Genomic DNA, 139,107 nt, shown 5'->3' with positions numbered 1-139,107 from the left:
AAGGCCTCCGTGGTCATATCTTAGAAGCCCAGGCATAATTAGTAGGCTCCACGCTCCAATTCAGCCAGAAGGTGAGAGAAAGAGCAACATGGGGAGACCAAGTTTCGGTGAACAAGGCCCGCACTTTATTTTCCAAAGTAGTTTTTATACCTTAAGTTATGCATAGAGGATAATGGGGGAAGGGGTAGAGTCATTCAGTAAGCCAGGCTTTCTTCCTGCAAAGTTATCATATGCAAAAGTTTAGGTGATTTGCATCATCTTCTGGCCCGGAGGCCTGTTAGCATTTTAAGACCCTTTCTTCAGAAAACTTATTTTTCTCTAAAGGTGATTGATTAGTCAGGCGCCACCCTCCAAAAGCATTAGATAAAGTTACATTCCTATAGGGCAAAGGTGTGGTGGGCTATAACAAGAAAAAGAATTAACTCAAGGGTCCCAGGTTACAAACATTAAAGCTACTACTTACACCAATTATATTAATCAATACACTGCCAGGGACACAGCAGGTAAGGGATATGGAAACTTAGCAGCAAACATTGGCCCAACAAGTGAAAAACCCTTCACCAATACAATTTCTAATCAATCTTTTAACTGCTCAAAGGAATCTGTATTCAGACAGTTTAGAACGTCTCATGCCTCTCACAGTTGTGAACTAAAACACTCTTGTCACACCCAGGAACTTTATTAACTGGAGCTGTAAGTTAACCCTTTTTTCAGAGAGAGGTGGTAGGGGACAGCCCCCCATAAAGTCAGAGGTGTAGGTGAGAGCACAAAGCAGAAAGTAGGCAGACTCTGGTTTTGGGGGTAGATGCTCGAGAATTTCCAGGGAGACTCCTGAGGCTCGATCCCGCCTTTGCGTATGCCGAGCCTCCTTCCTCATGACCTTTGCCACGGGCGGAGTTCCTCACGCTGGCTCCCAGCACAATGGAAATAGTTAAGTTGCTGCACACATTTATCATTAGAGTTGTAGGTACTATATCTCTGTCTTTTGTTTTGATTATACACTGCAAAGAAAATCCTTATTTTCCCACATAAACAGCTACAAATACAAGATCTTTTTTAACTGGTCAGTTTCCAATCTGTAAATATTCCTTAAGAGAAGAGTGGTATGAAATTTTTGTTCCCAAATTGAGTCACTAACAGTACTTTTTCTAATCATTTATTTACATATGTATTTACTTTTTGACCACACCTCCCAGCATGTGGAGTCTTAGTTCCTGGACCAGGAATGGAACCTGTACCCCTGTAGAGGAAGTGTAGAGTCTTAGCCACTGGACAACCAGGGAAATCCTATTAACAGTATTTGCAAATAATTTATATCATTTAAGATATATTTAAAGGCCAGAGAAGGACTGAAAACTTGGGATAAACATTATAAGTATTTACGCCAGAATATTATAATGATATTATTGCAGGTATATTGTCACCCTGCTTATTTAACTTATATGCAGAGGACATCATGAGAAATGCTGGGCTGGATGAAGCACAAGCTGGAATCAAGATTTCCAGGAGAAATATCAATAACCTCAGATATGCAGATGACACCACCCTTATGGCAGAAAGTGAAGAAGAACTAAAGAGCCTCTTGATTAAAGTGAAAGAGGAGAGTGAAGAAGTTGGCTTAAAGCTCAACATTCAGAAAACTAAGATCATGGCATCTGGTCCCATCACTTCATAGCAAATAGATGGAGAAACAAGGGAAACAGTGAGAGACTTTATTTTGGAGGGCTCCAAAATCACTGCAGATGGTGATTGCAACCATGAAGTTAAAAGATGCTTGCTCCTTGGAAGAAAAGCTATGACCAACCTAGATAGCATATTAAAAAGCAGAGACATTACTTTGCCAACAAAGGTCCATCTAGTCAAAGCTATGGTTTTTCCAGTAGTCATGTATGGATGTGAGAATTGGACTATAAAGAAAGCTGAACACAGAAGAATTAATGCTTTTGAACTGTGTTATTGAATAAGACTCTTGAGAGTCCTTAGACAGCAAGGAGATCAAACCAGTCAATCCTAAAGAAAATCAGTCCTGAATATTCATTGGAAGGACTGATGTTGAAGCTGAAACTCCAATACTTTGGCCACCTGATGCGAAGAACTGACTCATGGGAAAAGACCCTGATGCTGGGAAAGAGTGAAGGGAGGAGCAGGGAACAGAGGATGAGGTGGCTGAATGGCATCACCAACTCAATGGACATGAGTTTGAGTAAACTCTGGAAGTTGGTGATGGACAGGGAGGCCTGTTGTGCTGCAGTCCATGGGGTCGCAAAGAGTCAGACACAACTGAGCAACTGAACTGAACTGAACTGAACTGATTATTGCACAACTAACTCTGCTGGACTTGTCTGAACAACCTTACTTGAGCTGACTCACACAGGCCTGAATTAAGGAAGATCAAGGCAGAGTTAAAACATTCCTGAGTAATGATGAGTTTGTTAAGTCTAAATGTAGGTCCACAATCCCTAATCTGACATCCTCGAGTCCAAGTGCCTTTCAATATTCAACATTTTACAGATTTCAGAAATGCAATATACCATCTGTGTCATGTAATACCGTCATATTACAGCAGTGTCCAGGGCAGCACCTTGCAAGAACACAGATAAGTGAAGTAAGTCAGAAAGAGAAAAACAGATATCCTATATTCTCACATACATGTGGAATCTACAAAAATGGTACTGATGAACCTATTTGCAGGCAGGAGAGGCAACACAGATGTAGGGAACAGCCACGTGGACACGGCAGACAGCAGGGTGAGAAAGGGGGTGTGGGATGAATTGGGAGATTGACATGTACACTATTAATATTATGTATAAAATACATAACTAATGAGAACCTATTGTACAGCACAGGGACCTCTACTCAGTGCTCTGTGGTGACCTGAATGAGAAGGAAATTCAAAACAGAGGGGATATATGTATACATATAGCTGATTTACTTTGCTATACAGCAGAAATTAGCACAACATTGCAAACAACTACACTCCAGTTTTTTAAAAAGAAGAACGCTTCTGAAAAAACATTTGAAGAGTCACAGAAAGTGTGATAAACACTCTGGATAGCTACCCATCAGTTACTGGCAGGTTTTGCCACTAAATAAGTTTTGATGTCAAACTTATTATAACACTTTCCGTTTTTAAGAGCATTTTAGATGTCAGGATTGGGGATTTCAGGATTATGGACTTCTATAGTTGAAAATGAAAAGAAAACGTTTTCTCATGGAGTCTACGTGAAAGCATACACAAGTGGCGTGGGCTACATTTGAAGAGTATATGCTGATTGCAGTTTTTTTTTTTTAATGTTTAGAAATGTTTTTAGAACTGAAACACTTTCAGGATTCCGATGGAGACAGGAGTGGAGTGGGTGGAGATGAAAATGGTGAAAACTAAAACTAGATCTAAAAAATTTCAGTTGTATGTTATTTCTAAGATTCTTGGCAAATTTAAGATTCTGAGTCCTTGGTCTTTATTGTAATTATCTTATGTGACCTCAGGAGAATTCAATGACTGCTCTGACCTTCCTGGTTCCCACTCTCTTCCCCCAAAGTCATGTGCATCTTATTCTTCAAGGGCACTGAATAGAAAAATAAGGACAAAACCAATATTCTGTGAATAGGCAATTAACAGAAAAAAGTACAAATTGCTTTTGGACTTTTGGGATTAACCTAGCTCATAAAAAGGAATATATTTAAATTAAGATGCCACTTTTTTTACCAATAAGATTTACCAGTAATATATTACATTGGTGAAGATATAGAGAAGACAGTCACTCACACATTGTTTTGGTTTTGGGGGGGGGGGTTGTTTTGTTTTGTTTGGAATGCAAATTGGTACAAACTCTATAGACAGCAATTTGCTAACATGCAATCAAAGTTACAAAGGCACATTCCTTTGACCCCACAGTTCCACCTCCATGAATTTTTCCCACAGATATTCTCATATATGAGATAAATGACCTATGTACAAGGGTAGACACTCCAGTATTGTTGCTTATAGCAAAGTATGAGAATCCTGAATTCTGAAAGTTCTAGTACCAAAGTTTCAAGTAAATTATGGAATATCCAAGTAATGGAATACAACATAGTAATTCAATCTCTAAGACAGATAAATGAAAAAAGTAAGAAGCAGAACAGTGTAATACAATACCAACATTTGTATTTTTAAAAGAGTAGTTATATATTGCTTTTATATGTATAAAATATCACTGGAAGGTTAAAAAGAAACAATGGTGGTTTCTGGGGGAGGATAGGAGTGAAAAGAAAAGTTACTCTCTTTTGATCTTCCCAATTTTGAGCCGTGTAGATGTTTTACCCAGGCTTCCCACGTGACTCTGTGGTAAAGAACCTACCTGCCAATGCAGGTGGTGTGGGTTCCATCCCTGCGTCAGGAAGATCCCCTGGAAAAGGATATAGCAACCAACTCCAGTATTCTTGCCTGGAAAATCCCATGGACAAAGGAGCCTGGCAGGCTAGAGTTCATGGGGTTGTAAAGAGTTGGACATGACTCAGTGACTAAACAACAACAGGAAGATGTTCCAAAAGCAAAGACAGAGCTGTAGTCAGTTCAGTTCAGTTGCTCAGTCATGTCCAGCTCTTTGTGATCCCATGGACTGCAGCATGCCAGGCTTCCCTGTCCATCACCAACTCCTGGCGCTTTCTCAAACTCATGCCCATTGAGTCGGTGATGCCATCCCACCATCTCATCCTCTGTCATCCCCTTCTCCTCCTTTCTTCAATCTTTCCCAGCATCAGGGTCTTTTCTAAGGAGTCAGTTCTTCGCATCAGGTAGCCAAAGTATAGGAGCTTCAGCTTCAGCATCAGTCTTTCCAATGATATTCTGGACTGATTTCCTTTAGGATTGACTGGTTTGATCTCCTTGCTGTCCCAGGGACTCCCAAGAGTCTTCTCCCACACCACAGTTCAAAAGTATCAATTCTTCAGAGCTCAGCTTTCTTTATGCTCCAGCTCTCAGAGCTGTTATTAAAATATTTTTAATTTTTGAAAGGTTTAAGGAAATAACCTCATTGAGAAAGCTTATATTTAGCAAAGATTGAAAAAATTCAGATATTCAGAGACTTCAGGTGCTAGGGGCACTAAGTCGCTTCAGTTGTGTCCAACTCTTTGTGACCACCAGGCTTCTCTGTCCAAAGGATTTTCCTGGCAAGAATACTGGAGAGGGTTTCCATTTCCTTCTCCAAGTGATCCTCCTGACCCAGGGATGGAACCCTTGTCCTTTACATCCTGCATTGGCAGGCAGGTTCTTCACCACTAGCGCCACCTGGGAATCCCCAGCGGAAAAACATTCAGGAAGAGGGAACAGCCAGTGCAAAGGCCCCGAGGCAAGAACATGCTGGCTCCATTAGGGACTTACAAAGACAGCCAAAACAGAGCTCAGTGATACAAACTCATGGTCTGAAAGGCTTATTCTGGCTTCTGGATTGTGGCCACACTATATATGGGGTGGGTGGGGAAGCATGAAAGGGACCAGTTAGGAGTAACTGGCTACCAATTATGGTTACCCCGGTAAGAACTGATGTAACTCAGACCAGGTAGATTTAGTGGAGGTGATACAAAGTAGTCAAAATTTGCAGAGAGCCAAAATATTTCCTGATGGAGTAAATATTGGAGAGAGAAGGATGAGAAAAGGAAAGAAGTCAACTAGATGCAGAAGATTACTAGGGGAGGAGATTTTATAAAAAAACAAACAAACATGAATCCTCTTTTGAACATGTTGAGTGTGTGTGTCTGTGTGTGCTCAGTCATGTCCATGTGCTCAGTTGTGTCTGAGTCTTTGTGACCCCATGAACTATAGCCCACCAGGTTGCTCTGTCCATGAAATTCTCCAGGCAACAATACTGGAGTGGGTTGCCAGTTCCTCCTCCAGGGCATCCTCTCTACCCAGAAACTGAACCCATGTCTCTTGCATCTCCTACGTTGGCAGGTGTATTCTTTACCACTGTGCCACCTGGGAAGCCATGAAGTTTTTAACAAATGCTTATTAGAGAGGGCTTCCCAGGTGGCACCAGTGGTAAAGAACCTGCCTGCCAGTGCAGGAGATGTAAAGGACGTGGGTTCCATCCCTGGGTCAGGAGGATCGCCTGGAAAAGGAAATGGCAACCCACTCCAGTATTCTTGCCAGGAAAATCCCTTGGGTAGAGGAGCCTAGCAGTCACAAGGAGTCGGATACAACTGAAGCGACTTAGCGCCCCTAGCACCCTAGAAACATGGAGTAACAGAGGTCAGATGGACCCTCCCTCCTGAAACAGACAAACCATAGCAGCAACAAAAGCATCAAATATGTGAAACAATGGTTTTTGAGACATTGGCCCTCAGGTACTAAAGACAATGATTCCTGAGAGACTGAATACTATGATTGCCCCAGCTTAACTGCCTTGAGAGAGATTCGAAGCTGAGGTGCTAGGAGAAACCCAGGTAGGGCTCAGCAGACTCCTTGAGTTGAAGATACAGAGCCACAAGCGCACAGAACTTAGTGTCAGAGAGGAGTCAGCCACACAGAGAGAACTCCAGAAGATCCCTACAAATATTCACCCACAGGCGAGGAAATTACTGAAGGATGGAGAAAAAAGCCTTGTGAGATGATTAGAGGTAATAGCAGCCTGGATGTGTGTGTGCAAAGTCGCTCAGTCAGGTCTGACTCTTGGTGATACTATGGACTATAGCCCACCAGGCTCCTCTATCCATGGGATTCTCCAGGCAAGAATGCTGGAGTGGGTTGTCACACCCTCCTCCAAGTGATCTTCCCCACCCAGGGATTGAACCCAGGTCTCTCACACTGCAGGAAGATTCTTTACTGTCTGAGCCACCAGGGAAGACCCAATAATACCCTACCAAAAACCACATGAAAAGATATTCAACAGCACTAATTATTAGAGCAATGAAACTCAAAACTACAATGAGGTATCACTTCACTTTGGTCAGAATGGCCACCACCAAAAAATCTCCAAACAATAGCTCTCCAGCCAATCACCCACATGCTGCCACCACAGACACAAGCTGTGTGCAGCCCATTAAGCTTGCCAGGGTCACCAAGGTACTGGGCAGGACTGGTTTGCAGTGACGGTCATGTTGGTGCATGTAGAATTCATGGACGGTGTGAGCAACTCCATCATTCGAGGTATGAAAGGCCCCGTGCATTAGGGCAACGTGCTCACCCTCCTGGAGTCGGAACAAGAGGCTCAGAGGCTGCGCTGAACTTGTGGCTCCGTTCTGGATGTCTGGTTGACCACTTAGCCCATGAGGATGATCTGCTGTTAATAAATCATTTATATTGTATGTTTAAAAAAGAATCCACAAACAATAAATGCTGAAGAAGGTGTGGGGAAAAGGGAACTCTCCTACACCGTTGGTGGCAGTGTAAAATGATACAGTCACTATGAAGAACAGAATGGAGGTTACTTTAAAAACTAAAATTAGAGCTAACATGCGTGCATGCTGAGTCACTTCAGTCCTATTCAACTCTTTGCGACCCTATGGACTATAGCCAGCCAGGTCCCTCTGTCCAGGGGATTCTGCAGGCAAGAATGCTGGAGCAGGGTGCCATGCCCTCCTCCAGGGGACCTTCCCCACCCAAGGATCGAATCCACATCTCTTACATCTCCTGCATTGGCAGGCAGGTTCTTTACCCCTAGAGCCACCTGGGAAGCCCAACCAAACTGGAAAACATCCAAATGTATGGGGCATTAGGTAGGGTGGGTCAGTTCAGTCACTCAGTCATGTCTGACTCTTTGTGACCCCATGGACTGCAGCACGCCAGGCTTCCCTGTCCATCACCAACTCCCAGAGCTTGCTCAAATTCATGTCCATCAAGTTGGTGATACCATCCAATCATCTCATCCTCTTTCATCCCCTTCTCCTCTTTTCTTCAATCTTTCCCAGCATGAGGGTCTTCTCTAATGAGTCAGCTCTTCACCTCAGGTGGCCAAAGTATTAGCATTTCAGCTTTAGTATCAGTCCTTCCAATGAATATTCAGGACTAATTTCCTTGAAGTCCAAGGGACTCTCAAGAGTCTTCTCCAACATCACAGTTCAAAAGCATCAATTCTTCAGTGCTCAGCTTTCTTTATAGTCCAACTCTCACATCTATACTTGACTACTGGGAAAACCATAGCTTTGACTAGATGGACCTTTATCAGCAAAGTAATGGCTCTGCTTTTTAATATGCTATCTAGGTTGGTCATAGCTTTTCTTCCAAGGAGCAAGCGTCTTTTAATTTCATGGCTGCAGTCACCATCTGTGGTGATTTTGGAGATCAAAAAAATAGTCTCTCACTGTTTCCATTGCTTACCCATCTATTTGCCATGAAGTGATGAGACTGGATGCCATGATCTTAGTTTTCTGAATGTTGAGCTTTAAGCCAACTTTTTCACTCTCCTCTTTCACTTTCATCAAGAGGCTCTTTAGTTCTTCTTCACTTTCTGCCATAAGGGTGGTGTCATCTGCATATCTGAGCTTATTGATATTTCTCCTGGTAATTTTGATACCAGCTTGTGCTTCATCCAGTCCAGCATTTCTCATGATGTTCTCTGCATATAAGTTAAATAAGCAGGGTGACAATATACAGCCTTGACCTACTCCTTTCCCAATTTGGAATCAGTCTGTTGTTCCATGTCCAATTCTAACTGTTGCTTCTTGACCTGCATACAGATTTCTCAGGAGACAGGTAAGGTGGTCTGGTATTCCCATATCTTTAAGAATTTTCCACAGTTTATTGTGATCCACACAGTCAAAGGCTTTGGCATAGTCAGTAAAGCAGATTTGGATGTTTTTATGGAACTCTTTTGCTTTCTTGATGATCCAACGGATGTTGGCATTTTAATCTCTGGTTCCTCTGCCTTTTCTAAATCCAGCTTGAACATCTGGACATTTTTGGTTCATGTACTGTTGAAGCCTGGCTTGGAGAATTTTGAGCATTACTTTGCTAGCGTGTGAGATGAGTGCAAGTGTGCAGTAGTTTGAACATTCTTTGGCATTGCCTTTCTTTGGGATTGGAATGAAACTGACCTTTTCCAGTCCTGTGGCCACTGCTGAGTTTTCCATATTTGCTGGCATATTGAGTGCAGCAGTTTCACAATGTCATCTTTTAGGATTTGGAAGAACTCAGCTGGAATTCCATTACCTCCACTAGTTTTGTTCATAGTAATGCTTCCTAAGGCCCACTTGACTTCGCATTCCAGGATGTCTGGCTCTAGGTGAGTTATCACACCATCATGGTTATCTGGGTCATGAAGATCTTTTTTGTATAGTTCTTCTGTGTATTCTTGCCACCTCTTCTTAATATCTTCTGCTTCTGTTAGGTTCATGCCATTTCTGTCCTTTATTGTGCCCATCTTTGCATGAAGTATTCCCTTGGTATCTCTAATTTTCTTGAAGAGATCTATAGTCTTTCCCATTCTATTTTTTCCTCTAGTAGAAGGGTCTTATCTCAGTAGCAGGGAACAATGGGCCATAGATTAAATGCTGCTCTGGTCCCAGCTAAAAAATGTTATCCAGGTTCGATGTAGGATACAGAATGCTTGGGGCTGGTGCACTGGGATGACCCAGAGGGATGGTATGGGGAGGGAGTTGGGAGGGAATTGGGAGGGGGTTCAGGATTGGGAACACGTGTACACCCGTGGCAGATTCATGTTGATGTATGGAAAAACCAATACAATATTGTAAAGTAATTAGCCTCCAATTAAAATAAATAAATTTAAATTTTTAAAAAATAGGATCAAAATGTTTCCAAGTAACTTAACTGAGTCTGAGAACAAAGCTCAAAAATATTTATAGAATTACAAAAATATCCCACACTCAACAAGATAAAATTCACAGTCTGACAGCCAACCAAAGAATTTGAAATATTCAAAAAAGCATAGAAATATGGTCCATAACAGGGGGAATCCACCAAAACCAAGCCAGAACTGATATAGATGTAAGAATTAGCAGACTCGTTAAAATGATTGTTCTAATGATATGGTTATAACTGTCAAAAAGTTACAAACGTGTCTATGAGACTCCCTTGGAGAGATGTTAGGTTGGCTGATGTGTAGATTTGGAGTTGACACAAAAGGTCTGAGCTAAAAATGTAAACTTCAGAGTCATTGGTAGGTATATGGATGTGTGTTTAAAGCCACAGCTTGGATGAGGCCGCCAAGGGAGTGAAGCAGGATAGAGAAGAGAAAAAAAAAATCAAGATCAATGAGTATGCCCTGAGACACACCATCAAAAGTCTGGGAGAACAGGAGAAATCAGCCAAGCAGGCTCAGAAATAGCGGCTGAGTGAGTCTTAAAACATACAAAATTTATATGTTGAAGCCTTAACTTCTAACATCATGGTATTTGGAGGTAATGTAACCCAAAAAGGAAACTGGCTGCTCAAAAGCCAACAAAGAGGCCAGGTTGGTGATGGAAAGGAAAGTTTGCTTTATTTTGGATACCAGCAACTAGTGGGGATAAGATGCTTGGATGGCATCACCACTCAATGGACATGAATTTTAGCAAACTCTGGGAGATACTGAAGGACAGGGAAGCCTGGCATGCTGCAGTCTTTGGGGTTGCAAAGAGTCAGACATGACTGAGTGACGGAACAATCAGTGGGGATTGTCCAAAGGACAGGAGTTGGCCTTTGGACAGGCTGGCAATCAGTGGGCTAGAGCTTTTGTTGGCTGAGGGAGGGGGCAACGTGCAGAAACAGCACAGTCAGCTCTACAGTCATCTGGAAATTAGTCATCATGATCTGAGCAGCATCACCTTGATTAAGCACACTTATTTTTCAGTTCCAGGATCGGTTTGTTCTCATTTCCTTAAGGCCAATTCTTTGAATTGTGGCAGTTTATATCACGGCTACAGTCTGGTCATCCTGTAGTTAACTTCTCCACCTGGGGTTTCAGTATCTATAAGGCAGCTCACAGGATATGGCTCAGAATATTATCTATAGCCCTTGAGAAGGAACTAGAGGTCCTTTGACCATGCTTAATGTCTAACTCTTATTATTTGACCTCCTTTGACTGTTTTCCTTTGTTTCTGCATGTTCTCACTTCTCTGGTTAAACTTATTCTTTGGCTAAAGTTTTTCCACAGACATAAGGCAAACTGAGCCTAAGTTTCTTCTTCTATAAAATGTGGGTAATAATAAAAGTAACTCATACAAGTCTTATACAATAGTATCTTTTGCAGTCTCATATGAATATTAAAGAATTACAGCCATAAAAAAGAATGAAATAATGCCATTTGCAGCAACATGAATGTTCCTAGAGATTGTCATACTCAGTGAAGTAAGTCAGAAAAAGACAAATACCACATGACATCACTTATATGCTGCTAAGACACTTCAGTCGTGTCCAACTCTGTGCGACCCCACAGACGGCAGCCCACCAGGCTCCCCCGTCCCTGGGATTCTCCAGGCAAGAACACTGGAGTGGGTTGCCATTTCCTTCTCCAATGCATGACAGTGAAAAGTGAAAGTGAAGTCGCTCAGTTGTGTCCGACTCTTAGCAACCCCATAGACTGCAGCCTACCAGGCTCCTCCATCCATGGGATTTTCCAGGCAAGAGTACTGGAGTGGGGTGCTATTGCCTTCTCCCCACTTATATGTGGACTCTAATATATGACACGAGTGAACTTAGCGATGAAACAGGAACAGACTCACAGACGTAGAGAACAGACTTGTGCTTGCCAAGGGGTCAGGGTGTGGGAGAGGGAAGGACTGGGAGCTTGGGATTAGCAGAAGCAAACTATTAAATATATAGGACGGGTAAACAATAAGGCCCTACTGTGTATCACAGGGAACTATATTCAATAACCTGTGATAGACTGTAATGGGAAAGAATATGAAAAAAGAATATACATGTATAACTGAATCACTTTGCTGTATAGCATATGCCAATAAATTCTTTAATCAATATTTAAGAGTTAAATGAGACACTACAAGAGGCAGGCTTAAGGCAGCATCAGGCACCCTGTGAGCTGTACTGGGGAGGGGTCCTATAGTGTCTTACTGCCTTGATATACACAATCGGAAGGCAGGATCCTTCTTCATGACTATGATCTTAGAATCATACTTTTTCAGTCAGCCTGGTGGAATGCAACACACCTTTCAGTCAGTCTGGTGGAATGCAACATAGATTACTACTGTCATTATAGGCATTTCTAGAGGGTTGGAGCATAAAGAAAGTTGAACACCAAAAAATTGATGCTTTTGAACTGTGATGTTGGAGAAGACTCTTGAGAGTCCCTTCAGTGCAAGGAGATCAAACCAGTCAATCCTAAAGGAAATCAGTCCTGAATATTCATTGCAAGGACTGATGTTGAAGCTGAAACTCCAATACTTTGGCCACCTGATGGGAAGAACTGACTCATTGAAAAAGACCCTGATGCTGGGAAAGACTGAGGGCAGGGGGAGAAGGGATGACGCAGGATGAGATGGCTGGATGGCATCACCGACTTGATGGACATGAGTTTGAGCAAGCTCCAGGAGTTGGTGATGGAGAGGGAAGCCTGGTGTGCTGCAGTCCATGGGGTCACAAAGAGTCGGTCATAACTGAGCGACTGAACTGAACTGAAGGCAATTTTACATCCCCACTCTCAAGTAATCTCTCCATCTCTGCTCATCATGATGAGTTACCATATCTATTCACACTGAAGGATAAAAGGTGATAATGAGGACAGCATAGGATGCCAAAGCAAGCAGCCAAGTACAAGGAAAAGAGACTGGAAAGGGTCAGGACCACCTAAGACACACTGAGAGAATTTCATAAATTTCTGGGGGGAAGTTCTACATTAAATTATGTCATAAGTATTAGTACACACACACACACACACACACACACACACGCCCAAGCAGATGTAAAGTTCACCTAGGTCCAACCTGTGTGCTCAATCGCTCTGTCGTGCCCAACACTTTGCAACTCTTTAGACTGTCGCTGTGCAGGGGCTCCTCTTGTCCATTCAGGCAAGAATAATGGAGTGGGTTGCCATTTCCTCTGCCAGGGGATCTTCCCAACCCAGGGACTGAACCTGTGTCTTCTGCGTCTCCCACACTGCAGGCAGATATTTTACCTCTGAGACATTGGGGAAGCCCAGGTCCAATTTAGTTAATTAATTTTTCCAAAATCTCGATCAGAATACCTCTGTCCAGCCTCTTGGGTTCAGCCCTTTTCCATTCTCACCACCTCTGCTTGGTTCCATGTAAAGACCAGATTCTCTCTCTTTGCTTCTACTGATCCCAGAATTGTATTTCTTTATCCTGAGTTTGTCTCCACTGTTTACTTAGGCACTTTTTTTGCTTTTGTCCCTGGCTCCTATGAATTTTTATTCTAACCAACCTCTTTTTTTCCCATTGGAAACCTTAGGTTCTTCTTGCTTCCTGTGCAAGAGAGATGAAGAAATGTTTTCATTTTACCCCTGAGTAGAGAGTACCCAGACAAACCTGAGCATACTGTGCCAAAAATATATCAAAGTCAATCCCAAGCAGAGAAGACAAAAGAGATAATTTACTTTCACGCTAAACATAAAGGAAGACAGATAGCAAACAGCCTATTTGGAGGTCAGACAGAATACAGTGGTTAAAATTAGAATTAGCACCGTGCTGGGCTGTTGTTGGTATTCTATGTCATTTGTATTCCTTTGTACAAGAGGCTTTTCAAACAGAAGCTGCGCCCCCAGGAAAGAAGACCACTAGGCAACAAAAGCAAAAATAAACAAGTGGGACTACATCAAACTAAAAAGCTTCTGCTTAGGAAGGAAATCGTCTTCAAAATGAAAAGGCAACCAACATGATGGGAGAAAATAATCTGAAACTGCTTCTCTGACAATCGGTCAATATCCAACATACACAAGGAACTCATATGACTCAATAGCCAAAAAAAAAAGGAAATAACCCAATTCAAAAATGAACAAAGGACCTGAACAGACCTTCCCCAACTAAGCTGTATGACAGTGGCCAATGGGTACGTGAAAAAATGCTCAGCATCACTAATAATCAGGGAGATACAAATCGAAGCCACAGTGAGGGAACTCCCTGGTGGTCCAGTGGTTAGCACTCTGCGCTTTCACTGCCAAGGGCATGGGTTCAATCCCTGGTCACTAAGATCCCACAAGCCTCGTGGCACAGCCAAAAAAAAATGCATACACACACAAAATGAAATATCACTTCATATCTGTTAGGATGGCTATTATCAAAAAAAAAAGCAAGAGATATCAAATACTGACAAGGATATGGAGAAAAGAGAATCCTCTTACATTGTTTTTAAGAATATAAATTGATACAGCTGCTACTAAAACAGTATGGTTTCTCAAGAAATCAAAAATAGATCTACTGTGGGATCCATCAATCCCAATTCTGGGTATTTATCCAAAAGAAATGAAAGGATTATCCCAAAAAGACATCTGTATTTCCATGTTCATTGCAGCATTATTCACAATAGCCAAGACTTGGAAATAACCTAAGTGTCAATCAGTAGATGGATGGATCAAGAAAAAATAGTGTGTAAGTATGTGTGTATGTGTGTGTGTGTGTGTGTGTACACAATATATATAATATTATTCAGCCTTAAAAAAAAGTGTTGGGTGGGGGAGGGGGGAATCAAGTCATTTGCAACAATATGGGTGAAACTGGAGGAGGTTACTTTAAGTGAAATAAGCCAGAGAAAGGCAATACTGCAAGATATCACATATGTGTCAAATCTTTTTGTGTGTGTGTGTGTGTATCAAATCTTTTTGAAAAAAACTCATAGCAAGAGAAAATTAAAAAGTTGTCACCCTGGGTTGAGGCATAGGGGAAACAGAAAGTGATCGATACAAGGGTATAAATTATAGTTATAAGATAAATAAGGTCTGAGGATCTAATGTGTAACATGGTAACTATAATTGATAACAATATATTGTATCACTGAAATTATATTGTATCACTGAAATTTGCCAAGAGAGTAGAACTTCAATGTTTCCACAAAAAAAAAAAAATTAAGGATAAATATGTGAGTTAAGGGCTTCCCTGGTAGCTCAGACAGTAAAGAGCATGCCAATGCAGGAGATGCAAGAGATGCAGGTTTGATCCCTGGGTCAGGAAGATCCCCTGGAGAAGGGAATGGCAACCCACCCCAGTATTCTTGCCTGGAGAATCCCATGGACAAAGGGGCCTGGTGGGCTATCGTCCATGAGGTCACAAAGAAACAGACACAACTGAGCGAGTAACACACACACACACACACACACACGAGGTGAGAGGTGTGTGAATTAACTGGATACAAGATATCCTTTCACAATATATATGCAGGTCAAATCATCATATTGTACACTTTAATTATCTTACAATTTATTTGTGAGTTATACCTGAAAATAGCTGAAAAGAAGTTTTCTCATATGTTTAAATTTAAAAAAAAGAATGCATATTTGGAAAGTTAAAAAATCACATTTTCACAGAATATTTTTCGATAGAAATCAAAGTAAAAGCAATTTATAGAATCCCCAAATCCCACCAGCTCCTTCTGGTCCAATTTCAACCAGGGTCTTTCCCAGAGAGTCCTCTTGGCCTCTGGTCGACATCTTTTTTCCCAGGCATGAGGCGCTGACCCACCAGTCCTTTTTCTTTTCTTCTGACCAAAGAAATGTGACGGTTCACCTGCTTTTTGAAAAGTTGTCTTTTCTTGAGTTTCAGATGAAGCACACATGTTGTTCCCAAGTGACTTGCAAGGCTGTATGATTGATTTAAACCACAATGAACAATTTTCTAGCCCAGAAGGCCTTGGCAAGGAGCCCTTCCCAGCTCTAAAGTCTCTGATGATGACTCACTTAGAACCCTTCCCTGCCACTCACCAGGGAAATTATCTGATAATACAGCTAATGATGAGAAAAACAACCCATCTTGTTATCTGAGGCAGCTGCTGCTAAGTTGCTTCAGTTGTGTCCAACTCTGTGCAACCCCATAGACGGCAGCCCACCAGGTTCCCCTGTCCCTGGGATTCTCCAGGCAAGAACACTGGAGTAGGTTACCATTTCCTTCTCCAATGGATGAAAGTGAAAATTGAAAGTGAAGTCGCTCAGTCATGTCCGACTCCTAGAGACCCCATGGACTGCATGGCACCAGGCTCCTCCGTCCATGGGATTTTCCAGCCAAGAGTACTGGAGTGGGATGCCATTGCCTTCTCCCATCTGAGGCAGAAGCAACAAGCAAATCTTCACCAGTATCTCCGCCAGTGACGGCAGAACCCAGATAGACTGAAGACTCTTGCTGGTAGAGAGAGACTTCTTTTCTCTGTTATTTGTCAGACTCCAGGTTAAATTTTTTTCTATTCCTCCAGTTATTAAAAAGAAGGAAAATGTCTACATCACAAGCGTATTTCTTAATCTTAATATTTTTGCAATTCCTTTTTTTTTCTAGAAGATTCTCCCTTCTCCTGTCCAAAGCACTGTAGTCCAGGGTTCACAGTCAACTCCATGGCACATGGAATGACAGGTGGGGGCGGGGGGGGGGGGGGGGAGGGGAAGGTAGTTGGCAGGTAAACAGTTAAGGAGTAACATAAATGGCTTTATGCTCCTTGCTTAATTGGACAAGATCCTTCCAGAAGCTTCCTATTGTAACTCCCCTTGGTTCTTCAGACCTTTTGATTAGCGTTCTGGTTACTTCACTATGTTTTAATACAGTCTAAGGTCAGCTGTGGAATTTGGCCCTTTTGGTCTGTGGGAGATCGAAGTCCTTTCTTGATGGGCCACATATACACCCCTTTTGGCTTCTGATTAAAAAAAAAAAACTGGATTCCTGAAAGCCACATGTCACATCAAACAGACCAGAGTCCCCCTGAACTCTTAATCTCAGGCCATGGCTTTCGTAAGACACCTCATCTGGGGCAATGGCCACCCCAAGATAGCTCTCCTGTCCTCAGTTTAAAAAGTACTAATCTCAAAAAAAAAAAAAAGGTACTAATCTCTGGGTAGAAAAGCTTATAGTTACTGAAGGGGGGAAGGGGTGGGAGGGATAAATGAGGAGTTTGGGATTACCAGATCCCAAACTATTATATACAGGGTAGATATAAAAAACAAGGTCCCACTATATAGCACAGGGAACTATATTCAATATCCTATAATAAACCGTAATGGAAAACAGTATTGTGAAAAAGTTGGCTTAAAATTCAACATTCAGAAAATTAAGATCATGGCATCTGGTTCCATCACTTCATGGCAAATACATGGGGAAACAATGGAAACAATGACAGACTTTATTTTGGGGGGCTCCAAAATCACTGCAGATGGTGACTGCAGCCTTGAAATTAAAAGACACTTGCTCCTTGAAAGAAAAGTTATGACCAACTTAGACAGCATATTAAAAAACAGAGACACTACTTTGCCAACACAGTCCATCTAGTCAAATCTATGGTGTTTCCAGTAGTCATGTATGGATATGAGTTCAGTTCAGTTCACTTCAGTCGCTCAGTGCTGTCCAACTCTTTGTGACCCCATAGACTACAGCATGCCAGGCCTCCCTGTCCATCACCAACTACCAGAGTTTATTCAGATTCATGCCCATTGAGTTGGTGGGACCATCCAACCATCTCATCCTCTGTCATCCCCTTCTCCCACCTTCAGTCTTTCCCAGATTCAGGGTCTTTTCAAATGAGTCAGCTCTTCGCATCAGGTTGCCAAAGTATTGAAGTTTCAGCTTCAGCATCAGTCCTTCCAATGAATATTCAGGACTAATTTCCTTTAGGATTGACTGGTTGGATCTCCTTGCAGTCCAAGGGACTCTCAAGAGTCTTCTCCAACACCACAGTTCAAAAGCATCAATTCTTCAGCACTCAGCTTTCTTTATAGTCCAACTTTCACATCCACACACAACTACTGGAAAAACCATAGCCTTGATTAGACGGACCTTTGTTGGCAAAGTAATGTCTCTGCTTTTTAATACGCTGTCTAGTTTGGTCATAGCTTTTCTTCCAAGGAGCATCTTTTAATTTCATGGCAGCAGTCCCCATCTGCAGTGATTTTGGAGCCCAAAAAAATAAAGTCTGACACTGTTTCCACTGTTTCCCCACCTATTTGCCATAAAGTGATGAGACTGGATGCCATGATCTTGGTTTTCTGAATGTTGAGCTTTAAGCCAGCTTTTTCACTCTCCTCTTTCACCTTCATCAAGAGGCTCTTTAGTTCTTCTTCACTTTCTGCCATAACTGTGGTGTTATCTGCATATCTGAGGTTATTGGTATTTCTCCTGGCAATCTGGATTCCAGCTTGTGCCTCATCCAGCCCAGCATTTCTCATGATGTACTCTGCATATAAGTTAAATAAGCAGGGTGACAATATACAGCCTTGACAAACTTCTTTTCCTATTTGGAACCAGTCTGTTGTTACATGTCCAGTTCTAACTGTTAGATATGAGAGTTGGATTATAAAGAAAGCTGAGTGCTGAAGAATTGATGCTTTTGAACTGTGATGTTGGAGAAGACTCTTGAGAGTCTCTTGGACTACAAACAGATCCAACCGGTCCATCCTAAAGGGAATCAATCCTGAATATTCATTGGAAGGACTGATGCTGAAGCTGAAACTCCAATACTTTGGCCACCTGATGTGAAGAACTGACTCATGTGAAAAGACTCTGATGCTTGGAAAGATTGAAGGTGGGAGGAAAAGGGGATGAAAGAGGATAAGATTGTTGGATGGCATCACTGACTCGATGGACATGAGTCTGAGCAAGCTCCAGGAGTTGGTGATGGACAGGGAAGCCTGGCATGCTGCAGTCCATGGGGTCACAAAGAGTCAGACACAACTGAGAGATTGAACTGAACTGAATTGATATATGTGTATGTGCTCAGTCACTTCAGTAGTATCTGACTCTTAGTGATCCCATGGACTGTAGCCTGCCAGGCTCTTCTGTCCTTGGGATTCTGCAGGCAAGAATACTGGAGTGGGTTGCCCTGCCCTCCTCCAGGGGATCTTCCTGACCCAGGGATGGAACCCGCATCTTCTGCAGCTCCTGCATTGCAGGCAGATTCCTTATTGCTGAGCCACCAGGGATATAAATCAACTGTACTTCAATTAAAAGAAAATACTAGTCTCTATTGTCCAGTCCTTCTTCACCACTGATCATTTTGTGGAAAATGAGGAGCTCTTTTTGTGCTTGCTGGCTTGTTTTTCTGTTTCCTTGGAAAAGAGTAAAAAGGAGACTTTGGATCCCTCCTCACCAGAATAAACTGTAACATCTCAGTGCAGCATTCAACCCAGAGAAGACATTGTTGCCTGACTGACAAATTAACCAAAACCACCAGGGAAGCAGATGAGAGCATGCAGAATTTATTTTGTTTTTCTTTTTCATTAGGTCATAATTTTGTATTAATACAAAAGGAAAACTGACTTTCAGGAGACACACTGAAGCAATTCTTACCTTGAAATTTTAGACTCTAAGGTCTTAAATAGCCAGTTCTAACTGCTGTATGTGGACTTTTGACTGAGGTTCAAGTATGTCTGATGAGTTTCTAAAGCAGAACATGGCACCTCGCACTGACGTTATGCTAATCCACAATGCTCAGTTACTCTCCATTGGAAGAGAGGAGAGAAGCTGATTCCCTGTTTTCATGATATTTAAATATGAGCTGTGAGGGTCCTGAGTTTCCAGGACACAACAGCCCATTAAACTCCTTTTCTATGGTGCTGAGGTCTTGATGTGGAATGAGACAAGTCAGCCAGCGCTGGGTTATAAACATGCTTTATTACAAGTAGATAGCAGAAATGATGTAGTCAACTTCGAACAGGTAAAGGGGAAACCAAAAAAAATCAAGAGAATGCCCCACAGCAAATTTCAGAGTTAGAACTGGAACAGGAGTGGGTCATCCAGAAAGAGGACCCCCCACCCCATGAATAGAGAAAGAGAGGGGTTCCCTTGCACACTGAAGTCCACAGGATGGACTCGGGGGAGAGGACCCCATGTAGTTAGTCCAACTATACTGAAAGACCAACACAGCCATAGGAGCAGAACCCTACCTCCAACCCAGTGTCCTGACAACCAAGTCCTATCACTAGCTCAATCTCACTCCCGTGTCCTCTCTCAGTCATGGTGAAATAATGGGACTATTGTGAGGAAGAGAAAGTCCAGAGGGGTCACAGCCCTTAGAGAGGCTGGTGGGACCTGTATGGTTAGTCTACACTGGGGGCACTATACTCCTGCATTGTCTTCCTTATCCAGTCAACGTAGTTCTTGACTCGCGTGTAGAGCCCATAGGTCCCACATTGGGGGCCCCAGGACACCACACCAGCAACATAGAATTTGGGCTTGTTTTCCTTAGGGTCCTGTACAGCAAAGGCCCCACCACTGTCCCCCTCACAGCTATCAACACCCTTGTCATTACCAGCACAGATCATGTTCTCAGTGAAAACAAAAGAACTGATATCTATTCCAGGATTGACCGCCTTCACCTCCCGGCATTTGGATAAGGGAACAACGGGTAGCTTTGCCCCTCTGAGCTTAATAACATGACTTTTGGTATTTGTTCGACCCCAACCTGAGATCAGGCCCAGGACGTTCTCTGGAAGGTCATAGTCTGAGGAGGTGCCTGGTAGGCAGATAGGGGCGACCTTGGGTCCCATTTTCACTGGGTCTCTCAGCCGCACCAGTGCAATGTCATTGTCAAAATTCTTTCGTGTTATCGAAGGATCCAGGACCTCCCATCCTGGATGGATAAACACTCTCTCTGCAGTGAGCATCTGAGCATTTGACAGTTGTGAGGTGACCACTGAGGAGGACCCAACATACATCACTGGAATATCATTTCCCTCCACGACATGGGCAGCTGTCAGCACCCAGTATTCATCAATGAGCGCCCCACCAGCCCATGGGTTTGAGAAGAAGACTTGCCAGGGGAAATTTTCAATCTTCGCAATGGAGCCTCCAAATATTCTTTGTGTTGATCTAAAAGGCTCACTGGGGGTGCCACAGACTAGAAAGGAAAAAGAACAAGGTGGGTAGTCGCTGGCCCCCAGCAATCCTCCAACCACTCAAACACCTGCTGGGCTTCATTGTTCTCAGCACAACACAGCCAACCTTATGCAGGAAATCCCCTACACCAACCTTCAAGTTGTAAACTTTCAAAGATGTGAACATGCACTTGCACATCCAATCACACAAGTAGGTTCAGGTGTCTGGGGTACATTGCCCTGTGCATGCCTCCTCTACAAGCAGCTGTGCATTTATGAACTTACTGTACAGTGGTGTAAAGTACAGTAGTATAGCATCTCTACTTCAAGCCCAGGATGTCTGGAAGCCAGTGTAAAAACAGCAGTGATATGGCTGGTATTGTCAAGAAGCTCCAGCTGTTGAACGATACTACTGTACTTTTCAAGGTCCCCTACTGTAAGATTAAAAGTGTTTTCTTGGGATTTCTCAGGTGGCCCAGGGGCTAAGGCGCTGTGCATCCAAACCAAGGAGCCCGGGTTCCATCCCTGACTGGAGAACTAGATCCCACATGCTGTATCTAAGACACAGCAAAGTCAAATAAGTAAATAAAGATTTTTTTAAGAAAATATTTTCTTTATATTTTGTATTGTTTTTTATTTTGTATGTATTATTTGTGTGAAAGTATTATAAACCATTATATACTATAAGGTGTTATAGTACAGTACAGTTGTGTTAGTTGGGTATCGAAGCTCATGTTGTTGGACTTATGAACATGCTCTTGGAACGGAACTCATTCATATGTAGGGGACTTACTGTATTTGGTCAACCAACTCAGTGCCTGACTTATCTGAACTCACCTAAGGATCAAATATCCCACATCGCCAGTGCCAAGAGTGGGCTTGTGGGGGAGACTGGTTAAACAGAGCCCATGTATAAAGTACTGAACCTAAATGAGCCTCACACTATGGACAGCTTAACTCACAGTCCTACAGGAGGCACATGTCACCCCAGTCTCAACACATCTGGTCAGGGACCCAACTAGGAGCCGGAGCTGGAAGTCTCTGTTCTCACACATGTAGTGGGAAGGCAAGCCTTCTATCTGCCTCTGATGCCCAGGTCCAACACTTATCACCTTCTTCACTCAAGTCCTAACTGCCGCCAAGTCCCTCCTAGTAACTGGATGTAGGGCAAAGAGAGGGTTCTCTTTTCCCATCTTTCATCTCATCCTCCAATGACTCAGGTAAGGTTGCTTTGCCATTACCCAATGCAACTAAAACTGAATTGTATTTCAGATCAAGTTGGCTTACCTAAATCCCACACTGGTCCACCTGAATGGACTCTGAGTTGAACATAACAGACAGATGTGGGTTTAAAGCCTATCCCATCCCTTCCTGAACTGTGAACTCACAATGAATTCACTCAACCATAAAGCAGGACCAATAACACCTCGCCCAGAGGGTTATTGCAAAGACTTGATTGAATGAGATAATAATTTCAATTAGTTAGCTGAGTCCCTAGCTCTCAATTACAATGTTGTTACTATGAGCATCATTATTATATTCTTGGCTTTGTCTAGGAGTCTTCTTCTACTCAACTCTAATCTCTATAATGATGGTCTGAGTGTTAGTTGCTCAGTCATGTCCGACTCTTTCTGACCCCATGGACTAGCTCACCAGGCTCCTCAGTCCATGGAATTCTTCAGGAAAGAATACTGAAGTGGGTTACATTTTCCTACTCAAGGGGATCTTCCCAACCCAGGGACTGAACCCAAATTGCAGGTAGATTCTTTACCATCTAAGCGACCAGGAGAAGCCGTCTAATCTCTATATAACCCCTTATTTCTTTCATTCTTCTGTATCTTGTTGCCAGATAGGCTTTTAATACAATAACTAGGATATTCAACTAATCCTGTTTCTAAGTGTTGGTTGCTCACTCTCAATTTTCAGACCCTGTTTTTAGCAATTCTAGATCCTCTTCCTGCACCAACATTACCAAATCTAACCACCCCAGACTCTGACACCAACTGTCACTGGTTGACTTTTCTCTTTAGGTCAGTCACCCTGACAGTGCGGTTAATGAATTCCCCAAGGCCCTGGCAGATCCATGCCCAGATTTGTCTCCACCTCACTGAGCTAGGCTCTGGCAGGCTCAGACCATCAAGTCCCTTCCCAAGAGGATTACAATTCCTTTTAGAAGGTGAGCCCTATGCACACGCACCTGAGAACACGCTCTCTCCCCAAGTCTGAGCCCTGATTACCTGCAATGCATTTCGGCGGCTCTGCGCCCAGCACCTTGTTCACCCAGCTCCCATTGCCACTGCAGTGATACACCTCTGAAACAGCACAGAGAGAAGGAACACACTCACCATCATATCTTCTCACTTATCTTCTGCCTTCCATTCAGAGCCTCAGTGCCTCTGGGATTTTAGGAGGCAATGGGATCAAACCTACCATAAAATAATCTTGAGAACATCCTCCAAACAATCCCTTTGGCCCCAAACAATCCCCTTGCCCAGGAATTAGAAGGAACATTCTCCAAAGCAGAAGGAAGAGGATTAAGGTGGAGGCTGGGAAAGTGCTTCAAGTAGGAAATTAAATTGAAAGTAATGAACTGGGACATATCATGAGCCATCCAGCCCTTCATCTAGCACCACCAAGGCCTTTCCATCAAGAAAGTCAGTTGTGGGACTTCCCTGGCGGTCCACCAGTTAAGACTCTGTGCTCCCAATGCAGGGGGCACTGATTTGAATCCTGATTGGGAACTAAGATCCTACATGCCACATGGTGTGAGGAAAAAAAAAAAGTCATCATAGAATAGAGACTTGAAGCTGGAAGCATTACTCCTGTGGGTTCTACATTACATAGTTGGTCGAAAGCTGGATGACCACATGAAAATGGATATTTTAGGGGGAGTTCTTGAAGCTGAGCTAGGTGACCTCTACGATACTCTACAGGTGATCCTGTACAACCCATGCCCCCAACCCCATCCTGTGTGAAAATTGTATCTTTAGACTAAACGAAGAGGATGAACAAAGCCCAGCCCATCTCCCTCATTCTCTCCAAACTCTCTCCAACCCAGAAAGATCGTACTATTCACCCTCCAACACTCTCACTCTCTCTTTCTCTTTTCTTTAGTCAAAGAAACCTTACCGCTCCCTTCATATTCCATGCTGTAATATGGCATCTCACAAGAGTAGCGAGTGATGGAACCAAATAGAGTACTTTCTGGATCTTCGACTCTACCATGCTGAATGGGTTCAGGAGCACCACAGTCCACAGCTACAGGAGGAAGACAGGAGAGAGATGGTCAGGATAGACACTTCTTCCCAGGAAGAGTCCCTGGGCCAGTCCATCCTCCCAGCTCTGATCCTCACTCCTTCCCTGCCTCCCCCATCCATAAGCACATCTGGGGTGAATCCCCCACATCAGCCTCTCTGTGGCCATGTTCATCTCCCCAGCCTACTGAGTCCTGCCACTTCAGATGGCCCCTAGAACACTGCAAGAACGAACCTGGTTCCCAGTGGTTGGTGAGGCCTCTGTAGAAATGGACCCATAGAATGCTATTAACTCTACTAATCTCATAGCCCCTTTCTTTGTAAGAAAGCTGCTAGTCTGGCAGGCCTGGGGTCAGATCAGGACTACGATTCTACAACTGATTTCCCTTCGAAACCCAATCCACTACCTCACAAGCCTAAGAAGAAACCATGCATTTGTATCTCAGTGCCTTAATCTTTCCATTTCCTTTGGGAGGGGGGAAATTATTCCCTTCTTTATTCTTAAGGGAAAGAAGGTTTATTCAGGAAGATACACAGTCCATAGACAGACTGTGGGCCATCTCAGGTGAGAGGCACCAGGGTTGTGAGTTTCCATAAGACTGAGTAATTTCATAGGCTAATGAGTAGAATTATTCTAACTATTTTGGGGAATGAGTGGGGATTTCCAAGAGTTGGGCCACTGCCCACTTTTTGACAAAAGTAGTCCCATTTTAAAGAGATGCATACGTTGACACCGCAACTTGGAATTACTCCACTTTCCATTGCTTTGACAAGTAGAGTAGAAAGATGGGGAACCAACACTTCCCTGGAAAATAATAAACCTCAATATTAGTTTATAAAGAGAGATACAGGGAATCAAAAGCCAAAAATGGAATTGATCTCTGGCCTTGGATCAATGAGAAGTCTTTACTACAAGAAGCCTGGGGACATCTTAGCAGAATGACCCAAAGCATCCAGGAGTTGGAGCTAAAAAAACTTTGTCCCAGCATACCAGTCCCCTTCCCCAGGAAAACTGAAGCCAAAAGGAGAATGTGAAAATGTACAAGGATCTTCATGGCTGAGAAGACAACTAGAGATCCTGAGGGGTTCTCTTGATGGAGAAGGTGCTAGACCTCATTCAAATGAGAACATTCGGTAATTGATCAGATGATTCCAGTGTGCTCATCCTGACCTAGGGACTAGAGAGGAGCCCCTGATAGTGCTTTACCTGCACAACTTCAAACCCATCCACACAGGTTATCTTCACCACATCTCTGAACACATATTTTGCTCTCTCAGGCTCCCAGAAGGAATTGGCAGTGACTTCTTTAGGACAAGGGATTGCTTGAAAAAGATAGGAAAAGAAATTTACCAAATCTTTGGAGAATCATTATTACATATAATCATCCTCACATTTTTGGGGTTTCCCTGGTGGTTCAGTGGTAAAGAATCCACCTGCCAATGCAGGAAATGTGTGTTTGATCCCTGGATCGGGAAGATTCCCTAGAGAAGGAATTTCAACCCACTCCAGTATTCTTGCCTGGGAAATCCTATGGACAGAGAAGCCTGGAAGGCTGCAATCCATGGGGTCACAAAAGAGTCAGACACAGCTTACCAACTAAATAACAACATATTTTCTACAGTTGTTGACTCATCCTCAGTCCTGAAACCCAGCATTCCAACACAGAGGTGGTTAAAATAATATGGCAGGGAATTCCCTGGTGATCCTGTGCTTAGGAATCAGCGTTCTCACTGCTGAGGGTACAGGTTTGATCCCTAATCAAGGAACTAAAATCTCGCAAGTATGACAGTGAAATGAAATGAAATAAAATAGAATAATGACATTATTAACTAACTACCCCCAGGCTGTCTACACTTGAAAATCCAGTTGAAGGATTCCTAGAAGTTGAGGGTTTCTCACAACCACTGACAGGTTTACATGGTGCTGAGGAGCTGCTGTGTTCTCAGGATATCCATCCGGACAACAATCCACTGTTTTGATTTTACCCTGGGCAAGGACTCTGGTCCCACCAACCAGAGGGCAGCTTCTAGGTTACTCACGATCTCCATGGTAACGAAATTTCCATCCCTTTCTTTGTTCTGATCCATCAGTTTGGAAGATGATATTGAGAGCACTGCTCTGGGTTTCAATTGTTAGTGGCCCAGGAAAGCCATTCCCACAGTAAGGACCAAAATGCTGGTCTCCTGCCACAAACTGAAGAGAATCAAAATGGGGAAATCAGAAGAGAGAAAGAACTAAAAGAAAAAGGTAACACAGAAGGGATAAAAGTAAAATAAAATAAGAAGGAGAGAAAGAAAAAAAGAAGGGACAGAAAGCTAGATTATGTGTCTTCAGGGAGAACTCTCTCTGAGTGAGTTGAAAGAAAACTGATCATCCATCACGCACAAGTAAACTGTCGGGACAGTGGCCCTCGGAGTCAGCTGGTTCCACATCAAAGTCTTCTCTCCTCATGGTCACCACCACTCGGAACCCCTGCTCCAACTGGATCTGATAGTCACACCTTGAGCTCTCTGGGTATGGACTGGGGTAATTAGGACTTTCAACCTCCCCAGTCATTGTGGTGAATACATTCCCACTGCAATTGACTAAGGAAGAAAAAGAGAAAAGGAGAATAAAATATAGGGTCAGGCCAAGGAGTCCCAGCTCTTTTCTATGGTCCTTCTTATGAACTGAAGCCCATGGGCCACAATTACACACCAATGCATAACAGCAGAGATGCCTAATATGTATCCATCGCATCACTTATGTGGAGCTTTTCATAGTTATGAAGAGGCCCAAGTTGACACCTATTTCTCTTCTCCAGTTAATTAACTTGACCCTGTAGGCTTATCTTCCTCCACTCTTGTGGCTCCCTTTCTGCTTATGAGTAACTAAAAATTGATGCCAAGTCAAGGCCGTGGCTAATCAAAATCGAAAAGGGTAGACAGACATCTTACTGAAGCCTCCAGCCAACCCAAATCCCAGGGAACATTTGCCTCTCCTGATGCCAAGCTCACCTCCACAGTTTTTCTTATCTTCATGGAGGAAGTATTCTGGAGGGCAGGAGCAGAAGTAACCACCAATGAAGTTATTGCAGAAGTGGCTGCAAGGAGCATCTGCAAAGGCTGTGCACTCATTTACATCTACAAAAAGTAAAGAAAGATGGTGGTCAAGGACAAAGACCTAGAAGGAAGAATGAAGTTAAGCCCAAAACTGCAAGTGTAAGAAAAGTAGGAAGGGTCTGTTGCTTCGAGACATTCAGTGAATCACATCTCAGACACTATTACTCTATACTGTGTTGAGTCACTTCATTCATGTCCAACTCTTTGTGATCCTATGGACTGTAGCCCGCCAGGCTCCTCTGTCCTTGGGATACTCCAGGCAAGAATACTGGAGTGGGTTGCCAGTGTTTGCCCTGCCCTCCTCCAGTCATTCCATGTTACTTTCCTGAAATATGATTCTAGACTTGTGCTCTACCATTGTGCAGCTATAGTGGGAGCTGTCAACACCAAAGACCCTTGACCTTTTTCATAAACAGAGCATTTCCGCTCCAGGGATAGCATTCTGCAAGCTTAACATAATATGTCTTCTGCAGGGAGGAACAACTAATACATGTATTTCCTTACATGATGCTGGCACTTCTGTCAAATCTAACAAGGCTTTGGATTTATAAGATGTTCTAATATCAGGATACCCTGAAGATAGGCGTAGACGCACATAGAATGTGAAAGTTTGTTTGCTATATGTTAAAGGGGTTTGAATACCACACATTTCCTTGTGTGAACCTTGGCAAGTTATTTAACTTCGTTAATTTTTACTTTTCCTATCTTTAAGTAGAGATAATAACACCTACTTTCAGAATTGAGGTAGGACTTCCCTAGAGGTCCAGTGGTTAAGAATTTGCCTGACAATATGGGGGACACAGGTTCAATCACTAGTCCAGGAAGATTCCACATGCCTCGGGGCAATTAAGCTCCTGCACGGTAACTACTGAGTCCACATGCCACAACTGCTGAAGCCCACATGGCCTAGAGCCCATGCTCTGCAACAAAAGAAGCCAAAGCCACAGCAAAGAGAAGCCCATGCACTCTGACTAGAGAATAGCACCCAAGAGAGCAAGAAGAGACAACCTGTGTGCAACAGCGACCACCAAGTGCAACCATAAATAAATAAATATAATTTGAGTGAGTGCTAAGTCACTTCTGTCCAAATCTTTGCAACATTATGGACTGTAGACCACCAGGCTACTCTGTCCACAGCATTCTCCAGGCAAGAATACTGGAGGGGGTTGCCATTCACTTCTCCAGGGGGTCTTCTCGAACCAGGGATTGAACCTGTGACTCTGTGTCTCCTGCATTGGCACGTGGGTTCTTTACCATTAGTGCCACTTGTGAAGGTCTTCAAATTATATAATTTAGGTAAAGATTTAATTAATATAAGTAAAGTTCTTAACACAATACCCAGCTCATAGTGGTTCTCAATAAATTACTGGGGTGTTTTTTATCTATTTTTTTCATTACCGTCATCACCATCAAGATACACGTTTGATTACACGTTTGACTTTCACAAAGGCAATTCATGGAGTTATCCAAGCCAAGTCAATACTTCATAAGAGTTACAAATGGAATCCTCACTCCCTGTATTGCTCAATATTTGCCCTGCTTCCAGTCTCATGGCTGGATCAATGAGGCACAAAGAGGTGAGCCTTACCCTCAGCAACATAGTACGCAGCAAACCCGGTGAAACGCTCCTCGTTGGAGAAGTCCGACAGGAAGATCACCTGCAGTTTACTGTATGGGATGTGGAACTCTTTCACCACTGGGGAGTTTGAATTCTTGTTGGTTCTCCGTCCACAGAGTTTCCCTTCTTCATGGCCTCCCGACATTATCTAAGAGAAGAGTCAAAAGAACCCAGGAAAGGGTAATATTTTGGTATGGAGGGCAGAGAGATTGACCACTTCCCACCTTAGGACTATGTGACCCGGCTTACTGTGTGCTCACGCTCTCAGTCCACCACCCCAGCCCCATCCTTTCACACCCATCACAGTGTACCTGCACTGAGTCATAGGAGCAGTTCTCAGACAACTCTATATCCAGGTGGGTGAAGTAAAGGTGGATCCCGTACCCTTCAGGGACTTCTATGTCCCAAGACTTCTTGACCTCATTGGGGTACGCCTGAGGGTAGTTGGGGGATAGAATCTCTCCATACATAGTAGGCTCGGCATAAACCCAGGCCACAAGGGAAAACAGGACAATGCACCTAAAAAAATAATAATAATAAAGGCAATTGGAGAGGTGGAGGACCCAGGTACGAGTGGACTAGGGCAGGGAGAAGGGAGGGGAGAGGTGAAGGGCACCAGCACATGGAATAGAGTCTTGGGCTGGAATGAAGCAGAAAAGCCAAGGGCAAAGCCAAACCCAGGCTTAGGATCTGAGCTGTTCTCTTGAGAGGATGAAGGGAATGCGTTCCATGTACATCTCTCTAGACCTGGGATCACTCACCACATCTCTGGCAATTTGTTCATCCCTGGTGAGCAGCTCTTCTCTTGGTCCTGGCTCTCTGCACCTCTGACTTTGGAGCTAAAGGGGTGGCAGGCCTGGCAGTATTTGTCGAACAAACACAGGCACCTGTTTCAGTGGTAAGGGGTCAGTGTCACCTTGGTGTGAATAACACAGAGGTTAAACAGAGCTGTATCATTAAGCAACAGTGTATGACACCCCTCCTCTCACACTGGCTCTCGTTCTAGACTGAAACTAAACCTTATCCTTCTCCCATGGCTTCTCAGGACCTTCTCCCGGTTTTCTTCCAAGAGCATGAGACTTTTCCCAAGTGCTTTGCTTCCTCTGTGCTCCTTCTTCACCCCCAACTTCCACCCTGCCTCCGCTCTGTCAGCCTCTCTTCTCACCTCACAGAACAGCATCCCCGTCTCCACTTGGAATTTCAGGAGTTTGTCCGCATCATGACCATCCACCAGGACAGGTCTCCCTCCTCTTTTGACAAGGAGCCCCCTTATCACTTTGAAGCAACTCTCTTGCCTGTGTATTGTTGCATGTGTTTCTCTTAATGCTCCCAAAGACCACTGATGGAGGAATGGATTTGTTTCCCTAGGGGAAGGCAGTGACCTTGGGAGAAGTGATCTCAGGCAGAGTTGTGTGAGGGGAGAAGAAAAGGGGCAGCTGAATGAACACAAAAGGAGACGAAAGCTATTTCTTCAATTTCCTACCTTAATTTTCCAGATCTTTTTTTCCTTTTCTTTTTTAACTTTACTAAAAAGATAAGACATCTATCTCCTTGTAGTCCCTAGAAAAGTGTTGCCAAATATGCTTCTAACCCTGAACACTGTTTTGGGGCGGGGGGTGACATGGGGGTGAATGGGGTCAACCTAAGAAAAATAGGTGGTCAATATTTTCCCTCCTTTGGATTCTGCTCTTCTCAGCCCTCCATCTCTGCCCAAAACTTCCCTATGTAAAGTTATCTGCCTTCCTTTTTCCTTCCATCAAAGCTCTGTTCTTCAAGTTTAAGGATTTTACCTTCAGAAGCTGATGGGAACAAGTGGGTCAGTCCCGTCCCTCTTGCCAGTGGGCAGGCCGAGCGACCCTGCCCGCTCCCAGGAAGAGCGGCTCAGAGCTGGGCGCTCCCTCTGCAGCAACCTCCGCCGGCCTCCCTGGATCTGGTTCTCTGGTTCCTTCCCTGTGATCCCCAGGGTGCATGTCTGAAATTCCCTGATCCAAACAAAGAGGGGGCTGGGAGACCATGGCTTAGGGAAAGTGGAGCTGAGCTTTGATCTTGGAGCTCCCTCTGCTTTTGAAACAAGAACTGCATCCTTTTTCCAGCCTGACACTCCTCTGTCCTGGGCTGCAGGCGCGGAAAGAGGGATTGGGGAATTTCACTGATTGCCTAACACTCTTTTTTAGCCAAAGGGTGTGTTAGAGTTTTCGGAGAAGTCAGGTGATTTGTGCGAAAAGGAGGGGATTAATACTCTAAGAAAAAGCAAAACAGGAAGTCCAGCCCTCCAGCTACATATGAAACACAAATTAAAAGAGAGAGGAGTTATCAGAAATGCCACTTAAGGACTTGCCTGGTGGTTCAGTGGCTAAGACTCCCTGCTACCAATGCAGGAGGCCCAAGGTTCAATCCCTGGTAAGGGAACTATATCCCACATGCCACAGCTCAGAGTTTGCATGCCACAGGTAAAAGACCCTGCAGCCGAACTAAGACCAGGTGCAGCCAAATAAATAATAAATAAATAACTTTTAAAGAAAGAAAAGTACACAGAGTGTATAAACATTTATAAAAAAAGAAAGAAAGAAATGCAGGTCATCTCTGCCTCTAAGGCAAATGTAATGGTTGGATCCTGACTTACACTTAAACCCAAGCTGATGTGTTATTGTTGTTCAGCAGCTAAGTCGAGTCTGACTGCGACCCTATGGACTGCAGCAGGCCAGGCTCCCCTGTCCTTCACCATCTCCCAGAGTTTGTTCAAACTCATGTCCATTGAGTCAATGATGCCATCCAACCATTCCATCCTCTGTCGCCATGTGAGATGATGCTTTTTCCTCTTCTTAAAACCCTTCCATGTCTCCACATCTCTAAATTATATCCAGCCATCAGGGATTTCCCTCGTGGTCCAGTGGTTAAGAATCCAGCTGCCAAAACAGGGGACATGGGTTGGATTCCTGGTCCAGGACAATTTCACAGTGGGACAGGGCAACTAAGCCCATGCACCACAGCTACTGAGCTCTCGCTCTGGAGCCCTCGAGCTGCAACTACTGAAGCCCACACACCTATAGCCTGTGCTCTGCAACGAGAGAAGCCACCGCAATGAGAAACCTGAGAACTGCAACTAGAGAAAGCCCCCACACAGCAACCAAGACCCAGCAGAGCCAAAAATAAGTAAGTCAAAAGAAATTCCTATATCAAAGGACAGAAAGAAAAATTATAAAACACGTTTTTTTAAAAAATAAAATATAAAGGCAGTGCAGGGAATTCCCTGGCAGTCCAGTAGTTGGGACTCTGTGATTTCACTGCAGAGGGACCAGGTTCTATCCCTGGTTGGGAAACTAAAATCCCAAAAAATGGCCAGAAAAAAAAAAAAAGTAGGTAACAACTTTTGTTGTCCCTCCCCATGAGGGACTGGGATAATGCTCCATCAACAAAGAATATTTCTGCAGCTAAACAGATTGATCTTCACAGTGACTAGAATAAAGTTATCATTATAGATTATGTTTAAAAGTTACTTTGCATTAGTTCAGGTTAGGTTTGGTTCCAAATTTGGAAGAAGAAAACAAATAAACACTCATATTCCAGAGCTTTTTAGAATTTAGAGCTTCAGATAAGGGACCAAGGGTGGCAGACCTTCTCATCAGAGCCTTCCCTGACACCCTCTGCACCACACCCCCCCCCAAGCTCTCCTCCTGTCCTTTGTCACTTTCTACCCCTGTCTTAGAGACTGCATTCCAATGAATCTACAGTTTCTTCAAGTAAAGTGCCCCCTTATTTGACATCAGTTCAGTCTCTCAGTCATGTCTGACTCTTTGTGAACCCATGAACTGCAGCACGCCAGGCCTCCCTGTCCATCACCAACTCCCGGAGTTTACCCAAACTCATGTCCATTGAGTCGGTGATGCCATCTAACCATCTTATCCTCTGTCGTTCCCTTCTCCTCCTGCCTTCAATCTTTCCCAACATCAGGGTCTTTTCAAATGAGTCAGCTCTTCGCATCAGGTGGCCGAAATACTGGAGCTTCAGCTTTAACATCAGTCCTTTCAATGAACACCCAGGACCGATTTCCCTTAGGATGGACTGGTTGGATCTCCTTGCAGTCCAAGGGACTCTCAAGAGTCTTCTCCAACACCATAGTTCAAAAGTATCAATTCTTTGGTGCTCAGCCCTCTTTATAGTCCAACTCTCATATCCCTACATGACCACTGGAAAAACCATAGCCTTGACTAGACGGACCTTTGTTGGCAAAATAATGTCTCTGCTTTTAATATGCTGTCTAGGTTGGTCATAACTTTCCTGCCAAGGAGCAAGCATCTTTTAATTTCATGGCTGCAATCACTATCTGCAGTGATTCTGGAGCCCCCCAAAATAAAGTCAGCCACTGTTTCCACTGTTTCCCCATCTATTTGCCATGAAGTGATGGGACCAGATGCTATGATCTTAGTTTTCTGAATGTTGAGCTTTAAGCCAACTTCTTCACTCTCCTCTTTCACTTTCATCAAGAGGCTCTTTAGTTCTTCTTCCCTTTCTGCCATAAGGGTGGTGTCATCTGCATATCTGAGGTTATTGATATTTCTCCCAGCAATCTTGATTCCAGCTTGTGCTTCATCCAGCCCAGGGTTTCTCATGATGTACTCTATATATAAGTTAAATAAGCAGGGTGACAGGAATTTTTAAGTTGCCAATTAAACTGTGCCATATCATTGATTCCAAGATGCATCCGAATTCAGAAGTGTTCTAAACAATGCCAGATGTCGTCGGGCCTGGCCTTCTTCAGAGCAATTTATCACATTAACTTCTACTCCAGAGCTATTGATATGGCTGTGAGTTGTGTGTGTTTGTTTGTTTTTTGTTTGTTTTGATGTGGACCACTTTTTAAGTCTTTATTGAATTTGTTACAATATTGTTTCAGTTTTATGTTTTGGTTTTTTGGCCACAAGTCATCTGGAATCTTAGCTCCTCAATTTGGGATTGAACTCACACTACTGCCCTGAAAGGCAAAGTCTTAACTACTGGACCCCTAGGGAAGTCCCCGGAAGAGAGTTTTAAACATAAATGTCAGCACTTCATGGCATTGTTTGAGCTATTAAAAACAGTTTTACGTTAAAATAATGGCAAGTGTTAATCTGAAAAATAGTCATGATAATTATTCCATTCTAAACCATACAAGCGGAGTGATCATGAAGGTAGGTAGGCATTTCTGTTAAGCAACTGTTGTGACAAAAACATGACAGACTTACTAGCCTACCAACTCTGAAATTATTTAATTTTTAATAATTACACAATTCCTGGTATTTAAAAAAAATAATTTGTAATCAGCATCTAAAATGAGACTTTGTTGATACTTTTGTTGTGCTACTTCAAACTGGCATAAAGTGGTGCCATACCATATCTGGTGTCTCCGTGAGGCGATGAAAAGAGAAACAGGCATGTGACATGTGTAGTCACTAAGTTTAAAGTTCCATTTTTTAGGGAAACCTATTTGCTTTTAAAAAAAAAAAACACTGAGAGGTAGGACTTGCCCAGTGGTTAAGACTTCATGCTTCCACTTCAGGTGGCATGAGTTCAATCTCTGGTCAGGGGAGTTCTGGAAAACAAAATTAAAATAAAATAAAATTCTAGAGGTGGAGGTGGGGGTGAGTGGGGATTATAGATGAAACAAAATTGGCCTTAGGTTATCATTATTGAAATGATGGGTAATGGGAACTTATTATGTTATTTTCTTTTAGTGTATGATTGAAAATGTCTCTGATGAAAAGTTAAAAATAAATAAAGAAGGCTGGTTTTGTTCACATAAAAAAAAAAAATTTCAGGGGAAAACCACATGCCTAGGAATTGATGCAGCATGATATTTGTGATCATTTGCTTCCGGCTGACACCAGGCCTGGACTCAGACAGGCCAAGTCTCCGCTCTGCCACTCACCAGCAGGGGGACCTTGGGCTCATCATCTAACTTCTTAGCTTCTTCAAGGATGAAATAGAATATCAGTTTTGTCTACCTTCCCTGGTGGCTCAGAGGATAAAGCGTCTGCCTGAAATGCAGGAGACGCAGGTTCAGTCCCTGGGTTGGGAAGATCCTCTGGAGAAGGAAATGGCAACCCACTCCAGTATTCTTGCCTGGAGAATCCCATGGACAGAGGAGCCTGGCAGGCTACAGTCCACGGGGTCACAAAGAGTCGGACACGACTGAGCGACTTCACTTCTTCACTTCTTCTGTCTACCTTGCACGGTTGTCTGTCTGAATGACCTAAGGAAACAGTGAGAAGAGAGGGCTTTGCAAACTGTGGTGCCACATAAATGCACCCTTTGAAAGGAAGGGAATTCTGAGTCAATGAGGTGTCTGCAGGCAGGTTCTGGGACTCACCTTTGCATGCTCCACCACTTCTAGCTGCATCATTCATGCAGTCAATGTAAAGAGGAACTTTAGGTGTTCCTCTAGCTGCCCAGCATCGGAACATCTTTACAACATTTGGGGAGCTCCTCATTGTGAGTCTTGGGAACAAAGCCCATCTCCCAGGAGAGTTGATGCACATACAAGAAGCGTGTCTCTTAGCCATCTATCAGCTCTGGAGCAAACTGTATACTCACACTCCATTCATCAGAGGTACTGTCTAGATTTTGAATCCAGAAGCAGTAATGCCAAGAAGCAGGCCCTACAGAACCTCTGGGGACAGTGGTAGCCACCCTAAGATGAAGGAGGAGCTGGGGCTTGCAAGCAGCACCCAGCAGCCTGCCCCAGTGGGTGAGCCTCACAAGGTGAAGTGACCAGGACATGGCAGGGGCAGTGGCAGCCACACTGTGTCCACTGCTCCTCCTGTGACGTGTCCACACCCAGCTCCCCAGCTCTCCTGGTACTTCTAAAAGCATTCCAGGACCCCTTTAATAAATTCTTCTTCTGCTACAATCTACCAGAATTGGTTTCTATTTCTTGCAATTAAGAACAATGCTCAATGGATAAACAACAATGTCCCACTGTATAGCTCAGGGAACTATATTCAATATCCTGTCATAAACTGTAATGGAAAAGAATTGAAAAAGAATAATATATACACATAACTGAATCACTGTGCTGTACAGCAAAAATTAACACAACATTGCATATCAACTTTATTTCAATAGAATAATTTTGAAAAAAAGAACTAAGCTCAGTGAGAACCTGAGAAATGAATGACTACATGAGTTCTCCAGTGAGTTCAGACCATTTAGTAGCTGCTTTTAGCTTCGTGACTTTTGAAAAGTTTTTTAACCTCTCTGAGCTTCATCATGTGTAGAATGGGAATAATATCACCTACCTCAAAAACAGCTGGAATAATATCACCAGCTAAAAAACAGCTGTCATTGTCAGGGCCTGTTATGACCATGATTAAATGGGATCATGTATGCTAGGCATTCAGCATATATTCAGCACTCAGTACGCCCTTAATAAAGCTTCCCCAATGGCTCATAGAGTAAAGAATCAACCTGCCAATGCAGGAGACACTGGAGACAAGGGTTCAATCCCTGGGTCAGGAAGATGCCCTGGCAAAGAAAATGGCTACCCACTGTACTCTTGCCTGAAAAATTCCATGGACAGAGGAGCCTGGAAGACTACAGCCTATGGGGTCACAAGATTTGGACATGACAGTGACTAAGCATTCAAGCCCTTAATACACAGCAATAACTTCATCTCTAAACACGAGCAGAAGGAAAAAGAACATGTCACCAAATTGTCCATGATTCTGTCTCCTCATCCTGTGGAATTCAATACTCGCCAAAAAGTTGGTGACTCTCTCTGATGCACACCGTGTTCCGTCTTCTCTTTTTCAATTTTGCCACGCAAGTGAGACATTTTCGTTTTCTAACTCTCAAGGAGACAGCAAATCACACATGCAATGTTACACAATCAGAAGAAATCATCTTGAAAAGGGTTCATTTGGGCATTCCGTACTTAGCATGTAGGGGTGGGGGCGCTCCTATGCAGAAATTTTCATTTCCATTTCCCCTCTGCAGACCCAAGCTTCTGGCTCTCAAGACTGCATTGGTAGATGAGCTCTGTCTGGTAATCCAGCCTCCATGGTGCAAAGAGGGCAGATGTTTTCAACCCTGGGCCTCAGTGTCTTTTGCCTCTGTAGTCACTGAGATGGGAAGAGCCTCTCTCCTAGGTGTGACTCTCCCTTCAAATCCATGCCTATTTCAGCTGGAAAAAAAACGCCCTCAGTGGATTCTTGAACTGAGGCCCTGACTCTTTCGAATGCTGTGAGCCTAGTTAAGGAATAATACCTCTGTCAAATGCCCTGATACTAGTCTTTCTTCCACTTTTTAATTTCAATAACAAATTAGGGTGACTTCAGGGTACAGGCAATGCCAGCAAGCTCACCTACAATAAGTATATCACCTGGAAACCCGCTCAGTAATTTTTTGAGAATTTTCTACTCTCAAACCTTTGAACAAACCACTTGAATTCAAGATCAGACTTTCCAATTTCCTCCTTGGCCCTGAATGAAGGATGGAGTTGGCCAATTTAGCACTCTCGACCTTAGCCAGGCCCTCGCAGATTAAAGCTGAAGTCTCCCCTGTGCCCTGCAGCACTTGCAGAGCTTCGCTTCCCTGCAGGAAGTATTTCTAGACGGAAATATTGGGATTAAGGAGAATCCTAGTTCCACTGGTGGCTCAGATGGTAAAGTGTCTGCCTACAATGCGGGAGACCCAGGTTCAATCCCTGGGTCGGGAAGATCTCCTGAAGAAGGAAATGGCAACCCACTCCAATATTCTTGCCTGGAAAATCCCATGGACAGAGGATCCTGGTAGACTGCAGTCCATGGGGTCGCAAAGAGTCGGACACGACTGAGCGACTTCACCTTCCTTCCTTCCTAGTTCCACAACATACAGGGGATCTGGACCATGGTCAAATAGAAGCCATGCTTGCCAAAATTCCAATTCACGTACTGTTCAGGAACACTAAAAGAGGATTGTTTTATTGATGTACTTCTTTCATGTAGAAAAATCACTTTTAAAAAAGAAGTGTAGCTATATCCCAACACCAATACGAAGGCCCAGTTCCCTCAAGGAACTTTCTAGTAATGGAAAGAAAATTGTGTGAAATTCCTACAATAATAATTGTAGTAGCTTTTATTTTTATCTTTTTAATTTTTATTTTATACTAGAGTATAGTTGATTAACAATGTTGTGTTAGTTTCAGGTGTACAATAAAAGTGATTCAGTCATATGTGTATCTATTCTTTTTTAAGTTCTTTTCCCATTTAGGTTGTTACGTAATATTGAGCACAATTCCCTGGACTGTTCAATAGGTCCTTCTTGGTAATTCATTTTAAATATAGCAGAGTGTACATGTCCATCCCAAACTCCGTAACTATCCCTTCCCTTCACCCTTCCCCCCAGTAACCGTAAGTCTGTGTGAGTCTGTTTTGTAAATAAGTTTATTTGTATCACTTCAATTTCACAATTTTTCTTAGATATAGGTGATATCATACGGTTTTAGTCTTTCTCCATCTGACTTGTTTCACTTAGTATGGTACTCTCCAGGTTCATCCATGTTGCTGCAAGTGACAATGTTTTGTTCTTTTTCATAGCTGAGTATATTCCATAGTATATATGTACTTCATCTTCTTTATCCATTCTTCCATGGATGGAAATTTAGGTTGCCTCCACGTCCCTGCTATTGTAAACAATACTGCAGTAAACACTGGGATGTATGTACCCTTTCGAACCATGTATTTCTCCAGATACATGCCCAGGAGTGCTTTATTTTTAGTTTTTTTGCTTTGTGGGGATTTTGTGGGGGGGGATTGTTTTTCATCTGTTTGTGTTTTGGCCATACTGTGTGGCTTGCAGGATCTTAGTAATAGTTTCCCTGCCAAGAATTGAACCTAGGCCCCATCCTCGTACCCACGGGACACTCACTCTTGGAACCCACATGCCATGCTGTGGGGAAGCCCAGGCCATGTGGATGTGCTGGCTTAACCCACTGAGCTTACAGCTGTCAACATTAATCTCAACACCAGGTTTGAGTGAGGAAGCGCTCACAAGATGACTCCACCCCCATCTGACTGCAACTACAGGAAACCCACAAGTGACAGCCGCCTAGCTGAACCCAGTGAATGTCCTGAACCATGAGAGATAATACAGAAATATTAATAAGAGACTTCCCTGGTGGTCCAGTGGTTAGGACTCCACCTCGTTTCCACTGAAGGGGCACAGTTTCCATCCCTTGTTGGGGAACAAGATCCCATTCGCCAGAGAAAAGGAAATAATGACAATAAGTATTGTCATTAAGATTTGGGGTGACTTCATTATTTAGGGCTTCCCTGGTGGCTCAGATGGTAAAGAATCTGTCTGCAATTCAGGAGACCTGGGTTCGATCCCTGAGTCGGAAAGCTCCCCTGGAGAAGGAAATGGCAATGCACTCCCGTATTCTTGCATGGAAAATTCCATGGACAGAGGAGCCTGGAGGGCTACAGTCCATGGGGTCACAAACAGTCAGACACGACTGAGCAATTGAGTACACACACACATTATTTAACAATAGATAACTGGAACTGAAATGCAGCCAAATAAATAAATATTAAAAACAAAAACAAGAAATTTTTTAAAAGTCAGCAGAACAGCAAAGGCCTGCCATCTTCCACACATTACTTCCAGGGCCACTGTAAGAAAAGAACATAGTGGATCAGAGAGTGGGAGATTTCTATGGGCCAGGGCTAGGTGTGGTAAACACAAGTTCTATTCACATTCCATTGGCTAGAAGTCAACCACAAGTTCACATCTAACTGTGAGTGTGTGCCCAGAAAGAAGAGGATTTGGTTGGCAGCTTTCAGTGTCTGCCACAACCTCTAAATGTAACCTATATTTCTCCAAGCTGTAGATATAAATAAGACCCCTTAAATATTTCTTGGGCTTTTCTACCTGGGGGAGGGAAAAAACTTTCCTCTACCCTTTTAGGTTCTTCTGGCTGATCTCAGAATTAAATTGACATGATAGGGACTTCCCTGGTGGTCCAGTGGATAAGAATTTGCTTGCCAACACAGGGGACACGAGTTCGACCCCTGGTACAGGAAGATTCCACACGTTATGGAGCAACTAAGCTACTGCACCATAACGAATGAAGCCGACACTTTAGGGCCTTCAAGCTGCAACTACTCACAACTCCTGAGCCCAAGTGCCAAGAGCCCGTGCTCTGCAAAAGAGAAACCACCGCAATGAGAAACCAGCACACCACAATTACAGAGTAGCCCTGGATGGCTGCAACTAGAAAAAGCCTGAGCACAGCAATGAAGACCCAGCACAGCCAAAAAGATTAATTCATTAATTAATTTTTTAAAAATTTTTGAAAAGAATGTGGGGTCCAAGTTAGGCAACGGAGGCTCATATGCCATCTGAAAGTAAAGGGGGTGGGGAATTTGAACTTCAGCGGAGAAGAAGGCAATTCATGTGGATATGGACTAACAAATGCTTGCCAGACAGATGTTTGCTGGGTTGTTCAGAGACAATGAGACACGGGGAGGACTGATCTCGGCCCCACCAGACACGTAGCCCCTCTTCCCTGTAGACATCTCTGGTAAGAGTGCTCTTCCTGGACCAAGCTCTTCATTCAGATTCTATTTTTGGTATCTTATTTATTTGGCTACGCCAGGTCTTAGTTGCAGCCTGCAAGATCCTCAATATTCATTATAGCATGGGAACACTTGGTTGTGGCATGTGAAATCTAGCTCCCTGACCAGGGATCAAACCCAGGCCCCCCTGCATTAGAAGCACAGAGTCTTAGCTACTGGACCCCCAGGGAGTTCCCACCTTTATCTAAACTCTTAGGGACTTTGAGATTGACATGTACACACTGCTATATTTTTAAATGCATAATGAACAAGGATCTACTGTATAGCACAGGGAACTCTGCCCAATGTCATGTGGCAGCCTGGATAGGAAGGAAGTTAGGGGGAGAACGGATACATGTATATGTATGACTGAGTCACTCTACTGTACACCTGAAACTATCACAACATTGTTAACCAGCTATGATCCAATATAAAATTCAAAATCTTTTCAAATAAAAAGAAAATTCTTTTAGCCAGAGAAAGTAAAAGAATAACTTCCTAAGTCTTCTATTTCTTACAAATAACCAACCTAAAAGAATCCTCATGCCAAAGAGATACACTCTAGGGTGGCAAATTTTGTTTCCTGTACCCTCTCCCCACTTACACAGGATCCTCGTGTTCATAAACACTCTGCTGCTGCTGCTGCTAAGTCGCTTCAGTCATGTCCGACTCTGTGCGACCCCAGAGACGGCAGCCCAACAGGCTCCCCCATCCCTGGGATTCTCCAAGCAAGAACACTGGAGTGGGTTGCCATTTCCTTCTCCAATTCATAAACACTCTATGACCCGACAACTTCCTCACCAGGCTGTGAGGACTATAACAACCCAGCAGTGCCATCTCCTGGAAGGGAGCTCCTGCTATTACTCGGAAGCCCTTTACAGGCTAAAACTGCACCGTAAGTAACATAGAGGCAAACGCTGCCTTCTTGCCTTTTTTTTTTATTTTAATGAGTTTGAAGTTTCAGAGAAGGCGTCTTAGAGCACGATACTTAGGAGCTTAATTTTTTAAACTTTGAATATATATATTATATAATATATAATATATATTTATATGAATACATATATTTCATAATATTTACATTTATAAAATAAAATGTTTCTATAAAATATAAATATATCATAATGATAAATATAAATTATAAATAAATTAAATTATATATATAGCAAATATGTGCTAAGTCACTTCAGTCATGTCCAACTCTTTGCGACCTATGGACTGTAGCCTGCCAGGTTCCTCTGTCCATGGGATCCTTCAAGCAAGAATAGTGGAGTGGGTTGCCATGCTCTCCTCCAGAGGATCTTCCCAATCCAGGGATCAAACCTATATCTCTTCTATCTCCTGCACTGAAGGCAGGGTCTTTACCACTAGCGCCACCTAGGAAGCCTATATATATATATATATATATATATATATATACATATGTATATGGGCAGAAAGAGAAGAGGGTGTCAGAGAGTGAGATGGCTGGATGACATGACCGATGCAAAGAGCATGAACCTGGACAAACTCTGGGAGATGGTAAGGGACAGGGAGGCCTGGCATGCTGCAGTCCAATGGGGTCATGAAGAGTCAGACAAGACTGGGTGACTGAACACAAGAACAACATATATATATATAACATATATATATATATATATATAGGCCATGCCCTGTGGCTTGTGGGAGCTTAGTTCCCCAACCAGGAATCAAACCTGTGCCCTCTGCCATGGAAGCGCAGAGTCTTAACCTCTGGACCCCCAGGGAAATCCCCCTTCTTGCTTTTTGGTTACCTGTTTTAGGAAGTACCAGGGCAGCATGTCGGCACTCCAGTGTCTTGCAGAGTTTACAGTGACGTGGTTCTTGCATTGTTTACACACAGTCTCGTGGATCCAGATAGGAACTGATCAGGGCTGATGTGAAAAACGACTTGAGTGACATGCACTGGGCAGTAATAAGAATGCTGTCAGTCAGTCAGTCAACACTTACTATCTACTGCGTGCCAGGCTCCGCTAAGCTCTGATTGCACAGTGTAAACAAATGACATAGCCCTTGCCCTCACAGGAGTCACAGTCCAGTGTGGGGAGTCTTGCATCAGTGCTGACCCAGAGATTTTGTCACTGAACTGAGCATATCAGAACAGGTTCCTCCTTGCCTTTGGTCAAGTTCTCTCCTTGGGGGAGGCTCCTCAAGCAAACAGGTTTCTGATACACCCCCCATGGCCCATTCCCCAGAAAGAGCCAGATAGCTAAGAATCCTAAGTCAGGCTGTACCACCATCCTCTGCCTCTCATTACACAGGTGAACTGATCAGAGAGGATAAGGCTGCTGAAAGAAAATATGCCAAACCTAGCCAACACATGTGTTTGATTTGCTTTGTCTAGTATTGGCTTCTTGGTGTATCAAATGATAAAGAATCTACCTGGAATGCAGGAGATCCAGGTTTGACCCCTGGGTAAGGAAGATCCCCTGGAGAAGGGAAGGGCAACCCACTCCAGTATTCTTTCCTGGAGAATTCCATGGACTGGGGAGACTGGAGGGCTACAGCCCTTGTTATCGCAGAGTCAGGCACAACTGAGCGACTAACACTTTCATTTTTCAGTATTGGCCTACAGAGCACTTTTAAAACTTTTTAATTAGTCACCAAGATTAAAAAACAGATTAGAGACATGTATCCCAGTGTTCATTGCAGCACTGTTTACAATAACCAGGACATGGAAACAACCTAAATGCCCATCAACAGAGGAATGGATGAAGATGTGGTGCACACACACAACAGAATATTACTCAGCCATAAAAAGAAATTAAAGTGGGTCATTTGTAGAAATGCAGGTGCTTTCGAATTGTGCTGGAGAAGTCTCTTGAGAGTCCCTTGGACTGCAAGGGGATCAAACCAGTCAATCCTAAAGGAAATCAATCCTGAATATTCATTGGAAGGACTGATGCTGAAGCTGAAGCTCCAGTACTTTGGCCACCTGATGTAAAGAGCCGATTCACTGGAAAAGACCATGATGCTGGGAAAGATTGAAGGCAAAATGCAAAGGAGGTGGCATAGGATCAGATAGTTAGATAGCATCACCGACTCAATGGATGTGAGTCTGAGCAAACTCTAGGAGATAGTAGAGGACATAGGAGGTTGGCGTGCTGCAATCTATGGGGTCACAAAGTCAGACACGACTTAGTGACTGAACAATAATTAACAACAATTTCATAGACTAATGAGTGGGAGGATTATTCCAACTATTTTGGAGAAGGGACAGAGATTTCCAGGTATTGGGCCACTGCCCACTTTTGGCCTTTTATGGTTACCCTGGGAACTACCGTGGTGCCTGTGGGTGTGTCATTTAGATGCTGATGTATTACAGTGAGTGTAAATGAGGCTCAAGCTCTAATGAACATCAAATCTTCAGCCATCTTGGACCTGTAGAAAGTGAGTGTTAGTCGCTCAGTTGTGTCAGACTGTTTCCACCTCCATGGACTGTAGCCTGCCAGGATCCTTTGTCCATGGGGATTCTCCAGGCAAGAATACTGGAGTGGGTTGTCATGCCCTTCTCCAGGGGATCTTCCTTACCCAGGAATGGAACCCAGGTCTTCCTCATTGCAGGCAGATTCTCTATTGTTTGAGACACCAGGATGATTCTAATCAGTTTGTGTCATGACCTCAATGGGACATCATTCTTTTAAAGGTTGTGCCCTGCCCTCTTCTCTATTTCACTTCCATCATGGAAAGCCAGCATTTTGTTCTTTCTGCATTTAGACACTTCAGATATGACTTCACTTCCCCACATGCAAAGTTTCTGTCAACCTACCATCTGTGGACTTACAGAACACCTTATCCAGCATCATGGATGGATGACATTGCTTCTTAGTGAAACCTAGTGGGGCTCTGTGGGGTTCCTAAACATGGAAGACTTTCTGTCCCCCATTTCTTGTAGGCGAGACTTCAGCCATTATAACCTTCCCTGGGTTCCAAGGGATGGACTCAAACAGTTGCTAATCAAGGGAGGAGCAACCAAGAAATCACCTGAGGGCAGATTAAAGGGAACAGAGAAGTTCATTAGGAGATGGATTACCTAAAATGAGATAAAGTGAGTATAAGCCCTGCTCACACTCTAATCTTGTCAGAGACCCCACCTTTGACCTACTGTTATAAAAAGCCTCATCAAGTTCTCTGGAGTTGCATACATTAGCACGTAGTCCCTTCAGTTTTGTCTGACTCCCTATGGATTGTATCGGAGAAGGCGATGGCACCCCACTCCAGTACTCTTGCCTGGCAAATCCCATGGACAGAGGAGCCTGGTAGGCTGCAGTCCATGGGGTTGTGAAGAGTTGGACACGACTGAGCAACTTCCCTTTCACTTTTCACTTTCATGCATTGGAGAAGGAAATGGCAACCCATTCCAGTGTTCTTGCCTGGAGAATCCCAGGGACGGGGAAGCCTGGTGGGCTGCCGTCTATGGGGTCGCACAGAGTCGGACACGACTGAAGTGACTTAGCTTTTTTAGCTTAGCTATGGATTGTAGCCCACCAGGCTTCTCTGTCTATGGGATTCTCCAGGCAAGAACACTGGAGTGGGTTGTCATTCCCTTCTCCAGGGGATCTTCCTGACCCAGGGACCGAACTTGGGTCTCCAGCATTGCAGGTAGATTTTTTTTTTCCTGCTGAGCCACCAGGGAAGCCCTCTCTGGAGTTGAGACACAGTTTTTCCAAGGCAGAACCCCACTGTGTCTCTCTTTGCCCAGCAAAGCAATTTTGTTGTTCAATCACTCAGTCATGTCTGACTCTTTGCAACCCTATCAATTGCAGCACACCAGGCTTCCCTATCCTTCACCATCTCCCAGAGTTTGCTCAAACACATGTCCATTGAGTCAGTGATGCCAAGCAATAAGAATATCCTTTTCTACTTCATACAAAACACTGTCTCCAGGATTTGATTCGACACCGGTATACAGAGTGGCCAAGCTTCCAGGAACATCCAGGAACTCACTTCACAGTAAAAGAAGTGCAGCAACGAGTCCCTGTTCATGGAATTCACTGGTTGCATCATGTTCCTCACCACCCTGAAGCAGCTGGCTTGATAGCTTTTGTGGACTTCTGAAGACTCAGTTACCATGATGACAGGGTTCAGGACAGGCCACCCCAAGATGTGCCATGCTGGCATGCAGATTACTTTGAGCCGGAAAATAGGCGAGGCCTGAAAGACTCAGAAAGAACCTTTGAACAACATCCCCACTAATTGCCTGTCCCAGGAAGGAGTTATCAGCATAGGTAACTATAGCAAAGTGTAAATTAGGTGTGGTGGGCAGGGAGGAACCTAGCAAGGCCCACTTGATCAAAGTCCTATCATTGTCTTTGGATTTATTTACCGAATATTAACTCTTTTTAATCGTTCTGTGAATTACCTTACATTCTTCTGAAATATCATGCTCCTACCTCCTTCTCCTTACTGTACTGATGTGCTCAGTCGTGGCTGACTCTTTGTGACCCCATGGACTGTAGCCTGCCAGGCTCCTCTGTCCATGGAATTTTCCAGGAACGAATACTGGAGTGAATCGCCATTTCCTTCTCCAGGGCTCCTTCTCCTTAGTCCAAGATAATACATATTCTCTCTCTCTCTTTTTTTTTTTTTTTTGGCCCAGTTGGGTCTTCCTCATTGCTTCCAGGCTTTTTCCAGTTGCAGCAAGTAGGGGTTATTTTTCTTTGAGGTACTCAGGCTTCTTACTGTGATGGCTTCTCTTATGCTTCAATAATTGCAGCTTAGTTGTTCCAAGGCACATGGAATCTTCCTGAACCTGGGATTGAATCCGTGTCCCCTGCATTGGCAGGCAGACTCTTAACCATTGGACTGCCAGGAAAGTGTAAGGATAATATATATTCTCTGTCTTCCCTTGCTGTCTTTGGACTTCTTCATGCTTATGTGGATTCCTCACGCCACATAATAAATTTTATTTTCTCCTGTTCATCTGCCTTATGCCATTTAAATTTGTCAACCAAAAAGAACTAAGAGGAGGAAGAGGAAATTTCCCTCTCCCACAGTGTTTTTGAGGAGGAAGAAATTGTCCTCTACCATTCTAGATTCCTCTGGCTGGTCTAAAAATTAAATTGATGTGAGACAGAATAACAGGAGAAAATCAAATGAAAGTTAGTAACTTGTCTACATAGGAGAGACCCAGGAAAACTGAGCAACAAAAAGGACAAAATCTTAATCTTTAATAGCATCTTCAGCTAAAGACAAAAGAGAATGGCAGGGAGACTTCCCTGGCAGTCCAGTGGTTAAGAATTTACCTTCCAATGCAGGGAGTTTGGGCTCAATCCCTGGTCAAAGAGCTAAGATTCCACAGGCCTCAGGGACAAAATACTCAAACGTAAAACAGAAACAGTATTGTAACAAATTCAATAAAGACTATAAAAATGGTCCACATCAGAAAAAAAAAAAAAAAAAAAAAAAAAAACCTAAAAAAAAGAGAGAAAATGATGGGAAAATGGTTTTGGAATCTCAAAGGGGAGGAAGGCAATACATATGGAGATAAAAAAGTGTTTGGTGGGCTTCCCTGGTGGCTCAGTGGTAAAGAATCTGCCTGCCAATGGGTTCGGTCCCTGATCCAGCAAGATCCCACATGCCACACAGCAACGAGGCCGCTGCATCACAACTATTGAGCCTGTGCTCTGGAGCCCAGGAACCGCAACTACTGAAGCCCTCTCACCCTAGAGCCTGAAGAGAAGCCACTGCAATGAGAAGCCTGAGCACTGCAACTAGAGAAAGTCTGCACAGCAAGGAAGACCCAGCACAGCCAAAAATCATAAAGAAAAACATATTTTAAAAAAAGCAGGTGTTTGGTTAACAAATGTTTGCTGGGATATGGAGATACACTGGACACAAAGCAGACCCTGATCTTAGGTCCTGCCTGGAGCTTCCCTACCCCCCGCCCCACTCAACCTATATCCTTTGCAGATATCTCTGGTAATAGGTCTATTCTAGGAACAAGACCTCTGTCTGAATTCTTTTAGGCAGTTAGGAAGAAGGTCAAAGGTTCTTCCTGAGTTTTTCATGCCTTATTTTCAGCTCAAGATAATCCACATACCAAAGAGACATTTTAGGGTGGCAAATTTTTCTCCCCTACACTGGTCATACCTTGCAGGGCTGGGGCAAGTTTCTCTAGAAGGCTGTGTATACTCTAAATCAGCATCTAACATACAGTGCTATTCCTCCCATAGCCAAGATTCATGGGTCCAGGTATCAAGGAGTAGAAATAGGTGATCACTACTAACCCTAGAACACACAAGTGAAATTTTTTCTTCCTGTCCCCATGTCCTTATGCTCTGCTGGCCTGGAGGTCTTAGTTCAGAGGAAGGGATGCTTCCACCAGGAGACATAACAATGATTCCATTGAACTGCAAGTTAAGACTGCTGCCCGGCCACTTTGCCTGTTGATTTAGAGGCATGAGAGACTCAAAGAAAGGGGTTACTGTGCATGCTGGGCTGAGTGACCCTGACTTCCAAGGGGAAATTGGACTGCTTCTCCACACTGGGCATAAGGGAGAATAAGCCAACCATGCCAAAGAGCCCTTAGGGCTTCTCTTCCCCTTAACATGCCCTGGGATAAAGGTCAGTGAAAACTGGCAGTCCAATCCAGGCAGGACCATTAATGACTCAGACCTCTCAGGAATGAAGGTTCAAGTCACTCCACCGAGAAAAGAACCAACTGAGGTGCTTGCAAAGGAATTATATCAATAGAATGAGTAATAGGGACTTCCCTGGTGGCCCAGTGGTTAAGAGTCCAACTTCCAAACCAGGAGATATGAGTTCAATCCCTGGTCGGGGAACTAAGATCCCACATGCTGTGGGGCACCTAAGCCAGCCCACCGCAACTAGAAGCTAATGATAATTACCAGCTATGACCATGTGACCAGTTATATAAACACTGTAATTATCATAAGTATTCCTTCTCATTTTGTTATGTAAAACACACATACACACATATATGGTTTCAAGGTTTCCCTCCTGGCTCAAATGGTAAAGAATCCACCTGCAATGCAGGAGACCTGGGTTTGATCCCTGGGTGGGGAATATGGCCTGGAGAAGGGAATGGCAACCTACTCCAGTATTTTTGCCTGGAGAATCTCATGGACAGAGGAGCATGGTGGGTTACAGTCCACATGGTCACAAAGAGTTGGACACTACTAAAAAGCCTCTTGATGAAAGTGAAAGTGGGGAGTGAAAAAGTTGGCTTAAAGCTCAACATTCAGAAAACAAAGATCACGGCATCCAGTCCCATCACTTCATGGGAAATAGATGGGGAAACAGTGGAAACAGTGTCAGACATCATTTTGGGGGGCTCCAAAATCACTGCAGATGGTGATTGCAGCCATGAAATTAAAAGACGCTTACTCCTTGGAAGGAAAGTTATGACCAACCTAGATAGCATATTCAAAAGCAGAGACATTACTTTGCCAACAAAGGTTCATCTAGTCAAGGCTATGGTTTTTCCTGTGGTCATGTATGGATGTGAGAGTTGGATTGTGAAGAAGGCTGAGCGCCAAAGAATTGATGCTTTTGAACTGTGGTGTTGGAGAAGACTCTTGAGAGTCCCTTGGACTGCAAGGAGATCCAACCAGTCCATTCTGAAGGAGATCAGCCCTCGGATTTCTTTGGAAGGAATGATGCTAAAGCTGAAACTCCAGTACTTTGGCCACTTCATGCGAAGAATTGACTCATTGGAAAAGACTCTGATGCTGGGAGGGATTGGGGGCAGGAGGAGAAGGGGACGACAGAGGATGAGATGGCTGGATGGCATCACTGACTTGATGGACGTGAGTCTGGGTGAACTCCAGGAGTTGGTGATGGACAGGGAGGCCTGGCGTGCTGCGATTCATAGGGTCGGGAAGAGTCGGACACGACTGAGCGACTGAACTGAACTGAAGCTACTAACACTTTCATTTTTACTTTCGTATATATATAAAATCGTTGGGTTTTTTCCCCCTTATTCCTTTTCATGTACCATAATATACATTGATTTTCTTTCATTCAAGTTATGTGTTCTGGGTTTTTTTGGGGGGGAGAGGTTAGGGTTGTTTGTTTGTTTGTTTTGCCATGCCATGCTGCTTGTGGGATCTTGATTCCACAATCAGGGATGGAAACTGGGTCCTTGTCAGTGAAAGTGTGGAGTCATAACCAGGGAATTCCCAGATATGTTTTTAATTTTACATCATACTATTTAAATTAAGGGGCTTCTCTGGTGGCTCAGCTGGTAAAGAATCCACCTGCAATGTGGGAAACCTGGGTTTGATCCCTGGGTTGGGAAGATCCCCTGGAGAAAGGAACAGCAATCCACTCCAGTATTCTGGCCTGGAGAATTCCATGGACCATACAGTCGCAAAGAGTCAGATATGACTGAATGACTTTCACCTTCACTTTCACTTTCAATTAAGTTAAGACAGACCAAGTTCAGTTCAGTTCAATTCAGTCGCTCAGTCGTGTCTGACTCTTCACGACCCCATGAATCACAGCACACCAGGCCTCCCTGCCCGTCACCAACTCCCAGAGTTCACTCAGACTCACGTCCATCGAGTCAGTGATGCCATCCAGCCATCTCATCCTCTGTCGTCCCCTTCTCCTCCTGCCCCCAATCCCTCCCAGCATCAGAGTCTTTTCCAATGAGTCAACTCTTTGCATGAGGTGGCCAAAGTACTGGAGTTTCAGCTTTAGCATCATTCCTTCCAAAGAAATCCGAGGGCTGATCTCCTTCAGAATGGACTGGTTGGATCTCCTTGCAGTTCAAGGGACTCTCAAGAGTCTTCTCCAACACCACAGTTCAAAAGCATCAATTCTTTGGCGCTCAGCCTTCTTCACAATCCAACTCTCACATCCATACGTGACCACAGGAAAAACCATAGCTTTGACTAGATGGACCTTTGTTGGCAAAGTAATGTCTCTGCTTTTGAATATGCTATCTAGGTTGGTCATAACTTTCCTTCCAAAAGAGAGATCAAGGAGAAGAGCAAACATCACTCAAGGACTTTACTTCTTCTTCTGGGGAAGGGGTTGGTTGCATTTTCAGTTGCACACAGGATGATTGTATCATGTTTGGTGGAATGATGACCTTGTTGTTATTTTTATTTGGAGAATAAGAATGGCTTCAGGAGATGCAAAAGAGTACAAGTTGACAGGGGGTAGACCCGTGATGTTCAATTTTATGTGTCAATTACCATGTGGGCCTAGATAGTTGGCTAAACATTATATTCTGGTTGTGTGTCTGAAGAGTTTATCTGGATGAGATAACTGTTGGAATATTAAGACTGAGAAAAGCAGATCACCCTCCCCAAAGTGAGTGGGCTTCATCCAATCCTTTGAAGGCCTGAACAGAATAAAAGGTTGAGTAAGGGAGAATTTGTTCTCTGCCTGCCTTTGAGCAAAAACATTGGTCCCCTGCCTTTGGACTGGGACTTAGACTATTAATAAAAATCACTCCATCGGCTTGCCTGGTTGTTGGGCCTTCAGAATTAAACTGGAACTCAACTATTTTCTCTCCTGGGCTTCCAGTTTACCAAGTATGAATATTGGGACTTCTCAACCTCCATATTCACGAGGGCCAGTGCTTTAATATATATAATATATAGTTGACCCTTGAACAACATGGGGGTTAGAGGCATCCAACCTCTTAGGCGGTTGAAAATCTGTGTGTAACTATATAGTCGATGTTCCCTATTGGTGATTCTGCATCTACTAGTTCAACCAACTGTGGATCGTGTGGCACCACAGTATGTATATAGTAAAACAAAATCTGTATAGCCATGAACCCACACAGTTCAAACATCTGTTGTTCAAGGGTTAACTGTATGTATGTATGTGTGTATATATATATATACACATTAGCTCTGTTTCTCAGCAGAACCCAGACTAATACAGACGCTTAAGTATATTCTTTAAAGACATAAAAGTCTTCCAAAAAATAGATTATCTAAAAGTTTTTTTGTTTGTTTTTGGTCATCAGCTTATGGGATGTGGGATCTTAGTTCTCCAACCAAGGATTGAACCCTGGCCCCTTGGCAGTGAGAGCACAGAGTCCTAACCAGTGGACCACCACAGAATTCCCTAAAAGTAATTTTTCTAAGTAGACCATTAGAAGAATACTTTTAAAACAAAGAGGGGACTTCCCCGGTGGTGCAGTGGATAACAATCTGCCAGCCAATGCAGGCTCAGTCCCTCACCTGGAAAGATTCCACATGTTATGAGGCAACTAATTCTGAGCACCATAACTACTGAGCCTGTGCTCTAGAGCCCAAGAGTCACAACTACTGAGCCCGAGACTAGAGCCCGTGCTCCATAATAAGAGAAGTCACCGCAATGAGAAGCCTGAGCACATCAAGGAAGAGAAGCCCTCCCTTGCTGAAACTAGAGAGAGACCCAGTACAGCCAAAAATTTTAAAGCTAATAAATAATTATTTTTTAAAAAGAAAAAAAAATTTTAAGAAAAGAGGAAATTTTCTCATAAGGATGGCAGATTAACTTGCCTCTTGTGCCTAAAATCCCACTAAAACATAGTAAAAGTGAAGTGAAGTGAAGTTGCTCAGTCATATCTGACTCTTTGCAACCCCATGGAGCCTGCTATGCTCCTCCATCCATGGGATTTTCCAGGCAAGAATACTGGAGTGGGTTGCCATTTCCTTCGAAGGAAGGTATAAATCTATAGGAACAAAGTGAATAGAAGAAAAGCAGATGAAACATTTAAATTCAGTTTTGGAAAATGGAAAGAAGATGGGGGAGTAGTGACGACACAACCCAGGGGAGGCAGCTGACCAGGAGCCCAAAGGGGAGGACTGGCCTGAAAGCCTAGACTCCAAAAAGTTGGACCCCTCAACAGTTAAGACTCCATGCTTCCACCTCAGAGGGCATGGGTTCAAAACCTGGTCAGGGAGCTAAGACCCCGTATGCCAGAGGTACAGCCAAAAAAAGAAACAAAAAGTTGGACCCTCAAGCCCCCTCCCCACCACCAAGGCCAGGTAAGTACCCAACCCCACCACTACCAGACAGAGAATTATATTCACCCAGAAAATGGACAGGAAAAACTCCAGACCTAAAAACATTAGGCATTGCAAGGAACAAAGTATTCTTGCCTGGAAAATCCCATGGACAGAGGCGCCTGGTGTGCTGCAGTCCATGGAGTCGCAAGGAGTCAGACACGACTGAGCAACTAACACTACTGCACGGAATAAGGGAGAGATGTGGACCCAAAAACTGGATGTACATCCTCCAGGCAGGAGACTAGCAGCTTCCTCTCAGTTCAGTTCAGTTCAGTCACTCATTTGTGTCTGACTCTGAGACCCCATGGACTGCAGCACACCAGGCCTCCCTGTCCATCACCAAATCACGGAGTTTACTCAAACTCATGTCCATGGAGTCAACGATGCCATCCAACTATCTCATCCTCTGCCGTCCCCTTCTTCTCCTGCCTTCAGCCTTTCCCAGCATCAGGGTATTTCCAATAAGTCAGCTCTTCACATCAGGTGACCAAAGTATTGGAGTTTCAGCTTCAACATCAGTCCTTCTAATGAACACTCAGGACTGATCTCCTTTAGGATGGACTGGTTGGATCTCCTTGCAGTCCAAAGGACTCTCAAGAGTCTTCTCCAACACCACAGTTCAAAAGCATCAATTCTTCGGCGCTCAGCTTTCTTTATAGTCCAAACATCACATGCACATGACTACTGGAGAAACCATAGCCTTGACTAGACAGAAGTTTGTTGGCAAAGTAATGTCTCTGATTTTTAATATGCTGTCTAGGTTGGTCATAACTTTCCTGCCAAGGAGTAAGTGTCTTTTAATTTCATGGCTGCAGTCACCATCTGCAGTGATTTTGGAGCCCAAAAAAATAAAGTCAGCCACTGTTTCCCGATCTATTTGCCATAAATGATGAGACTGGATGCCATGATCTTAGTTTTCTGAATGTTGATCTTTAAGCCAACTTTTTCACTCTCCTCTTTCATTTTCATCAAGAGGCTCTTTAGTTCTTCTTCACTTTCTGCCATAAGGGTGGTGTCATCTGCATATCTGAAGTTATTGATATTTCTCCCAGCAATCTTGATTCCATCTTGTGCTTCATCCAGCCCAGCGTTTCTCATGATGTACTCTGCATATAAGTTAAATAAGCAGGGTGACAATATACAGCCTTGACGTCCTCCTTTTCCTATTTGGAACCAGTCTATTGTTTCATGTCCAGTTCTAACTGTTGCTTCCTGACCTGCATGCAGGTTTCTCAAGAGGCAGGTGAAGTGGTCTGATATTCCCATCTCTTTAAGAATTTTCCAATTTATTGTGATCCACACAGTCAAAGGCATAGTCAATAAAGCAAAAATAGATGTTTTTCTGGAACTCTCTTCCTTTTTCCATGATCCAGCAGATGTTGGCAATTTGATCTCTGGTTCCTCTGCCTTTTCGAAAACCAGCTTGAACATCTGGAAGTTCACAGTTCACGTGCTGTTGAAGTCTGGCTTAGAGAATTTTGAGAATTACTTTACTAGTGTGTGAAATGAGTGCAGTTTTACGGTAGTCTGAGCATTCTTTGGCATTGCCTTTCTTAGGGATTGGAATGAAAACTGACCTTTTGCAGTTCTGTGGCCACTGTTGAGTTTTCCAAATTTGCTGGTATATTGCATACAGCACTTTCACCGCATCATCTTTTAGGATTTGAAATAGCTCAGCTGGAATTCCATCACCTTCATTAGCTCTGTTCGTAGTGATGCTTCCTAAGGCCCACTTGACTTCACATTCCAGGATGTCTGGCTCTAGGTGAGTTATCACACCATTGTGATTATCTGGGTCATGAAGATCTTTTTTGTATAGTTCTGTGTATTCTTGCCATCTCTTCTTAATATCTTCTGCTTCTGTTAGGTCCATACCATTTCTGTCCTTTATTGAGCCCATCTTTGCATGTAATGTTCCCTTGGTATCTCTAATTTTCTTGAAGAGCTCTCTAGTCTTTCCCATTCTATTGTTTTCCTCTATTTCTTTGCACTGATCACTGAGGAAGACTTTCTTATCTCTCCTTGCTATTCTTTGGAACTCTGCATTCAAATGGGTATATCTTTCTTTTCTCCTTTGCTTTTTGCTTCTTTTCTTTTCACAGCTATTTGTAAGGCCTCTTCAGACAGCCATTTTGCTTTTTTGCATTTCTTTTTCTTGGGGATAGTCTTGATCCCTGTCTCCTGTACAATGTCACGAACCTCCATCCATAGTTCATCAGGCACTCTGTCTATCAGATCTAGTCCCTTAAATCTATTTCTCACTTCCACTGCATAATCATAAGGGATTTGATTTAGGTCATACCTGAATGGTCTACTGGTTTTCCCTACTTTCTTCAATTTAAGTCTGAATTTGGCAACAAGCAGTTCATGATCTGAGCCACAGTCAGCTCCTGGTCTTGTTTTCTCAGACTGTATACAGCTTCTTCATCTTTAGCTGCAAAGAATGTCTGATTTCGGTGTTGACCATCCAGTGATGTCCTTGTGTAGGGTCTTCTCTTGTGTTGCTGGAAGAGGGTGTTTGCTATGACCAGTGTGTCCTCTTGGCAAAACTCTGTTAGCCTTTGCCCTGCTTCATTCTGTACTCCAAGGCCAAATCTGCCTGTTACTCCAGGTGTTTCTTGACTTCCTACCTTTGATTCCAGTCCCCCATAATGAAAAGGACATCTTTTTTGGATGTTAGTTCTAAAAAGGTCTTGTAGGTCTTCATACAACTGTCCAACTTCAGCTTCTTCAGCATTACTGGTCAGGGCATAGTCTTTAATTACTGTGATATTGAATGGTTTGCCTTGGAAATGAACAGAGATCATTCTGTCGTTTTTGAGATTGCATCCAAGTACTGCATTTCAGACTCTTGTTGACTATGATGGCTACTCCATTTCTTCTAAGGGATTCTTGCCCACAGTAGTAGATATAATGGTCATCTCAGTTAAATTCACCCATTCCAGTCCATTTAGTTCACTGATTCCTAAAATAGCAACATTCACTCTTGCCAGCTCCTGTTTGACCACTTCCAATTTGCCTTGATTCATGGACCTGACATTCCAGGTTCCTATGCAATACTGCTCTTTACAGCATAAGACCTTGCTTCCATCACCAGTCACATCCACAACTGGGTGTTGTTTTTGTTTTGGCTCCATCTCTTCATTCTTTCTGGAGTTATTTCTCCACGGATCTCCAGTAGCATATTGGGCACCTACAGACCTGGAGAGTTCATCTTTCAGTGTCCTATCTTTTTGCCTTTTCATACTGTTCATGGGGTTCTCAAGGCAAGAATACTGAAGTGGTTTGCCATTCCCTTCTCCAGCAGATCACATTTTGTCAGAACTCTCCGCCATGACCCATCCATCTTGGGTGGCCCTACACAGCATGACTCATAGTTTCATTGAGTTAGATAAGGCTGTGGTCCATGTGACTATATTGGTTAGTTCTCTCTGACTGTGGTTTTCAGTCTGTTTACCCTCTGATGGAGAAGGATAAGAGGCTTATGAAGCTTCCTGATGGGAGAGACTGACTGAGGGGGAAACTGGGTCTTGTTCTGATGGGCGGAGCCATGCTCAGTAAATCTTTAATCTAAGTTTCTATTGATGGGTGGAGCTGTGTTCCCTCCCTGCTATTTACCTGGGGCCAAACTATGGTGGAGCTAATGAAGATAATGGTGATCTCCTTCAAAAGATCCCATGCATATACTGCTACACTCAGTGCCAACCCTGCAGCAGGCCACCACCGACCCACACCTCCACTGGAGACTTCTGGACACTCACAGGCCATTCTGGGTCAGTCTCTTGTGGGGTCACTGCTCCTTTCTCTTGGGTGCTGGTGCACAAGGTTCTGTTTGTACCCTCCAAGAGTCTATGTCCCAGTCCTGTGTAAGTTCTGGCAGCTCTATGGTGGGGTTAATGACAACCTCCTCCAAGAGGGCTTATGCCATACCCAAGTTCCTCTCAGAAGAGGCTGAATAATCCTAGAGAATAAACCCTCCACCTACTGACATTCTGAAGTTTCTCAGTCAAAAGGGGAACTCCCAGCCTGATCAATTTCAGGGAAATTCACCAGGCAACAAGCCCTAGTCACAGCCCATGCATCCAAACAACTTTGTAATGCCTTGTTTGTATATGAAAGGATGACCAGCATCTTAAAACAAATAAAGTGAAAGAAAGTGAAAGTCACTCAGTCCTGTCCGACTCTTTTAGACCCCATGGACTATACAGTCCTTGGAATTCTCCAGGCCAGAATACTGGAGTGGGTGGCCTTTCCCTTCTCCAGGGGATCTTTCCAATCCAGAAATCGAATTCAGGTCTTCCGCATTGCAGGCAGATTCCTTACCAGCTGAGCCACAAGGGAAGCCCTAAAAGACCTAAAAGAGATAAACTGAAAGCAAAAACTCAAAGGGAAAAGGAAAAATACTGAGAACAAAAGAAGAAATATAAACAATTTTAAAAATCCCCCCAAATCCCTAATTCATGTTCTCAGAAGGTTAATATAACAGAGTTCATCCATGAAATCAAGAATGCTGTTGGCGGGGGGTGGGGGGGGTGGGGAGGGAAGAATATGAGACAGGGAATTCCCAAGCAGTAAAATGGTTAGGACTCTGAGCTTTCACTGCCAAGGCCATGGGTTCAATCCCTGGTCAGGATTCTGAGATTACACATGATGTATGGCAAGGCCAAAAAATAAAAAAAATTTAAAAATAAATAAATAAAAAATATGAGACAGAGAAGCTCAGCCTCTCTGTACATTGGTGCCAAATCAATCCTGGAGGCAGAGTTCTGGGTGAAATAGAAAAGGATAGCTTTATTGTTTGTCAGGCAAAGGGAGATACACTGGGGTTCTGCCTTGAAAAACCATGTGTCTCAACTCCAGAGAAGTTGAGGAGGCTTTTTATGAAAGTGGATCAAAGGTGGGGTGTCTGATAAGATTAGAATGTGAGCAGGGCCTTCACTCCCTTAATCTCACCTCAGGTGGTGGGTCTCCTAATCTTGATGAGTTTCTCTGACCCCTTTGATCTGGCCTCAGGTGGTTTCCTTAGTTGCTTCTTCCTCAATCAAGAAACTGTTTGAATCCACCTTTTGGAACTCAGGGAAGGTCATGGAGGTTAGAGTCTTGCCTCCAAGAGATGGGGGACAGAGCTTCTCTGGTGGCTCAGTGGGAAAGAATCTGCCTGCCACTGCGGAAGACCTTGGATTCGATCCCTGATCCAGCAGGATCCCACATACCGCAGAGCAACTAAGCCCGTGTGCCACAATTCTTGAACCTGTGCTCTAGAGCCCGGGAGCAACCAACTATTGAGCCCATGTGCCCTATAGCCTGTGCTCCACAGCAAAAGAAGCCACCGCAATGAGAAGCACGCACACTGCAACTGGAGAGTAGCCCCTGCTTGCCACAACTAGAGAAAAGTCCTGAAAGCAACAAAGACCCTGCACAACTGAAAATAAATAAAATTATGTTTAAAAAAAGAAATGGGGGACAGAAAGGCTGCCACACCATGCCCGGGAGCCCCACAAGGTCCAGCTCGGCTTCAGGGGGAATGTACACATAACTACTAAGGAATAGTGGGTCTTTGAGTGAATAGTTTCATAAAAGAACACCAAGTTCTAATGAGGATAAAGACTGGTGTATTAGTTCCATGTATTAGTCCAGGCAAGTTAAAGCAATAACTTTAAATCTTCGGGCTTTACAGATATTTATTTTTCATTCAATCTAAACGTTGAGCAAGAAGCAGGTTGCGTGGCTTCTTCCATCTTGGAACACTTGTCCTCCATATGTGTTACTATCAAAAGAGAGAAATTTCGGAGTCATCCTGATCCTTCACCTCCCTGACCAGGAAATGACACTTCATTTCTGCACACAGTCCGTCAGCCATAACTAGTTACAGGGTCCCAAGCTTACTGCCAAGGGTTGAGAGGTTGTAAATCCATACCTGGATATTGAGTGAACTCCAAAAATACAGGTTCTCCACAAGTAGGTAGGGAGGGAAAGGAAAAGAGGGTAGACACCTCAGGGAAAAGGAGAGTGTTTTAAGGTGGGAGGGCTTCCCTGGTAGCTCAGAGGAAGAATCTGCCTGCAATGTGAGAGACCCCGGTTTGATCCCTGTGTTGAGACTATCCCCTGGAGGAGGAAATGGCAACCCACTCCAGTAGTCTTGCCTGGAGAATTCCATGGATAGAGGGGCCTGGCGGGCTACAGTCCACGGGGTCGCAAGAGTCGGACACGACTTAGCGACTAAACCACCACCAGTACTCTTGCCTGGAGAATCCCATGGACAGAGAAGCCTGGCAGGCTGTATGTGGTCCATAGGGTCGCAAAGAGTCAGACACGACTGAGCCTGAGCGGCTAACTAACTTAAGATGGGAAGCCTTGCAAATAGTAATAGAAAATAGAGGTCAAGAAGCCAGAGGGAAGGGAGTAGAAGGAAATACTGAAATTGATTTAAAAAAAAAAAAGAAAAGGGAAGGGGTGGGGGGTGTGGCGCAGGGAAAAGCAGTCATAAGAAATGAGGGATTTCACTAATACATTGCTTATTTCTACACAAACACTTCCACTCTGGTTTCTAATTATCTTTCCATGTCGTGACACAGAACTTCCTGTGGGCAGGGGCTGTCTCAGCCATCTTTGCATCAAGGGATCAGCACAGAACCTGACTTACGTACGAAGCCTCCCATGAATGTGCTTAATTATAAAGTAAGAGGTCATAGAATCCCAATCTTCTCCCAATCAGCAGCTCATCAGCCAATGTAACTGGAGGAACAGGTGCTTCCTTGGAACAGTAGGAAGAATGAAGGGAATGCAGCCAATCAATTACCTGAGGGGGAAGGTAAACAGGCACCTGTTGTGTCAAAGGAGACACAGCCTCCCGCCACACCACCCCTTGCCTTGTAACACCAGAGGTGTGAGAAGGGGCAGACATATTACTGAGTTGGATATAAGGAAGAAACTGACTTCTGTTTTTATACAGGGTCTAGCTGACTGGATGCTTTAACAAATATCTTTTACGTATTCAGAAAATCAAAGGTTTTAAGGGTCTTAACATTTAGCCAAACACTTCAATTAGGCAAAGTCTAGTAAAATTGAAGGTGAGCAAACGTTACCACTCATGATTCCTCTCCTGGTTATAAACCCTAGAGGGGTGTTTCTAACACTGAGAATCATGAACTACTAGCAAGTAGTGATATCAAGTTAGTGGATCCTGATTATTTTTTTAATGAATTAGAACAGAAAGTATCAGAGAACATATACATAGCATGGCAGTGTGTGATGTGTGCATATAGTGTGAGTACTACACGTATATGTTATGTAGTGTATGAACACGTGTGCATACTGGATAGCAACATGTTTCCTACAGTAGTTGTGGTTTAGTTGCTGAGTTGTGTCCAACTCTTATGTGATCCCATGGACTGTAGCACACCAGGTTCCTCTGTCCATGGGATGTCCCAGGCAAGAATACTGGAATGCATTGTCATCTCCTTCTCCAGGATATCTTCCCAGCCCAGGATCAAACCTGCATCTCCTGCATTAGCAGGCAGATTCTTTACCACTGAGCAATAAATCTCAGTTAATTAAAAAAAAAAACTTTGGAGTTACAGTCCGAGAGAAATTTTCACTGTTGCTTAAAGGAGAATGTCCACAGCAGCAATATTTGTAATAAAAGAAATACATCAATAGGAAACAATCCAAGTGTTCCTCAACTTGATCATGAAAAAGTGGCACAATCATACAAGGCAATGTTAAATCACAATTAAAATGACTGTATTACAGCTACCTATAAAAATATGAATCTGCCTCAATAAAGATGTTAATCATAAAAACAAGTTTCAAAATGATACATTCTGCTGTAATTATAAAGTTTAAAAGCATGCAAAACTATATTACAATCGATTCTGGATATATACATTGTATAAAGTATAAAAATAGGCATGGGATTGATAAGTACCAAAGGAGACAACCTCTGAAGGACAGGAAGGAATACACCCAGACTCAGCTGTGCATATGTTTCAGATTTTTTTGACTGCACTAGGTCTTTTTTGCTCGCAGGATCTTTCATTCTCGTTGGGACACATGGGACCTTTTAGTTGTGGCAGCCAGGATCTACCTCCCTGACTGGGGATGGAACCTGGGTCCTATGCACTGGGAGGGCAGCGTCTTAGACACTGGACCACCAGAGAAGTCCCTCTAAGGGGGAAATTATATTATTCTTGACTTCTCCGATTTTTTTTTTTCTTTTATTTTGTCTTCCCCTGAAGAGGAGAGAGGTGAATTTTAACACACCTAGGTTTCCATTCTGTCTCTGCCACTTACTGGGGAAGGATCTTAGCAGGTTGCTTAATTTCTCCAAGCCTCTGTCTGTAAATAACCGATTCCATAATCAATTAGGTGAAATAATATGACTATTTGTGTTGCATAAAGTGCAAAGTGCTATAGAAGTATAAGCTGCACTTGTGCAAGAATGCTCCACGAATTCCAGTGATCACTAAAAACTTGGTGTTTGTTACATATTCTCACATCACAGAACATTCTTCTTTTCCTTCAGAGCGCTTGCCTTCCCTTGCAATTAATTACACGGTCATTAACACCTTATATGTCCGTGCACCATCTCCCCTCCATAGCTTTGGGCTCAGAGCCCAGCACAGGCCCTAGCACATTTTTGTTAGTCTGGTCTGAACACTGGAAGTAAGAATGCGAAGCAAGGTGGGACGAAAGGACTTTTGTCTCCAATTTCTTTCCTCTTTGCACTTTGATCTTGAACCTGTATTACTTAGTGACAAACTAGTTTAATTTTTAATGAAAAGCCTAACGGTTAAATCAGCGTAGCTTAATTTCATCGCCTCTCGGAGGAAGGCAACGTTTTAATACAGGAAGTTACAGGAAATCAAAGGAGCAGGTAGAGAGTGCTGAGGGCGCCGGGGTGGTCCTCTAGGTCTGGTAGGGAAGGCGGCGTGTCTAACGGTTCAAGAACAGCCGCGGCGCCGTTAGGGGGCGCTCGCGAGGCCGCCGCAGGAATTCGCGCCCTCCCGTTACATGCCCCAGTAACCCCGGCGCGCCTGCGACCGAGAGTAACCTCGCGGTCGGGTGACAGCCCCCCCCGCCCCGACTCTCGCCTGCTCCGTCTCAGCCAATAGGGAGGCAGCGCACGAGCCGGCAGGACTCTCGCCCGCCCCGACTCCTCCCCCGAGCTGTTAGAACTGAGTTGTACAGTCCTCCGCCGCCGGCTTCTTACTTTTCCAATCGCGGATCTGGTTCCCGGTTCCAAGCCCCGCCCCCGGCCTGCCCCGCGTTCTTTCTCGGGCCGAGTCACCTTTGCCTTACAAATATGAGGCCCCGCCCCCGGCCTACCTTGCCGCGTGAGGCCCCGCCCCCGGCCCGGGCTGACCAATGACCGGCTGATCCCGGAGCCTTTGGGCGGATCCGCAGCCAATGCGCACGCCGTGGGCGGGCTCCGGGCCGGAATTGGGGGTGAAGCTCCAGCGCTGTGCCCACATTCGGGGCGCGCGGAGCAGAGGGGTCCCTGGGGGACGCCCGGAGCTAAGATGGCGTCCGCAGCCGAGGGGGACATGGAAGCGGAGCTGACGAGGGGGCTGCTGTGGCGTTTCCAAGACCTGAGCCTTAACAAGTTGGCGACGTCCCTGGGCGCGTCAGAACAGGCGCTGCGGCTCATCATCTCCATCTTCCTAGGTAAGGACCCCTCGCGGAGCCCCCGGGGGACGGGGACGTGACCTCGCCCTCTTCCCGGAGCCACGGGGAGGGCTTTTTGGGGTGCGGGTGTCAATCCTTGCACATACCAACCAGCTGTGGAGAGGAAGATGACACTATTCTGGAGTCTGGGGGCACTGTACCTTCTTCACCTTTCCCTTCGACCCCTCTTGTACCCTTCTGGCCCCTCATTGGGCGCCACCACCCTCATCCTGTCATGCTCTGCCCTGTGTCCCTACGACCTGTCCTTATTTGTCTCTCTCTTGAGTTCTACTCTCTGTCCATGTGTACTGCTGTTATTAATATCAACCCTCAGACACGCGCGCTTCTCATTGGCAGGTATAGGCTCCCAAACTTAGATATTTTAGTCCTATGGACCCGCTCAGCCCCATACTCCATGCTTGCATATTCTGTGTCTCTTGTGTGCATTGCCAGCTTGTATTACACTCTCATCTTTTTGTCCCGTTTCTAATTTCTTCTTTTAACCATACTGCTTTTTCTTGTCCTTAGCCACCCACCTGTCATTTACCGTGGAATATTATTTTAGTACTGGGCTTGGAAAACAGGACTGGCAACCCCTTAAAAACTATTCATGCTACCCCAAGCGTGTTTTACACACGTAGTTCAAAGGATGTGGTGTATTTGCATTTATGTCACAACAAACCGTATTGTAACTGGTTTATGGGCTTTTTTAAATGCATCCTTCCTCTATGGTTTTTTTTTTAATAGATGAAGCAGCATGGCACAGTAAGAAAAAAAAAAGTGTGTGGACTTGGAGGGCAAACAAATCAGTCCTGCTGCTCACAAACTAGGATGCTGGGTGAACCACTTAACTTCTCTGGAGGCTTTAGTTTCCTTACTTATGAAATGAGATAATAATGCCTATCTGATAGGATTGCTATAAAGTCTGGTAGGAATTCAAAGGTCATAAGCTGATATTAAATATTTGAGTAGTTGGAAGGCTTTATGAAGGTTATGGGACTTTAGCTAGGAGAGTAGGGGTGGTGAAGAATTAAACAAGACTTGTTGGGGAGGGTGGGTGCAGGAGCAGGTCTGAACCACAAGAAATTTGAGATAAAGTTGGCAGATGTGGAAAGCCTTAAATACTGGTAAGAAATTTGGAATTTATGGAGTAGTCAGTAGAGACACTGATGTAATATCACCTAAAGGGTGCTAATCTGATCTAGATAATGGGAAAGGCATTAATTCATATTTAAACAACCTTGGGTAATATCATTATCATTTGCCCATCACACATCAAGCCAAGATACTCTTTTTTCTTCCAGATAAAGATCACCTTTACCCTCCCTTGTAGAATTACAAAATTTTAAACGTGGCAGGAACCTTAGGTTGTGGAACTTACTTGCTGCCACCCAGATCTAACCCAAATTTATCAGTACTTCAATCTAGGGTTCTTTGCACCACATCAGCTTTGAACTTCCTACTTCTTCTCCCTTTTTTCCAGGCCTAGTTATTTGTTGGGATTATAATTGACAATTAAGAGTGTTTACATTTCATTCATTAAGAAGCCAGCTGTTGATGTCTCAACTATAAATGGAGATTGTAACACAAGGAGCAACAAATTATAAGGGACAACCTGTTAAACGGAGCTGCGGCTAGAATTAGGCTTGGAATCTGTCTTTTTAGTGATGACATAATTAAATACAGCCTATGCACTTGTAGTGGACTACTGTGTACCTTCATGGGGCATACACCTGTCTAGAAAGTTGTTTTCTCCATAGCTTACCCCTCTAACCTCATCCTCTTATTACCACCAAGCATCAAGGTAATAAAAACTTGGTATAATACATCCATCACACTCCTGAACCCCCTTACCCATCCTGCCATGGCCCACATCCCCTCTTCCTAGCCCACATGTTCATTGCCTTCAGTAACTCATAGTATATCTCATTTTTAGGTCAATTTGGGTTCACATTGACCCCTAAATTGATCAGGGCTAAGTTTCACACGTGGATATATAGGATTGTATTTTCTAGGTTTAGGTTACATACATACACAGAAACATACATTGATAAGCTTGTTGACAAGTACATGGAAGAAAGGGTGCATTTTTCTGGTTGTAAATATGCTTCTCCTACAAAAGTATCATCGCTTCTGTGTATTGTAACCTAGAAACCAGTAGCGTTTCAGCAATGGAGTTCCTGAACCACCTGTCCTGGGGAACTGGGATACTGGAGGAAATCCTTGCCTGAGGTACCGAAAGGCCTGTAGTTGGAAACAATTTCTGACTCACTTTGTACTAACGAGATTAATTTTGGTTAAAAGCACTGAAATGCAGGTCCCCTGAAGAGTTGGGTATATCAGACATTCACATCTTAAGGGGATAAAATATGAATGTCTCGCTGTTTTAGTTAGATAGTCTCATTACTGGTTCCCTAACATCTTTCCCTGTTTGAGTTGTGTGCGGATCTTGGTCTCTCCAGCGTTAGCCTTCAAACCTTTTGAACTGGGGCCCATGGTGAGAAATAACATTTTACATCATGACCCAGTAAACACACAGATGTATACTTGCATTGGAAACAGAAGTTTCAGGAAACATTACTCATCCTGAATATAGGTAGTGTGCTTAGCTATTTTCTATTTTATTTTTTAGTATCATTTACAACCTACTAAATTGATTTCAAGACCCACTAATGGGTTACAGCAAGCAGTTTTAAAACTCCTGAGTTAGAGGCTGTAATTTTTTGATATTAGGTGCTGCAAAGAAAGGGTAAGTTTATGAGCACTTTTGCACTGAAGAATTTCAAACAGGCAGAGGACGCTGTCAAGAGGGGCATGTGTGTGTCTGTCTTGCGTCTGATTGCCAGGAGTTTGGTGGAAGATAAATTTTGCTGTGAGCTCTGGTGCTGGCAGATGCCACTGGAAAACATCTTCAGTTCAACAACTCAGGTCTCCTCGTTCCTTAGCATAATTAGCAACATGAATTGTTCCAAATAAATTCAGCAAAATGTACCTGTTGTGGTTGAAGCACTGTGCTTGGCCCTGCAAAGGAAAGGGCAGTGGTACAGGATGAGTAATGGGGCTGGGCACCTGAAGGTATGGCCTGTGGTCTGCTGGGGGCAGGGAACAGGCAGGTGATGAGTCCTCTCGTAACCACAATGACAGGTGGCACTCACAATGACAGGTGGCACTCTAGTGCCGGCAGAGATTCCCAGAGCTTTATGAGGTTTAACGACTGGACCTTTAATGAACTTTGAAAGTTGAATAGGGTTTTAGCAGACTGAGATGGTGAGGAATAGGGACCAAGGCAAGGACGATTGGTGACACATTCCAGGAACAGGAAGTGGTCCAGTTGGGCTGAAGCAGGACCTAAGTAGAGAAGTAGTAGAAAATAGGACTGGAAGGGACTTCCCTGTTGGTCTAGTGGTTAAGACTCCACACTTCCAGTGCAAGAGGTGCGGGCTCAATCCCTGGTCAGCAAACTAAGATCCCACATGCCCCATGGCACGGCCAAGAAAATTAAAAAAAAAAAAAATGTAGGAAATGTAGGTTGTGGATCCTTGAAAGCCAGGGAAAGAAGTGTGTGCTTACTGAAGCAGGTGATCAGGAGCATCGCAGATACTTGAAAGGAGAGCGATGGGCCAGCACTGTCCTGGGAGCAGATCCGGGAGTACAGAGTAGTTTGGAAGATAGATTCCGTGACTACTTTTCATCTACACAGCTGCACGCACCAGAAACCCAGAAACCAGCCTTATCACCTCCCCCTCTCACTCTGCTCTCACCCCAGTCACCGAGTTCTATCAGCACCACCTCTAAATTGTGCCTCAGATATACTCCTTCCCTCCATCATCACAGCCACTGACCATCTGTCACCAGAACTGCCCAAATAGCCCCTGGACAGGTCTCTATAGTTTCTTCCTGTCCACTCAGTCCATTCTCCCCGGCGCAGCCAGGGTGACCCAACCCCATGCCTCTCTTGGCTCAGCCCCCACCAGAGGTTCCATACACCCCTGGGAATCTCCCACTCCAGCCTCGACCTGAGCAAGTTCACAGCCTTGTGGCCAAGTCCTGATGCCATCAGAAAAGGCATCAGGCCCTTCCCACCTGAGCCATGGTACCTGCTGATCCGACTGCCAAGAGTGCTCTGTGCTCATTACCCACCTCACCGAGCCTTTTTCTCTTTCGGGCCTTGGCTCAGATTGTCACTTCCTCACAGAGTCCTTTCCTGCCTCTCATTTTAAGTTATGTGCCATGTTGTACTTTCTCCTCTGGACTGAAATCCCCTTCCGAATGAGTACGCATGCCAACACGTGATTATATATGTGCAGATGAGGGCAGCAATCGTTTTAAGTTCTGTTCATCAGTTGAATACAGTACCTGGCTTGCGGAAGTAAAGTAAAAGTAAAGTAAATGTCGCTCAGTCGTGTCCGACTCTTTGCAACCCCATGGACTGTAGCCTACCAGGTTCCTCCGTCCATGGGATTTTCCAGGCAAGAATACTGGAGTGGGTTGCCATTTCCTTCTCCAGGAGATCTTCCCAACCCAGGGATCGAACCCAGGTCTCCCGCGTTGTAAGCAGACACTTTACCGTCTGAGCCACCAGGGAAGATTTGTGGAAAGGGCCCAATAAATATTTGCTGAATAAGTGAAAGTGTAGATGAATGACTTGGCAACTGATTGCCTGAGAGAGAAAGAAGTATAATAGTTGGGGGGTGGAAAAAAAAAAAAGCTCAGGCCTTCTGCCAGGGGAGCTGAAGAGGTGATGGTGACTTTCACAAATGTGGAGAGGTCAAGTGAGGGTTAGATGTTGTTCAGTGCCAGGGAATGACCTAGTTTGGGGACTGGCTTTAGGTTCCAAGGGCACCTCCAGCTTGTCTTGTGAAGCCTAGTCTTGAGTTTGAAAACAGTTGATAACGATTGATAACAGCTGGTAACACTTGATAAAGATAATGGTTTTAGAAGTCAATACTGGAGAAGGGAATGGCTACCCACTCCAGCATCCTTGCCTGGAGAATCCCATGGACAGAGGAGCCTAGGGGGCTACAGTCCATGGAGTCACAAAGAGTCAGACACAACCCTGCTAACATTTTCACTTTTCAGTGGTATCATAATTGAATCAGGGAGGGACTGAAATGCCAGAGAGAATCTAGAGTGTGGTGATAATGGCATTGGTAGCTGACATTTATAAAGCGCTCAACAATACCACGCCTGGCTTGCCAATTACCCCTAAGTTATATACAGTCCTCTTATTAGCTTCCTTGTGCAGATAGGAAACTGAGACCTCCAGCTCATACCCGTTTCTGCCCACCTCTGAGACCCCTGCTCTTTACCACCTTGGGACTGGGAGGAGCGTGTGGGATGGGAAAGACAAAGGCCCTTGGTATCATCTACTCTTTTCTTTCTACATGACTGAACCAAGATATAATCAGCATGTTAGGTACCTCTCAACAGCCAAAGATGGCATCAGCCAAATGGAGCAGATGGTCACCCCACCTAGTGCAAGCTCCTCCTTCAGGCTTGGCCACAACTGCGGCTTGGCTGGTAGACTCATCTAAAGTGGCACTTGCGGGTGAGGACTCATTCTTTGGAGCTTCAGAATCAGCACCACTATGGTTAGCGACCTTTAAAATCAAAGGAGGTCCCACAGTTCAGCTCCCTTTGGACCAGAGTCAGGCCTGGCCCTTCACAACTAAATCCATCATTCAGGGCAAAAAGCTTTTTTTTTTCCAAGTAGCAAAATGAAGAGCCCTCAGCTAGGCACGGTGGAAACTGAGCAGCATTAATGAGACAAATGAGACTTCTGACCATAATACAAAGCATGGTCCAAAAATCCTATGACTGTGAAGTGAAAAGATTGTCCTAAAGACTTTCAAGGTCGTCCCAAAAGGCTAAGTCCATTTTTCATTTTAGACTTTTATCTTTATTCTAATTCATAGCCACAAATTTTATCATAACTTAAAGCTTCCTGTTGGGGATTTCTTTTAAATATATTTTTCCAACTTTTTAATCTACACTCCAATATCTTATATTGCACAAAACTTCATGTTTGAATGCCAATATAACTTTAATGTCAAACAGAACCATTTTTTTGCAGTGTGCATGAGTGCTCAGTCACTCAGTCGTGTCCAACTCTTTGCGACTCCACAGACTGTAGCCCACCAGGCTCCTCTGTCCATAGAATTTTTCAGGCAAGAATATTGAGGTCGGTTGCCATTTCCAACTCCAGGGAATCTTCCTGACTCAGGGATTGAACCTGCACCTCTTGTGTCTCCTGCACTGGCAAGTAGAGTCTTTACTCCTACACTACCTGGGAAGCCCATTTCTTTGCAGAGACATGTGTAAAACAGGGCCCATGAGATTCTATCCACAGGGTAATTTAACAAAGCAATTACATGCCCACTTACATGAAATCTGTCTGGGCAGCCATGGGAATTCACTGAAGGAGTTCCATCCAGCAGCCTTTTAAAAATGGGGTTCGGTCTTGAAAAAGGAAATGGCATTTCAGCTAGATCATAAAAGGCACGGAAGATTCTAGTCAGGTGGAGATGGAAAGGGGAACTTTTCAACAGCAAAGGATAATGAGCATGTATGTGGAGAGCAGGAAAAGTGAGGAAGACCTGAGGAACAGCAGGCAGTCCAGCTTGGCTGGGACACCAGAGGTTCCATAAAGGAGCTGCAGAGGAAAGCATGATTGAGTCTTCAGGGGGCGGGGAATGGGCGGGGTTGGGGGGTGGGGCTGTGTGACAGAGTGAGCTGGCAGGATAAGCATCTTTACAGACCTGCAGGCCTAGATGCAGATTTCTAAAATTAATTAAGATTAAATTGGGGGATTTCCCTGGCCATCCAGTGATTAAGCACACGTGCACAAAAATAATTGCAGCCACAAAATAATTACAATAAGATTAAATATGTGCCAACTCTTTCACCATCGACCAGTTACTGAGCTTCAGCCATCCTTTTCCTCATGTTCCCAAAGGCCAATTTGACTAAAGAATTGAGGTTAAGAGTTAAGCGCTGTGTCTGATACATATTTTTAAATTATATTTAATTAATAACAAGCAGCAAAATTTTGAAACAATGCAAAGTCGACCTGCATTTTTTAAAATGATATAGTCATCGAAGAGCTTGCCTGTTTCTAGAGAACTGCCTAGGCAGACCCTTCGCTCTCATTCTGCTCTGGCCAAGTGTGAGAAAGAAGCGTTGTTCTGGGGAAGCTCTGAGGACCAGGTGAGATAGACTGTATCGATCCTTGGCCAAGCCTGACCAAGGATAGTTTTAAATAATTGTTCTCTCCCTTCCCTCAGTAGATATTCATCTCCTTCCTTTCTAAGGAGACTCCAAGTGTGGTCTTGGGACCAGCAGCATCAGACCTGCTAGGAACTTGTTAGGCAGTCAGGTTCTTAGAGGGACTAAACGAGAGACTCTCAGGATGAGGCCCAGTGATCCGTGTTTTAACAGCTGTCCATGTTATACGCTTCCCCACATGTCTGAGGACTGCAGGCTTAATGTGTGGCTTCAGGTCCCTTTTTTGTAACAGCTGATGTCAAACTTGTATCCTGCGATCTTTGGAATAAACAAAATGCTCTCAGATTCTTTATAGCTTTCAGTTCAGTTCAGTTCAGTTCAGTTGCTCAGTCATGTCCGACTCTTTGCAACCCCACGAACTGGAGCACACCAGGCCTCCCTGTCCGTCGCCAACTCCTGGAGTTCACCCAAACCCATGTCCATTGGGTCAGTGATTCCATCCAACCATCTCATCCTCTGTTGTCCTCTTCTCCTCTGGCCCTCAATCTTTCCCAAAATCAGAGTCTTTTCAAATGAGTCAGCTCTCCGCATCAGGTGGCCAAAGTATTGGAGTTTCAGCTTCAACATCAGTCCCTCCAGTGAACACCCAGGACTGATCTCCTTTAGGATGGACTCGTTGGGTCTCCTTGCAGTCCAAGGGACTCTCAAGAGTTTTCTCCAACACCACAGTTCAAAAGCATCAATTCTTCGGCACTCAGCTTTCTTTATAGACCAACTCTCACATCCATACATGACTACTGGAAAAACCATAGCCTTGACTAGACAGACCTTTGTTGGCTTAGGTTTCCCCATTTGCTAATATCTCCAAATATTATTACTGAATCATAGGGTTAATGTACTAATGGCATTATTATATCATTATCATCTCGTCAGATAGATAAGCTCAGATTTCTTATCGAATAAGAAAGCTCTTTGATGACTATATTATTTTTTTAAATGCAGTTAAATTTTGTATTGTTTCAAACTATTGCCACTTGTTATGAGTTAAATATAATTTTAAAATTTATCAGATACAGTGCTAACCTCATCTTTAATAAAATTGGTCTTTGGGAACATAAGATATCTGATAATCTGTCTATTATCAGATAGGTAATAGAGATGATAATCTCTCCAGGCCTTCTGTTGTGACCTGTAGCCTAACAAAAATTAGATGCCCTCATGCAGTTCTAGGTGAATTGTTCTCCTCAAGCAGAGAGTTTTTAAGGTAGGAGCTGAAGGGTGTTGACATTTTCCCTGCAGTTACTGAAGACAAGGGCAAGGAGACTTAGGGCCCACCTAAAGTCCTCTTGGTGAAGCAATAATAGCTTCCTAGAGACCTCAAAGCTTAAGATTTGTGTATCCCAAAAGATGCTGTATACATCTTTATTTCTCCCTGTTTTCAAAGCTAGAATGGGGAAGGTGGCAAGTAAGAAACTAAAATTAAGAATGAGTAGTTTCTGGATAAGGGTTTCCTTTTGGCTTAAAACGGATGGCTTTTTATTTTATTTATTTTTTGGCTGAATTGTGTGGCATGTGGGGCATGTGGGATCTTAGTTACCCAACCAGGGATTGAATCCACACCCCCTACATTGGGAGCATGGAGTCTTAACCACTGGACCACCAGCGAAGTCCCTGGATTGCTTTTAAAATCTAAGCTCCTCTCTGTTCAAGGAGTGGCTTTGAACATAAGTGAGATTCGTAAAACTCCGGACCCCCTGAACAAAGGATTCCATCTGAGAACCTCATGTACCATAATTGTTAGCGATAGAGACTTCTGATGGAAATTTCATTGCATTCTAATTGTAGGGACCGTTTGTCAGAAAGCAGAGAGACGTTCAAGCCAAAAGTGGTAAGACTCAGGTTTTGTTCTTGATTCGCATGAAGTCGAATGGACAGTTTAAATACCCCACACTAAGCACAGGCTAAGTTTAAATTAAAAATAAAAAGCTTTTGTCAATTAAAGATGCTTTCAGTATCAAGTATCTATCATATTGCTATGGCATTTCGATAAGAAAAGCATACATGGTCATACCTGCTACACAAAATTATAAGTGGTAAGATAGTAATTTTGTAGGCAACTAAGAGCTCACTATAAAAAAAAAAGAAAGAACTCATGTGAGTATGTTGTGTGCAAATCTGAGGAGGATATGAGATCCCAGAAGGCTGAGCTCTGGTCGCTGTGTATTTGTATTGCTGTACGTGCTCAATGGCTTACAGCCCTTGAGGTTTCCAGTTTCTGCTGTGATAGCGATTCTAAACTCAGATGGGCTTGGACACCATTCTGGATTACTGTCCACAAATATAATACTTCTCTTTGCCAGCCAGCAAGCAGAGGCCAGCTGGAACAGCGCCCTTTAAGGCTCCCGTGGTGTATACCTCAGACTCTGGTGGAAAAGATTGATTATAGTTGGAATACAATATACATGGCCCCAATTAAAAATAGTGAACCAGAAGGGCTACTAGGAATCCTCAATCTTTAGCTAAAGAATAATTTGACCCCATGTTTTAGTTCTTCTTTAGTTCTTCTGATAGAAGGAAACAAAAGCAAAGCCTAGGAATTCCTATGTAGCATGCGTGCTAAGTCGCTTCAGTGTCCGACTCTGTGCGACCTTATGTCAATGGAGATTCTCCAAGCACGAATACTGGAGTGACTATACCATGCCCTCCTCTGGGAGACCTTTCTGACCCAAGGATCGAACCCGCATCTCCTGCGTTTCCCACATTGGAGGCAGATTCTTTACCTCTGAGCCACCTGGGAAGCCCCCCTAGACAGCATGCTTATATTATTTATTCTTATATTATTTATTATATTATTTATTCCAAGAGCCTAACAGTAATTATAGGGAGCCAGGTCATCATCTCACCAGAAGCTTCAAACTTCTTCAAGTCTTAATCTCGTTTTATATTTTTAAGGTATATGTGCTTTTATTATATTCTAAAATACCTAACTTGGGGACTTTGCCTTGGCGGTCCAGGGTTAAGACTTCATACGTCCAATGCAGGGAGTGTGGGTTTGATCCCTGGTTGGGGAACTAAGATCCTGGCATGCCGCAGGGTGCGGCCAGAATAAATAAATAAAATACAAAATTTTAAATAGTTTTTAAAGTTCTTCCCAAATCTTCAAGTAATACTGAGATGCTGATAAAGAAATTGGATTTTACTCCCTGGCAATGGGCAAAGAGGCACCTGGTTGGTGGTGTTGCTCTTATATCAGTCAGGGGCAAAGCAGATGTCTAGTCCTTTGTTCATCCTAGCTTGATGCCTGGTGGCCAGAGCTATTTCATGCCTGGGGCACATAAAATGTAGGGCTGTTTTCCTTAGTCTTGCAAAGATCAGAAACCCCTGTCTCGTAAGTTGATTGCTAATTGAGTTTAAGGGAATGTATTCTTGTAATGTTCTATGGAGGTGTCATGGCATTCTGTGCCGGACTTCTGAACAAACATAATGTAAGCAAGAAGTTACCGTAAAGCTCTTCTCTGGGGCCTTAGGGTCTAGAATATGATTCGAAAGTGAAGATCTAACATAGGTTCTATGGCAGGAGTACAAGAAGATACAGGTGACCATACAGAAATTATTTCAGGGCTATTTTTGTGAGTCAGTGTGTATATTGAAGAACCATCCTGAGTTCAAATTCTGAGTCTGCCTTTTATCAGCAGAGATCTTAATCTTACATGGTATGTTCACCGGTTTCTTGCTTGAGGGGGGTTAGCTTAATAGTGTTAGGTCTCAAGAGTTGGAAAGAATGACTTTAAAATGGGGCCTGGCAGTTGGAACTAATATACAGGCAAAAAAAAAAAAGAAATTGGATTTTTTTCAGCATGGATGGTCAGGGATAATGTGAACTTCATCAGAATTTTAAACTTTTTTGCATGAAAGGATACTATAAAGCAAGTGAAAAGAAATGAGAAACAGAAAAGAAAAAGAGAGAGACAGAAAATACTTGTAAATCATTTATCTGGTAAGGGTCTAGTATCCAGAATATATCAAGAATTCTTATAACTAAACAATAAAAAGACAACTCAGTTTAAAAATGGGCAAAGAATACGAATAGACATTTGTCTAAAGAAGACATGCAAATGGCCAATAGGCACATGGAAAGATGTTCAGCATCTTTAGTCTTTGGAAATGGAGATCAAAGTCATAATGACATACCACTTAACACCCACCAGGATAGCTGCAACCAAAAAAAGGAGTAAACAAATGTTGGTAAAGATATGGGGAAATTGGAATCCTCATGGGTGGTTGGTGGGAACGTCCAACAGCATAGCCCCTGAAGAAAGCAGTTTGGTAGTTTCTCAAAGTTAGGACCCAGCAGTTCCGCCCCTAATTATGTACTCAAAAGAGTTGATGTATATGTTCACACAAAAACCTGTACACACATATTCATCACATTATTATCATTGACAAACAGTGCATGACCCAACTGACAAATGGATAAACAAAATATTAATATTCATAAAATGGAATATTCAGTCATAAAAAGGAACGAAGTACTGATACTTCCTATAGCGTGGATTAACTTTGAAAACATGGTGCTGAGTGAAAGAAGCCAGACACAAATGGCCACATAATGTCTGCTCCCATTTATGTGAGATGCCCAGAAGAGGCAAATCCATAAAGACATAAAGTAGATTGGTGGTTGGTGGGGATGAGAGGAGGGTTGAATTGGGGGTGACGGCTGAGAGGTGTGGGGTTTCTGGTTAGCGTGATAGAGGTATTGGGGCGTTAGTAGTGGGCGTGGTTGCACAACATTGTGAATGTACTAAAATTCACCAAATCCGCAGACTTGAAGAATAAAGAGTGAGTAGGTATGCTCACAAAGGTAGAGAAACAGAACCCAACAAATATCCACAGCCGCTCGGATTCATAGGTTCAGTTAGAGGGTGTGATACCATTGTCTTTTCTCCTGTTAGAATCCCAGCTGGTTCAGGAACAGTTTATTGTTTCACTTGCTGGAATGCTTGTTGCAAAAAAGAAGCCTCACCTTCTTTGTTTGTACTTACAAGCCTAGATTTGGCAACTCTTCACAGGAGGGAGAAAAATTACCAAGACAAGTTATTCGAGAGGGTTGTGTAAAGCTAATTAGCCACTTGGCAGCCTTGGGGCAACCCCTGGCCAGATCAAGTCACAACAGGAATGAAGAACTACAGTTTCTCCACTGAAAACCAGTGCCAGGAATCAAAAGGGGAAAAAAACTCAGGCTGCCACACACTAATTCAAGATTTTTGAGAGAGAACCATGAAGTGTAAAAGCTGAGAAGCGGGGAATAGAAGACTCCAGGCCGTTATAACAGGGAAAGAAGAGGAGGAAGCAGTAACACAAGACACGAAAGATAAGAAGTAAGAGGAGGGGCAGACTGGACAGAGCAGAGAAGATGAGGCTGGGGGTTCTGCAGGCCTGGCCAGCCCTCCGCCTCTCTCCCTGACCTGTGCTGAGCCTGTGCTCCCAGCTAATAGACCTCTCTGGTAGGTGACTTCAGCACTCCTTCCCTTCCTGGACTTAAACAGGCATCCCGGGTCTGAAATACTGAGTTGGCCCAAATGTTCATTCAGGACTTTTTGTAAGATCTTATGGCAGAGGATGAGATAATCGGACAGCATCACAGACTCAATGGGCATGAATTTGAACAAACTCCAGGAGATGGTGAAGGACAGGGAACTCTGGCGTGCTGCAGCCCATGGGATTGCAAAGAGTCAGACACCACTTAGCGACTGAATGACAATGACAGCAAATGCCTAATTCTGTTGTAGTGGTTGATTTTTTTTTTTTTTTTAATAATCCAGAATTTGTGGAAAATTCTGTAATCTTGGTGACCTTCTTTAAGAAAAAGAATATAAAAATATCTTACACGTTTTATAACAATGTATGACCACATGAGCACGTTGCTAGTTCCCACCTTCACCCCTACACACACACACACACCCAGGCCTCAAACAGACCCTTGCAGAGGAAGGGCCTCAGACTGAATGAAGCTGGGTGAACTTCGTGGCAAATCGCCTTCTTCCTGGGAGTACTGGGGGCAACTCAGAGCTTTATTTTTGAAACTTACTATAGACTTAATTTAGTTAAAATCAGATCAAGATGGGCAAAGGCCAAAATTTCCCACCCCTAGCTCAAGGCTAGAGGCTTGAGCCTGAGAGTGTATGTCTTAAAACTGGTTAAAAGAGCTTACTCAGATTTTAAGAAGTTAGGTATAGATAGGCTTGTATAAAATATTTGCTCATATGTAAATATTTCTTAAGTGGCCTCAAGGAAGTACATGTTTGATGCTTTTTTATGGATATTTTCTCTTATAATCTGCGCAACAGCTTGCAAGATGGCTAGTATTTTGCCTCTTGACTGAAAGAAAAACCCACAACCTAGAAATGGCAAGTGCAGTTTTATTCAGGGCCTTAACTGAGGAACATAGCCTGGAAGACCGCCTCTCGGGTGGCTCTGAGGAAGGCTCCAAAGAGATCAGGGACGTATTAATATGTGAATGTTTCTTGCTCGGAAAAAAGCATGTAGTTGAGCTTCAGAGAGGCTTCCCTAGTGGCTCAGACAGTAAAGAATCTGCCTGCAGTGCAGGAGACCGGATTCAACCCCTTGGTCAGGAAGATTCCTCTGGAGAATGCCATGGGCAGAGCAGCCTGTAGGCTACAGTCCGTAGAGTCACAAAGAGGTGAACACGACTGAGTAGCTAACACATACTTTGAGCATCAAAAGATTACTGCAGTCACAAAGAGCAGACGTCTCAAGTTAATGATTTTAGTGCCTTTCTGTGTATGTGAAGACGCAAGAATCTGGACTCGTTGCATCTGTGCCTTAGATATACGTCTGAACTATCTAGGCCAGTATACAAAGCACAGAAGCCTTCCAGTTTTTCTCCATCCTGAATTCCCCGCTAGGTGCGCCGTTGGTGGGCAGCTGCAGTGGCTGCTGGCACTGGGGGGGCGGGGAGGGGGTGGGGCGCGTGCCTTTCTTTACATCCCTACCTTAGACGTGAAGAAATCAAGGTACAAAGAATCTAAGTGATTTGCCCAAGCGGCAAAACTGAATTTCTCAACCAGATCACTCTTCATTCCTGAGTCTAGCTCCAATCAGAAAATCTGGCTAGAAGTTGCCACCATGTGGTTCGCTAATTTACAAAGATTTACAATGTGATTTAAAAAACCACTCTCTGAATGTAAGCCTCAGGCTGCTATCTGCTAGGAAAGGCATTTCGGTGTGTTCAAGTACCTGAGGGTCAGTCAACATCTGTTGTCCTGTTCCACTAGTCAACAGTGACTAGCGACTAGCCTGCGAGTCAACAGCCTTAACATTCTTTCAGTCTATACATTTTTGTCATAACAAAAGAACTATGTGACCATTTGCACAATCTGTAATAGTACAGAAAAGACTGTAATTGTGCAGACAAACATTCACAAATAGTTCCAAGCGTCTGATCAGGCTTGAGATAGTCCTGAGGGCTGGCCCCTGACCCAGGGTGGTGGGGGTAGGGTGGTGGGGTGCTGACTTTTCCTAGGCTCAGAAACCAGTGAGTACCTCTTCCCGGTGGGGTCATACAAGGGAACGTGGCTTCAGAGTCGGTCTATTGTCTCATCATAACATCATAACTTCTCAGCCTCAGCACCAGTTTGCACACATGATTGCCAGCTTGTATCGTTGGCACTAATCTTAACATGGCCTTGCCTGTTAACTGTTAAGAGCCCCTGGCTTGAGTGCAACAATAAAAAACTGACTTTTGATGGGACTTTGGGTGCAGTTCAGGTTTAGGTTGTTTGGGTTAAGTGACTAAAAAACTAATATTTCCTTTTTTTTTTTTTTTTTGGTCACACCATTCCACTCGGCTTATGAGATTTTACTTCCCCGGCCAAGGTTTGAACTTGGGTCTCAACATTGAGAGCACCAAGTCCTAACCACTGGACCTCCAGGGAATTCCCATTAAAAGAAAAAAAAAACTTTGTAACCTTCATAAGAGCCTTTTTCCTTTCTCACAGATAACAGCCATTTACTAGTTTACCCTTAAAACGCCCCCTCTGTTCTTATTCTGAGGACATTTTCATCATTTATCCCTGAATTCTATTCTACAGTCATCAAAACATTTAAGATACTCAGCTGGAGGTCCCTTTCAGAAATGAATTGCACCCTAAGAAGATAGGCAGGGAGCATCCCCAAGAACTGATGAAGAAAGAAGGAACAAGGAGTACCTAAATTTAGCAGAGATGAAGTTTTCAAATGGTTTTAGATAGGATGATAAGCAGATGTGGGCATGCATGTGTCTGTGAACAGATAATCAGAGAATAACATAGCCATAGCTTTAAAAGTGCACAGCTAGTGACTAGTGAGGCTTCCCTGGTGGCTCAGTGGTAACAAATCCACCCGCAATGCAGGAGATGCAGGTTCAGTCCCTGGGTCGGGCAGATCCCCTGGAAAAGGAAATGGCAACCCACTCCAGTGTTCTTGCCTGGAGAATTCCGTGGACAGAAGGGCCTGGCGGGCTGCAGCCCATGGGGTCAAAACAAGTCGGACATGACTGAGTGACTGCACAACAGCAGTGGCTAGTGATGTATTTGCTGGCCTCCGCCAGGTGCCAAAGCATGAGACAAGAGTATCAGCATAGAAATCAAGTGATATGGGTTCTAACTGGGGCTCTGCTCTATTAACCTGAAGCAAGCCAGTTAGCCCCTTTGGGCTTTGCTTTCTTCTATTTCTAATGAAGGGTTTGGAGTCAGTGATTTATAAGGTTTCATTGGTTCAAAGAATCTGAATCCTATGAATAACCATTCAGCATGTGACTCAGCCTGAGCCATAGAGGACTGTTGGAGTGGGGCAGGTGTATTATCACCTTGGCCATACCATCAACAAGGTTTAATCTGCTGAATAGAGACAGGACCATTGTGAACAAATTACAGAAGTGAGTGTCACCCCACCTCCAGGTCCATAATGTCCCAGTGTTCCCCCAGCTGACAGTGTGGTCAGTAACCAATCAGTTACCTATCACCACAAAGAGCCAGAGTCACACAGGGCTTCACTCTCCTTCCTATCTCCATCCGTCTTCCTTTCCTCTGTATAGTTCTTCAGTATGAGGAATCTCCACTTTGGTGAAAGAAAACAAATGTGAATGGCAGTTCTTCACAGTGGAAATAATCATGATAAAGCTAGCATGTGGAAATATGTGATAAAAAATAAACTGTCAATACCAAATAAGCCGTTAGATGGCCACTTCCCTGGCCATCTAGTGGTTAAGACTCTGCACTTCCAATTAAGGGAGCACGGGTACTATCCCTGGTTGGGGAGGTAAGATCCCACATGCCATGTGGCCAAAGATAAATAAATAATACAAATAAGCCATGTTCAAAAGCAGTCCTGTTTTATATTCTAGTCTGTGATTCTTAGGAAAATTGAACTGACACTTGATCCTGAAAGTGGCCTTCCATTGTGCAAAGCAAAATACCTATTATCTGTGGGAACATTACATGATTTAGAAAAATTTCAGCATCCAGATGATATAAGGCTGAAACAGGTTTTTCCATCCATCTTTTTCAGCTAGAAATTCCAGAGTTGCCATAATTTTGTCAGTGAACCATCCCTAAGAGCAGTGATGGACAGACATAGCCTTTTGGGGGGGAATCCGCTGTCTCCCATCCCTTTACCTCCGACAATAAGCATGAATTTTGAGTTTGAGATCAGTTTCAGTCATTTGACTCTAAGGAGCCCATTGACCCTGTGAACCAGATCTTCTCACAAGAGGTGAGGGTGAGTTGGCCTGGGCTGGGGGTATGTTACCCCATTGGTGAGGGCCAAGGCAGAAATGAGTAGACCGGAAACAGAGGTGATGAGCTCAGTTTATTTTGGGCTGCATTGGGTCTTCATTGCTGCACGGGCTTTTCTCTCATTGCAGTGAGCGGGGGCTACTCTCTAGTTGCATTTCTCGGTTTCTCATGGCAGTGGCTTCTTTTGTGCAGAGCATGGGTTCTGGGGCTTTCAGGCTTCAGGAGTTGTGACACATAGACTCAGGAGTTGTGGCTCCAGGGCTCTAGAGCACAGGCTCAGTAGTTGTGGCACATGGGCTTAGTTGCTCCATAGCATGTGGGATCTTCCTAGCCCAGGAATCAAACCCATATTTCCTGCAGAGTCTGAAAGCATCTCTTATAACTCTACCATAGTCTCCTTTTGCCTAATGCATTGCTGACCACATGATGGATGCTCAATACATATTTTATTCACTCCCTAGGATGCAGAGTATTTGTTCATTCATTCTTTTATTCTCTCATTCATTCAACAAATATTTTTGAGAACTTTTTTGTACCAGCAACTCTAGGAGGTACTTGTGGTACAGTGAGGGGGGGAAAGAGACAAAAATCTTGCCTTCAAAGACCAATAAGTAGAATATACAGCATGTGGAAGAGTAGTAAATGCAAAGGGAAAATAGGAAAGATGAAGTAGGAAAGAAAAACAGGAAGTGTGTGTTGGTGGCATACAGGGTGGGGCAACGTGTGCAATCTCAAGATACCACGATCAGGGAAGGCCCCACTGATAAGGTGACATTTCAGTAAAAACCTGAAGCGCTGGAGGTACTTGAGCTCATCGGTGAAAGAACATCCCAGGCCAGGAACATATTAATGTGAAGGCTCTAAGGTTTGCATAAGTCTGCCATTCCAGGAAGGGTGGCCCAGAGTCAGAGATGAGTCAGAGAGCGGTGGGGGAGGGGCAAGCAGCTCAGTTTGGCATTCTGGTTGGACTTCAGCTCCTGCTGAGCAGAGCGTGACTGAACGCACTGGGGGAGATGAGTCAGGAGACGACAATAATAACACAAGCCAGGGATGGCGCCAACGTGGACCAGGGGCAGAAGTGGTCAGATTCTGGGTTCACTTTGCAGATAGAACAGACAGGGTTTGCTGACAGATAGGGTTGCCTGGGGGAGGGGAGGGGGTCAGGAGCAGGGGAAGGTGGCAGGGGCTCAGCCTTGCGTGAGCAGAAGGGCTGAGCAGAAGGGCTGAGCAGAAGGCTTTGCTGAAATGAGGAAGCCAGGGGAGGAGCAGGCTTGCTGAGAGAAGGACATCAGCAGTTGAGTTTGGGGCCTGTTACGTCTGAGGTGTCCCGTTAGGCGGGTACCCACTCCACATTGCACACGAGTGTGAAGTTCAGGGGAGAGCCTCGACGGGAGGTGGACATGCAGGAGCCGTCGGCACTCATGGTGTTTGAAGCCAGTCGGTTGAGGTTGCTAGGCAGGCCTCTGTTAAAGGAGAGGTTGATGCCATCTCACGCTCACTGAGCATCTGATATGGACCAGGTTGAAATATGAGCCAGGACCTAGATACTCTACTAGTGAAACTGAGGACCAAAAGCAGTAACTCATCAACCAGCCTAAGAGGACAGCTAGTAAGTAGCAGAACTGGGATTCAGGCTGTCAAATCTCGTCTTAACCTCAGAGTTGGTGTGCTTCTAACCATCCAGTGCCTTAATTTAACTGTACGTTGCATTTTAGAAAAAGTGCTCTTGGCAAGCCAGAGTCAGTATCTTTAAAATAAATACACAATGACTCTTCTTTTAAAGTTAAGATGGGAAGAAAATCCCTCAGTCATTTGATTGTCACATGGAAAGAAGATTAGATTTGGAACCCCTGATACCACTTTCATCAGAATTTCTCAGATAAGACCTAGTTTACAGACTCCCTCTATGTGTATCTGCATATGTGTGTGTGAGACTTTGTGACTGCTTACAATATGTTAGGCTGTGCTGACTATTTTATATGCATTATCCCCTTTCAGTTCAGTTCAGTCGCTCAGTCGTGTCCGACTCTGCGACCCCGTGAATTGCAGCACGCCAGGCCTCCCTGTCCATCACCAACTCCCGGAGTTCACCCAGACTCACGTCCATCGACTCAGTGATGCCATCCAGCCATCTCATCCTCTGTCGTCCCCTTCTCCTCCTGCCCCCAATCCCTCCCAGCATCAGAGTCTTTTCCAATGAGTCAACTCTTTGCATGAGGTGGCCAAAGTACTGGAGTTTCAGCTTCAGCATCAGTCCTTCCAATGAATATTCAGGACTGATTTCCTTTAGGGTGGACTGGTTGGATCTCCTTGCAGTCCAAGGGACTCTCAAGAGTCTTCTCCAACACCACAGTTCAAAAGCATCAATTCTTCGGCGCTCAGCTTTCTTCACAATCCAAGTCTCACATCCATACATGATCACTGGAAAAACCATAGCCTTGACTAAATGGACCTTTGTTGGCAAAGTAATGTATCTGCTTTTGAATATGCTATCTAGGTTGGTCATAACTTTCCTTCCAAGGAGTAAGCATCTTTTAATTTCATGGCTGCAATCACCATCTGCAGTGATTTTGGAGCCCAAAAAAATAAAGTCTGACACTGTTTCCCCATCCCCTTTAGCCCTTACAATAATCACTGGAGCAGGTCCTGTCCCCATTTTACAGATGAGGAAACTGACACTCAAACCACTATTAAGTGTCAATTACTGTAGGTCAACCCATCAGAAGATGAAGTATGCAGGGATAGCTTGCTATGGGAGATCCAAAGACACAGAAGAACTTTAGGAAAAGAGATTGTGAACTTGTGATAGTTTTAATACGGAACACTAGTGTAAGGAATGGCAACTTGTATTACATAATGATTTTGCCAAATAAGTCTTTGTCCTAAGCACCATGTATTTAAGGCAGGAGTCCATAATGTGCAGGGTCATGAATTAATTGTGGTCTATAGTAACCCTAAAGAAGGAGACGCTTGAACTGAGTGTTTTTCAAGAATGGGTAGGACTTCACTTGGTTAGAGGAGTGGTTGAAGAAGATCCCACCCAAAAGGACCGGCATGAGGGAAGGTCTAGAGATTAAAGACATAAGACATGTTTTGTTTGGATTTTTTTTTTGGCAGGAGGGGGCGGTGGGGCGGGGCATTGTTGTGGTTTGTGTGTTTGGTTGAGTTTTTCTTTTTTTGGCCACACCACATTCCATGTGGAATCTTAGTTCCCTGACCAGGGATTGAACCCTGAAGGGCCCTTGGCAGTGAGAGCACAGAGTCCTAACCTGTGGACCACCATGGAATTCCCGACACAAGGCATGTTTGAGCAGAAACTAGCATAGCAGTTAGCTGGAGGAGGAGGGTGGAGGCTTTGCCCAGAAATGTAGTTTAGAAGGTAGATCTTGAATCTTGGACTTGGGGGCTGATGCTGTGTGGAGTGGTCAGGTAGAGTCACTGATGGCTTCTGAGCAGGAGTGGCAGGGAGAGCCCCCTGGTGGAGGATGTCAGGGGATGCAGCTACAGGCAGAGATGAGGTCGTGGCAAGACTTGAAGGGGGAGCATTTGAGGGCCTTCCCTGCAGATGTAGCATGGGAAAGAAGGGGATGCGATGGTGGCGAGAGACATTGGAAAGGAGGGATGGACAGGATTTGGTGGGGGAAATCCCTGGCGGTCCTTATGGCTGAGAACTCTGGACTTCCACTGCAGGGAGCATGGGTTCAGTCCCTGGTTGGGGAACTAAGATCCTGCAAGCCTTGTGGTGCGGCCAAAACAAAAACAAACCAGGATTTGGTGACTAGATATGGGCACTGAGGAGAAAGGGAAGAGGTGGAGACAACTTCAAGCCTTTGAATGTCGCTGTGTGGCCCGGAGCACAGTAACATCATTAATCAACCAAAGAAGCTGAGAGAAGCCTGATTCAGGGGAAAGCCCATGTCTTATTTACACAGAGTTAAAGATGGTGCAAGATATCAAACTGAAAATGCCCCTCCAGGAAGTAGGAAATGTGGAACTGAAACCTGAGAGGTCAGGATTAAAGATGTGAGGTTGTCTTTGGCATAAAGATCACGTTAAATTACATGAGAGTAGATGGGGTTTCCAACAAGACAGTGTAGAGAGCATAGCAGAGGGTCGGGACTGACTCTGGAGGTCAGCCGTGTTTAGGAGTCAGAAGAAAAAGCCTTCAGTGAAAAAGGCAAAGGGGAGGCTGGTGCAATTTGTCACCACCCTTTGCCAAGTCAAAGCTCAAAGCAAGCGGAGAGTAAGAGTGAACATTTAGGGATTTTCACAGGAGCTCAATAGTGCCACATCATCCAAGCCCATGACTTTGTACTTTACTGAAGTATGGTCCACAGCAGATGGGAAATTTTAAAAACTGATCTGCACCACCAACTGAGAAGTGCTGCTCAGCCAGTAAATGAGCCAAACAGCCTGCTCCGAGGTACATACCCAAGAGAACGGAAAACATACGCCACGGGAATGTTCACAGCAGCCTTCTTCTTAATACCCCCAAAGTGGAAACAACCAAGATGTCCATCAACTGATGGTTGGATAAATGAAGTATGATCTGTCCAAACGAAGGAATGTTATTCAGCCATAAAAAAATAACGGAGTGCTGCTACATGGTACAACATAAACGAACCTTAAAAACATGACACTGAGTGAAAGAAGCTAGATACAAAAGTCCACATATGGTATGACTCCGTTTTTATGAAATAGCCAGAACAGGCAAATCTGTAGAGTCAGAAAGTGACTTTGTCACCAGGGCCTGGAGCGTGACCACTAACACAGATAGGGTTTCTTGGTGGGGGGGTGGGGGATGAAAACATGCTGGAATTTAGACACTCCAGCGGGGACATTATACAACCTTATGAATATACTAAAAACCACTGCATCCTACACTCTGATGAATTTGATGGTATGTGAAATACATCTCAATAGAATAAGAAAAAAAAGAGGGAAACTGATATCTCAAAACCAAGGACAGAGAAACTTTCCAAAAAAGAAAAAGAAAATACAGAAGGAGGGACTTTCCTAGTGGTCCAGTGGCTAAGACTCTGCCCTCCTGGTCAGGGGGCCCGGGTTCAGTCCCTTGTCAGGGAACTAGATCCCACATGTTGAAACTGAAACTCAGTGCCACCAAATAAATAAATTAAAAAAAAAAATACAGAAGGAGCAGTTGAGGAAAGGAGGGAGGAAGAAAAGCCTGTTGATTTAGGGTGCTTTAACCAGGAAAATTAAGCCAAAACACCATTCCGTGTCAGCATTTCTCCAAGTGTAGTCCATGAACTCCTAAGGGTCCCTGAGAACTTTAAAGTTATTTTTCAGAATAAAATTAAAATGTTATTTGCTTTTGTCATTGGCACTTGACAGGGCAGAAGCGATGGTGGGTAAAAACTCTGCTGGTCCCTAAGCATGAGTGAAGGTGCGGACACCATAACTGAACCAGCATACCCTACATTCTTCACCACCATGCAGTCGGTCAAGAAAGGGCAGAGCCAGGACTTCCCTGGCAATGCAGTGGTTAAGAATCCGCCTTCCAGTGCAGGGCACATGGGCTTGATCTCTGGTCCGGAAACTGAGATCCCACATGCCTGGGGGCAGCTAAGCCCATGTGCCGCAAACAGAGAAGGACTCGAGCCCCAACTACTAAGTCCAAGTGCCACAGCACAGATCCAATGCTGCCAAAAAATAAATGCTAAAAAAAACAAGGCGGGGGGTGTGCAAATCCATCCACTGCCCACTCATTGGAAAAGACCCTGATGCTGGGAAAGATTGAGGGCAGGAGGAGAGGGGGGGGGGCAACAGAGGATGAGATGGTTGGATGGCATCACTGACTCAATGGACATGAGTTTGAACAAACTCCAGGAGATAGTAAAGGACAGGGAAGCCTGGCGTGCTGCAGTCCATGGGGTCGCAAAGAGTCAGCTACGACTGAGCAACTGAACGACAACCAAAGAGTGTCCTGGATGAAGCATAAAATCTCAACCCTGAGTACATGTCTTTTTAACATTCTGTTTGAAGAAATGAGGCACGTGCATGGAACACCCTCTGTCCCAAAGCAGAAGTGTCTCCAGGCAAAGCACCTGTGCACTGGCTCAAACTGCGCGATGAGCTGACAGCTTCTCTTTCACAGAACACCATTTTCACGTGAAAGAACGACTGACAGACATGCTGGTTATTTAGACTGGGCATTTGGCAGAGAGTTTCTTGGAAATGTGCAAAGTCAGCCTGTCACTTCAAGGAACATAACTGACAGTGTTTGTAATCAATGATAAATTTCAAGCTTTCAAGTGAAAATTTGAATTTTCCAAAACTTGTGTTTGCTACCATGAGCTAGACAACTTCCCATTTTATAAAGACTTCTCTGCTGAAAATCAATGGTAATACTAAGAAATGTGATTTTTTTTTTATATTGTATTATAAGAATGTCTCAAAATTGAAAGGTCTCCCTAACTCAGTGAACCAATATTTTACCAATGACCAATGCACACTGTTAAAAAACCAGACCTGGCTAAACGATCTATTTATAGCTCATGAGAGACCTGTGGATTTTAATGTAACAGTGTGAAAAGCTCATTGATAGGATTTCAAATTCCATGTTACAACTAGCCTTTAAGAAACTACTTATTTGCTGAGTTTTGATTTTCTGTATGTTATCAAAGATGGAATATCCAAAATTATCTGAAAAGGCTATTAAGATTCTCTTTCCAGCTGTATATCTTTGTGAAGCCAGATTTTTTTTTTTTCATATATTTTGGCCTAAATGACATATTACAACAAACTGAATTCAGAAGCAGTTTTGAGCATCCAGCCTTCTTCTATTTAGCAAAGGCCAGGTATCTGTTTAAAAAAAAAAAAATCCCATTCTTTTCATTAAATGGTTTTGTTTTTATGTAAATGGTTGACTTAGAAAATATAGCTGTTTTCATTAACAGTACATTATTTGTATTAATGTGTAATAGGTTTTTTTTTTCATGAATTAATAATTTTAAAACTTTTAATTTTCTTTTCTTTTGCCTGTGCCTCATGGCATATGGGATCTTAGTTCCCCAAACAGGGATCAAACCTATGGCACCTGCAGCAGAAGGCTTTTAAGAGTGTAAAGTGATGCTAATTAACAAGGACCTCCTGTATAGCACAGGAAGATATATTTAATGTCTTACATTAATAATAACCTATAATGGGAAAGAATCTAAAAAAGAATATATATACACACACACACATATATATAACTGAATCAGTTTGTGTATACCTGAAGCTAACACAACATTGTAAATTAACTCTATTTCAGTTCTTTTTTTTCATGATTTTTAAAACAGCAGTGCTGAGACCAAAACGTTTGGCAGCAGCTACTGTATATATGCCGAGGGTGTTCTCTGAACTCTTGGTGTGGTGTTGGAGGTGGTTGTCATCTTTTTGGTAAAACCAGTGTCAATACCTGGCTAAGGCAACACGTAGCAGTTCTAGTTCTGTCTTCTTCCTCACACCTGCCAAAACATGCTCTGTTTTCTCTTCATCAAGGTCACATGAACCATTGCCTGATCAAACAGAGTCGTATCATATTCCCAGAGAGCCCAGAAATAGCATACAGGATAAGAGGCAAAGAAATTCATCAGACTTGAATGAAAGCAGTCCATTTCTATTTCTTCACATGGAACTTCAGGACCTTTTAGGATTAATGAGTAATTTCACAACTCTTAGATCTCAGAGAGGGAGGAACTCCACTAGTGATCTCAGTTAATAGATCCGAGTTTCTGACTCAGATGGCAGTGGGGGCTGAGGAGACGTCCGGCGACAAGCTGGGGAGGCCAGCTGGGTACATACGTTCCATATACCGGGATCCTTGAAGCCAACAGTCCCCAACTTTTTTGACACCAGGGAGCAGTTTCGTGGAAGACAGTTTTCTCCAAAGACCAAGGCAGTGAGGGGTAGAGGGTGGTTTCAGGCTGACTCAAGCACATTTATTGTGTGTTTTATTTCTATTAATATTATTATTACATCAGCTACACCTCAGATCATTGGATCCCGGAGGTTGGGGACCCCTGCCTGAAGGGGCCAAGTTCAGTGCCTCCCAGCAGTCTGCTGTAGGGTCACAGCATAGTGAGTGCTTCCAGTCTGCTCTTGGCATGTACCCATTCTAGTTTGGGAATCCCGAGTTCAGGGTGCAGATTTGATCTTCAACCTTCGTCCGCTAATAAGTTTCTACAGGGTCCTCCTTTATTTTTTTTTTTTTATATTTATTTCTTTATTTGGCTGTGCCAGGTTTTAGTTGTGGCATGCAATCTCTTAGTTGCTGTTTGTGGAATCTAGTTCCCTAACCAGGGATCACACCTGGGCCCCCTGAATTGGGAGCACAGAGTCTGAGCCACTGGACCACCAGGGAAGTCCCCAGGGTCCCCTTTAAACAAACAATCAAATAGAAGAAACTGTTCCAGTGTGGCGGCCACACAATCTCTAAAAAGCCTCCATACCGGGTTTAGAGAGCAAACCTCTGCCTGTTGGGTGCCATTCAGGGAAAACAGCAGCCCCCAGTCATTGAGCTCAGGGTTTTCTCCCCAGGACCTGCCCTGCACGAGGGTTTAGGAAGGCAGAGCTTCTCAGCCCCGGCTGCCCATTAGGGCCACCCAGACCTACTGCATCAGACTGACGGGGGGGTGGGCGGATGAGAGCTGCTTCTGTTAGTTTCTTTCAGCAATTCTTCAGGTGACTGTAGCCACTGTATCAAGTGTCGGCTCCCACACAGCAGCACTGAGACTCAGAAGCAGCTTGTAGGATGACACCCTCCCCCCAAACAGCACATCCCCGATGGGATGAATGGCAGCCAGGCTCCGAAGCTTGCTGAGCTGAGCAGCAGCGGGGAGCAGGGTACCGTGTTGACAACCAGCTCCAGGTTGTCACAGCAACTCGCCCAGCACAGCTCCTTCCTCCCCTGAGTGGCTTCCAGAGCCTGGAGGCTCCACTGTTCTCTCATGATCTTCCTCTCCTTGATAACCTGGAATGCTGCACTCTTTTTCTTTTTCTCCCAATTACTCCATCTCCTTATTGATGCATTTCCTGGTGCGCAATCAGACTTCACCTGCATGGAACTCCTCACCCAACTCAACGCCCCGCAAATACACCCAAAAATAGGAGACAGCGAAAGGGCCTTGAATGCCAGAACAGCTGTTACGAGGGCTGGGCACTAAGTCTGCAAGGAAGACACCGAGGCCTTTGTTCTTGTCTTAGATCTTGTCTGTCTGTCTGTTTTGCACCTTTAAAACAAAGTTAAGACTTCTAAGGCCTGCTGTAAATTAGAAGTAGGAAGAGCGATTATTCTCAGCACTGAAAGATCAAGAAGTGACTATAGATCCCTGAATAGCAAAGAAAGGGGCAGAAAAGTACGGCAAATGGATATAAGGCCTCAGAATGTAGGACAGTGTGCGCACACCTAGTAGGTCCTAAAGCCATTGTGCCTTTAGAAAAGTTATGACCCAGATCACCAAGAAAATGTCCAGTTATATTCAGTTTAAGGAGGCGGAGTAATGTGTGTTGTGTTTTTTAATTTCAAGCATCCCAAATGATGAAGGGTTTCAGTGATTTCAATTGGTTAAAGGTTTTTAACCCTTTAAGTGCTTTAAAGGGGTAAACTCTTAGCTGTCTGGAACTTTTTTATGAGTACCCTAGGTAATTAAGATCCACCCTATTTGTTGTTTTTGTTCATTTATGCCCCTATTCCTAAAACATTAAAAATAAAAGACAAAAGATGTAAGGCATTTGGGTGTTTATATATACTTTCTAGTACCTGGGTCTGGTTCTTAGCAATACTTGCTGCTCAGTCCCACAAAATTTCTGCCCACACGGTACGTATGAGGCTTGTCATATTCCTTTACTCATTCATCTGACTGTGAAAGGGTCACAGTTGCCTCCCTCCCCTCAACTAGCAGCCTACATCACTTTACCTTAGGTGGCTAGAACATAAACCATTCCACGCCACCCACTCCCTCATTCTGTGCTCCATAAACAGAATGCTTGGCGTGTAGTGAGCACATAATAAACATCTGTCGGATTAATGAATGAGCAAAGGAGCCAGTCATCACAGAATTACCTACAGAATCAACCGTTTGCATGAAGCTATATATTTGATAAAGAGCCTAGCCCATTATGAGGGCAGCATCTGAAGGACACCAGTAGATCCTGCCACCGCGAAGAAGATAAATGTCTGATACACTGCTGTGTGAAAAAACTAGGGTACATAAGTATACAGGTTGTGATCAGAAGTTGTTTTATTATTATTATTTATTTATTTATTTGGCTGTGCTGGATCTTAATTCCAGCACATAGCATCTTTAGTTGCGGCATATGGAATCTAGTTCCTTGACCAGGGATCGAACCTGGGCCCCCTACATTTGGAACACAGAGTCTTAGCCACTGGACCACCAGAGAAGTCCCTGTGGTCATAAGTATTAAAAAAAAAAAAAAAGGTCATGGGAAAAATAATTAGGAGAACATCAGCTAACGTATAACATGATTATCCATTTACTCATTCACTTAATTCAACACTTTATGTATGACGCTCATCTAAGCCTTGCAGTTAAGCAAACTCACAACTACATCACCAGTGATAAATTACCTGCAACTTACAATTGAAAAGTTAAGAATTGCAGGGACTTCCTTGGCAGTCCAGTGGTTAGAACTCCAAGCTTCCACTGCTGGGGGCCTGGGTTCAACCTCTGGTCTGGGAACTAAGATCCCACAAGGCCCACGGTACAGCCAAAAATGCAAGAATGGCAGCAGCTATAAACCATGACTAACCCAAGAACACTAATTATGCAATGACAGACTGGGTAAAGCATCCTTCCAAACAAAAGGAGGGAGCCCAGCTCTCTACTCATGCACTACAGGAGGAAGGTTGCCAAGCCCGTCATCCAGGTTTCATGATGTGATGTGAGGAACACTGGCTGTGAGTCTGCAGTAAAACAAGGCAACGCGTTAATTTTAGTTTAGGAATACCCAGTGTTGTTGACCCTGTTCGCTAAGCAACCCTTGGCTGTGGCATCCTCAGTTCACGGCCATCAAGAGATCCCCTGTAGTTCAGTCGTAACCCTGGGACCATACCTTGAATCATGGCTTCAGAAGATATTTTTCCAGCATACCTAAATGGATTTATTAGCTTGGGCAGTGCCCAGACATCAAGTGTGAGGAGTACCCACCTACTAACTGCTGTGCAGCTGTGTATGCCAACAGCAACCCCGTCTGTAGCCAGGGACCATTTGTATTTATCCTCTTAATAATGTGACTGACAATACTCTGCTAGTGATGGAATTATAATAGATCATCAAGGTGTAAAATGGCGTTTCTGGGCACAGTTGGGCACTCTCAGCCCCTTATATCATCTAAGAAAAATGCAAGAGAAAGTTCCTAGCAATATTTAATAAGCGGTAAAGGAAATGTGGTCATAGGACCCAGTTTGTATTGCCTCAATATAAAATTAATATCTCCCATGTTAAATTTGTATTTACAAAGAGGCTTCTTTTGATAATTAGGGGTGCTGTTGCTGTCTTTGTAGACATCCTTAGTTTGCATGTTTTCGTTCCTCTCTGGGCTGGGTGTTATGCCAGATCAACTTCCAGAACAAACCCGGGAGGGCACCAGGCACGAGTAACCCTCTATTGCTCTTTCTCCCCATCCAGGTTACCCCTTCGCTTTATTTTATCGGCGTTACCTTTTCTACAAGGACAGCTACCTCATCCACCTTTTCCACACCTTTACGGGCCTCTCAATCGCTTATTATAATTTTGGTGAGTGAACCGAGTTAGCACCACAATTACAGGGAGCCCGAGGAGGAACAGACCCAAACAAAACGTCCTGGAGGGAATCTGATGGAGAGAGAAGTTGTGATGCTCTAGGAGCAAAGAGAGGGTTTTATGGGCAGGAACACAGCTTAGCTTCTCCCTTCATGTACATTTCTCTCCCAGATAAAAGCATTTTGAGAATGGTTACCCTTACCAGAGGGACTTCCCTGGTGGCTCAGCAGTAAAGAACCCACCTGCCATTGCAGGGGACAAGGGTTCCATCCCTGGGTCGGGAAGATCCCCTGGAGAAGGAAATGGCAACCCACTCCAGTATTCTTGCCTGGGAAGTCCTATGGACAGAGCCTGGCGGGCTACACTCCATAGGGTTAGTTGCAAAAGAGTCGGACACGACTTAGTGATGAAAACAATAAAGCAACCCTTACGAGGCGCCATCTGCAGAGAGGCACCAGTTTGTCTCTGCTGGGGCTGGAACTGGCCAACAGACCCAAGCAGTCCCGCCAGGAGCATCCCTTAGGCCCAACATCCAGAAATACAGACGCTCCCTGGCCGTCCTGTATTTTTATACAGTTAATTTCCTTCTCTTCCTCCAAATCAGGAGAACTCCTTAAAAAGAAGAAAGATCCAAATACCAAAGTTGTTTTTTTTTTTTTTTTTCTGTATATATTCTTGTGTTCAGAAGTGTCAGGAAGGGTGGAAATGCAAGGGGGGTGGGGGGAAAACAGGCAACAGCGTGCTTTCTGCTCCATACCCAGGAACCCAGTTCTACCACTCCCTGCTCTGCATCATGCTGCAGTTCCTCATCCTCCGGCTGATGGGCCGAACCATCACCGCTGTGCTCACCACCTTCTGCGTCCAGATGGTAAACGTGTCTCTCCCAGGGCAGCTCGGCTCACAGCCGGCCGGGCTGGGGGCGGGGAAAGGACAGGGGCTGGGGTGGAGAAGAAGCCGTGGACCAGGAGATCCACAGCGACCCTCAGCAGCGAGGCTCTGGGTCAGTGTCCAGAGGCCCCGGGAGCGTCCCTTGCAGGCCAGTCCTCTTGACCCCGCCATCAGGGCTCTTGAGCCTGTCGGGATTAGCGCAGCCATCTGTCCACGAGGGGAGTCCCTCAAAGTCAAGGCGGGAGAGCCACTTGGAATGAGCTGCAGAATGTGAGCATCTACATTGTCAGTTTGGGGAAGTGCCCGGCGGTCCCGTGGTTGGGGCTCTGAGTTCTCACTGCTGAGGGCCCTGGGGCCCGGGTTCAATCCCTGGTCAGGGAGCTGGGATCCCACAGGCCATGCAGTGAGGCAAAAAAATAAAAATAAAAAAAAAATTTTTTTTAATCCTTTAAATACTCAGTTTAGCCCTCATTTTGCTGAGAAACCTTGAGGACATCCCTTCCCCTTTACAGGTTCAGTTTCTACAGCAAGAGAAAGGAAAAGTGAAAGAATACCTTGGATTTCAGAGCAGGGGGAGATGCTCTGTAGTGATGGCGGAATAAATAAATACTTGCCCCTCTCCTAGGGCTACCTTTTGGCCGGATATTACAACACAGCCACCGGCACCTACGACATCAAGTGGACGATGCCACACTGTGTCCTGACCTTGAAGCTGATCGGTGAGTGGCGGGTCCCCTCTGACACCCACGCCCCTCCCATCCTCCCACCCACCCTCAGTCCACTGGCCGCATCCTGTGCCCCCTCCCTCCGCTCCACCCACACCTTCTCTCTCTGCTCAGGTCTGGCCATCGACTACTATGATGGAGGGAAGGATCAGGTAAGTACCCTGCCTCCGCAGAGAAGTGAAGGTGTTTAACCCAAAGGGAGGAGGATGGCTGTTATCATCAGGGGCAGGGCCTCCCCTCCTGCCCTCGGGCCGGGTGGTGTGATCACCATTTCTGACTGCCTGAGTCCAGCTCTTGCTCACAGCCCAGAGATCCGGCCAGGGAGGCCTTCAGAAGAGGGCAGCAGCCGGCCATGGCTGAACTTACCCCACACACACCTACTTCCCCCTGAAGCACCAACTCCTCTCCATATTGTCATCCCCTCAAAGAGGTTCTGTTTGAAGAACCCAGTTCAGTGGGGCCCCAGGGCAGGGAGCCCTCACACTGGCTCTCGGGTCCTGAACTCTTCGTTCTCTTTTCGGCACAGAAATCCCTGTCCTCCGAGCAGCAGATATATGCCATACGGGGTGTCCCCTCCCTGCTGGAAGTTGCTGGCTTCTCCTACTTCTATGGAGCCTTCCTGGTGGGGCCCCAGTTCTCCATGAACCACTACATGAAGCTGGTACGGGGAGAGCTGACTGATGTCCCAGGGAAGATACCAAATAGGTAATCGCCCCCTTCATCAAGACCTCCGTCCAGGCCTCTCACCCGACACAAAGCCGCTTCTGAAGTGACCTCCCAAAGGCCGGCCGCATTCTCTGCCATGGGTCAGGCTCTCGCCCTGTGACCGGCGGCACTCCATGCCTACTCACTGCAGGGAGTGGGCACTTGTCAGCTTGGGTCACTTCCCACCATCCCTCCCGACCCTGTGGTACAAACATCAACATACACTTTTATGCCATAGGATTTTGCCTGAAGCAGTCATGTCCCTGCCTTTAAAACCTACCTTCCCAGTTTAAAAAAATGTTGATAAATACATCAAAATCTATGTATTTCTTAGTCCCGTGGACTGTAGCTGGCCAGGCTCCTCAGTCCATGGGATTCTCCAGGCAGGAACACTGGAGTGGGTTGCATTTCCTTCTCCAGGGGATCTTCCCCACCCAGAGATCGAACCTGGGTCTCGCACGTTTCAGGCAGATTCTTTACCATCTGAGCCACCAGGAATCAGGAAACTGATCAAGTTACCAGGCAGATCCCTTTGCTGAGAACTTTGGCCAGCCTGTCTGAGCATTGATCCAGCCAGGAGAGGGGAGCAGATCCAAAGCTGGGCTCTGCATCGGGCTTTCAGTCCCCACATAGCCCGAGCACACCGGGGAGACCCAGAGGTCCGCTGGACCTGAGGGGAAGCACCCAGACTCAGGGTTTGCATGCTCCATCCTCCTGCCCAGCTGAGGCAGTGCTCGCCCTCGAGAAGGCCTGAGGGAGGGGCCTCTGCCATCACCCGCCGTGACCCTGCTTGTCCCTTTCTAGCACCATACCTGCTCTGCGGCGCCTGGCCCTGGGCCTGGTCTACCTAGTGGGCTACACCCTGCTCAGCCCCCACATCACCGAAGACTATCTCCTCAGCGACGACTACGAAGTGAGTGCTTTGTCAGCAGCAGCGGCACAACAGCACCAGAGACACTCAGTGGCCAGGCCAGGACCCCCGTAGATAGCTGAGAGGTGGGAGCACCACCCACAGTTGCCTGTTGGTTTCTCTGTAGACCTGAGAGTTGGCGTCCATCAGCCAGCACTGCACAGCCTTGCGGGCACAGGGCCATGCCGAGTGCGTATCAGCACCTCGACCTCCCCCTGCAGCTCAGCTTGGGCTCATTCTCTTTAACAGCCAGGCGACCCGGCCAAGCCCCTCCGGCCCTGGGCAGACGGGCACGAGGAGCTCAGGACCCGGGGAGAGATGCTGGCTCGGCTCCATCTCCTTCACTGACGATGAACGTGGACGTAAAAGCCCCCAGCGCCTGTGGCCCAAGTGCCCCCACTCTAGGAAAGGAGGTGAGGCCCCGCTGTCTCGGGGCCTCTCCGAGGGGTTCCCCTGGGCCTATTGCAGAGTAGTCAGCCGCACGTGTGAGGGAGAGCAAGGCAGGGCTCCTGGCCTGGCCGCATTCCTAACCCACCCACGTTCTCTTCTCTCAAGAACGGCAGCTTCTGGTTCCGCTGCATGTACATGCTGCTCTGGGGCAAGTTCGTGCTGTACAAATATGTCACCTGTTGGCTGGTCACGGTGAGAAGGGTGGGGTCACAGGGGACCACCTGCCAGGGGTGAGGGGTAGAGGGGGTGGGGTCACAGGGGATGAACCTGTTGGGGGGTAGAGGGAGAGGATCACAGACCACCTGCCAGGAGTGGGAGCCAGGTGGCGGTGCGACACCCATGGCCTGGCTCCCTCAGGAAGGCGTGTGCATTCTGACGGGGCTGGGCTTCAATGGCTTGGACGAGTATGGGACAGCCAAGTGGGATGCCTGCGCCAACATGAAGGTGTGGCTCTTTGAAACCACCCCCCGCTTCACGGGCACCATTGCTTCTTTCAACATCAACACCAACGCCTGGGTGGCTCGGTAAGCACCCGGGGCAGGGATGCGTCATCACTTCTTCACCTTTCCCCACTTCAGGTAGACCCCTCCAGGCACTCTCACACTCCCAGCCATGCTCACTCTTGTCCCCAACTCAACGCCCCCAAAACCATTCCTGTTATGTTTCAAAAACAGAAACAAGGTGGTTAGCGGCCTGGGTACAGGGCTGGCCCACCCCACTCTCCGCTGCAGCCTCGCCACCAGGCAGGCCATCCGTCATCATCCATTGTACCAAGCAGGGCCCCCAGCTGAGCCTTCGTTAAATCTGTTCTCTGTCTAAACTGTGACTCATCAGCTTGGCTGCCTTTCATTCCAAAGTGACCGGAGCACACTGCCTTCCCGCCCCACTGGGGGCGCCAGGAGGCAGGATGGATCTGAGGCTCATCCTCTCTCACCCTTCTCTCCAGCTACTTCTTCAAACGACTCAAGTTCCTCGGAAATAAAGTTCTATCCCAGGGCCTCTCGTTGCTATTCTTGGCGCTCTGGCATGGCCTCCACTCAGGGTACCTGGTCTGCTTCCAGATGGAGTTCCTCATTGTTATTGTGGAGAGACAGGTGAGCCTTCAGGATGGCGGGCAGAGGGGACCTGAGCAGAGGAGCAAGGTTGAGTGAGCCTGTTCCTTCCTCCCCAGGCTGCCAGCTTGATTCGAGACAGCCCAGTCCTGAGCAGGCTGGCTTCCATCACCGTCCTGCAGCCCCTCTACTATCTGGCGCAGCAGACCATCCACTGGCTCTTCATGGGTTACTCGATGACCGCTTTCTGCCTCTTCACGTGGGACAAGTGGATGAAGGTAGCCAGGGGCCTACCCGCCAGGAGGGGAAGGGACTGCTGAGAGGTCAGACGGGCGGCGGGGACGGGGACAGTTCCAGGCTGTCATCTACCGTGGAGGCTGCGTGTCCCCACAGGTGTACAAATCCATCTATTTCCTTGGCCACGTCTTCTTCTTGAGTCTACTATTCATATTGCCTTATGTCCGTAAAGTGATGGTGCCGAGGAAAGAGAAGTTAAAGAAAATGGAGTAATTCCTGGTAAGTACACCTCCCTACAACTGAGTGTCAACTATCAGGTCACTGAAGACAGCCACAGACTGGGATGGGGCGGGGGACGGGTAGTCCTGGGAAGATGGGGTGAACCTCACAGGGCCTGGCTTCCAGAAACACAGTATGGGGCACTGACTGCTCTAAGAGGTGCCTGGAGGGAGCTGGAAGGGCTGGGGCCCGGCGACCAGGAAGTGATGCCAACCGGCCTCCCGCTTTCTCCCTCGCAGGTGGCCCACCGCAGGACTGGCACACCAACAACCCGCCTCCCTTCGCAGCACTCCTCCACCCTGGAGCACAGAGAACCAGAAGCCCGGGTGTGGGAAGACGGGGCTCCCCAGCTGTGCCTCTGCCGCCGGCCACGTCTCCATTTGGGGCCAAAGGGGAAACTCTCGTGGGAGGAGCAGAGGGGCCCACATCCCTCCTCTGGGCTCCCCCATGCACGTTGCCTTATCTCTTCCCCCTCTAGCCAGGAACTTGTGTTTTTCTTCTGCCAATTTACTATGATTGTATCCAAGCCGCTGCCTCCGCCCCCCCATGGGGGGAAGGGAGGGGCAAGGCCCCGCCTGCTCCACTTTTCTACCTTGGACTGACTGTACCACATAAAATCACTTCAGTTTGTTTGTTTTTTCACGGCTGGCGCCCCGGCTACTTTCTTTCAAACGCCCTCCACGCGTGCCATGGCTGAAACAATCAGGGCTCCCTCGTTTAGGGCACCAGACTGCAAACACCATAACCTCAAGGGTTTTCCTGAGGTCTGAGGGATTACACCAGGTCACAGCATTGCTGCCGAGTTTAGGAACTCTCAGAGGACAACCAGGTTTTTACAAGAACAATGTTTATAAAATAAACAGTAGGCGTACAGCCTGGACTTCCGCAGACCCTGGTTTGGGTGCAGGGAGGGGGTCTTCCAGCAGTCGACTGAGGACGGGGCGGGAAGCAATGTTCGCAGTGTCTGTTGGGACCAGGCTCTGCTGTCAGACGACCCCCCACGCTTCTTCAAAGGCAGTGGTGACTTTTGCACAGGTGAGGGCGGCAGAGAGCGGGTAGTTGCTGATGGACACCATCTTCTCTGTGTACTCCACGTCCACCTGAGGAAACAGCATCCGTCAGCGGCTCAGTCGCTCCGTCACAGGTTCAGCCCTTTAGGGCAGAAAAACTGCCATCTCATAGCGCTGTTTACCACCAGTGTGGGCAAAGGATGGAGAAGGACTAGTTCCATGATGCACACCCCAGCGTTCCTCACAGGATGCGCCGGGGGCAGGAGGTGGAGCCCCCTCAGCTTTTTCCTTACCCTCTACCTCCCAACTCCTAAGGATCATCAAAAATGCTGAGTGCTCTCGGGATCCTGTGCTAAGCTTCAGCTCCGTGAAGAATCTGAGAGTTGAGCCCAGGCCTTACCTTGCCATGGGCAAAGGCCCCCACCACAAAGACAATGGGGTCACTGCTGGGCGCCAGCTCTCGCACATCACTGACGACCGGGACAGAAAAAGAAGTGCCAATTTTCATACACCCAACTGGGAAGTGGTCTGACACTGGATTCTTAATCACCTAAAGAAAAAAAATAAATAAAAATCAGCCCCAGAAACATTCCCAGAACACCACCTCCAACCAGTAGGTAACAATACCTCACCTTCAAGAGCTTCTGAGGGCCATCAGCCGCTCGAACACTGAGTTTGTGTAAAAGCTGAACTAGGACAGAAAAACAGAGTTCAGAACTAGGTGGAGATGCAGCTTCTCATGCCCAGTGATTCAACCAGAAAACCCTTAGATGAGCTGGGTTCCACATGTTCCGTGCATCCACACAAATGAGATGTTCTCAACAAGTAGCTGCCAAGCACGAGGCTGGTTACGCAGTGACAGGCCCCCCTCCCTTCTCTGCAGCCGGGAACCCACGCACATGGGAAGAAAGTGCAGACCCCTGGTTCTGGAGTCAGTCACATGACCCCTCCCCCACCTAAAAAACTCCACACTTTATTCCCCTTCCTCTTCCTCCCTCCATCAATTCTGCCAAGTTTCTCTCTCACCCATGAGGCCACAAAAGCGGTCAAAGGTTCTGGGAATTCGAGTCTGGGGGTTCACTTCAATCAGCACATTCTTCTGCGTGTGGATGTAAACCTGGAGCAAGCCCGCCCGGTTCAGGGGACTGTCCATCAGCATCAGTAAACTCTGAGGGAGGTGGGGGTAGAGACCAGGGCACAGTCAGGACAGAAAAGAAGCCCTACAGCTGCCTTACCTTCTGTCCAGAGGCCCCAGGGCCTGAGCTCCGCCCCCTGGAGTTACCTGGTGAGCTATGTCCGGCCTCACTTCCCCAGGGTCCCGGCCATTCTTCAACAACATGGACTTGTGCTTGTCACAGTTGAGCAGCTCATATGTCTTCCCCACCTGAGAACAGGGAACAAGAGCTGCATAAGCTGCTTTTCCCTGGAATGTCAGTTCTCAAAGAGGGGTCCCCAAACCAGCAGCATCTGAAAACTTGCTCAACAGTCAGATTCTCAGGCCCACCCCAGATCTATACATCAGACACTTGGGGTGGGGCGCCCAAATCCTGCAGGGGAACTTCTGTGCCCACATCTTCCCCGCGCCTACCCCCATCACTGATCTTGGAGGGAAGAGGGAGGAAGAGGGCAGCCTATGATTCCACACACTCTAAACTGGATCTAATTTTAAAACCTATGGGTATCAAGCAAAGCCAGTGAGGGGGGTTCTGGAACCAGGCAAAAGTTAGGTTAGTGAGCAAGGCTGAATGCTTGTTTACCACAAACGCATTACATGCACACTGGGCAAAACATACATGGTCACTACCCTCAGTCTGCTTAAAATAAGCATGCACAATGTGAAGAGCTGCCAATCTGAACAGGAAGAAGTGTGAAAACTCTAATGAGGCCAGAGGTAGTGTAACCAAGGAACATTCTCAGAAGTAAAAGAAAAGGGGGTGCTTCCAGGTTTAAGGTGTGTGAGCAACAGCTAAAAGAAACAATTACAAATTGGAGCCCTGAGGAGCATTAGGGTGGTCAGTAAAAAGTTTTAAGTACAAATATAGTTTTGAAAGGCTAAGTTTTTATGTATCAATACAACATTTGTATGTCTGGCAACATTTTGAGCTATGACTCCAAAAAGTTTAGGGGAAGAGGCATATAGATTTTGAAATTAACTGAGTAAGTGACATAAAAATGTCACAGAGAACAAAAACAAAGGGCCAAGAGTTAGGTCCATGGAACACTCTTGTATGCATGTGCGTGCTCAGTTGTGTCCAACTCTGTGACCCCATGGACTGTAACCCACCAGGCTCCTCTGTCCATGGGGCTTCCTAGGCAAGTATATTGGTGTGGATTGCCATTTCCTATTCCAAGGACAGAAAAGAACCTCTTGAATAGATGAATCTAGTTTTGACTCATTAGTAAGTTATAACCAAGGTTTTGTTCTTTTAATGGAATAGAACAGAAAACATCAGAGTAATTCAAGTGCAGTCATGGTAGATAAAGGACTATGAAACTTTCTCCTTCATATAGCTGCGTGTGCACACTGGCTCACCATGTAATTTTTTTCTTTTTATTGTGGGCTGTGGTTAATCTTGTAAACCACTAATTAGAATAATCAAAGAATGAATACCATGTGTATTCTGTAGTTGGTACTGGAGATATAAGAGTTTTTAAAACCTTATTCTCTGTCCTTATTATAGCCTTCTAGTGGAAAAGACAACCAACCACATGAATATTTAATTCAAATTGTGAGAAACATGAAGGAAAACTAAATGGTTCACTAAAGGATTATGAGGACCTGATTTATACCAGGAAGGGAATCATTTCTATGAGAGAGTAACACTTAATAATTGAAGAATGAGTAACATAACAGACTCAATAATTGTCCAATGAATAAACATTAAGTAGGAATTAATGAGGCAAAGAGCTGAGTAAAGGGTGCTTGCAGTTACACAACATTATCTGCAATGGCCTTACAGTCTAAGAGAACTTAGTGTTTTCAAAGAGCTTAGAGGAGGCCAGTGAGGCTGGAGTACAAAGAATAAATGGAGAGGGGACTTCCCTGGTGGCCCAGTGACTAAGACTCTACACTCCCAATGCAGGGGGCCCAGATTAGATCCCTGGTGGGGGAACTAGATCCGGCATGCCACAGTGAAGAGCTCATGTGTCACAACTATGACCAAGCACGGCCAAATAAATATTCTTTAAAAAAAAAGAAGAAACAGAGCAGGCTGATGAGGCTGGCAGAAGCAAGAGGGACCAGCACAAGGAAGACAAAAAGCTAACAGTACAGAAGACTTCCACCTTCAGCTTCAACTTCCACAATGGATTTTATCACCCTTGGAGTAGCATTTATGACAACTGGCCAAATTTACTCTGGAGTATGTTCTAGAAACTTTAATTTACCTACAACCTTTTCAGCTTCTTAATAAGTAACCTGAATCAGTAACAACTAATTCCAAGTGACAAAAGATTATTCTAAATCCTTTACACACATTAACTCCTTTAATCCTCCCAACAATCCAGTAAAATAGGTACAAATACCATCATCCCCACAGAACATACCAGGAAACGAAGTGGTTAAGTGAATCTGAGAACTAACAGGCTGGAGGGATGAATATGTGAACCTATAATTAGGTTAGAAATATCAATTATAGAAGAAAATGAAACCTGATTAGCTGGTCATTTAAAAAGTTTTCTAAACTGCAAGCTTAATAAAGTGCCATGGTGGCTGAGGAAAGAAAGGTGGAAAAGAATTGCACCTAGATTACTATGGAAATGTACTACTTTTAAAGCACTTTCATTACAGTCCCCCTGCAAAGTTATTAACTGAGTTCTACAAACTGACTACAAACTTTTCTCAAGAATCAGACGCTTAAAATAAATGTAAGACCCTGGGTTAAAATTAAAGTCTGACTTCCCAGCTTGTGCTATTTCTTCTGGCTCTACTCAATGAACAAGTTTAGCTCTAAAGGGCAAGAGAAACAATGTCAAAAGGAATGAGAACACTGCATAAAGATTTAAGACAGGGAACTGCCGGATTTATTTGGGAGAAGAGCCAAATGATAGGTAAAAATAAAGACGTATTGATAACCTGATCCACACAGTGTTTTGAACTGTATAGTAGTAATAAAGAAGAATGACAGACACGTTTCAACGAATCAAAACACTAAGTCCTTACAAATAAAAGGATGGGCCGACTGAGCTAAAGGGCCTCTTGATGAAGTGAAAGAGGAGAGTGAAAAAGTTGGCTTAAAGCTCAACATTCAGAAAACTAAGATCATGGCATCTGGTCCCATCACTTCATGGCAAATAGATGGAGAAACAGTGGAAACAGCGGCTGACTTTATTTTTCTGGGCTCCAAAATCACTGCAGATGGTGATTGCAGCCATGAAATTAAAAGACACTTGCTCCTTGGAAACAAAGTTATTGAAAAGCAGAGACATTACTTTGTCATATTGAAAAGCAGAGACATTACTTTGTCAACAAAGGTCCGTCCAGTCAAGGCTATGGTTTTTCCAGTACTCATGTATGGATGTTGCATATTGAAAAGCAGAGACATTACTTTGTCAACAAAGGTCCGTCCAGTCAAGGCTATGGTTTTTTCCAGTACTCATGTATGGATGTGAGAGGTGGACTATAAAGAAAGCTGAGCACCAAAGAATAGATGCTTTTGAACTGTGGTGTTGGAGAAGACTCTTGAGAGTCCCTTGGACTGCTAGGAGACCCAACCAGTCCATCTTAAAGGAGATCAGTCCTGGGTGTTCATTGGAAGGACTGATGTTGAAGCTGAAACTCCAGTATTTTGGCCACCTGATGCAAAGAGCTGACTCATTGGAAAAGACCCTGATGCTGGGAAAGATTGAGGGCAGGAGGAGAAGGGGACGACAGAGGTGAGACGGTTGGATGCCATCACCGACACAATGGACATGGGTTTGGGTGGACTCCATGAGTTGGTGATGGACAGGGAGGCCTGGCGTGCTGCGGTTCATGGGGTCGCAAAGAGTCGGACACGACTGAGCGACTGAACTAACTGACTGACTGAGCTACAGTAATTACCTTTCCCCTTTGTCCAATAAACTTGTCTTAGGATGAACCGAGGAACGACGCGAGGGACGTAACCTCTCCCCTAAGACGACTTTTGGGGTTAGGGTTATCACAGAAATCCTGGTAAATCAATCGGAAGCAAGGATGTGAGCGGCAAAGAGATTCAAGAGCAAAGAAAACGAGTACTGCCAACCCAGGATGTTAAACGAAGAGTCAGTCGATTAGGCCACTCCTTCTCCAAAAGCATGTTTCACCCATCTCTGCTTTCTCCATCCATCACCCCCTGAGCCCACCACCCTCACCACCCCGGATCCCATCCTATCGATCCACTAGCTCCCCATCTTCTAGTCCGAGTGTACCTTGACTGTCTCCAGACTGGCTCCTTCCAGCACCACAATGAGCCTACGGCCTCCGATTTTGCTTCCCGCCCCAAATCGGGGCCGCTTAGGCGCCACAGCATCCCAGTCCTCTTCCTGCTCCGCAGCCCGGCGCTCACGAGGTTGGAATGCACCACTGGGCGCAGCCATCTTGCATCCGGATCGGAACTTGTGTAACGTCCTTAAACCGGCCTCAAGCTCGCCCCAATCGCCAGCTTCCTTCCGTCTGCCATTTCGAAAGTGGGCGCTCGGAAATGGCGACGACTCCGGGTCTAGCGCTCGCGAAGCCTCTCTGGGAGGGCAGGGTTCCAGAAAGGGGCTAGACTTCCGGATACGTACTTCCTGTGCGCACAGCTCCGGTCCGCCGTGGGCTGCGGGGAGGGTTTAGAAAGGAGCGCACTTCCGGTGCCCTTTCTCCCGCGAGCACCTGGGGCCCGGACCCTCGTGTGAAGGGTGCCATCCCTAAGCGGGAGCGCGGTAGAGACGGGCCGGCACCCCCTTCTTACCGCCGGCCTCAGGACCGAACATGGCCCAGAACTTGAAGGACTTAGCCGGACGGCTGCCCTCCGGGCCCCGGGGCATGGGCACGGCGCTGAAGCTACTGCTGGGGGCCGGCGCCGTGGCCTACGGCATCCGCGAATCCGTGTTCACCGGTGAGCAACCTGCGCCCGCTCTCCGGACTCCCGCCAACCTTCCCTGGACCCCTTCCCAGCCCCACCGGGGCCCCGCGCTCACCCAGCCCCTCACCCCGCCCCACCAGAAGCTGGCACGTACTCTGAGCCCGGCCTGGACTGACCCCCACCCCTCTCCCTGCAGTGGAAGGAGGGCACAGAGCCATTTTCTTTAATCGGATCGGAGGGGTGCAGCAGGACACCATTCTGGCCGAGGGCCTTCACTTCAGGTAATGGCGGGCAGAGCTGACTGACCCTGACCCATCACCCTTGAACGTCGACCCACCAGTACCTGTAGTAAGACTGACAGCGAGATTCAGCGCTGCCCTTTCCCCTTCTCACCCCATCTCCCCGAACAGTGGTGCTGCCCAAAGCTCCAGCAGCACATACTGTTGTTTTCCGAAGGGAGAAGAAAATTTCTCCTTGACCCTGGTCATTAAGAGGAGGAGCAGGTCAAGAAACACGTGGTGAAGGAAATCCGGGCAGAACTAGTGAAATCGCAGCTTCCTAACCCCTATCCCTGTTCCCTTCCCTCCAGGATCCCCTGGTTCCAGTACCCCATCATCTATGACATTCGGGCCAGACCCCGAAAAATTTCCTCCCCCACAGGCTCCAAAGGTAGGTCTGGGCACTGGGGCGTCCCTGACAGTAAACACGGGAGCCTGGTCAGAGACTGGGGAAGATGGTAGTGTCAGATCTCTTGGGCTTTGGCTTCCACTTCTGCAAACAAGGTGTAATAAAAGCACCTGCTCCAGGGATTAAAGCAATACATTCTGAACATGCTGTGCATTTGCTCGTTTTCAACTGTTCCTCCCCCTAGTGTAAACTCAGTAACAGCATTGTCTGTCTTTTGTCTTATTCACTACCTAGGTCAAAGCCTCGCTTTAAAACTTTTCTTTAGCTATTTGATTTATTAATCTACTGGTACATTCTGTTCTGGGGAAACTTGGTCCCACCTATCCCCTAGGGCACCTATTCCCTCCTAGACCATTCACAGATGTTGTGCCTTTGAGATTCCCCAGATCAAGCCTTACACAAACACACACAATGAGGCAAGTAGCTCACCTGTAACATACTTTTTTGCATTATCTTCAATGAAGGTTTCTTAAATTCCCAAAACCCTAGGCCTTAAAAATAAAGGATTCACAAAACAGTCTTTGTTCTCAAGTCCTTACTGTCTAGTTCAGGAGACCGGTGGTAACGATACAGTGTAACAACTTTCAGTGAAGCATCAAAAAAAAAAGTCAGCTTTTCTGGAGGAGGGGCCTGGGTAGAGAAGATTTGACCATGGGCAAGTATGCACTTGGCCTGTGCTGAGTCACCTCTCGTCAGCCTCCTCACTCTCCTCCGCCCAAGGCCGTTCTGGGCCACAGGGCATTGCCCTAGGTAGCCAGGGAAGCACGCACGGGAGAAAATGCCTAGGGAGGGCGGCTTTGCCGAGAGGCCAGGTGAGCCCCCGTAGCCTCGCCCAAGCACTTCTGACCTCTTTCTTAGACCTGCAGATGGTGAACATCTCCCTGCGGGTGCTGTCCCGACCCAATGCCATGGAGCTGCCCAGCATGTACCAGCGCCTGGGGCTGGACTACGAGGAGCGAGTGCTGCCGTCCATTGTCAACGAGGTGCTCAAGAGCGTGGTGGCCAAGTTCAACGCCTCCCAGCTGATCACTCAACGGGCCCAGGTCTGACTCCAGCTACCCTTCCTTCCCACAGCATCAGCATTTCCCTCCGAAGCCCTGTGGACGGGCTTTTAGGAAAGGCAGCCCATTAGGAAAGGACTGTAACCTGAGGTCCCATCCACCCAAAAAGCCGTGCTGATGGCCAGTGTGGGGAACGAGGGCCGGGCCTGGTTAGTGTCAGGCAGGGAGGGAGAACCGTGGTCTAGACCCGCACACAGTTTTTGGAAAGAGTGGAGCTTGGGAGTCTGACCGAGGCCTCTCCAGCTCGGCGGGCCCAGTGAGTAACTCTGAGAGCGTCAGTGTGCCCCTGCGGTGTTCCAGAGATCTGGGACTCCCGTGGTCACGGCAGCACGCCTTCCTTTCCGTTCTCCGGCCCCCTCAACGCCCCTCTCCTGTCCGCCCCCACCCCCCCCCCCCAGGTGTCCTTGCTAATCCGACGGGAGCTGACCGAGAGGGCCAAGGACTTCAGCCTCATCTTGGACGACGTAGCCATCACCGAGCTGAGCTTCAGCCGCGAGTACACGGCTGCTGTGGAAGCCAAACAAGTGGGTGAGTCAGGCGACGGCGTCCGAGGAAGCAGGCAGGCGTGACTGGGTTCCCGCCGCCTCGCATCCCTGTGACCCCGATTCTCTCCCGCCACAGCCCAGCAGGAGGCCCAGCGCGCCCAGTTCCTGGTGGAGAAGGCAAAGCAGGAACAGCGGCAGAAGATCGTGCAGGCGGAGGGTGAGGCCGAGGCGGCGCGGATGATATCCTTCCCCAGAAGCGCCCCCAGCGCAGCTCTGGCGCACACCGCTCCGCATCGCCCCCCCTGTAGGCTGGCTGATGAGACTTAAGGCGAATGCGACCCGTGCCCTTCGACCCCTGGGGGCGGGGGTTCCGAGTGGGATCTGAGAGCTTGGTGGGGCACCCGAGGGCTGGCTCCCCGCCATGAGGCAGATCAACAGCGCGGCTGGCCTCACCTCCATGTCCACTGCTGCCTCCAGTTCCCGGCAGCTGCCTGCAGGGAGGCCGACAGATGGGGCTGGGCACGAGCCACGTGAGCGCAACCTTGGATCTGACAGCCCAGGGGAGGGCCGAGCAGAGGGAGTAGGCAGAACCGGACCCGATTGAGATCTGGCCTCGTGTGGCCCCTTAACTGCATCCTGCTCACTTGGGAGAGGCCCTGAGCAAGAACCCAGGTTATATCAAGCTACGCAAGATCCGGGCAGCCCAGAACATCTCCAAGACGGTGAGTGTGCACGCATTGAAGGGAGGGAAGTAGAATCTTCCTTGTTCAGATTTCTGTTCAAATTGGCTTGTCTGACACTCTTCCTCTCATCAAAAATTAGTCCTCTGGGCTCCCCTGACCTTCTGTTCATGCCTCTTGTGGACCTAACCCCTCACTGTTGCTCTTTGCTTTGGTTCCCTGAGTGAGCACAGAAACCAGGGCGCTCATCCCGGCATCCCTAGTCTAACCCCCAGGTGTTCCGTCAGTGGTTATTGAATTGCAGGGGTAGCAATCAAGGTCTTTTTTGCAAGACCTTGTGCAAACATTTGTCTCGTTTCCTGCCCTGTAGATCGCCACCTCACAGAATCGTATCTATCTCACTGCTGACAACCTCGTGCTCAACCTACAGGATGAAAGTTTCACCCGGTGAGAGACAGGGCCTTCCCCTGGGTCCTCCACACAGATCAGGGGCCGGAGTCTGGCTGCTCGGGTTCTAGAACCTGTTACTAGCCTACTCATATGACCCTGGAAAACACCATTTCTCTGGATCAAAGTTAGAAAAGTGGGTGGTTGATAATTCCGACCTTGAGTCTCACAGGATTTTATGAGATCAAATAGGATTGTTCGTGTAAAAAGCGCTTTAATTGTAAAGTTCCTTTTCACCGAAAAGCAGTGAAAGATGATATTCAGCCCTTGTCCTGGGGAGCTGCTCTGGGGCACCGAAGCATGCTAGGAAGACAGAGATGAGACCTGGCAGTGGCTGAGGGAGCAAGTCTCTTCCTTCCCAGAACCCGAGACTCCGGCTTCCAGCAGGCTTGCCTTTTTCTCTTGGGATGGAAGAGGGGATTAGAGCTGGGTAGGGCCTGAAACTTGTCAATCACATGTACCTTTCTTTTGTCTTTCTGTGTTTCCTGTTCATGTGGTGACCTCATGTCCTCAGGGGAAGGTAAGTAGTGGACAAAACCTTGTTGCTATGGGTTTTATCTCCCAGTACCTGCCTTTCCCCCACCAGCTCCCCTTTCTCACCGTCCCACCCACACACCCGTGGCTGGGGAGGAGTGGGTGGCCTGAGATGCTCTGCCTCTCACAAGTGTGTTCCCTAATCATGTCACCATCTGTCTCATTTCCACAGTGACAGCCTCATCAAGGGTAAGAAATGAGCCTGGTGACCAAGAACTCTGCCTCCAGGGAGGAAGTGGATCTGTTTCTGCCCTGGTGTTTGAGGAGTCACCTTGGGGCCCACGCCACCCCCACCCTGCTATCATGAGATGGTCCCTCTGCATCGCTCCTCCCAACCTTTCTGATGAACAAAGACTGACCACTTCTGGGGCAATGACTTTCCTCCCTGTGTTGGCCAGGGGTTTGGGGACAGTGTGATTTCTCAGTAATTTGCTACGGTGTTGATTCCTCCCTCGTGGTCCGGAGGCGATAACCACCACCCCAGGAATTCTCAATAAATTTTTATTACTGAAGCTGAAGTCAAAGCCTCCCGGTGTTTGTTTGAGTGAGGTGTTTGAGTGTGGCCGGGAAGGCACGCATGGGGAAGCAAACATGCGCACGCGCACACCGCGCACTCCCGGGTTCTTCTCCGTCTCTGCCAGCAGGGGGCGCGAGGACGCCGGCGGGGGCAGGTAGGGAGAGCCAGGCCAGCTGCTCTCACCCTGTAAGCCCGCAGAGCCGGATCCAAAACAGGACCAGGGTGGGAACCGCGGGCCTTGGGGTCCGGGCCCAGCTGCACTCCCCGCCCCGCCCTCCTAAACCGCATCTCCCCTTTGTTTACCAACATCTCCTTTTCTAAGGCCGGAGCAGCTGTGGCTTTGCTGAGCTAGACCAAAAATCTGATGATCCCAACAGGAGCTGCTTCCTTGGTAACAAGGCTCCACGCAACTATGGAGAGACCACTTGATCTCACCAGAGGGCTTACGTGCTCAAACCCCCGCCCAGCGGATCATGTCACCTGCCCAGGCTGCCCGCACTTCTCAGCCAGGGCTTGCCCTCTGGAGGTGGGCTTCACTCCCACAGCCCTGCCCCCGCCCCCACCCCGCAGACCAGGCGCCTCCTTCCTCCTCGATGCTGCCCTCACTGAGTGGGCAGAGAAAGGAGCCCACTGGCTGTGCCCACATGCCACCTCACCCGTGTCCCATCCCTTGTATTAAGGGAGACAGGGAAGAGTGGGAACCGGAGGATGGTCGGCACCTGGGGCAGAAGTGTGTGCACAAGTCAGAGAGGTCTTGGTGACCGGGTTAGAGAGCCGGGGCTCACCTTCAGCTGCTTCGCGACTTCTGAAGAAATTAGATTAATTGCCCCCTGCTCACTGTCATGAAAGGGACAGGGAGACAGGGAGACAAAGCCCTAAGGAGCTGGTGAGAGGTTTGGGGAGCAGGGGAGAGGTGAATGAGCCCGAGTCCGGTCCACGCTTTCATTTCCCTCACATCCCAGAGGCAGGAAGGGGATGGAGGTGCCTGGAGTGTCCAGATCCCCTGGGGCTCTGAGGCAGCCATTTTGATTCCTCCTATTGTTTCCCTTTCCTAGTGACTTCCCCCATCTCCCCAAGGGTAAAGGTCAGAGGTTGCTGGTCTGGAGGCCTCCGTAGTCTTCAGGCCTCCCTGAAGGTCATTGCCGAGGGCACCAGCCGGGGGCCATCTTTACCAGACAGTGTTAGGAGCTTCACCATTAGACCATCCAACACTGTGCTGGAAGATGGACCCAGAGCCGGTCACAGACATCCACGCTGGAGCTGGCCAGTCTCTCCAGGGACCCTGGCCGCGGGCCAGCTGAGGTCTCTTGAAGGTCTACCAGCCAATCCTAAACTCCAGGTCAGCTGTGGGTCCTAGATCCTCCAGATGACAAATCTCTCTGGCTTCGGGGAGGGGCTGGGGCTACTGTGTCCCTTCTGTGGGCAGCCAGCCAGCCAAGAGCCACCTCTCTCAAGGTACCCTCCGCTCAAGAAGAAGGGGCCTCCAGGGCTGGGCGGGGGGGGAGATTTGGGAGTGGGGACGCCAGCAGCTGTGCGCAGGGAGCCCCTGAGGCGGTGGACGTCGCTGGCCTGAGACAGGGGCCTCCATCATTACCCGGCAGTATTAGAGACTCCCAACCAGCACCCAAACACTGCTGGGTAAGACGGGGGCCCCCACCCCGCCACCCATCCAGAGCCAGTCCTAGGCCCAGGCCCCCACCCCCACCACCCGCGTCCCTGGGGACACTTCCGGGTGAGCCTGCAGCGGCCACCAGCCCCACCCTGGGTTGTTGATCCACTAAGGCCCGAGCAGAACTTCGGAAGCCCCCTGACCATCTCTTCTCCACCCGGAGCCCCTTCCCCACCACCCCCAAAGCCAGTCTCTGCCCCCACACACCAGCTCCCCACCCTCAAACCCCCTCAGCAGTCCCTAGCCTGGCCCCAGGACCCCTCTCCCAGTGGTCTTTACCTGTCACCAGGCCGCCTGGCCCCCAGAGAGCGTGGGTCACGGAGAGCAAGGGGAATCAAGGCCCAGGATTCAAGGCCTCGAAGCCGCCCTGGCCTCCATTCTTCCTTCTTCCTTCTCTCCTGCCCGGCAGCGCAGGCTCCTCACCTGGGCCCCGCCCGCCGCCCCTGCGCACAGGTGTGTCTGCCCGCCATAGGCTGCACCCCGCTGCCTTAACCCCTTCCCTCCCAGTGCCAGCCACAGGCACCTCCTCCGAGGCCTAGTCACCCCACCGGAGGCCCCCAGCTTTTGCCACAGTCTCTCCTCTGATACCTGCCTCCTTGGATCCGCGGCCTAGGCCAGGGAGGCCTTGTCACCAGAAGAACAAAGGACAGGGCGCCTTTGAGCCCCTTCGCCTTCCTCCTTGGGCCTCACCCCACAGCTGCTCCTACCCCCCGGCCAATCCTTTCCCAAGTCCTCTGCCAGAGATCCTGAGGTCAGAGGGGACTCAGCTCTGCAGGGACTGGGTTTGACCCCCACCCAGAACATCCCAGCCTGCGGAGGGCAGGGGGGGTCTCCGAGGGGCACCTCCCTGTCCTCACCCTTAGTGTTGGGGCCTCTGCCAAGAGTCCTGAGTTCCTGGCCAGGAACCTCTGCATTGACCCGGCCGATTGGAGTTCTGAGGGCTTCTGCAGCCCTGGGCGCAGTCCCCCACTCCACTCTTCAGAAGGACCAGGCACCTCACCAGGGAGAGCCACCCCTGGGCCCACCTCGAAGCCCAGGAGAAGCCAAGTCCCAGCCTCCGGCAATTAGCCCAGGGCGGTTCGAGGGTGTGGGACCCGCCTTTCTTTTGTGCAGCTCAGTTGGGATGAAAGGGTTGCTGGGAGAGGGGCCCTGAGGCACACAGGTGATGCTCCACCCTCGCACCCCCTGGAGGGTGACGGCTCCAGGGAGCTGAGCTGCCTGCCGAGTTGCCCAATCCCAGCTCTCGGCCTCCACCCTTGTTTGTGTGCCTGCTAAGTTGCTTCAGTGGTGTCCCACTCTTTTGTTGCCTGTCAGGCCCCTCTGTCCATGAGATTCTCCAGGCAAGAATACTGGAGTGGGTTGCCATGCCCTCCTCCAGGGGATCTTCCCGACCCAGGGCTCGATCCCAAGTCTCTTATGTCACCTGCACTGGCAGGTGGGTTCTTTACCACCTGGGAAGCCCAGCTTTGTTTGTTTCCTTCTTAATTCTTGTCTACTTATTCTCTGTTTGTGGACTGTTTCTGGGTTTGCCTTTCCCACCAGTCTCCTCAATTCCACAATGACAGGAACAATTGGATCCACCATCTCGCCCCACCACTGCTCCAGTGCTGGGGACGTGGGGACACTCAATACAGAAATTGTCCACTGAGCAAATGACCGCCCAGTCTCAGCCAGCCCAGCAGCAGGGAACCAGGCATTACCGAGTGGGGCTCTCTCAGGCTCAACTCCCCAGGAGACCAGCACTTTCAATCAACATAAAGCCTTAACATGAAGCAGGAATCATTGTTGTCCACTGTGGACACACAGAAAGTGATCAAAAATAAAACTAGGGAAGCCTGGTGGCTCAGTGGTGAAGAATCCACCTGCCAATGCAGTGGACACAGGTTTGATCCCTGGACCAGGAAAATCCTACATGCCACAGGGCAACTAAGCCCATGTGCCACAACTACTGAGCCTGTGCACTAGAGCCCAGGAGCTGAAATTACCACACTCATGGTACAACTACTGAGGCCCAAACGCTTTAGGGCCCATGTCCCGCAACAAGACTGTCACAATGAGAAGCCCACACACCGCAACTAGAGAGTAACCCCCACTCGCCACAGATAGAGAAAACCCCTAGCAGCGATGAAGACCCAGCACAACCAGATATCAAATAAATACATTATTTTAAAAACTAAGACTCTGATCAAGAGCCTAAAGGTAGCAGTGGCCCCCAGGAAGGGAGGAGCCAGGCGGTCCTGAGAGCACCAGGCATCCAGAGGGCAGGGATGGCAGGCAGGTTGGCTCTGGGCCTGTGCTAAATGGCCTTGATCCATCTTCTTAGCACTTGGACCTAGAAGTCAGGCCAGAGAATGGGGTTGTGTCCCCCTCAGCGTGACCCCGGCTGCGTTTCCAGGAGTGCAGGCTCTGGGGCCCAACGGCCAGTTAAAATCTTAGTTTCACTACTCAACAGTCCTGTGGCCTCGAGCAAGTTATTTAATCTCTCTGTGTCTCAGCTTGTCCCACTGTAAAATCGGAATGATACAGGTACCTCGGTTCAATACTTTAGTCTTGATTTTGTTCTTTTTTTTGGGGGGGGGGTCTTGTTTTTTACTTTTTTTTTTGGCCACTCCATGTGACCTGTAGGATCTTAGTTCCCTGACCAGGGATCTAACCCATACCTCTTGCACTGGAAGCTCAGAGTCTTAACCACTGGACCACCAGGGAAGTCCACAATGCTTTTAGTCTCTTAAACCGCACCTGACACATGCCAAGAGTGCAATGAATTGGGATTTCCCCAGTGGTTAAGACTTCATACTTCCATGGCACGGGGGCCCAGGTTCCATCCCTGGTCGAGGATGTAGATCTCACTTGCTGCAATTAAGAGTTCACCTGATGCAAATAAAGATTCTTCAAGACCCAGTGCAATCCAATAAATACAATGTGTTAAAAAAAAAAAAAGTGTGATGAATTATTGTTGCCAGTTATATCGTCATCCCTGATCTCAGTGATCTTCACAACCACCCTGGCAGGATCACCCTCTGCTTTAAAGAAAGGGAAGAGACAGCCAGACCAGGCCCGTGCTCACACTCGCCTGTTAGACTGTGAAGGCTCCCTGTCTGCCTCCCCCTCCCGCTAGGCACACAGAGTTAGAGACCCACACACAGTGACCTAGAGGCTTTATTTACAAGAGGAGACTGGTCTGGCCCCACCTGGGGCCTTGCTGGGCTATATACAGGATCCCAGGAGAGGGAGGTGGGCACACGGTCATTTAAATTACAATAGAATGGGGGAGGGGTGTTGCTCCAAGGTTCAGGCTGTGGGTCATCCACTGGAGGCCTCTGCAGAGACGGGGCTGAGGCTGCAAAGGGAAGGGAGGAAGGGATAAGGCGGGGCTGGACCTGGAGTGGGGGACAAGACGCAGGTCTGGTGGGGTTGGGAAGGCTGGGTGAGGCCACAGCTGCACCCTCTATCCAGGGCAGAAAGACCAGCTGGGAAGCCCCAGGGACAGGCCAGGGAAGGGCCGTACCGTGGCCGCCCCAGGACGAGCCTGGCTCACTTCCTCTTCAAGGAGCCCTTGTTCTTCTCCTTGTCTGCTGACCGCTGTTTCTTCACCTTCTCCTCCTTCTTGTTCTTACTGTGCACATTCTCATACACGTCCTCCCTGTGTCTGCAGGGCGGGGCCAGCGGGTCAGGAGACAGGGGCAGGGTTCCCCAGCACCAGCCTGGGGTGACATGGGGTCACCCCATCTCACAGGTGAGCAAACTGAGGCCAGGAAAGCGAGGACACCAGCCCTGACGGCGTCCTGACACTAGATTAGAAGCTCCTCGGGGCAAAGGCTCCACCTCACACATCAGTGTACTCAGCTCAGGCCCCACGTGGAAGGGCACTCAGGAGACACTTGTGAATACAGGTTGTAAGAACCAAGCTTATACTTGAACCCGAACCTCCCTGGAAAGGAAAGTCGGGCTAGGCAGGGGCCACTCACTTAGAGGAGGTGCGGGAGGCCTTGGCGTGGGCGTTCTTCATTGCTGGTGGGTAGGTGATGTTCCCGTATTCCGATTCCCGGCCCTTCTGGGACTGCGGGGAGAGGTGTGGTGGGAGGCCGGTGGTCCCAGCAGCACCCCATGACGCCCACTGGCCCCCTCAGCCCAGCCAGGCCCCTGCTCTGCTCGCACCTGCATGACCTCCAACTTCTTCTTGGTGGTCTCGATGAACTGGGCGATGGCCACGTAGATGAACTTGTACTGCGCCTCCGTCTGCACCATGCCCGAGCGCTGGGCCCGCACCATCTGGATGGTCTTCTGGATGTCGATGTCACAGTCCAGGCCTGGCCGAGAGGGCAGCGGGATGTCAGGCCCCAAGCGGAGGCGAAGGCGGGGGGCTGCTCTCCCACCAGACCCAGCGTCCCCAACCAGTCACCCTCACCTTTGGTGGAGATGCTCTCCATGAGCATGTCGATGACAATGATGGTGCCCGTGCGGCCGATGCCGGCGCTGGGGAGAGAAAGGGACACGTGAGAGGCCCAGCCCTCATGGGCCGGGAACCAGGGGCTCAAACTGCGCCATCAGGGGCGGGGCTTAGGGAGCGGGCAGAAGGCAGGGGCGGAGCTTAGGGAAAGGTCAGTGATACAAGCTGCTGGAACCTGACTGGGTCAGTGCAGTGGGGGTGGGGCAGGCGGGGCAGGGGTTTGCCTAACTCTGCACCCATGCTCATCCCTCCAGCCAAGGGATTTTGGGGGAGAGCCTTGCACACAAATGCTAAGACGCTGCTCCCCGATGTCCATCCCAGTCCTTCCCAGCCCCACCACCTGCTTCCACTTCTCCCTCTTCCCCCCACAACCTCAGGAGACCTGGGACCCCATCCCACCTGTCTTGCCTACTACCCTGGCACCCTGGCCTCCCGGGCCCTCTCCCACAGCTTTGGCCCAAGCCAGGCTGCCCTCTTCACATGAGGACCATCTTTCTGTAAGGCTGCATCTCCCTTTTTCTTCAGATCCTGACAGCAGAGTGAGGACAGTTCTCCCACCTGCGGGCCACGAGGCCACTGGGCTCAGGAGACTTGGGGGAGCAGTTAACAGGAGGTCTCCCCTCCTCCCCACCCTCTGCCGCCACCCCCTGGGCACACAGACCCCAGCAGCCTCAAGACCCCACAGAGACCCCAGTTTCACCTCCACCACTAGGCCAGTCAGGCCGATGCCCCAAGTCGCACTGTCTAATTTCAAACCCAGATTGTTAAAAATAACACCCTCTCACCCACTTCCTTCCTGTAACGTCTAAATTAAGGCCATGGGGATTTCAAGAAGGTGGGGGGTGGGGGGCACGGGCAGCCGGGTCATTCTTGGCAATGGGCCTGTCCCTGGAGGTAGAGTCCCTGAGACAGCACGTGGGGGGTACCTCCAGGCTCACCCCACCCAGCCCTGCCCCAGGACACACAAGAGCTGGTGGGCAGAAGGAGGAAGTCCTTACCCTCAGAGCCTGGGTCACATGGAGGGAGCAGGAAGGGAAGGGAAGGAAACAGACCCCCGTCCCCCCCACGGGAGATATAAAAACATGAACGACCCCCCTTCTGGAGCATTTACTGTACTCCAGACACAGTGAGAGGGTTTCACGTTTGCCACAGCCCCATGAAACATTGACTTTACAGATAAGGAACCTGAGGATCAGAGACATGAAGTCATTTGTCTGAGATCACACAGCCAGGGAGTGGAGGAGCTGGAATTTACAGAAGCTACATCTGTCCAGCAACCCCTGCCTATCCCCTCCCCTCCACCCAGGCCAGGTGACCTGCTGGGGCCCCTGCTGCTCATTGCTCCCTCAGCTCCCCAGCTTAGCAGGGTCTCCCGAACATGAACATGGGGAGCTCCAGTGGACCTAGTGGTGCATGAGCCAAGGGGCTGAGCTGGGGGCACTGGCAGGAAGGGAGAAATAGGAGTGGCATGAAGAGGCCTCGGCACCCCTCCCCGTTATGGCTGCAGACGGTAAAGAGAAGAGTTGGGGAGCCACACCGACCCCAAGGAGAAACACCATGGGTAGGCATGTGTGAAAAAACAGTAGTGACCAGGACCTGGGTCTACCGTGAGCCCTGCTCCAGGTTCCCCCCACGGACCTGCAGTGACCTGACAAGAGGCTTGACCCATTTCCTCATTTGCACATGGCAGGTTGAACTAGACTGGACCGGACGCCATGTCTCTATGGAGACTCCCCATGCCAGGCACGGGCTCAAGCCATGGGCTTGGTTCAAGCTAAGTTCCACCCATGGGTCTGGAAGCCATCAGGGAACCCAGAAGAGATGGAGGGCCTGGGAGGCTTTAAATGCATTCTCGTGTAATTCGCTTACAACAGTGCAGGGCGCTTGGCAGTACTCACTTGCCAGCTACTACTTGGATTATTATCACCGATATCATATCATTGTCACTCTCACCTGCAATGCACGATGATGGGCCCTGCGTGAGGCAGACTCTCCTGCCGCTGGTTGATCTGGTCCAGGAAGCTGAGAACACCCCCAGGCTCACTGGGGACCCCGTGATCAGGCCAGCTCAGGTACTGGTAGTGCCAAATCTCCCGAATCAGGTTCCCCTGGGTGGAGGACATAGGGTCAGTGTGCCCTGCTCCCCAACGTGGCTTCATTCTATCCAACCCAGGAGAACGAGCGTGAGCAGGGCCCCCAGCCTGGGGCAGGAGCAGGGGACACTCACATTTTCCAGCGGGGAGACCTGTAAGTTTCGGAGTTTGTACTCAGCTGTGTCGTGTTCCCCACAATTGGTTACGGTGTAGGGTCCATAAACACGCTGACTGCCCACTTCTGGCCAGTATGGAACACATTTGTTCTGAAAAGAGAGGGGGGTGGGGGGTGTAAGGCACAGAGGCAGGGCCTGAGTGCCCGGTGCTGGCCCCGCAGCATCTGATGGATGAATGGGTGAACTGGCCAAGAGTCAGAGGCTTAAGTCTTGGCTCAGCATGCTCCAGGTGGTGAGACCTGATCAGCCATTCAACAAGTCAGTCCGCGCATGCTGGCTGGTACAGGCCTCGCACCTGAAGCTGCGCCAACCAGGCTGGAGTGCCAGACACAAGTAAGACACAGCCTGGTGTGCCAGTGCCTCCAGGAGCTCACAGAGAGAAGGGTGAGCCAGGGAACTGAGCTGCTGAGGAGCCCGGGGTAAGGGGGTGCAGGCAGAGACTAATTCTCCCTCTAGGTAATGGAGGAAATCAGGGATGGCTTCACAGAGGAGGGAGCATGTGAGACGGGTCTTTAAAAAAAAACGAGGAGTCTGTCGGGCAGAGATAGGGAGGAAAGAGGAAGTCACTTCCTAGGAGAAATGAGCTCCTGCAGAGGCACAGAAACCTGAAGGAGCCTGGCAGCTCAGAGGTGAGGGCTGGAGGGTAGCCACCAAGCCTGAGTACCAGGGTCCTCGGGGGGGACAGCCTGATGCAAAGGTCACATACCTCTGCACAGGTCACAGCCACTCCGGGGCAGAGGGTGCCGTGCGAGGGGGCAGCCTGCCCATGGGGTGACAGTTTGGGGCCGACTTCAGAGAGAGTAATGAGACTGAGTGGAGAGGAGGGGTTACTACCCCGAGGGGGATGGTGGGCACAGGGCGGGGGGACACTTAAGGGATGGAGGCCTCTGGAAATCTGGGTCTGGTGGTCAGGGGAGTCCCACATAGGAAGCAGAGACCCAGGAGTCATCGTGTACTCAGATTTCTTTCTCAGTTCCCCACGGAGGTCGGGCCCTTGCGCTCTGAGGTGCCCCTAAGTGTCTTTCCAGCTTAATGGTGGTGGAGCAGTCCTGGGGGTGGGGGCAGCGCGGGGCTCAGCCTACCCGGCCCTTCTCCACCTCCCGGGTGGTCATGACAATGACGCAGGTATTCTCCTGCCACACCATCTGCCAGAAGTCGTTGACCGTGGCCTCCAGGCAGCCCTGGCTGGCGATGTAGGTCTTAGCGTTCTCATCAGGGCCTAGCAGCTGGTTCTGGACAGAGTGCAGAGACGAGCAGGGCTGTGAGCCCCTCACCCACCCACCCACTCACCCATGGCAACAGCTCTGGCTTCACCCTATGTCTCTGGACCCAGTATCCCCAGGATCCGGGGTCCATTTCCCGCCCCCACCCCACCATGACCGGCGAGCACACCGACCTTCACGTAGTTGGCATTAATGTAGTCAGACCCAGGGATGTTACTGTCGCGTCCCTGCAGGACCACTCGACTGTGGTCAACTGGGAGTGGGCAGAAAGGAAGCAAGAAGGGCCTGGGTCAGAAACCCTTCTTGAGCTCCCAGGCCATCCTTGCCCAGAAGCCCTGTGGGCAGGCCAGGGTGGGGGACCCACATGGGTTGAGGGATCTCAACCCATGTGGGCTGGAGGTTTCAGAGGAAGAAGGTGGTGGGGTGGGGTATGAGGGGATCCTCTGGGATCCTGGAGGAAGGGGGGACGCCCTTGTGGGTGGGGGTCCCTCATAGAGCTGGGGAAGGAGACCGTCTGAGATGGGAGGAGGTCAGCTAGGGGAGAGGCATCTCCTGGGTGAGTGGATGCTGCCTGAGTTGGGGGCGGGCTGGAGGCTGCCCAGGGTGCTCACACGGAAGGATGTTCTTGTAACGGTTCTTGCTCTTGTTTTCTGGCCGCTGCCCTTCCAGCCGCTGGTGCAAGTTTTTCACCTCCTGCTTCTGCAGACTCTGTGGGACGAGTTGGGGAAATGGAGCCTCAGGCCCGGGAGAGGGGCATCCATGGGTGGAGAGGTCATGGGGCAGACTAACATGAGGATGGGGAGCGAGGGGACGGGGTCTGTCTGGGACCCCACGCCCTTCACCCTGCTGGTCCCATCACAAACCTCAAACTCCTCCCAGAAGCCGGCCTTGGCTGTCTCCTCTGACTCCTGCTTCTTGTTCAGTTCCAAGACCCGGTTCTCAATGTCAGCCGCGTTCACCCTCGTGGCGTAGTATGGCTGGGGTGGGGGAGGCCAGAAGTCAGCCGCTTCTAGAGCTCAGAGGCTCAGGGAATGGGAGGAGGCAGCCAGGCCCACCCCTCACCTGCCGTAGGTAGACGAAAGCGCCGGAGGCCTCCTCGATCCCCGTCCTCTTGAAATGCTCCACCAGGTCAGTGAGGCTGTCGAAGGTCTCCGAACCCCCCACTGTGTAACGTCCGCCCTGAGGGGCTCCAAGTCAGGCCACCTGTCTCCCTGCCTGGACCCCCAGCCTTGGACCAATGCCCAGGCTGCCCCTCCCCAAGGGCACGGCTGTGGGCACAGAGGGAACCCCCAGCACCCTCCCTGGTGCCCAGAGGCCTTACCTCACACATGACTTTGATATGGGTGACTCTGAGCGGGGAGCCGGGGCCAGCCTTGGGCTGGTCGCTGAGCACGGACAGCACAAAATCTCCAGGCTGGCTGAGGCTCTCACGCACAAGGAAGGTCCAAGGCTCCCCCTTGGCCTGCAGCAAAGTCTCTGCCTGCCCTCCAGACATGTGGCCATGGTACCACCTAGGGAAGACAGCATCCGGGGAAATGAGACTGAGGCCAGGGGCGGGCGCTGGGCAAACGCTCAGGGAGGGGGCAGGGAACTTGGGCCCCTGCCATGTGCTGAACTGAGCTATGCTACATGCTCTCAAATCCGCCACTGTGAGTAGGTCCGTCACTCTCACAAAAACCTGAGAGGTAGGTACTACCCATTCTGCAGATGAGGAGACTGAGGCTGGGCGGTTGCACACTGGCCCAAGGCCCCAGCTGATAAGTGGCAAGCCTCAGGACTTCTAAGCAAGCCCACCTTTGCAAGTTTAAGACACAGGCAGAAAGGCAGCCACATCCAGAATGTTCAGAGGGGAGAAACCCAGGAAGGGTCTCCATGAAAGACAGGGCTAGGCGAGGGAAGCAGAAATGCAGATGGAGGCCAAACCACAGACAGCAATGGGGTTGGGAGAGACGGAAGTCACAAGGGAGGGGAAATGGGGAGAAGTCCCCCTGGGGGTCGGGAAGGTGGACAAGCCCACGGGTGAATAGTGGTTTGGGGGCTTTGGGGTTCCCCAGGTGATGTCACTGAAAGGGCTGCTGGGGTTCGGTGTTGGGGGGTAGGCTCGAGGGGCTCAGAGGGGCAGAAAGCAGAACTAGGACCTTTCCCCACAACACACCCCCTTCCCAGGAGGAAACTGTAGCCCCACAATGCCCAGCCCCACAGGAAACCACGTGATGGAAAAAACACAAAACTCCTTCTGGGGAGAGAGTGAGAAGTGAGGTTGTGAGGTTTCCTCAGCCCAGGGACAGGGGAAGGGGGGGCATTTTCCAACCGCAGGAATGGGGGGAAGGAGGGAGGGGGCCAGTCTGTCCTACCCCGTCGCACTGCGGCCCAGAGGAGACTGCAGCTCAGAGACCTCCAGAGTCCACAGCCCGTGCAGGACCCCTGGGCCACCATATCCCACCACTCAGGGATAGACCAGGGCCCCCAAGCAGTGGGGAGGGGGCTAACCCTCTTTCCCCAGGCCCCACAGGATGAGGAAGTCTCCATGCAAATGTCAGGCTGACCACAGGCAAAGAGCTAGCCATTGAGGGGACAAATGCAAATTCCCCCCAGAGGAGGGGCAGCTGCCAAGGCCAAGAACCAGAGCAAACCAGAGCAGAGGTTGGGAGAAAGAGCATTCCCCACGGGTTCCCAGGGTCAAGGGTGGATCCAGGCCTCCTGGCGTGGGGAACCAAAAGCCCCTCTTTAAGTCAGCTGCCCTGGTCTTGAGTCCCTCTGTCCCTGACCTCTTCCAGCCACAATTTGAACCCTGACCCCAGGCCCCAGGGTCCTCTCAGCTCCATCCCTCTTGCAGCTCCATCTTCAACCACCCCTGCATCCACCCATCCTCTGGCAGCAGCCAGTAGGCCGGACCCTGACTGTGGACAAGGAGGAGGCCAGGTCATGAAGAACCCAAGAGGACCTGGGCAGAAAATCCCTATGAATGTGGCAGATGGGGTGCAGGAAGAGGGTGAGAGGCAGTGAACACCAGGGAAAGACAGACACCAGCAAGGGCTTCCAAGTGCTTCCCTCCTAGGGGAGGCGGCTTCACCAGAAATGGATCTTTGGCTGCATGCTCATGGGGAAAAGGGTCTGCCGGTTGGGTCTGTGGCCTTTTCCCCAGCCTCATCCAGTTCTCAGTCTCAGCCAGTGACTTGAATAAAATACGGATGCAAGCTGGGAGGCATGCATCTCCGAAAGACCGAAAGCTGAGAGAATCCAGGTTCAGAATCATTTCGACAATCGATGCACAAATACAGGACAAGGACAAGTTGGCTTGGCCCTAGGAGTGTGCAAAAAAAGTCCCCCATAACAACCCAGAGTTGTTCAGCTGCCCTTCCCCTAATTATAGGAGCTATCATGGAGAAACAACTGGAAAATGAGACACCCCCTCAACCCGCCCATAAAATGCAGAGTCTTTGGGTCTGCGCACACTTTGGGGAGACCACCTGGGGAGTAGCCAGCCCAGTTCTGGGGACCATATCTTTGAAACCAGAAAGATGGGCGGGAAATGCTTAGAGTATTGTCCTGTGCCCAGCTACAAGGCCCTTGCACCCCTATGACAGTTTTCAATGATATGGGTCTGGTCAAGGGACTAGTCCAGCACTAGTCAGCCCCAGAGGGCAGACCCATTCTCAGGGGACACTGAGATGAGGCTGCGTGTCCTCATACACGCTGACCCCTACGCTCCTCCTCAACCATAGGAACCCGTGCTGGGGAGGGAACAGTTACAAGAGGTCAGATTCCGTCTTTCTAACAACAGAGCCGGCCATTTGGGAGACACAGCCACGAGGAGAGGCCTCTCTGGCACTGGTAGGGCCTGGGGCGCGGGTGGACAGGGACCCTGGAGAAGGGCCAGGCAACCTTATCTTGCTTCCTAGGGGTTGATGGAAAGGGGGCCCATGGATCACACAGAGGGAAGAGGCCCAAGGCAGGGAGGACAGCCCACTTCTCGGTGGGCGGGCCAGGGAGCGAAGACCCTCACCTCTCACTGGTGGGGTCTGAGCAGTTCAGCGGGTACTTGAGGTGGATGATAGTGCCGTCTCGGTCCTGTAGAACGCCCTGCTGCTGCGTGTAGTACTCCACCAGCTCCGTCAATGTTGCGAACTTCTCCCCTCCATACAGATCGTAGAAGTCCCCAGAGTTCTGGATCCGAATATGAGTCACCTGGTCCCCAACCCTGCAGGGCACCCAGTGGAGGTAAGGCCAGTGGAAGGGAGAGTGGAGGTCGGGTGGTGGGGCGCAGTGGGGGTCCTGGGCAGGGTTGGGGTGGATACATCCAAGGGCCTGGGGAAGCGAAATGAGCAGCCAAGGGCTGGCACCCCACCCCCGGCTGGAGCCGCGGGCCACCTACCTGACGGAGAGGGAGAAGTCACCCTGGTTCTTGCGGCTGGGCCGTGCCAGGAAGCTTCCGTGGACCCCTCGGCCCTTGAGCAAGGTCTCCGCATCCAGCCCACTGAGGTCTCGGTGAAACCACCTGGGGGCCGGAGGGCTGGTGAGGAGAGGCCCCAGGGCCTTGGGACGCCCTGCCTCCTGCCTACCATGGGTGCCCAGCCCTTACCTCACCATCCTGGGGTGCCTGGGGCGGGGAGTGGGGTGAAGGCGTGCAGGCAACGGGGTGGTGCTGCTGAGTCTGGGCAGGCGGGAGACGCTGGGGCTAAGCTCTGGCAGCTATCAGCACCCGGGCCACCTCGCCACCCAGCCCCGTCCTGTCCTGCTTCTGGGGCTGCCACTCCACTGGCCTGGGGCAGCCGGCAGGGCGGGGACAGGAAGGGGCGCGGCCGACCCCTTGGGGGAACTCACTCACTTCTCGTTTTAGGGCAGAGCAGGGAGAAGCACGGGGTGGCGGTGGGGGTGGGGACAGGACCCGCTTCCCACACGCCTTTCATCGAAGGCCTGGGGAGGGTGGCCCTCCACACAGGACCACCCAAATAAGAACACACGTGAGCCTCCAGAGCCCCAGGCCAGCTCATGCTTGGTCCATGGGAACCCACACAGTCACGCGCCATCTCTTCCTGGTCTATGCAGCCTTCCCTGGTCCAAACCAATAATAATGGTGAGGGTGGCAACTATCATTAGCGGAGTCTGCCTAGACAACAGGCACTGTGCTGGGCAGTATTTACCTGCCTTATCTGATATGTCCTCACGGTAGCCCTGTGAAGCAGGTACCTTCATTATTCCCATTTTCCAGACAAAGAACCTGAGGCTCTGGGCTTGAAGGCAGCTCGCCCAAGGGCCACATGGTCAGTAAAGCAAACCAGAGTGCAAACCAGACGGCCTGGCTCCAAAGCTAGTGATTTTAGCTACTATATGCCAGGCCTCAGGGCTTCAGAGAACAGAATAATAAGTTAAATAAAAAGTTAAGGGACTTCCCTAGTGGTTCAGTGGTTAAGAATCTGCCTTGCAATGCAGGCAGGCATCACAGGTTCAATCACTGGGCGGAGAGCTAAGATCCCACATACTGTGGAGCAGCTGAGCCTGTGCCACAACTAAATCTGTGTACCACAATGGAAGATCCTGTGTACTGCAACTAAAACTGGACATAGCCAAATAAATAAGTAAATTTCAAAAAAGAAAAGAAAAAGTTAAAAAGGTTGGGGAGGGCGGCACTTCCCTAGGGGTCCAGTGGCTAAGACTCTGCTCCTAATGCAGGGGGCCCAGGTTTGATCTCTGGTCAGGGAACTAGATCCCACATGCTGCAGCTAAGACTTGGTGCAGCCAAATAAATAAATAATTAAAAAAAACCTAACAGAGGTTGAGAGACTCTTCCAATCAGGCCAAAGTGGGAGGGGGCAGTTTCCTAACTGTTTAGGCTGGGCAGATGCCTCTTAGAGGGATAGAAACCCTCCCTCGACACACACATCTGAATAGGTGCCCTGGGACAGAGGGCTGGACAAAATGACCCTGGAGCAGCCCTGTCCAACTGGCATCTTCCCTACTTCTTGTCCTCGGCCTTTGGGCCATCCACCATGCCCCAACCTTGCAGTTGGGTGAGAAGCAGAATGCGAAGCAGGTGGAGCCAGAGCCGCCAGCCCTATGGATGGAGCCACTGGAGTCTGAACTGTAGGTTCTTGCTGAGGGGGTCTGGTCTGAATCCAATGGAGCTCAGGACTCTGACAGGGGCCTGTCTCCTGGGCCGCAGAGGGGCACACAGATCCGGCCATGGCCTATTCTCAGGGCCCGTTCACCTGGGGAGGCCCTAACACTAAAAGCTTGTGATACTCCATCTAATTCCAAATACAAACATACCGCCAAACCAAAGCAAGAGGAAAGAAGCCCAACGCAAGATACACAAGAGGGGACTTCCCTGGGAGTCCAGTGTTTAGGACTCTTCCAGTGGTTAGGACTACAGACTGCAAGGGTTCAATCCCTGGTAGGGGAACTAAGATTCCACAAGCCCTGGGGCACAGCCAAAATTAAAAAAAAAAAGATACACAAGAAACTCTGTGAGTGGATTTCCTAGGGAAGGGACCAGAACGGGTAGCTGGAAGAAAGGGCTGGGAGGGACCTTTCCTTCTCCCTCCTTCCACCTTTTTTTTAAAAAATATTTTTGTATTTATTATTTATTTAATTGGCTGCACCGAGTCTTAGTTGTGACATGCAGGATCTTTGAGCTTCAATGCAGCCTGCAGGATCTTTAGTTGCTGCATGTGGGATCTACTTCCCTGAGCAGGCATCTCTCCCAGGCCCCCTGCCTTGGGGGCCTGGAGTCTTAGCCACTGGACCACGAGGGAAGTCCCTCCAGTACACCTTTTTGAAGACTGTAGCATGGGCATGTCGTCCCTTCATTAAAATAAGTATACTGACTGGGAGATGGCAATTTCTGGGATAGCAGATCTGAGTGGTGTGTACCCAGATGAAGTAAATGTGATGTTCAGTATTCAAGCACATTATGTATGCTACGCCTCAAAAAAGAAGGAAAAATAAATAACAAACTATTCAAGCCCAATGAAAGTCTATGTTCTTATGTTGGCTACTTTATCATTTTTTGAATATCAATTCTCCGCCCTGCCCACCCCTAGAAAGGATTTCTGGAGACCCTGCTTGATCTGTTTATCTCATGGTTTAACACTGACTACCTCTATCTTAGGCAGTAACCCTGAAAGACTATGAACTCTCCCTCACAGCAGGGGGCAGAAAGAGAATGGACACCATCACCTCCACTACAGGGGCCCCTCATCTCCAGCACAGGAGGTCCACAGCTGGTATGGCTCACCTCCAAGTGGTTAAAACTTAGCACCATGTCTCACACAGAGCATGTGTCAAATGACCACATTCATCCAGACCCATGTACATACATGGTCACAAGCCCAGGTCCAGTCCTACCCATGCACACCCTGCTTGTCACGTACAGATGAGTATACACACACATGCGCACACGCACGCATGCACAAGCATCCACTTAGGCACACCCAGTCCCACTAAAGGCAACCTCATCACCCAAGTCCATCTACACATGCACATAGTCAGGTGCAAACACCCACACGTGGACACATCATCCCAACCGCCCACAAAGTTGCAGGTCCCTACGTAGCACCCAACACCCCCTGTACAGTGGCCACAAGCCGCTCTCCCTCTGGAATTTTAAAAAAGAAACTAACTAGGCACCCAGAAACTCCTGACCATGAAAGAGACAGGAATTTCTCTGAAGGGTGTCAAGTCAGAAGGCAGACAGACACTGGGATGGTATGTACAGTCTCTACTGTCCCTTGGCAGGAAAATAAAGAAGAAGCACCACCCTTCCCTTGGCGTAAGTGCTCTGGAGTTCACAGAGCGCTTGCACGTGCACACACACATACTCCCATTTGGGCCTCAGACATCCCTCAGGGCTCAGTGGTTGTGGCCCATGGTCTTAGTTGTCCTTCTGCAAATGGGATCTTCCCAGACCAGGGATCAAACCCATGTCCCCTGATTCTTAACCACTAGACCACCGGATCTAGGAATTATTTTCCCCATTTTTTTTTTTTAAAGGGAGGTAAACAGGCTCAAGGAAGCTGAAAGTTAAAAAAGTAAGGGCCTACTAATTTAGAAGAGAAAATTACTCACTTGGGAAGCAAGGAGATAAAGGCAGAGATGAAGATCAACGGGGATGCAGAAAGACAGGCAGTCTGGAAGAGCAAACAAAGTAATCTCTAGAAAGCTCTTGAAGTTCCCTGGGCCTCAGTATCCCTACCTGATAAATGGGTTTAACAATATTTCCCAAATGCTGATATAAAAAGCCGATATGAAGTCAGCTTTTAGTATGAACAGCTTTTATGTGACATTATTAATGTATATGCCAACCCTATTTAGTAGGTCCTGTTAGCCAATTTTATTTTTATTTATTTATTTTTGGCTGTGCTGGGTCTTCCCTGCTGCTTGTGGTCTTTCTCTAGTTGAAGTACATGGGCTTCTCAGTGCTGTGGCTTCTCTTTTTGCAGAGCACGGGTTCTGGGGCTCAAAGGCTCAGTAGTTGTGGCCCAAGGGCTTAGTTGGCCTTCAACGTGTGGAATCTACCCAGACCAGGGATCAAACCCATGTCCCGTGCCTTGGCAGATGGATTCTTAACCACTGGACCACCAGGGAAGTCCATGTTAGCCCAACTTTAGAAACAAAAACTAAGGCTCAGAGAAGTAACTTGACCAAGGTCACAAACTAGGAAGGGGGAAGGCAACAAACCAAGGCCGTCTGACGTCTGACAAGTCCACTGTCCTTCCCACTGCACCACCCACTGTGGGAGGAGGAGGCAGGGTATGGGCACAGCCCACGACGAGGCCAGGGTGGAGGGGCTCCTCCCTCAGAGGCCCCTGGGGAGCTGGCATGGGACCCACGAGCATAGCGCCAGCTGTGAGCCGGGCTCTATGGCTGAGCTGAGCTGCTCTGAGAGGCTGGGACCCTTGGCAGAAGGTCTCACAGGGCCAGCCTGAGGAACCAAGGAAGGATTCTTTCTCAGGAAAGGACTTGCCAACCATCTGGCAGGAAAATGATGGAGGCAGGAGCATGGAAGGGATTGTGGACCAGAAGACCCAATGAGAACCTTGACAGCAGAGATCTCCTTGGCGGTCCAGTGGTTAAGACTCCTCGCTCCCAGTGCAGGGGGCTCGGGTTCAACCTCTCATCAGGGAACTAGATCCCACATGCCACAACTAATAAATAAATGTATTTATATATAAATAAATCTATCAATAAACAAATTATTTATAAATAAATCTACCAATAAATCATTTGTTTACACATAAATTAATAAGTAATTAATTATAAACAAATCTATCAATAATTTATAAATAAATATATCAATAAATAATTTCTAAATACATTAATAATTAATAAAATAAATTTAAAAAAAAATTTTAAAGAACCTTGACACTGGGGCTGAAGGAGACAAGGAGTGCACTGAGGGAGGCAGGCACACCCCAAGAGCAGATGCGAATATAAGAAGCAAGAACTTACTGGACTTGGGGTGACCAACCTACCAACTCACCAAGACGCCCAGCAGGTCCTCACTGTAGTATCCAAACACCAAGAAGGCCCCACGTGACCCAGCCCTCCTCTGTCCTCACTGGCCAACTCTGCCCCCAGGCACCATCATTCAGTTTATTCCCACAGCAGGGTCTTTGCACTGGCCATTCCCTCTGCCAGCAGTACTGGAGCCTGATTCTTCCTCCTCATCCAGGTCTCACCTCCTGCGTCACTGACTCAGGAAAGCCCTCCCTGGCCCCTCCCTCTAGCCAGTGATGCCACTGGCACCCCAGTCCGTTATTAGCATGTGAAGCTGGTTTATTTTCTGGGTAACACTTCTGAGACCTGGCAATTACCCTATTTAATGGGTTCCTTGGGCAGTCTGTCCCCTTCCACCTGCGTGAAGCTCCGTGAAGGCAGGAACTGTGTCTCTCTTGTTTGTTACAGTATTGGCAGCACCTTAAAAAGCACCTGGCAGAACTTCCCTGGCTGTGGTTAGACCTCATCTTCCAATACCCGGGGTGTAGGTTCGTCCCTGACTGGGGACCTAAGATCCCTCCCACATGACTTGGGGCCAAAAAAGCAAAACATAAAACAGAAGCAATATTGTAACAAATTCAATAAAGAGTTTAAAAATGGTCCACATTAAAAAAAAAATCTTTAAAAATATTTAAAAACTAAAAAGCACCAGCATACAATAGATACTTAACAGTATCTGAATGAATTGATGCAGAGGAGTGAAGGAAAACTGAGGGAGATTGGAATGAAGGATTTGGGACATTTAGTGGGAACAGGGCATCTTTCTCAGGTCTGCCTTTCAGATTTGTAATGTTTCAGGTGACATTCAGCTCCCTAGGGGACGTGTCCTTAGCAGAAGACAGAAGCAGGGGACCAGAGGGTGGAGAAAGAAATTTGGTGAGAATAAATATGCATCTGTCAGGGAGAAAGTACTAGAGAAGGGGGGTGGGTCAGAGGGTCATGAACAAGGCTGGAGTTCTGGCATCTTGCGGGGGAAAAGTGACCTGGGGAGGGGGCAGGGGCAGGTCGCACTCATGGTCATGCACCTGTCAGGAGTGAGCAGGATCCCCGCCCCTCCCTCCCGAATGAACAGGAGCCCCCGTTACCCAGATGGAGCAGGGGACTTACCCATGGGACAGCATTTCCCCAGAGGGGTGGGGAGTCCCAGGCAGAAGGCACAGGGGGCGGGGTTGAGCCCCGTGGCGCAGCTGTGCAGGGGCCCAAGCCAGGTGAGGAAGAATGCTCAGAAACCAGCCACTTTCCTCTTGATGCTGCCCGCCAGGCCACAGGCACCGCGGGGACAAGCCCCTGGACTAAATAACCCCGGAAAAGGGACAGGTGGGGCGGAGCTGGCCTCAGCAGCTGGCTTCTCCCTCCAGCCCCACTCAGCAGTCTAGCGCCAGCCCAGCACGGCCTGCCTATCCCCCGCCTCCCTCCCTGGGGAAGGGAGGAGTCACCTGGAACTCCACCTGGCCTGCCAGCCAACCGAGCCGCAGGAAGCTGGGTGCTGCGGGCAAAGCCCAGGAAGTCACCCTGGCCAAGAGGGAGCACCAGCCAATGGGGAAGTCTCCAGGGGCACAGAAGCCCAGGGCCCTCAGGAAAAGTCCAGAAAGCCCCACTGCTCAAAGCGGGTGAAGGCTGTGCAGGCCACCCCACCCAGGGAGGTTGAGGGGCTGGCCCATCCTCCCACTCTGCAGTCTGCCCTGGAGCGGGTCCAGCCCTGAAGGAACACAGGAAAGATCTGGACAGGGAAATGGGACAGCCTGAAAGGCAAGAGAGAATCAGGCGGGACATAGAGGTTGTCAGGGTCACAAAAAACATACGTCAACACTAAGTCACAGGCACATTTATTATCCTGCGGTACAATTAGGTCTTCCCTTCCCCAGCAGTGTTATGGGAGGGCCAGCCCTCAGGAGGCGGCCACGCTGCCACCCGAAGCAGGCCCGTGGGGCGGCAGGGTCATGGGCGGCAGGAACAGAGCCTTCAGCTTCCCCGACAGGCTGGCAATCTCGGGATCCTGTGCTTCGTAAGACTTAACAAGGCGGGCAAACTTAAGAACACCTGCAAAGGGGAACGAAGCATCAGTCCACATCCACAGGGGACGGATGTGCCCAAGATGGCAGGAGGGAGCAGCTGGAGCTGGAGTGGATGGCTGCTTCCCCTCTGGCCAGGTAGCTGTCTTCAAAACAAGACCCAGGCTATGCCCTGCGTGGTCCGGATAAACTATTTCCTGGTCTACACCAGGCACGACCGGATGGGATGCAGTGAATGAATACATCCCAGAGCAGTGTGCTTCCCAGGATCAGATTAACCATTTTAGCAGTTTAGTCACAAGAGCCCAAAGGATGCGTACCCACCAGAACGAGATCGCCAGTCTATAACCAGGACACAGCAGGATCATGGGCCAGCTGGGCGGAATCAATAAACATTCTTGGAGAACTCGGTGATCTCACCCAAGAAACAACCCTCAGATTAGCCAGCCCTCAGATTAGCTGAAACACTTTGGGGCGGGGGCTGCAGAAGTGTGTGGTCATATAGACATCTCACTAAAAGCCATCAAAATGGGGCTCATAGGAAGTTCTCCTGTGGCCTCCAGCACTGGTTTACTAGCAGAGCCTGATTTCTCATTTTAAAACGGAATAACAGTATAATTAATGGTAACGACAACATGCACTTAACCTCTCAGCTCAAGTTCACAGCAGACCCTGGGCTCTGAGCGCCAACACTGTTAGACTGTGGCTGCCGCCGTGTGGCGAGAAAGGAGACGACGGCTCAGGGACCCAACAGATCCATCGTCCTCTCCTCGACCCACTTCACCGCCGACCCCCGTGCGACCCACCTTCCCCATCGCAGCTGAAACCGTAGGCTTTAATAACCTCCTGCTGAATCTGCGTGGCCACGGGCAACACGAATTGCAGCATTTTGCCCATGTCGTTACACGCGTTGTCCCGAGCCTCGTCCATGCGAACGGCATTCTCTGGCGCCGAGAACGCCTGGATCACCTCGGCCAGGACCACTGTGCATAGATGCAGCCCAGGAAGGAGTCGCCGCCGCGAGTGGGAATCCGAGTCCGGCCGACCCGAGCGGCCGACAGCGCAAGGAAAAGGGCAGTGGATTAGTGAACTGAAGCCGTAATAACCCGATATATTCGGCCCCCGAATTCCTCGCTGAGAGCAAGGAGACTCCTCTGAAGAGAGAATGGCCCCGCGCACCCCCACTTCCCAACGAATGCAATCACCCTTCTCGCCCAGCGCCTTTCTCGAAAAAGGAGCCCCCCGGGCAAATGGGAGGCTTCTCACCCTTGGCCTGCTCTGCGCTCAGGGCCGCGGACTGAGCCGAGGCAGACGCCATGGGACAATAGATGCACGTGCAGCAACGACGAGCTGGCAAAAAACGAACCAGCTCCTAGCGCGGCCCTTGCGGCGAAAAAGAAAGGAGAACAGGAAACGACATCAGACAGAACCGGAAATTTCCAGACAAGAAACCCAATCTCTCACGGATTTTCTCCGCCAAAATCGGACTAAAGACATACAAAAAAAAAAAAAAAAAAAAAAACAGTTCCCCAACCAAATACTATTCTATTGTTCACAACGACTTTTGTGGGAGGGGCTTTCCGGTATAAACCGGAAAGCCTGCTAGACAAATTCTAAAAGAGCTGTAACACTAGGGGCGTAGCACCCGGAGATCGCGCGGCATAGCCACCAACCCCGCTGTCAGTGAGGGTGAGCCCCGACGGCCGGTTCCTAGCTCCTATTGCTCTACAGATAACGAGGCAGACTGCGACTTTCGGAGGGGAAGACCGTGTTCTAACGAACTCTTAAATCCTTCGCGGCTAGAGTTTATGAACGTTGGATGGGGGGGGGGCTATGCAAATGAACCGATGCCGATTGGCTGAGGAGGAAGCCAGTCACGCCCCCTTTAGTTTTTAAGAACGCGGACGAGGCTTCGCAGCAAAAGAGCTCGGCGGCTCCTGCGCTTTCCTAAAATGGTCTTGCGTCGAGGTGTGAGGTGACGCCCTCTAATTTCCCTTCCCTTCTGGGCGTTTGAAATTGTCCCCCCACTCCCTCTCCCCGCAACTTTAGGGTGGTTAAGACACCTGGGTTCTAAACTTATTGCAGCCACGCCCCCTGCACCTCCGCTGTATCACTATTTCTAGCTACTCAACCGAAAGGATTCGGGTCCCCGGAGGCTCCTAGCTGTAGGACCAGTGGCAGAAACGCCTCCCAAGTCTGCGTAGTTCCCTAGAGCTGTCCTGGGCCGCCAACATCCTGACTGCCCAGCCTTGGGAAAAAGGGTCGGGACTTGCCCCGGCACCCCTTATGGCGGAGCCAGGGCTCCAGGACCCCGGGTTCTTTTTGAGTCCCCTCTCCAACTCGCCAGGGTCCCTACCCACTTCCGGGCTGGTCTCTGGGAGGTCGCACGGCTTTCTCTCGAGGTGTCACTGCGCGGAGACCCACACCCCCACCCACACCTCACAGCCCACAAAGAAACAGCCACAGACATCTTCCTGGGGAGTCGTGAGGATGTTTTTGTTTGGTTGGTTTCGTTTGGGATGTTCTTTAAAGAGCGTCATATAGATATTTATATATATAAATTATTAATGTGGGGGAGGGGCAAGGGTCATACATCGCAGTGAGGGGGCGCACACGGGGCGGGGAGGGGGGGCGGCTGGGGATGGGCAGGGGCGGCACACGATGCTACGCAAAACAGCCACAGCTAACAGATGAAATAATCACACCAGGGGTGGGGAGCGGGCAGCGGCCACGGGTGTGGGGGGGGGGGGGCTGCACGTGGGGGAGGAAGAAAGTCGGGGGCCAAGGGAGAGGGACCCGGTCCAAGATACTGTGCGCTTTCTGCCCCCACCCACCCCCTCCCTGCCTCCGCACACCACAGGAGCCTCGGCCTTGCATCTGTCCCTTCCTCCCTCCTGCCCAGAAGCCCGAGGCCCGGGGCCTGAGCCGCACCCCGGAGGCTCTGAGTGGCAGGCGGGGAGAGAGGCCTCCTTGGTCCAGAGGCAGGGGCATGGTGCTCTCTCGATCGCAGGTCCTACAGCGGCTTGTCGCTTTCCTTCTTCAGATGACTGGGGGAAGAGCGGGCAGAGTAGGGGGTGGGGGGGAGAAAGACTGAGGTCCATCCTGACCCCCCCGCTCACTGAGGATGGGTCCCCTCCCGCGGGGGCCACACCCACCCCTGGCAGGCTGGGGTGCATCCCCTCCGCCGGGTCCCCTCCGGTGGGTCCCAGGCACCCTGTGGTACCTGTAGTAGTCCTCCTGGGCGGGCAGCGGCACACTGTGCAGCGGGTGATGGGCGTGCAGCCACTGCTGCTGCTCCAGCGCCAAGCGCTGCAACTCCGCTGACTGTGCGTGCATGGCCTGCAGCTGGTGAGCTGCCGACATCGGGGCAGAGAGGGAGGCTGGCAGGTCCCGGTATGGAGCAGCTGTGGGCAGGAAGGGCAGGGGCCACATGACTGATGAGGTACTCAGGTGGCCAGACACTGTACATACAGAGGAACCGCAACTAATCAACGTAGGTGACAGCCAGTCCTACCAGCTGCCAGAGGTGGTTAGGCCTCTGAGCCTGACCCTAACATCTGTGCCTCTCAGCCAGGGCCTCAGCCATCCAGCCTCCATTCCCAGTTCCTCCCGCCACCTTCTCATCTCTCCCCAAGCCCAATCAGACTGATTCCAGCACCTAATTTCCTCTATTCTTTCTCTCGAGAGACTGTTCCCACCCCCAACCTCCATCCTTACCAAAGAGCTGGTGACGAAGAACTTCGTTCTCGTGCAGAGGGTGAGGAAGAAGGGGGTTGGGGAGGGTCCCAGCTGGGTAGGGGATCCGGGTAAGGTGAGACCCTGAGGCCAGGGGGTCAATGAGAGGGTGCACCGAGGCAGAGGCTGGAGGGTAGAGAAGAGGAAGGTGTCAACAGAAGGCAGGTTTGGGGAAAACCATGCATTTGGGTGAAGGGCTCCATGCCTGGGAAGAGAGGTGGACGATCAAACACAGGGTGATCCAGTGAAGCAAAAAAGGCCCAATGGAGGGGCTAGGGGTCTGGGAGATGGACAGGGCAAGACCCTACTGCAGGAGGGACAGACGGACGGATGGCAGAGGACAGGAGATTCCAGTTCTCAGAGGGACCTGAGGAATAGGGAGTGGACTACTGAGAGGAGATGGAAGAGAAAAGGAAGTTTAGGAAATGAGACAGAGAGGAACTTAAAAGAGAGCACAAGGAGCCTGGAATGAATGTGATTGTAAGGCTAGATGGGGCAGTGTTCTGACAATTAGAAAAATGGTAGAAAGACTCATTGTGGGTAAAGCTCATTGTCACTTGTGATCCCACAACCTGAGCCACAGGGCTTTCTAGAAGGTCACAGATCTGTAGATTCGGAGAGGAACATGAAACACCTCTGCCTGGATGGAGAAAATGGCAAGAAACAATAGAGGTGAACCCAGAGGAGCAAGGAAATAGTTATGAGAAGGGCTCAGGGACAGAGGCTGTGAGGGGAGGAAGATCGCACTCCTTCAAGGGTTTCCACCTCCGGCTTCTACCATGGGGTGTGGGGGGAGACGCCAGACCTGAATGGGGCTGGGGTGTGGGGCAGGGTCTCTGCAGTAGGGCTGGGGTAAGAGGAGACAGGCTGGGGAGGCAAAGACCAGGGCAGCAATCTCAGGAGAGCGGCTCAGGCCAGACGTGGGGTGGGAAGTCCAGGCCTGAGCAAGAGAAGCGCCCAATGACCTGCCAGGGTGCAAGGTGATCTCAAAGGGCCTGGCCAAGGACGAGGGAGTCTCACCTGCGTGGATGGCATCCTGCTGGTGGAGGTGCAGGTGAGAGTGGATGTGGGAGTGCTGGTGGTGATGGGGGGTCACGTTGAGCATCTGCAGCCGTGCCAGCGGGTCATTGCCCAGGGCGGCCACCCTTTCTGCATGTTGCCTCTCAGCTGCCAGACGCTCCGCGTAGGACATGTCAGGCCGCAGGGCGGGCCCAGCTGCCAGAGCTAGACGTTCTCTCTCCAGGGGCCCCAGGCTCGGATGGAAGGGGAAAGGGTGCAAGCCCGGGGGGCCAGGCTGCAGAGCCAGGCCCCCGTGTCGGGGGAAGGGATCCAGGCCTGGCCCAGGGACCCCATGTAGGGGCTCCAGCTCGCTGGGCTTCACCTCAAAGCCAGGCTTGAGGCGGTCACGCAGGTCTCGTTCACGGGCTTCCCGCTCCCTCTCCCGGGCTGCTGGGTCACTGCTGTACAAGGCCGGGACATTGTAACCCAGGAGCCCCGGGTCCACTGCCCCCAGGGGCACGTAGAACGGATGGTTGCGATTGCCAGGAGACATCACGTGGGGCCGGGCGTATTCACTGAGGGTGCGTAGGGCTGGAGTGTCGGGGCCCAGGTAAGGGGGCACTGTAGCCACAGCACTGCCCGGCTCAAACGGAGGGCGATGGGGCACTGGGCCGAGAGATGGGCACTCCACTGGAGCACGGCCCTCCTGAGCCAACTTCTGTGGGACACAGGGAGACGCGGGGTCAACAAAGCAGGTCTGGGTCCTCAGCTGCTAATTTGTCTCAGCACCTGAATGCCTAAAGCCTCAGCTTACTGTAACTCGGCCTACCAGGGATTTCCCAGCCCCTTCTCTTCCTGCGGAGGAGAGATGCTCTTCCTACGATCCACGGGTACTCTGACCTGAGCTTGCCTTTCTTTTCTTCAGCCCAGGGATGCAATTCCTGCCGCTGGAATACTCTGGTCTCCATTTCCTGGGTTGCCATGGCTCCTCCTGTCCGACAGGTGGCGCATGGCCCCACCCCCTCGAAACTCTCTGAGTCGCGTAGAGGGCGGCCCCGAGGCGGGAGGCGCGCACAGTGACGCACTCACCACGCTGCGTTCCAGCTCGCGCTCCTTCTCGCGCTCGCGTTCCTTCTCGCGCTCCCGCTCGCGCTCGCGCTCCTTTTCTTCGCGCGCGCGCTGCTCGGCCTCGCGCCGCACCTTCTCTACCAGGTCGGCCCGTTTCTTGGCCAGCTTGGACCCCTCCAGCGGTACGAAGTACAGATCGCTGCGCGCGCACGAGTTAAAGCCGCGGTCCAGGTGTTTGTTGAACCTGCCGGGCGCCGAGGTAGCGCGCGCTCAGCCCTGCGAGCGGCACCCCCACTGGCGGCCGAGAGCAGGGCCTGGAGTACTTTGATAAGCATCACACGAACGGGGGACCCATCCCGCGCTTTCCACCCCCAACCCCCGCCCCGGCACTCACCTGGCCGACTGGCTGGCGTGGCTGGGCACATCTACCACCTTGGGAGGGGGCGAGGGGCTGCGGGCCGGGGGCACCGGGCTCTCGGGGGTCTCATATTCCTCCGCCGGCTCCTGTTTGATCTGCGTGGCACTCAGGGGCGGCCCAGAGGCGGGGGCCGCAGGCGGTGCGGGCAGGGATGACAGGCCGGAGGGCCCCGCAGGCGGCAGCGGCCCTGACCCCACGGTGGGCGACCCCGGCTTGAAGGTCCCTGGGCCTGCGGGCGGCGAGGCGCCTCGGTAGCCCGGTGGGGTCCCCGTTCGGAAGGAGGGCGGCGACCCCGGCTTGTATCCAGGTGGAGTGGCTGTCTTGTAGGCCCCTGGGGACGGGGCTCGCTTGCCATACGGCGGGGGCCCAGGTGGGGAGGCTGTCTTGTAGCCTGCTGGCGAGGAAGCCACTGTGGCAATGACCGTGGAAAGTGTGGCCGAGGAAGTGGTGACCGGAGGCACCGGTGGAAAGGAGTAGGGCGCCCCTGGGGGACCCTGGGAAGGAGAGGGGTGTGAACCCGGGTAGGACCCTTGAGAAGAGGAAGAGGAATTGGAAGAAGAGGAGGTTGGGGGTCCATTGGGACCTGCTTGGCTGTAGGACACCTGGCTGTGAGGTGGGGGCAGGTGTGCTGGCCCTGGTGGGTAGGGTCTCAGAGACCCCAGGGAGGGAGACATGGCATAGGGGTGTGCATGGTGGGAACCACCACTCTCCAGGGGGTGAGGATATGCTCCAGGGGGAGGGGGCCCAGAGCCCCCATGATGTGGTGGTGGTTGCTGCTGCTGCTGCTGCTGCTGGTGGTGGTGGTGATGTGTTGGGGCTGATGGGTGGGCTGTGGACTGGCCTCCAGCTGAAGGAGGGAAGGGACCTGGGTGGGCACTGCTGTTGGCTAAGAGGCGGCCATAGGGAGGAGGTGGAGGGGGACCCTGGCTCCACACAGCCTGGGATGGAAGAGAAGGCTGCGTATACTTGGGGGGCTGATTGGAGACAGAGAGACTGGTCGGGGGAGGGAAGGAGTGGGGATAACTGGGCAGTGCCTGGGAAGCAGGGTACTGGGAGGCAGAGGCAGAGGCAGAAGAATTGGAAGAGGCGGCTGCTGCAGAGCTGCTAGTAGAGGATGAGTAAGGATACCTCATTGGGGGGGCAGGGGCTGAAGAGGACGCAGGGGGCAGAGGATGGGGTGAAGGAGCCAGAGTGGGCCCCTTCTCCGGGCCAGGAGGAAGTCCACCCATGCTCTGCCCCATGGCATGGGGGGAGGGGAGATGCCCAGGTAGTGGCTGGGCCCCCAGGCCAGGAGGAGAGGCCGATGCATTGTTAAGGGGTCGCAGAGCAGGTGGGGGAGGCAGGTTTGGTGTCACGTGGGGGAAGGAGGCTGGTGGTGGCGCAGACGGTAGGCTTCCACCACCGACTGGAGTGTTAGGTGGCTTCGTTGGGGGTGCACCACCAGCCCCAGAGCTTGATATTGAAATGGGGGTGGTGGGTGGGGGGTGCTGCTTACCCCCACTAGGGGCCCCCACTGAAGAGGCAGCCCCGCTCCCCTTGGGACCCAGTGGGGGTCCAGACAAAACTCCCCCACTAGAGCCCCCAGGGTAGAGCTGTGGATGAGGGGGAGGAGCCCCTGGAGGAGCCTGGAACATCCGAGATGTGGGGGGCTCCATGGGAGCATGATATCCGGTGGGTGTCACAGAAGGGTGGGGTTCAAAGCCAGGCTCTGGCTGTCGGGAGGTGCTGTCAGGTGGTGGAGGGGAGGGCGGGAAGAGTGGAGGTGGGTGATAGGGGCGGGCTGGGCCCTGGGACAGGCCAGAAGACGAGTCGGAGTCATTCTCCACGCTTCCAGGGCTGTAGATGCTAGGAGACGTGCTCCGGTTGTCCTGGTCGATGTCCCTGGGGTCACTGCTGCCATCGTCATTGAGGCTCCGCCCATCCAGACTGTCCAGATCGGAGGGAGACTGGGGCCGGGGCAGCTCCTGCTGCACAAGAGGGAGAGCCGTGGTGGCCTTTGCTTTTCCTGCCTCCCCTGGATTTGGGGCCTTGCTGGCACAGAATGATTTCCCATCCACAGCACACCACTGCACCACAACAGGAAGAGCACTTTTGCTCAAGCCCACCGCCTGAACTTCTGGGGATCCTCCACTCGCACAGTCTCTCCGCTGCTCCCTAGCAGGCATTCGAGTTCCCGCAGGGCAAACCAGTTCCTTCCTCAGACATCCATCTCTAGCATCTCCTCCCATTCCACAGCTGAACCCAAATCCTTATCTTCCACCAGCCCATCTGCCATCCTCTCATCTCATCTACCCTTCTAATTAAACATCCCAGAAACCACTGGTTCTTAAAAAGACCGCTTCTGCATGCTCTACTTACTCGTTCCTCCTACTGAGACTTCTCATCCTGGATCTCCTCCCCAGACCCTGCCTGAAAACCAGGCCCTAGAAAGGGAGAGGCTAGAATCCCCCATGCTCTACCCATTCCTCTTTGGCACTGCCTGGTCACCTGACACTCTGGCCAGAGCCCTAAAGATCTGACACATCCAGACAGACCACTTCCATAAGCACTCGGAGAAGACTATTCTCTCATGTTGCAGACAAAATTAAAGTAAGAATTGTGAGTGAAAGAAAGTTTGAGTGAAAGAATGTCGAGAAAATGGGTCATGATGGCGACAAGGGTCTCTCACCTCAGTTTTGGTCTTTTTTGGTGCATTGGTCTCCTCACTTTCGCTCTCTGAGATCTCTTCACTCCGGCCCTGCTTGCTGACCTTTGGGGTGGAGGCTTCCTCTACTCGGGCTTTCTGTTAGAAAGAAAATTCCTATCTTGTACTTCCACCGGTGCCCTCAGCCAGACAGGAAGCTCCCCCCAACACACACATACACCGTCAGCCCCAGTGCCCGGGCATCCTGTGGCAGGACATGGGGACAGAATACCTTGGCCGTCTGCCTAGACTTCTCGGCTTTGCCATCACTGCTGGACGTGCTGACCCCGCCAGGGGAGGCCCGGCCCCTCGGTCTCAGCTCTTCCCGGGGCCCAGGGGCCTCTTTCTTCCGTCCACTCCTCATTGACATCTGAGGGAGAAGGAAGTGAGCAGATGATGTGGTTTTCTACATTACACCTCACTTCATCCTGTGCCTTCTTTCTATTCCCCTCCAGTGGCTGTCGCGGAAGGATGGGGTTCAAAGCCAGGCTCGGCTGTCGGGGGAGAAAGAAAGGAGGGAGGAAAGAGTCGAGGAGGGTGGCCAGGGTGAGCGGGGCATGGGGACAGGCCAGAATCTTTCCTGACCATGGCCTTCTGTGTCTCTCATTTTAGCTCCTACTCACTGAGTCTTTATTCTGTCGTGTCTTCATTCTTCAGGCTGTGGAGACCCCATTCTCCTCTGCCCGGGCAGCTGGATACAGAAACTTCTCTGCTTCACCCTAAGTTTCCCCCAGCTACGACCTGGGAAGCAAGAAGCAGGCTCTCCGAGTTTTCAGCACCTGGAACTTGCAGGGCCTGTCTGCAGTGAAGCCTGTTGGAAAAAGACCATCAGAGTCTCCAAACTGGTGAACAGAGTCTGAAGAGGGTACTGCTGCACTTGTCAAGGGGCTGAGTGGGCAGCCCAGCCATGACACACTGCTGGCTTGCCCATGGGCCGCTCCAGCTGTCTGTAAGTGAGGGAACCTCTGCTGGCAATGTCATCCCCTTCATCTCTCTGGAAGGCAGAAAGCACAGATGTTTCTATGCACCCCAATTCAGGAGATCACACTACTTCCCCCTTGGAAATATATGCACACACGAAATTCCACAAAGCCTTACAAAAGGAGCACAAAGAGATGTACCTGAAATATAAGCTGATTTATTGAGTGCTTTATGTCAAGCCCTTAGTTGACAAAAAGCCCAATTTCATTTCATATTTAAAACCATCCCTGAAAGTGAAATTGATTCAGTCATGTCCGATTCTTTGCGACCCCATGATCTATACAGTCCAGGGAATTCTCTAGGCCAGAATGCTGGAGTGGGTAGCCATTCCCTTCTCCAGGGGATCTTCCCAATCCAGGGATTGAACCCATGTTTCCCACATTGCAGGCGGATTCTTTACCAGCTGAGCCACCAGGGAAGCCCAACCCTATAAAGGAGGTAGTCTTATTATTCCCATTATATAGGTGAGGAGACTGAGGATAAAAGATTGTGATTGTGACTTGCCCAACTTCACGCGATGAGTACACAGTGA

At 48.0% G+C, this 139,107-nt stretch overlaps 7 protein-coding genes, 1 long non-coding RNA gene, 3 other non-coding genes and 1 pseudogene across 14 annotated transcripts; 5 read left to right on the top strand and 7 right to left on the bottom strand.

Annotated features, from left to right (window-relative positions):
- Window positions 1-6,931: 6,931 nt before the first annotated feature.
- Window positions 6,932-7,203, top strand: LOC129654595 (40S ribosomal protein S28-like; annotated as a pseudogene).
- Window positions 7,204-19,669: 12,466 nt separating this feature from the next.
- Window positions 19,670-30,821, bottom strand: C1S (complement C1s). The gene is made up of 12 exons (XM_055566091.1): window positions 30,650-30,821; window positions 29,621-29,746; window positions 29,171-29,378; window positions 28,830-29,007; window positions 27,137-27,262; window positions 26,526-26,725; window positions 26,180-26,333; window positions 25,347-25,462; window positions 24,866-24,944; window positions 24,015-24,143; window positions 23,123-23,197; window positions 19,670-20,908 (listed from the first exon to the last, which is right to left on the bottom strand). Exons 2-12 carry the CDS (start codon window positions 29,641-29,643, stop codon window positions 20,109-20,111), a joined length of 2,088 nt encoding a protein of 695 aa, XP_055422066.1. The 5' UTR covers window positions 29,644-29,746; window positions 30,650-30,821; the 3' UTR covers window positions 19,670-20,108.
- Window positions 30,822-38,253: 7,432 nt separating this feature from the next.
- Window positions 38,254-61,744, bottom strand: LOC129644096 (uncharacterized). The gene is made up of 4 exons (XR_008710738.1): window positions 61,637-61,744; window positions 59,069-59,224; window positions 42,199-42,318; window positions 38,254-38,496 (listed from the first exon to the last, which is right to left on the bottom strand). It is a non-coding gene; the product is annotated as an uncharacterized LOC129644096 (long non-coding RNA).
- Window positions 61,745-61,827: 83 nt separating this feature from the next.
- LPCAT3 (lysophosphatidylcholine acyltransferase 3) lies at window positions 61,828-97,731 on the top strand. The gene is made up of 13 exons (XM_055569429.1): window positions 61,828-62,091; window positions 90,764-90,871; window positions 91,639-91,745; window positions 92,391-92,484; window positions 92,605-92,642; window positions 93,017-93,195; window positions 94,000-94,108; window positions 94,661-94,747; window positions 94,913-95,079; window positions 95,502-95,649; window positions 95,727-95,885; window positions 96,001-96,123; window positions 96,363-97,731. The coding sequence occupies exons 1-12, from the start codon at window positions 61,947-61,949 to the stop codon at window positions 96,115-96,117; spliced, it is 1,458 nt and encodes a 485-aa protein (XP_055425404.1). The 5' UTR covers window positions 61,828-61,946; the 3' UTR covers window positions 96,118-96,123; window positions 96,363-97,731.
- On the top strand, window positions 72,514-72,653 carry LOC129642623 (small nucleolar RNA SNORA48). The gene has a single exon (XR_008709877.1). It is a non-coding gene; the product is annotated as a small nucleolar RNA SNORA48 (small nucleolar RNA).
- EMG1 (EMG1 N1-specific pseudouridine methyltransferase) lies at window positions 96,954-102,843 on the bottom strand. Its single transcript, XM_055569458.1, has 6 exons — window positions 102,522-102,843; window positions 98,416-98,517; window positions 98,160-98,301; window positions 97,766-97,824; window positions 97,534-97,683; window positions 96,954-97,223 (listed from the first exon to the last, which is right to left on the bottom strand). Exons 1-6 carry the CDS (start codon window positions 102,687-102,689, stop codon window positions 97,110-97,112), a joined length of 735 nt encoding a protein of 244 aa, XP_055425433.1. The 5' UTR covers window positions 102,690-102,843; the 3' UTR covers window positions 96,954-97,109.
- Window positions 102,844-102,901: 58 nt separating this feature from the next.
- Window positions 102,902-107,571, top strand: PHB2 (prohibitin 2). The gene is made up of 9 exons (XM_055569443.1): window positions 102,902-103,192; window positions 103,356-103,440; window positions 103,749-103,828; window positions 104,705-104,889; window positions 105,306-105,435; window positions 105,529-105,632; window positions 106,037-106,114; window positions 106,443-107,039; window positions 107,226-107,571. The coding sequence occupies exons 1-8, from the start codon at window positions 103,066-103,068 to the stop codon at window positions 106,521-106,523; spliced, it is 870 nt and encodes a 289-aa protein (XP_055425418.1). The 5' UTR covers window positions 102,902-103,065; the 3' UTR covers window positions 106,524-107,039; window positions 107,226-107,571.
- LOC129642659 (small nucleolar RNA U89) lies at window positions 105,702-105,946 on the top strand. Its single transcript, XR_008709907.1, has one exon. It is a non-coding gene; the product is annotated as a small nucleolar RNA U89 (small nucleolar RNA).
- A 4,869-nt stretch (window positions 107,572-112,440) lies between the features above and the next one.
- PTPN6 (protein tyrosine phosphatase non-receptor type 6) lies at window positions 112,441-128,346 on the bottom strand. Of its 2 annotated transcripts, none has more exons than XM_055569390.1 (16): window positions 127,787-128,346; window positions 121,557-121,679; window positions 121,188-121,382; window positions 118,503-118,692; window positions 118,244-118,360; window positions 118,045-118,158; window positions 117,793-117,889; window positions 117,355-117,434; window positions 117,041-117,190; window positions 115,917-116,048; window positions 115,643-115,797; window positions 113,648-113,715; window positions 113,398-113,549; window positions 113,208-113,299; window positions 112,748-112,888; window positions 112,441-112,579 (listed from the first exon to the last, which is right to left on the bottom strand). In XM_055569390.1, the coding sequence occupies exons 1-15, from the start codon at window positions 127,798-127,800 to the stop codon at window positions 112,774-112,776; spliced, it is 1,794 nt and encodes a 597-aa protein (XP_055425365.1). In that variant the 5' UTR covers window positions 127,801-128,346; the 3' UTR covers window positions 112,441-112,579; window positions 112,748-112,773. The 2 variants fall into 2 exon arrangements, with proteins under 2 accessions (XP_055425365.1, XP_055425372.1); XM_055569397.1 differs by lacking the exon at window positions 127,787-128,346 and adding an exon at window positions 121,764-121,906.
- Window positions 128,347-128,489: 143 nt separating this feature from the next.
- Window positions 128,490-130,496, bottom strand: C1H12orf57 (chromosome 1 C12orf57 homolog). 3 transcript variants are annotated; one of them, XM_055569413.1, is made up of 4 exons: window positions 130,365-130,491; window positions 129,958-130,074; window positions 129,498-129,674; window positions 128,490-128,719 (listed from the first exon to the last, which is right to left on the bottom strand). In XM_055569413.1, the coding sequence occupies exons 2-4, from the start codon at window positions 130,007-130,009 to the stop codon at window positions 128,568-128,570; spliced, it is 381 nt and encodes a 126-aa protein (XP_055425388.1). In that variant the 5' UTR covers window positions 130,010-130,074; window positions 130,365-130,491; the 3' UTR covers window positions 128,490-128,567. The 3 variants fall into 3 exon arrangements, with proteins under 3 accessions (XP_055425388.1, XP_055425398.1, XP_055425378.1); XM_055569423.1 differs by lacking the exon at window positions 129,958-130,074 and having other exon boundaries at window positions 130,365-130,496; XM_055569403.1 differs by lacking the exon at window positions 130,365-130,491 and having other exon boundaries at window positions 129,958-130,168.
- ATN1 (atrophin 1) lies at window positions 129,969-138,355 on the bottom strand. The gene is made up of 10 exons (XM_055569382.1): window positions 138,218-138,355; window positions 137,827-137,964; window positions 137,580-137,693; window positions 134,888-136,878; window positions 134,515-134,737; window positions 133,447-134,143; window positions 132,409-132,552; window positions 131,915-132,095; window positions 131,623-131,738; window positions 129,969-130,074 (listed from the first exon to the last, which is right to left on the bottom strand). The coding sequence occupies exons 1-9, from the start codon at window positions 138,242-138,244 to the stop codon at window positions 131,705-131,707; spliced, it is 3,549 nt and encodes a 1,182-aa protein (XP_055425357.1). The 5' UTR covers window positions 138,245-138,355; the 3' UTR covers window positions 129,969-130,074; window positions 131,623-131,704.
- Window positions 130,263-130,324, bottom strand: LOC129642570 (U7 small nuclear RNA). Its single transcript, XR_008709824.1, has one exon. It is a non-coding gene; the product is annotated as a U7 small nuclear RNA (small nuclear RNA).
- Window positions 138,356-139,107: the final 752 nt, after the last annotated feature.

Source organism: Bubalus kerabau, chromosome 1 (assembly GCF_029407905.1).
Source record: "Bubalus kerabau isolate K-KA32 ecotype Philippines breed swamp buffalo chromosome 1, PCC_UOA_SB_1v2, whole genome shotgun sequence".
Classification (NCBI taxonomy): Eukaryota; Metazoa; Chordata; class Mammalia; order Artiodactyla; family Bovidae; genus Bubalus; species Bubalus kerabau.
This window is presented reverse-complemented; position numbering and strand designations above follow the sequence as displayed.

Bases quoted from the DNA above. Each gene is read 5' to 3' on its own strand.
- C1S (XM_055566091.1), bottom strand. From the start codon at position 29,643: ATGAACAAATTGCCAGAGATGTG. The intron at 29,008-29,170 runs GTACACTGTGAT...CTCTTCTCTTAG, and splicing joins GCTCCTATGACTCAGTGCAG to ATAATGTCGGGAGGCCATGA. The intron at 20,909-23,122 runs GTAATCAGGGCT...TTTCCTTTCTAG, and splicing joins GCCGCCGAAATGCATTGCAG to TCTGTGGCACCCCCAGTGAG.
- LPCAT3 (XM_055569429.1), top strand. From the start codon at position 61,947: ATGGCGTCCGCAGCCGAGGGGGACATGGAAGCGGAGCTGACGAGGGGG. The intron at 92,485-92,604 runs GTGAGTGGCGGG...CTCTCTGCTCAG, and splicing joins CCTGACCTTGAAGCTGATCG to GTCTGGCCATCGACTACTAT. The intron at 93,196-93,999 runs GTAATCGCCCCC...GTCCCTTTCTAG, and splicing joins CCAGGGAAGATACCAAATAG to CACCATACCTGCTCTGCGGC.
- EMG1 (XM_055569458.1), bottom strand. From the start codon at position 102,689: ATGGCTGCGCCCAGTGGTGCATTCCAACCTCGTGAGCGCCGGGCTGCG. The intron at 98,302-98,415 runs GTAACTCCAGGG...CACCTCCCTCAG, and splicing joins GGCCGGACATAGCTCACCAG to AGTTTACTGATGCTGATGGA. The intron at 97,224-97,533 runs GTAAGGCCTGGG...CTGTTTCCTCAG, and splicing joins GGGCCTTTGCCCATGGCAAG to GTGGACGTGGAGTACACAGA.
- PHB2 (XM_055569443.1), top strand. From the start codon at position 103,066: ATGGCCCAGAACTTGAAGGACTTAGCCGGACGGCTGCCCTCCGGGCCC. The intron at 103,193-103,355 runs GTGAGCAACCTG...CTCTCCCTGCAG, and splicing joins CCGCGAATCCGTGTTCACCG to TGGAAGGAGGGCACAGAGCC. The intron at 103,829-104,704 runs GTAGGTCTGGGC...CCTCTTTCTTAG, and splicing joins CTCCCCCACAGGCTCCAAAG to ACCTGCAGATGGTGAACATC.
- PTPN6 (XM_055569390.1), bottom strand. The intron at 121,383-121,556 runs GTAGGTGGCCCG...GGTGCCCTGCAG, and splicing joins GACTTCTCCCTCTCCGTCAG to GGTTGGGGACCAGGTGACTC. The intron at 118,361-118,502 runs GTAAGGCCTCTG...GGAGCCCCTCAG, and splicing joins ATATCAAAGTCATGTGTGAG to GGCGGACGTTACACAGTGGG.
- C1H12orf57 (XM_055569413.1), bottom strand. From the start codon at position 130,009: ATGGCGTCTGCCTCGGCTCAGTCCGCGGCCCTGAGCGCAGAGCAGGCC. The intron at 129,675-129,957 runs GTGAGAAGCCTC...ATCTATGCACAG, and splicing joins GAGCGCAGAGCAGGCCAAGG to TGGTCCTGGCCGAGGTGATC. The intron at 128,720-129,497 runs GTGGGTCGCACG...TCCCCTTTGCAG, and splicing joins TTTCAGCTGCGATGGGGAAG to GTGTTCTTAAGTTTGCCCGC.
- ATN1 (XM_055569382.1), bottom strand. From the start codon at position 138,244: ATGAAGACACGACAGAATAAAGACTCA. The intron at 136,879-137,579 runs GTGAGAGACCCT...CCTCTTGTGCAG, and splicing joins CAAAAAAGACCAAAACTGAG to CAGGAGCTGCCCCGGCCCCA. The intron at 134,738-134,887 runs GTGAGTGCCGGG...GGCGCCCGGCAG, and splicing joins CACGCCAGCCAGTCGGCCAG to GTTCAACAAACACCTGGACC.